Source organism: Labrus mixtus, chromosome 10 (assembly GCF_963584025.1).
Source record: "Labrus mixtus chromosome 10, fLabMix1.1, whole genome shotgun sequence".
Classification (NCBI taxonomy): Eukaryota; Metazoa; Chordata; class Actinopteri; order Labriformes; family Labridae; genus Labrus; species Labrus mixtus.
In genome coordinates this window covers 3,069,290-3,213,468 of record NC_083621.1, presented here as the reverse complement: position 1 = coordinate 3,213,468, position 144,179 = coordinate 3,069,290, and the positions used below count along the sequence as shown (strand labels likewise).

The 144,179-nt window shown below is 40.6% G+C and overlaps 3 protein-coding genes, 2 long non-coding RNA genes and 4 gene segments (V, D, J or C); 5 read left to right on the top strand and 4 right to left on the bottom strand.

Annotated features, from left to right (window-relative positions):
* Window positions 1–25,727: 25,727 nt before the first annotated feature.
* LOC132981658 (uncharacterized) lies at window positions 25,728–27,139 on the top strand. The gene is made up of 2 exons (XR_009674636.1): window positions 25,728–25,913; window positions 26,917–27,139. It is a non-coding gene; the product is annotated as an uncharacterized LOC132981658 (long non-coding RNA).
* A 360-nt stretch (window positions 27,140–27,499) lies between these two features.
* On the bottom strand, window positions 27,500–28,802 carry LOC132981630 (uncharacterized). The gene is made up of 2 exons (XR_009674619.1): window positions 28,538–28,802; window positions 27,500–27,951 (listed from the first exon to the last, which is right to left on the bottom strand). It is a non-coding gene; the product is annotated as an uncharacterized LOC132981630 (long non-coding RNA).
* A 16,951-nt stretch (window positions 28,803–45,753) lies between these two features.
* Window positions 45,754–56,158, bottom strand: tmem144b (transmembrane protein 144b). Its single transcript, XM_061047605.1, has 13 exons — window positions 55,789–56,158; window positions 55,537–55,695; window positions 55,303–55,425; window positions 53,611–53,710; window positions 53,324–53,404; window positions 53,125–53,203; window positions 52,993–53,025; window positions 52,816–52,895; window positions 52,077–52,195; window positions 50,926–51,045; window positions 49,542–49,639; window positions 46,843–46,896; window positions 45,754–46,641 (listed from the first exon to the last, which is right to left on the bottom strand). The coding sequence occupies exons 1-13, from the start codon at window positions 55,877–55,879 to the stop codon at window positions 46,558–46,560; spliced, it is 1,221 nt and encodes a 406-aa protein (XP_060903588.1). The 5' UTR covers window positions 55,880–56,158; the 3' UTR covers window positions 45,754–46,557.
* A 2,136-nt stretch (window positions 56,159–58,294) lies between these two features.
* gask1b (golgi associated kinase 1B) lies at window positions 58,295–69,182 on the top strand. The gene is made up of 4 exons (XM_061047587.1): window positions 58,295–59,234; window positions 61,135–61,352; window positions 63,987–64,213; window positions 65,762–69,182. The coding sequence occupies exons 1-4, from the start codon at window positions 58,364–58,366 to the stop codon at window positions 65,967–65,969; spliced, it is 1,524 nt and encodes a 507-aa protein (XP_060903570.1). The 5' UTR covers window positions 58,295–58,363; the 3' UTR covers window positions 65,970–69,182.
* A 19,365-nt stretch (window positions 69,183–88,547) lies between these two features.
* On the top strand, window positions 88,548–89,495 carry LOC132981628 (Ig kappa chain V region 3381-like). The segment is given in 2 exon segments: window positions 88,548–88,686; window positions 88,794–89,495. Coding segments are annotated over 2 exon segments (378 nt in total).
* A 3,789-nt stretch (window positions 89,496–93,284) lies between these two features.
* Window positions 93,285–95,503, bottom strand: LOC132982566 (Ig kappa-b4 chain C region-like). The segment is given in 3 exon segments: window positions 93,285–94,091; window positions 95,174–95,251; window positions 95,485–95,503. Coding segments are annotated over 3 exon segments (423 nt in total).
* A 31-nt stretch (window positions 95,504–95,534) lies between these two features.
* On the top strand, window positions 95,535–101,654 carry LOC132982565 (uncharacterized). Its single transcript, XM_061049117.1, has 4 exons — window positions 95,535–95,674; window positions 95,782–96,111; window positions 99,350–99,526; window positions 99,634–101,654. Exons 1-4 carry the CDS (start codon window positions 95,620–95,622, stop codon window positions 99,954–99,956), a joined length of 885 nt encoding a protein of 294 aa, XP_060905100.1. The 5' UTR covers window positions 95,535–95,619; the 3' UTR covers window positions 99,957–101,654.
* A 59-nt stretch (window positions 101,655–101,713) lies between these two features.
* Window positions 101,714–103,339, bottom strand: LOC132982564 (Ig kappa-b4 chain C region-like). The segment is given in 3 exon segments: window positions 101,714–102,230; window positions 102,945–103,020; window positions 103,331–103,339. Coding segments are annotated over 3 exon segments (411 nt in total).
* A 352-nt stretch (window positions 103,340–103,691) lies between these two features.
* Window positions 103,692–104,788, top strand: LOC132981653 (Ig kappa chain V region 3381-like). The segment is given in 2 exon segments: window positions 103,692–103,829; window positions 103,937–104,788. Coding segments are annotated over 2 exon segments (387 nt in total).
* The last annotated feature ends 39,391 nt before the right edge of the window (window positions 104,789–144,179 follow it).

Sequence of the window (144,179 nt, the reverse complement as noted above, 5' to 3'; positions counted from 1 at the left end):
CATGTGTGGAAGCAAAATTGCTCTATAAATGCAAATGATCTAAATGCATTAAGGGCCATGAAGGATGCGCTCGACTGCTCTGTGCTTGTGATGCTCCTATATATGAACACAATGATGCAACAACTGCCTGTAATGCAGTCAAATTAAAAGTCTGATGAAGCTGTTGAAACTATTCTACCACATAATGGAGGCACTTCATCAGATTTAAATAAACGTACTATTCCCAAAAGGGGGACAAAAACTGGTTTGGTTGAACAAAAAGTAAGGCCCTAAATGTGGATTAAAGCGTTATTTACACTGGATTATTTTTACTATTATTAGTGCTGTGTTCGTGCTGCTTTAAAGGCTTTATATGCAATTTTTTGATCCAGCAGATGTCGCCCTTGAGCACCAGCATTAAACCAAAACAACTTGCGGTGCATTGTTGTGTTAGCATGCTAATGCTAGCGATCTTTATTATGCTCGTATCTTCACACTGCATGTAAATTTACCTGAAATGAGCGTGATCTAGAAACACAGTTAAGCAGTGAGTACAGTATGTTATTCTTCTTTTCTCTAGTCCCTCAATGAAACAACTTTTATACGTGAGGGGAGGAGTCAGCCGGCTGTCCAGGCGATGTAAACAAACTGAAGATAGGACTCTGAAAACATCACAGACAGTGGGACTCGGGTGTTACACCCATTGTAGACAGTCATGACTCACAGAGTTATTTTCAGAGGATATACTTGATTTATATTATATAGTGTGAAAAATTGCATATAAAGCCTTGAACGTTGGGTCTTTGTAGATAATATAACAATGAGTAAGGTCTTTTACCTGCTCTATGTTAAATGTCTTGAGATATGTAAGGGACTTTTTTGCAAACTAATCTTTGTTAAAGGAATAATTAAGATGCAGGAACATCTTGGATTGACCTACCAACTGGTGTTTCACCACTTTTACGAGAGGTGTAATTGTTCCTTAATTATTGTGTTGCTATTGGTATATTGGTTTATTGTTTTATGATTGTTCTGGTTTTCTGTATTTAAGAAGCAAATGAGCTGACTCTCCAGAGAATCATTGCAAAATGTCTTCTCTCCCTGATCACATATAAAAGGTTTCCTGAATCATATTACATCGTGTTAAAAAAAACCTTTTTCAGAGAACTAGCAATTCTCATATTTTTGGAAGAAATTTCTCTCACAGATATCATTTGTGATGGCGCTACACAAATAAAGATAGATTGATTGACTATGGAGGGGGTGTTTCTTTCATTTCGGAAATTCCCCCTAACGTTAGTGTTTTGCACTGGATAAGCAAAGTCTGTAATTTACTCAAATGTACTGACATTTCTGATTGAAATCTTCGACATCTACCTTGTAGTTGACAAGCATTGGCAATGCCTTATTGTACACACACTGTAAGCACGATCTGAGCCTGTTTAAAGACAGAAAATTGTCCCTACTGAATGCTGCAAAGCATGTCATCCATCCAGTTACTCTTCGACATCTGGTTCTTCTGATCCTTAAACATTTTCGAGGCCCCTTTTGTCGTTTAACATTTGTATCTCCAGCTTTGCAGTGAGTAGACTTTGCAACTGTAATCTCGTTTGAATTGGTGCTCAATGAATCTCTGGCTATGTTGCGCCATGAACAATGCTCTGACTGCATGCATCGTTCATGGCCCAGGAAAGGTTGGATGCATTTGTCTGCTGCATTTGAAGGTGCCTTTGAAAACGGACTCCCACCTGTGGTGCAATCTATCTTTAAATATGCCTTCCTCCTCCGCCCAGATGGAAATCTGTCTGCAAACCATGTTTACAAGATGCATCTGCCTGAACAGAGGACACATGACCTTGAAGATTTGTCTGGATCATCAAGTCATGCTGCACTTTTACATTCTGTGATTATTTATGAACTCTTATTAGCTCACAAGGAAACGTTTAAGTATGACCTGCAAATGGTCCTCCGATATCAGACGGTCTGACGAATAGGATAAAGATAATATTGTGGTTTCTAACAGTTCACTATAGTTTCAGTTAGTCATCTCTACCTCTCAGATAAAGGTCCTGTCATGGCTCTCTCACTCTGGCTCCCTCCTGATTGAGGTTCATTCCTTTCACCTGCTCTCACCTGCACACCAGCTCTCCATCTCCTCATCAACTCAGCAGTATATATACCCCGGCTCTCCATCCACTCATCGCCAGATCGTTGTATCAACTACTGCGGGAGACTACGTCTCAGGCTAAATAAAGATTTTGAAAAAAACCTTTGAAATTAATCTTTTGTGCTTGTTTTGGTTTTGGAGTCTCACCCTGTTTTTCCTTTGCTTCAGGATCACCTTTCACCCACCTGCCTTCCCGCTCAGCCATCTGCCTCAACCTGCTCTCTGGTCTCAAAACTGCTCAGCCACGTTCACACCCCTACTCTGGTCTGGTCAGCCTTCGTCCCCTTCACTCTGCTAACCTCCAGATTCTTCAACCCATCTTCATCTCCATTTGCCACAATAAACCTCATTACCAATCAAACCCCCTCTGTTCATGTGTCCTGCATCTGGGTCCTAAATTCACTGGTCGTAACAGGTCCACACACCGCAGTATAAATTCGTTTTTAGTTGCATGGTGGGAACCCCCACAATCACATGCTGTGTGCACACACATTACCATGGTAACCAGGAGATTGCTGTTTGGAGAACTATAGACAGTTCGTGAGGCGCTTAAGGCTCAGGTTATTTACATTTAGGTATTGAATTCAAGTGTGAGCTGCTCGTTTTCTCTGTTTCAGCTGGTTTGTGATTGATTGTTTTTGTCAAATTATACCATCCTCTCCGCTATCAATGAGCTAAATAATATGAAAAGGCACCAGAGCAATATGTTGAATGTGAAAGCAGTTCAAATCAGACGACATTTAACTCCCTCGATCCCTTGACTTGACTGGAAGAAAACATCATAAATACAACGAGTACAAGTGCACAATAAAGGTAGAAAAGACCTTTTGGTTCTTTACTTCAATCACAAACTGAAGAACACGATATCCCTGAAGTGGTTATGATTAAAGTGCTGTGCTGTTTAAATTAAATATATATTTAGTTTTCTCACCTAAACCTCGACCTAAATCATATTTAAAACTTTAGTTTTCCAGAGAAGATTTAGGTTTTCTTACATGCAAGATGAATTCATATCAGCATTTCCAACGCTCCAAAAAAGGACACTTTGTCTCCGTGCTCAGCATCTTTACAGAATCGATGACCACTTCAGATGTGGAGTCGATGACCATCTTTGAACTTGGCTCATACTGAATCTTGAGGACTCGTACTTGGACTCGGAGTCGGTAGGTGCTTTGGTGACTCATCTACAACACTGGTACTGATTTCAACTGTCTGGGGTGATATCGTTACATCTGTAATGTTTGGTTTAGCTGGAGGGAGGGTTAGGGTAGGGTTGGGTAGAGTGCAACCACTAAAGTGGACATGTAATACAACCAACCGAGGCATGCATAAAAAAGTGTTTAAAGTAGCAAAGCTCCGCATGAACAACCCGCACAAACTCAATGTGCATAGACCCAACCATTGCCTGCTGCGTTCTCACATCAGCTCACTCGGACTTCATGTGGATTTTGTGCTAAAAAGATTGCTTCATGTCCAGATAAACAGATTTGAGATATGCGTTCTCAGCCGATCTCGAGTACTGTCAGGAAAATTGCAGCATTGAAGTGCATGTGTGAAAGGGGCTTTAGAATAGCCAAATGTTTGTGACACAGCGTCAATATTCCAGCCCACGTCTGTCTCTTTCACTTTATTGTGATCTTGGACACCTGACTTTCAATCCAACTTTCTACTGGGGAAAATCTAATTATCACAGTCAGTTCCTTTGGTTATGCAACACCCTTCAGGAAATCTGCAGAAAGGAATCAAGACGTAAAAGGCAGATGCTCATGACAGCAAAGACGGGCGTCAGAAGACAAATTGAAGTCCCTGAAGTAGTTTGTATTTCGACCTCGATATTATTCCCCCAGACTGCATGTCAGACACATTTAGTACAACGCAGACATTTACTCTTACGTAACCAACAGCCCATTTTAGTCACCATCAAAAATCCCAAATGTTTGTTGTTTGTCCTCGTTGGTGACATGCCTTCAAATAAGATCCTACAGTTTGGCCTTTTAGAGTACCCACTCTTCCTTCAAAGATAGATCTTACTCAGCAGAAAGTAAAACATTTCACTTCTTAAATCTGAGTTGCAAGCCAGCAGTTCTGAACATTTTATTAAACTGGGTCAGAAAATAGAATATTTGCTATTTAAGACAGCAAACAATGGCTGCATTCGGTTCTTGTTTACAAAGGCTATTGCAACTGTCTTCTATGTTTTTTTACAATTTTTTTCCCAGTACAATTGGATAATTAAATAATTGGATATTAAATAAAACGAGCCCAGTCACAGAGCAAACTGCTTGTTATAAGAAGTGTTTAAGAACTACAAGACAACGCAGGAATAAAGAGAAAAATGTGCAAACAACATGTTGCTTTGTCTTTCTGAAGATGATTTCTTGACGTTTTGACACAATGTTGATGTAGTAAAAAGTAATGGAACGTACAATCAGGAGTCTGTTTATTGTGTTTCATTTTGAAATTTACCAGTCGCTCTGTGCATTAACTCGTCTGACTTCCTGTACCAGGTTGTCATATTCTGTCCAGCTTGACGCGTGCCTGCAGTGTAACTCCGTCGAAAATAGACTTGCAGTGTATTTGAAACGGAGCACAGACGTAGTGGCGCTGGTGGTACGCTCCAGGTGGTGCTCGCTGTGGAAACACAATCATTGACTAAAAGTGGCAGGGAACGGCGGCGTAGTGTGCAAGGCCGAAAGCACGCACGGAGTATGTGGAAAATGGGGGTATGACTTGGGAAGACTGTGCCTTCTACAGTATTAACAACCATTGTGATGAGGAATGAAAAGGATGCTGAACAGGCATCCGTTTAATTTACTACCCTCTTAAGTCAATAAGGACCAAAGATGTCCATGTCAAAAAACTGTTTTAAAAATAGAACAGATTGATATTTTTTCTACTTTTTTCTGCATACATCTCTTAAACAACTTCAGCCCAGCTCAAAACTAACAAACATTCAATATTTTTTAGGAATTTAACCCTTTAAATGCCAGTTTGATTACTTGATGTCACTGTTGTTATTTAAGAAAAAAACACAAAAATTAGTTATTTTCCATAAAACAAATATTTGGTGGCTGGGGGATTTTTTTCAAATCAGTCTTGGATATGTCAAAGATTATCCAAAATATTGACTTTGATGCGTTGTTAGTTTTTGTGTAGCATCAGATTTAAAATGTAGTTCCCTGTTTGGACATTGGAGGGCGAAAATGTCCAATTTACAAAAACTGCTATAAACAGATTGATATTTTTTTCTACTTTTTTTGCACAAGTCTCTTAAACAACTCCAGCCCTGCTCTAAACTATCAAATATTGAATAGTTATCAGGAATTTAACCCTTTAAATGCCAGTCTGATTACATGATTCTCACAAAAAATGGTGCCATATGCACTAACACAGACAAAATGATGGCCAGATGAAGAGGTAAAATTTGACCAAATGGACAAAAATGTCCATAGTGATGCATGAGGGTTAAACATTATAAGCCCTGACACAACAAAAGCAGGACTCGGTAATCTTCTAATTCTTCATTGCTTGAAGAGGGTTTTTCCATCCACTTTAAAACGAGAAAATAATTACTTTTAATTATTTCTTGCTGACGCCTCTGTTTTTCTTTTGCATCAGTAATCCTTCACTTCAGATTTTAGTGCTTACGTAAGCATGTCTCACAGAAAAAAGGCAGCGCTGTCTGATGAAAATACTCTCATTGTGTCAAATCTCAACCAAGAACTTCAAGTTTAGGAATAACAAGAACCAGGTCACCTTTGAAATTCCTGATTGTTAAAAGTTGATCGTTGACAGCTGCTCAACTTCAACTGATATCATTTAAGGTGATCTATATTTAAAGACATATAATGTCACGATGTTGGATGTCCACACTAAACCTCGTCAACGTTTTTAAAAAAAAAACCAAGATGCACAGTTGTTGCCTTAAAGGCTTTATATGTGATTTTTTGATCCAGCAGATGTCGCCCTTGAGCACCAGCATGAAACCAAAACAACTCGTGCTGCATTGTTGTGTTAGCATGCTAATGCTAGCAACTTTTATTCACGAGGGGAGGAGTCAGCCGGCCGTCCGGGCGATGTAAACAAACTGAAGCTAGGATTCTGAAAACATCACAGACAGTGGGACTCGGGTGTTACACCCATTGTAGACAGTCATGACTCACAGAGTTATTTTCAGAGGATATACTTGATTTATATTATATTTAAGTGTGAAAAATCACATGGAAAGACTTTAATCCCTAGACATGGTTTCCTGCTGCTCTGAACGAGACCTGAAGTCAGATTCTGACGACGTATTCAAGCAAAGCATGGAGCAAAAGTTGTAGGACATCCCCACCCCCAACAGCTCTTTCAAGGACACGCCCTCCCAGGCGCTCCATCAAACTTCCCTGCGAGTGCAGACAGCGAGCTGGCCAATCGGAGGAGAGTGGAAATGCATGCAGAGGCTGAAATGAGAGATATTACTGATGACAGTATCAGATAAATAAGGAGGTTTTTGAGCTACACATCTTGTAACACTGCTCAATAGGTGAACCAGACTGAAATGATTAAAGGTGAAAGTGAGTATAATAGATCTCCTTTAAAATAACCAGTCCCCCTGTTTCATTAGACCATTTTCACTGTCATTGCAGCTTTAAATCTATCTTATTCATTGTTGTTGTTATTGTTGTTGTCTCTATCCATCTCTCTCTGTGTCTTCACATCCATCTATCCCACTTTCCAAGCCCAGAAACTCTGTTCGAGGTTTCTGCCTGTTAAAAGGAAGTTATTCTTGACCACTGTGCGTGCTGTGCTCATGGTGGGTTAATGTTGGGTCTCAAAAGCAAAGGTCTAGATCTGCTCTTTAGTAAAGGTTATTGAGGTTCCATTTGTTATGAATTGCCACTTTTCAGATAAAGATTGATTGACATTAAAAGCGGATTTGGAAGCAAAAAACAGAAACACCAGGTGCATTTTGAACATCTGCAACATGGAGTGCCTTCACATCCCTCAGGGTGGAAAAAAAAACATTTGGCTGAAAGGATTCGGTTATGTACAACACGTTTAAAAACGGAGCAGTCTTTGAAAAATAAGAAACATAAAAAGATTCCAATATTGAAGACAAGCAGCAGGGCAAATAAAAAAAGAAGTCTACCAGGTTAAAAATGAAAGCTAGAGCTTGTGTGCAAAAGTCAGTTGTCGCTGAAAAATCCTTTTTTCAAAGCAGGAAATTGAAACTTGGGTCAAACATTTGTAGTCAAGGTTCTTGACTCGACTAGAAATATTTTTTCAGGGGAAAAGGAAACTCAAGGAAAAGCAATCAGAAATGCAATCTTTGTGTTTTTACCCTTGAAAAAACATTCACAAGTAGTCATACTTCCTTCTGAAAAGAGACCACAAAAGGAAATGATTTGCTATTATTTTCTGCCTGTTGAAATTTGTTGTGCTATTTAATATACAAGGGAGAACAAAGAGGGAGATCAGGTCATCAAATAGAGTAGCCTACAAAAAGAAAGTAAGTGCACATTGTGATGTATAGATAAAGTCACATCCCTGGAGGCCTTGTTTGACTCACAGCTAATGTTTTGATGAATATGGAGATGGAGCTGCAGAGTAACGGGGGCGTTCTGTTCTTCATTTGGTTCCAGTATTTAATGTCCTGAAAAGTTCATGGCTGCAGAACATAATAGACCTTTTAACTGGGACAGCACTAAACTGTTTTCATTTGTGGGAGTCTAAAACTTCATTCAGTCAGCGGGGTTGTTTCGGGTCACACTTTTTTGTCTAGCAGATAGAGACAGCAAGGGAAAGTGGAAAAATAGTCATTTAAATGATAGAAAACACACATGAAAGGCTGCATATGTCGTTCTTTATACTGGCCACTTGAACAGTTCTCTCTCTGCCACCGTCTGTGTAACGACAGAGAAAAATATGGAAACTGTAACGATTTTGATAAGATAATCAAATATTTGTGTCTTCTGTTGTTTAAAATACCCGTCACTCCAGGTTGAACTGCAGTAGGTTATACTCAGAATCTTTTGTTAAAGGAAGAATGTGTGACTTTTTGATCCAGTAGATGTCGCCCCTTGAGCTCCAGCATGAAACCAAAACAAACTGCTGTTTGGCCACGCCTCCTCTTTCCTGAAGCCTCCGCTCTCCTCCAGAGACACATCTCCAACCCCCCTCCACTCGCGTTCACATGAAGGAGTTATAAGTTAGAACGCACCATAATTAAACACCATTAAGCGCAAGCAGTGGACAAACATCCACCGTCCTTTACTCAAGTTGCAATCACCTGTGTCCTGCATTGTTGTGTTAGCATGCTAATGTTAGCGCTCTGTAGTTAGCTTGTAGCTTCACATTGCACATAAATTGACAGAATGAGCGTGATCTAAAAACTCTTTCTAACATTCAAATAATCAGTGAGTATGTTCTTCTTCTTCTCTCTAGTCCTTGCCTAAAACAGCTTTTATACACAAGGGGAGGAGCCGGCCGTCCCATCCATGTAAACACGGCTCTGACAACAACACAGCCAGCGGGACTCGAGCTTCTCCCTCATTGTAGACAGTCATGACTCAGAGACACATTTACACAGGACGGACTGGATTCCTGCTGTAGTTATGTGTAAAATGTTGCTCATTCTTCCTTTAAAGTCTAACACTGATTATTGCAGCTTCACATTAGTTCTCGTTTTGAGTTGTTGCCTAAGATGGACCTTACACAACCTCTTTCCTCCTGCTTTTTTTAGGTAAAAAAAAAAGGTTGTCTGGTAATGGAAGCAGACTGCCTCCAACAAGGACACATCTCGATGCACTGGAACACCCAGTGCTCCATTTGGGATGTCAGCTTCATCCTGCAGTTTTAACCAGTGGGTGGTGCTTCGTTAATGGCCTGTCAGCTTTCAACCTTTATTCTAGGTTACATGTGCATTAAAATAGCTTTATAGGGACATTTGAGGCGTGATAAAAGACATCTCATTAAAATATTCTTGACAAATATTTAATAGGTACTGCCCATTTGGCACACAGACTTATACGCATAAATTAGAGGTTGTATGTGAATTCAGGTGTAGATAATTGTCCTTTAACTGATTGTGGCATATCCATAATGTGGCCTGGGTTCAATCCCCAGTTCTTCATAGAAAAGTACTTTAAGTATGTCTTCAAACACAGCCGGTCTGCTCCTTTTGAGGCTCCATACCTCAGATATCGGCCCCACAGGTTAAATGAAACAACAGGAACCACAAAATGTTATTTTCAAATCACTAAAACAAATCTCTATGTTCTTCGGTGGCATTTCTTTTTTTAAGCATGTTATTCTGATGTTTCTAATCTGCTAGACTGCAGACTCAGTGTGGCAGGGTTTAACAACCCACTCGCACTCCTCTTTCAGACATTTTGAACTGCACCTTTTTTGGCGTGCCCTCCAATGCGAGCGTGCAAACGGAGAGGAAGTGTGAAGAGGGAGAAGGTGTCGGGGCGGTTTGAGGAAGGCAGAGAGTAAAAAGGCAAATGTTGTGTGAAACGTTTGCTGCATCATGTCTAAGGTGTTATCATCACAGGTGTCAATTGAGCATATTTTCTTTTTTTTGGGATTTGGGCACCTACATGACTCGTCCTTCTGATTGGCTCAAGTCCCTCGAGCTTTTACTGAACTCGCGAAAACTGAATTTTTTTTCTTGATGCCCCAATTTCATGGAACGCCCTCCGGCAAATTCTAAGGATTGGAGTTCTTCCCCCTCCTGCAGAGTTTAGGGATATGATTTCTTGCCACTTTGTTTCAAATCTTTACTGTTTTAATGGAAGTCAGTTGTTGCTTGTAATCTGGACGGCATTGGAAATGAGGGAAACCTCAATGTCCTTTTGAGAATAAATAAAGATTTGATTGATTTAAACACAGAAGAACACCATCACACATCACAAGACAGTGTAGGTCAGAAAAAGCATCGGCCATGTTTATTTCTTCCCCTGTTGATGTCTTGCATCGGAAAATCGGATTTTGCTCTACTGTTAAGGATCCTTTATTCTCTTCTTTACTTGCTTCAGCTGCTGACACGTTTTCAACAGATATGTCGCATTGGTAAACAAACCATAGGCGAGTTGTTCCCGTTGCAGATTTGACAAAACATTACTGTGACTATGGAAACTCAGCATTCTAACACAACGAGTGAAAGCAGAACAGTAGGACCCAAGAATGCACATTTCACACAAGGGGGGGGGGGGGGGGGGGGGGGGGCAGAGATTGGTTCACAGTCTAGGTGGGTCCACAGGTAATCTGTAATGACAGGCAAACAATCCAAAAAGGAGCAGGCCAGAGGTAAAGATAAAAAAAAATCAGGCTTTGGTCGTATTTGAAACACCCACAAAAGTATAGGCTTTACCGAGTCGACAGGGAACACACAACGAAGAGGCAACATGAAGGGGATGACGAGATGCAGGTGAGTACAATCAGGGCGAGGAAGCACAACTCGGGAAAAGATGAGGGGTGGGATCTGGAAGACGGGGACACGGGTAAGTACAAAATTAAACAGGCGTTCACCTTGGTTTCTCCAAACATGCAGCTGCAGGCTACATTGAGGCTACATCTTCAAATGTGCACAAAAAGAGGAGCGAAATACTTCCAGAATCGCCAACCCTGATTTCGATGACTGAAAACGAAAACTGCAAAAGTAAAGTAAGAAACCTCTTTGCTGCACCATCTCACAGTATGTGCCTTCACACAGCACAATGGACGACCTTCACTCTGTTATTCTTTGGCAAAACAGGACATACTTCCTCCTCGACCCTTCAGCCATTAACAGGATATATTCTATTTGAGAGATTGTATAGATATCTCCCATTATGCTGCATACATCTATTCTTCTCTGTCCATCCAGCTACCGGGAATTCAGTCCCTAAAAGCACCGAACCCTTGAGTTCAGCGAGGAGCTGTTGATGTCACCAGCGCTCTTTTCCAAATGTGTGATATTCCCCGATCGTGTCTTGTACCCACATCCTCTTTGCTCCATGTCTGATCGGGGAAATAAACGACTTGCTTGCAAAAAAAATTGAACTAGGTGGGCTGGCAGGATAAACTCCGGGTGAAGTCTGAATAAAAAAATCCAGCTGTTTGCTTCACACATACAGTTCCTCCTCTGAGTTTTCAACACAATAAGAAATCTACTTTTGACCATGGAAACAGACTTTTCTCCCCTGAGACACCTACAATATAGCTCAGTTAATCTCCTGGTGTGTGGGTGATGTCATCCTTACAGAAGACACTACGGCGTATCCCTCCTGCAGGAGATAACCTTAAATGGTTAGCTTCTACATTCATGCACGACAAGAAAAGTTCAACCTCTTGATGATGCGTTAAACCATTTGAAAACCCGCCAGTTACCCTGCTGACACAAAGTTCACAGAAAAATCAAGAGGCAGACGCTGCCAACTCTCCAGGCTGTCGCTGATGAAACGATCATCAGCCAGGTTGAGAAGAGATAATGTCACACCCCACCTATGACCTCAGCCCACAGCTTCTTCCCTCATGCGGATGCATCAGAGGCCCCCAGAGCGGGTCTCAGCTCTGTCCGCCCCCCCCACAAACATCTCTAAATATACAGCATTATGTTGTTGTGGAGGGTTTTTAGTTTAAATTCAACGCCTGGCTCATCATCACATCAGTCCAGTTCTGAGGTCTTTACACTGGCTCCCAGTCTGTCAGAGAATAGACTTTAAAATCCTGCTGCTGGTTTTATAAAGCGCTTAATGGTTTAGGGCCAAGATACATTAGTGACCTCCTGATTAATTACAAACCATCCAGACCGCTCAGGTCGTCTGGGACAGGTCTGCTCTCTGTCCCCAGAGTCAGAACCAAACATGGAGAAGCAGCGTTCAGTTTCTATGCTCCGTATATCTGGAACAAACTCCCAGAAAACTGCAGGTCTGCTGAAACTCTCAGCTCTTTTAAATCCAGGTTGAAGACACATCTGTTTACAGCTGCCTTTCATTAAACAATTTTAATCAGATTTTAAATTTTTACTCAGCACTTTAACTTTTAACTCTTTTTATATTTTTTGGAACATATTTTCAGATTTAATAATTTCAGTGATTTTTTAATTTTCTATTTTAATGGTTATTTTCTTTCCTCTGTCATGATGCTTTTGATGTCTTTTGTGAAGCACTTTGAATTGCCTTGTTGTTGAAATGTGCGACATAAATAAACTTGCCTTGCCTTGCCTTGCCTGAACCAGAGTCCAGGGTCAGTTTTTTAAAAAAAAAAAACCTGGCGGAGAAAGAGAAAAGCGTTTCTAATGTGTGGTTAACATTTTGAAACACTCACAGTTTGGTTGTGTTCTGACCTGACTCCTCCTTGGCTGATTTATGCTCTGAGGAAAGATCTGCTCAGGTTATGAAAGTGATGTAAATTATGCTATGGAGTGTAGATAAGTTCAAGCTCCTGTGAGGAACAAAGCAGTACATGTGACCTCTTTGATGCTCTTGTTCCTTACTTGCATGTGGAGTGTTTTCTGATGAGAAATCTCCTCCTGCTTTCTTTCAACTGTCAATCTTTTCCTTAGAAATTGTAAATGAAGGCTATTTCTGCAGCATGCTGTAACTCAGTGTTCTGACACCTACTGTACCCAGACGCAGTGGTTACAGGCAATAATTATCACTTTGAAGAAATTGTCATTCTTGTTGCTGTTTGCTTTTGTAGCTAATATAGAGGCATTTGTTTTAATTTAAACATGACTCTTTGTGTCATACAGAACTAAAACTCCAGAGTCATAACCCCCCTAGACCACCATCATAAGCAGACGTTATCCTTAAAGGATCAATCAGTAAGATATCTACTGAATGAAATGATAAAGGTATCTTACTATATGATCAGACATTAAGGAAACATGCTATGTTGAAGTGCTGGCTTCTCTGACAACAATGCAGCAGCCAGTATGTCCTCCTTCTAACTTTAGATTCTGCTACTGAATGCTCTGGATTTGTTTGGACCAGAGAAGGTAGGCGCTTTTAAGGCGACCCCCCCCCCCCACGGCCGTTTTGGACGCCCCTCGGTTTTGTCAGATATGAGAGCAGTTATCAGGTCAACAGGTGTTGCAGCGATGGAAGCGGGCAAGAGAAGTGGTTCAGATAGAAGTGATTGTACCCGACCTAAAAAGCCTCTGCATGTTTCTAATAAGCTCCACGAGCAGAAACGTGCTCAAACTAGGATCAATATTGGAGAATATTGTTTTTTATGTTGATTTTAATGGATGCATTATTCTGCATGGCTTTTTAAATGCACAGAATATAAAATAATCTCAATCAAAACAATAACAAAAGATGAAATTGAAGCTAGTGGGGAATCATGGGAGAGCTCTCTGCTACTCCCCCTTAGCAGAGGGGACACTGTACCTTTAAATTAAACTTTATAAATCACTGAAGTAACCTTTATTACACCCTGAACTCAAATAGAAATTACAAAATGGGATGCATGAAAAGGAAGGCATGAGGACATCACAATCACAAGCACCGATAATGAACTGTAGAGGTGTTTCTTTCAAGCTGCAGTCTGAATCGTGCCTGTATAAAGAAATCTGAAAGAAACAAAGTATTTGTCACCTTAAAAATACCTCACTGCATCCGTCCTCTGACATGCACCTGCAGGGTAGATGCTTGACAGGGAGCATCAAGTGTGGACCGAGGTGTTCTCTTGTAGGCCTGCCTTTTAATTGGATTTCACCTGGAATCATGTTGCTGTTGCTTCAGACATTAGAGCTGTAAAACAAGCTGCACGGTCTGTCAAAACGGCTGTGTGAGTTTATTTCTAGGAGTAGAGATTGTTGTTTTTCCAGATATTTTACATGCTGACTTAGTCCAAATTGTACAGTCGTGTTAACGTTTTAAGGACCAACGTTCTGTATCTAATTTAGTGAGAACAAAATGTAAGTTTGGCTTTCTACCTATAGCAGGCACAATGATTTAGCACGACAGAAAATTAAGGGTTTAAAGCGAGACAGCAGACACATTTCAAGGATTGGCCTGTTTCTTTGAACAAAAGCCTAATTTGGAAACTTTATCTCCTCAAAAGGTAAGACTTGAATTTCTACTTATTTGCTTGATATGCTTTGCAGAAAACCTAATTTGTTGCTTGGATTAGGTTCACTGACTCCAGAATTTACGAGAAATCAAGTCTTCAAGTATTTTGACACTACACGCATGGGCGTCAAATTCATTCAAGGTTCAGGGCTGGATTAGTTTAAATGAGACCTTATGAGTGCTGGGCTTTTTTTGTTGTTGTTGCCAACATCAACAGACTGCTCTTTTAACCAAAATAAGAGTATATAAATTTGATCAACTAGCAGGAATGTTCAAATAATTCAACCATAGAATTTGTGATAATAGGAAAAAGTGAAAAATAACAAACGCCTGTTTATTTACCTTTTGAATGGTGCCACATTTGTAAGGAACATGCATCCGTGGGATGAGCAGCAGAGGTATGTGGGTTGCGCCGATGAGAAACTTGCCAAATCTTCTCTGCCAGTGCACTCTACTCTTAAGCCTATTTGCCCGAGAGATATGTATGAGCAGTCTTTTATAGGCTGCAAGAAATGATGCTCAGCTTTGGAAACTCTCAGGATGAAGTGTGTGCATCACTGAGAGACTCTAGTGTGAGTATAGCTCACCTTCATCACTGTGAAAAAGTTGCTCACACAGCTTTGTGTTTCCAAACCATAGACTGTCAATATTAATGGATGAAGCCTGAGTGACGTCGGCCATCTGTTCCTGCAGGAGGCTCCGGAGGCTCATCAGCAGCAGCCGCCATGTTGGAAATGCTGTCTCAACCTAACTTTCAGTCAACCTAACGACAGGCTGAGAGCTGGAGCTGAGGCGGGTTTTAAACCTCTTGATGAAACGTTACATCACGCCCACCTGTCAATCATGTCACCTACACGCCTTTTTTAAAAATCACCCCCCGTTCAGTGTGTGCCAGTGATGACAATAACTAATCAGACCTATTTTGTTTTTTTCTACCAGGCTGAAAACATGTTAATTTCTGCTGTAAAAACAGCTTTTTTGCCTGTTGTGACTTCCTGTGTTTTGTTTTTGATTTGTAACTTGACATCATCGTAAATGAGGGAAACCTCCAATGATTTTGAGGCTTAAATAAAGGTTAGAAATGAAATGAGTGGAGGTGTTCTGGAGGACGGAGAGACTGCATGCACTTACAACATACAAAACCCCCCAGGAATGACCTGATGGATACCCACCAGATGTCACCAGATGTGGTCCAAATTATGAAGGCAAATAATTTTTACACAGATGGTAAGAAAGCAGGATATTAGGGAACTTTGTTAAACTACAGAACCATGAATCCCATCATGCTGGTTTAAATGTAATTTGTGGAGCTCGTCAAATGTTGCAGTAAAGTTCAGATTTATCTAATTACATTTGCAACCTCTCTGATTTGAGGTTAAAAAGCTGCACAGGTTTTTAAATGTACGCAGCCAGAGCATTAAATGAGTGAAGATTTGAGTGTTGTGTGTGTGTTTTGATCTGAATACAAACCGTTCCATAAAAAGGTTTGTCGATAAATCTGGCAGCAGATTTTAACACGAGGGGAAACCAAGCAAATCTGTGAATGCGCGTCGACATCCTACAGAGGAATCTGTTCTGACATGATAATAGACGTCACAGAAGATAACCGACAGCACGAGCCAGCGCGGTTGGGAAACAGAGAGAAGTAAGGAGAGGGTAATGATGTGCTTGAGCAGAGCTGCGGGGTTGAGAACAAACGGTGCAGACGCAAGAACGCCAAGAGGGAGAGCTGATGACCTTCCTGTTTCAAATTAATTTACTGTGTCATGCAAAATGGTTTGTACCAGCTTTAAAGGGCTTTCAAAGCACCGATGCTTTCTAGACCAAAAGATCCAAAATAATGTGAAGAGAAGTGGAATAAATCAAGTAGAATGGATATTTGAAATACCAAAAAAATCCACAACAGGAAGAACACAGAAATGGAAATGCAGTTCTGTCGTTAATTAAAACTAATTATGCAAAGTGCATTGAATCGTTTTAATTTGCAGTGATCAGTGCAGCTTATTATCTCCATGTAGTGAAAGATCTCTAATGAAGGAAACAAATGTAACTCGTATTTATGAGTGAAAATTTACATCAAGGACGATCAATACAAATCTGTGTGCTTACGTCAGATTTTAGATTCAATTTTATGAATTCAGCCAGAGCCATGTGATAAAAAAAGAGCAATCTATTGTAATCTCCACACTCCGCTAGTCCACTATGTTATAAATCATCTGACACCAACAAAAACTCTGTAAATTGTTAGATAAAAATGTAATTTCCCAACTTCACATCAGTATGATTTTCAAAATAAAAGCATTAAGAATATTAGAAACCTTGTAATTTACAAAATACGAATATGAAAAACACTAAAAACCAGAACAGCAACAATTAAAACAAATTCAAAGGCAAGACACCAAGGGGGCGCTGGTGGCCTAGTGGTTATTTTGCGCGGATGTAGTACATGAGGTGTACGGCCCCACGTTAGAATCCGACCTGTGGTTGGATTAGTGTTGGCAATGGCAGCATGGCATGTTGTGTTCTGGCCTTTCACAGTGAGCAGCCTATTGTTTTGATTCCTTGATTTCCAGAACATTATTCTGTCATCCCTAGATATTCGCAGATATAATGAGATGTCGGGAAAAAATGTGTTGAGATCTTGGAAAAAAAAAAGAGAGCAGATAAAATGTACAACTGCTTGTCTGCTTAGGGCTTCCGTAAAGAAAAGACAAACACTTTTTCTGTGGATGGAGGCTCAACACAGAACATAAAACCTTCATGCTTTATACCCTTACTGCAGTAACATTTTAATATTAACCCTGTTAAATAACGTCTTCTCTGTCAACATGCTTTTCCACTTGAAGAGGCTCAAAGGAAATGAGAATAAGTTCATATTACTTTTCAAAAAAACCTACAAGATTTGGAACTTTTGAGAAAATTCTTGGTGCTGGAGCCGAAGAAAACAACAACCAATCCTTCACTAATGATGTTGATGATTCTTTGACACTGGAAATGTAAATCCGACTCATTCAGGAAGTCGATGGATGCTGGTGATTCTTTTATGGTCAAAGAGAATGAAATGTATCAGAAATAAAGAGGACTGATCCTCCTCTAGATTTTCACCATCCTTTCAAGGTTTTCCTGTCGTCTTTGTGATTAGTTATGTTAGACGGACATCCGACTCTCTCCTGCTGCTCATTCTGTGTGCTCCCCCACCATCTGGGTCAGAGTTCCCCCCCTGGGACCTGAGCTGACTCTGGACTCAAGCAGACCCTCGGCGTGTTTGAAGATTAAGTTCAAGGACTCGGATAGCTGTGTGAAGTTTGTGAGCTAAGCGGCGTCTTCAGCCAGCTGTGATGGGGATGGATAGCACAGGAGCGTGCAGAGACCTTTAGAGGGGGCCGGTGCTCAAAGTGATCACAAGGAAACACAAGAGTTAGAGAATTCATCGATAGGTCGATCAAAAAACAATAATTTGCAAACTATTTTGATGAATTATTAATTTAAAGGTACAATATGTAGAATTTTATTAGAGTGTTTACATTACAGAGGGCAGAACAAACACCTAGCTGTGGGAGTGTCACCCACCTGGGGGAGGGGCTACTGCCCTTTGTGATGTCATGAAGGGAAAATCTCCAAACAGCCTGTTTGAGCACACATTTTCTGAAAAGTGAAGCAGGCAGAAGACGAAGAGGATGGACTTTTCTCATCATTGGGGGTAGTGGTGGGCGATATAACAATCTTAGATCGTGAAGGGTTTTAACGTGTTGACGATCTGCCAAAGTAGTGAGATCGTAGAACTGGGCTAATGAAGCTCTTGCGTACGTTCAGTCAGGAAGACTATAGAACTGCTTTCACGATCGGGTCTTTCTCATTCATCTTTTTTACACGCTTAATCTCGTTTCCGCTGTCATTCTTGAGTTGTCATTTTCTGGGGCTGTCATTGGTTAATCAGCTGTCTCGTCAGTGGTACTCACCTAACCAATGTCATGGTGTTCCAGCCTTATGTTCAACGTATCATCGTTCCACTCCCTTTTTAAATATGATTCTTTCTCTCCCTTAGTTCCTTCATTCTGATGTTTCATGCGCCCCTCCTCGTCCCCAACACCGCCATCTCGCAGAATCATCATCCATCATTTCTCATCCCATCTGGTCTCATCAAGGCATCAGCGTCACCACCACCAGTGTCTGGACTCCATGGGGGGGATCTATTCTGCCGTTGGTCAGAATTGTCATTCTACACATCGCCCACCCCATAGAGTCCAAGCGCCAAAGATATTTCTGTCAAGAAACATTTCCATATTTCATTGTAATAAATAATTGTCTTTATTCAATTGTCTCTCCTGATTGAAATGTGTTTATTCTATCATGCTACAGGTTATGCTCCTTCACAGACGCGTCTCCCCCCTCCTTTTTTGCTCCGCAACGGTGAAAACGAAACCGGTTAGGCTATATGCAACTGTTCTGATATTTTTCCAAACCGACTCGGCGTGAGCAACAGTTAACTTATCTGCATAGTTTGCACAGTTAAGATTACATCTCGGATAGCGACTCAAGAAACCGTTTAACGAGCCGGAGAGACGTTAACAGTCTGCAGAGAGACAGACAGAGAGGAGCTCAGACAGACAGTGAGGGGAGATATAACCCCGATGTTTCAAATGTTGCTGTCGGTGTTTTCTGCTCTCTCTCACATTTAAAAAGTTACTATCAAGCCTCTCCACCCGAAGCTCACCTGTTGTGATAACCATATTTATAGGGATTAGGCTAAATGACGTTACACGTTGTGTGCAGTGTGCAGCAGCCAGGTGAGAGTGAGTAACCATGGTGACTGTCAGGGGTGTTTCTAGGTTTCTGAAACATCCGGGGCTTAGCCCAGAGGGAAATGGCATATGCGTGCGGCAAATTTTTTTGTATGCTTTATTGCGCATGCAAAATTTTTCATAATGCTTTACCTCTACCTTTGAACAGTTGAACAGTTGGTAGATTGCTGGATAAACACGTCTACTCACCTCACAGGACAGAACAGAACTGCCATTTCTCTGCTGTGACGGTAAATTTGACAGTGGTGCGTTCAGAGACACTCGGAAATTCCATGGTTGAATACGGAGATTTTATTGCTCTGTTGTCGTGTGGTAAACGAGGGGCGTTCAAGGACCGTCGGAAAGTTGATCCTTTTTTTATTTTATTTTTTTCAAAACAATTATATTCGGGGCTAATTAAATAATATCCGGGGCTTTAGCCACTGAGTGACTGTCTGTATGTCAATCAACCATGGCCCGCCCCCTCTATGAATTAAACTCTTCTTTCAGTAAAACTTACTTTAATCATGTTTTACAGAATGAACACATTCTTTATTATGTTTGATTATATATAAACCAAACAAAGTTAGTCCAATGATGTCATAAAAAAACAACCTATGAACAAAGGCTGCAGAGCCTGTATGAAGCTCCAGCTGTAGGAACTCTGCAGAGCTAGAACAGAAACACAAGAACTTGAAGTCTACATGTTTTTAAATTAATGCATCACTGTGTGAAAATGTTCCTGATGAACATAAAAAGAGGACACATAACTAAATCATCATTTCAAAGTGGTGCAGAAAACCTTCAACCTGTGCTTAAAAATCGATCAAATCGAGGGAAAGACGTTTCTGGTGCTAAAAATGTTCTGGGTGAGAGACCTCCAGACCTCCTAGAGACACATTTTAGTGTTAGACAAACAGGGTAAAGTGTATTTGGAATAACGTGTGAACCTTTTATTATATGAGTATACAGCTCAGAGGAGGATTCTGAACAGTTTGTATTTATGATCAGCACTTATTTAGGAGCCTGAATATACTGTACACTATGAGTATGTGTATAAATGATAAATTGGAAAGCGTTTACTTAAACAGAACATTATATATGTCCATGTAATGACAACATTTATAATGTATTAATATTCTCAACAGACACTGTGGGATATATGTGTTTGCGCTTCTAAATTGTGCTGTCAACCAGTAGTAATGAGTCCTGTCCTTCACCAGAGCTGAATGAAATATCTACACATATCATCAAAGTGTCGCATGCTGATTGAATGTTTCTCAGTCCCTTATACGTTGAAGAGAAAATAATACAACTGGTGACAGAAGTAAATCATGTGCCAGCCAGCGTGTGATCACCATGTGTCAAAATAAATTGCAGTCTGGAACATTACAGTAATGCACTGATGGACAGAAGCCGCATGGACCTGTTTATCACCTGTCAGAAACCAACACAGTTCAGCAGGCTTGTCACTACTATATCACTGTTGCTGTACACACCGTGAAACAGAGGCTGGAAATTGCTTGTGTTTTAATTACTCTGTGAAGTTTGTCGCTTTGGATAAAAAAAGAAAACGTCTGCTAGTATCATAGTCAGCATAAGACGAAGTCAGAAAAAGAAAAAAAGTCTAAAGAAATTCATGTTAAAAATAATGTACCCAGAGATTTTCATGAATTCATAGTTACTCTCTCTCTTTTTTTCAAATGAAAGCAGACGTACGTGAGGGAGCATACCCGGGGCTAGACAGATTGGTTATGGAGCTATAGCGCCCCCTAGCACCAGTGTAGCGCTGTGCTTCAATGTACCAGCCATACTGAAAATGTTTCTCTTTATGTTGGTCTAGTGTTTTTCACAGAGCGAGCTCACAAACGGCTTCACAAACTGTTACCACAGCAATTCCAACAGCGAAAAGAAAAAAACAAAGATTCACTAAAAACACAGAAAAATGGGGTGTGGATAGCTTAACTGTTATGTTGCACGCCCCATGTACACAGGATATCGTCCTTGTTGCAGCAGCCGTGAGTTTGATTCGACCTTTGGAAATGGAAGACAAGGTTACCTTTTAAGGAGCAATATGTAGTTCTGACATGTAGTGTATAAATGGGTACTGCAGTCCAAATTCTAAACATTGTAGAGAGATGCAATATAAATATCTAATTATATAGATTTCATTTATAATTTGTGAGGAAAGTAAACTTCCACACATCCCTTCAGAAGTGGTTAAAGAGTTGAATCCAACAAAAAGTGACCGTGTGTCTTCAAATGGCCATAACAGAAGCACAACGCAACAAACATTCAGCTCTCAGTGTGAATGAAAATGTAAATAAATCACTTTGATGTGACAAAAATGTGTCCTTGTCAACATTTCTGGATTGCCTATTCTCAAATGAGGAACAGAACAAAAAAAAACCGATTTGCTTATAAATGTTTGCACAGAACTGACTGCATGGGTGGTGCATCTCATCTTGATTGACTGACCTCATTCATGTTCAGCGTTTTCCACTTACTTCTTAAGCATCATTTGTGTTTTGATTGTGGCTATTTAAGGACAACCTGCTTGTCGCACAGGCAGTACTAAATTGCTATTCTGAAATGAAATCGAAAGCTCACAGCAGTGAGAGATTACAACAAAGTTCCCGAGGATGTGATTGTTTGCTCCGAGGATTTCTTGGTAATAAAGTCTTTAAAATTCAAAAATGTCATATTTTTCTGCCTTTTGAGAGCAGAAAAGTGTGAAATTACCCAGAGGTGCTTTCAAGCTAAACTGGATTCAATCCCGGAGACTCAAAGAGCCGTGTCACATGAACAGCGAGGCTTTTGGATGCAACAAATTGTGGAAATACATCAGGAACAAAAAGACGCAGCAGATGAGACTCCCTCAGAACACCTCATGCATAATGGCATTCATGTCAGATCTCCTACATTAACCACCTGCTCTCTGAGCTCTTGAGTTGCCGCTTGTCTCGACTCTGCATATAAGTTGCTTAAGGAAAGACAGCAGAGCTCATTAAGATGAGAAACAAGTGTCTGGCCTCATTAGAAGCCGTAGGAGGGAAGACTGACAGGTCCGCTCACACCAAGGTAGAAATCTGCATTTGAGTATAAATGGTAACATTCATTAAAAGTCATCATGACACGTCTGTCTGCTGGGGGAGATCGTGAGGCAGTTAAACCCTCTACTTGTACAATAAATCAATCTCACACTGAATTGAACGTTTGGGAAAAGTGAAGCAATTTCTGCACGTCTACGGGTAGTTTGCAGTTCAGGGAGCAGGACGATAACGAGCACCCTGAGGCAGAGGCTCAGTATAACAACCCTCCTGGAGGCCATTTGGTGATGTATAACTATGGCAACTATGTAAATGACTACATTGTGGAGCACACAACCCCACACTTGTCGCTTTTCCTATGCTAATGAAGTGATTCTTAAATTAAACACGGCAAGAACACAATGCCCTCAACGGCTGCTGTAAAATGAATGAATGAATGAATATCTGATTAGCGAGATACATAAAGCTTAAACCAGTCACTGAACTGACTGGCTTGCGTCTTGGGATTATACATGCCTCTGGGAATGATGGGAAACTTTCTGGGCCTTACAGTGTAACCACATTTGTAATAATGATACTATAAATGGTAAATGGAGCTTATATAGCGCTTTTACACCACCTGTCACACCTACCCATTCATACCCTTTCACACACTGATGGTAGTGATGGCTATGTAGTATCATCAGAAGTAACTAATCCCATTCATACACCACCACTGAAGCAGTGGGAGCAATTCAGCCCAAGGACACATCGGACATGTTGCTCACAATAAACAAGTGGTGATCGAACCCTCAACCTTCCGGTTGAGAGGCGACAACTCTACCAACTGAGCCACAGCCGCCCTGTAAGAGAAGTGGTTCAGATAGAAGTGATTGTACCCGACCTAAAAAGCCTCTGCATGTTTCTAATAAGCTCCACGAGCAGAAACGTGCTCAAACTAGGATCAATATTGGAGATGCTTTTGAAAAATGGAGAGAGGTTAGAACGCAGAAAGGTAAAGGACAAACCTTTTCTCTATGCTGGGGGTGGAGTCCATGGGTGGAGATACCAGCCGAGGGGAGGGGATTTTTTTTCAACCATAATCCCACTGTGACATCACAAGGAGAGCACATTTGAAACGGAGCGTTTTTATTTCACATTTTGTGGGTCTGTAGACACTCAGGTTACTCAAATTTATGTTCAAAAAACACTGTAGAAGTGGATTTTTCACAATATGTCCCCTTTAATTACATCTCTATCAACACTCTTCTCCATTCGCTTCCATAGAACAGCCAAACCTTTTTTGTCCATAAAGCCTGACTGTAACACAAGCAAGCAAAAACTGGGGTCAAGAAAACTTGTATCAGTCAACAGAAAGAGGATAAGCTGCCTCTATTTTAGCTGAGACTGATCCATTGAACTATGCCTGGACCGACCTGATACCAAAACTGAACATGGCCTGAAGACAACATTTCTTTTATGTCAATAAATATGAAAAATCCATCTGAAACTAGTCGTATAAACACAAAACACTGTGAAGTGCAACCTGTCGCAGTTCTGTAATAACATTGAAGTTTATGAAAAATAAATGTCAGCAGAGATATAAAAAGACCAATACAGGTCAGATGACCCTGCACAATTTTCTTTGAGGAACAAGAGTAGCGTTTTAAAATCAATGGCAGTGTTCTTTTTTTTGTTCGCCCGTCAGTCCTGAAATATTAACAGCCCTGTAAGCTTTCAGAGAAGGTCACTCAGGGTGATATAGATCGTGCCGAGGAACTGAAAGGATAGCAAAAAGAGAACAGGTTGGTGGGGAACATAACAGAGACCTCTTTAAATGAGTCCTGTCCAGTCAAAGAAAATAAAAAAACATATTCTGGAGGAGGCCGAGAGGACGTTTGGACAAATTGAATGGGAGAGACACGAGAGCAGGGGAGAGAAATATGGGAGGAAAACTGTGCACCCTCACTCTCTAGACAGGAAGTCATAATCATCTGCTTTTCTTATTAAGTCATCACGCTCTTTGCTGTCTTTGTGTTAATCTGAGTACGGCCGGCACTGATGATTTAATTAATTTTCTCAGGTAATTGATGAATTATTCGGCCGTTGAAGTGTCAGAAAATTATGGAAATTGCCGTCACAGTTAATGTCACACAGTTTCTTCTTTTGTTCAACCAACAGTTTGAATTTAATTTATACTCACAATACAAGAGTAATCTGACAACACAACACTAGAGATTGCTAAAAGCACAACAACAAAGACTGTTGTCTAAGAATTACAATAAACAAGTGGTGTCTCATTTTCTTAAATGACATCTTTTAACAAATCGTAGCAAACTGGCCAGCCAGTAAGTCACCCTTATTCTTTGCAGCCAAACGTCATTGAGAGGATCAAAAATGTATTTGGAACTCTAGTAAGTTGTTCATGAAATGGTGCGTAAGTCTTGAGCTGTGGGGTTAAACGGGCCAATAGGGAAGCAGCTGGGATCTGCTTTTTGAACTTAATCTAAGCAGCCAAAAAAGGAAATGGCATTTCAAAAACCAAACGTCTTTTAAATCTGAAAAAAAGCTCTCTCAATGGAGGAAAATTCTTACCTGAAGATCCAAGAATGCTTCTTCTTCTTCTTCTTCTTTGGTGTTTGACGGCTGCTTGCATCCACATTGTCGCATTACTGCCACCTCCAGGACCCCTTCTCATTGATTCTTCTTCATAGTGTTAACGTCTCAAATCTGCTCGTCAAGTCCAGTCAGAGTGAAATATTTAACTATTCCTTTCCTCTGTTTGTTCACACTCCAAGAAGCTCTTCACACTGGCTTCCACCCGTCCTATTTTCTGCAAACAGAACATCATTACTGGCCTTTCCTGTACTTCATTTTCTATTCCTTCTTCTTCTTTGGAGTTTTCTCGCGGTCGACAATCCAGCTTATTGGTTCATTACCGCCCCCTGCTGCACTGGAGTGTGGCTCGACAACAAAAATAATAATAATAGTAAAAGAAAACTTTTTAAAAAACTTAATTCAAACCTGTTTCATCCAGAAAATCATCAACTATTTATGTGTTTGGTCTTTTTTTCCTCCAAGAAGTTTTTCTGGTGTTAAATCCATCTTAATTTTCTTAAATGTTTCCCTCAGTTTCTCTCGTTCCCGCTCATATAGCTGACATTTTAGGATGCAATGTTGGACTCTTTCTGATTTATTGCATTACCAATGTAATCCAGTTGGACGTTGGCCTATTATCTGAAGTGTGTTATATAATCCTGTGTGTCCTGTTATGAGACCTGTGATTATGCATGTTATCTGAGACGTGTTATTTGCCCTCTGTTCGACTGACTGAATTTTCTCATGAATGTATTTGACATTCTGAGCCCTACAGGGATTTCCCTAAGCCATGTTCTACATCAAAGATATCATAGAGCATAATACTGAACAGTAACGGACTACACACACTGCCCTTCGGCTTCCTGTTTGTACTGTGTTTTGGAGCATTCTCCCATACCCTCACTTCTATTGTAAATAAGAAGTCTATTTAAAACATCAAATTTAAAACTCTGCTGCTCGCTTACAAAACAGCGACGAAAAGGCTCCTCCTTACTTTAACTCTCTCATCCAGGTCTACACTCCTTCCTGCCCACTACGCTCTGCCAATACATTTTTTTATAACTCGTCGGCTTTTATTCTATTAAGGAAAACGACTATGCCCATATAAGGGCTGTGGCAGATTTGATTGACAGCTCTGCACGCTGCATCTGTCTGTCAGTTCAGCAGGTCAGGAGGCTAACAGCTTGATCAGTCTGATTTCTCTTTTTTTTTACTTTGTTTGGAGAGTTTGTTTAACACATATCTGACAACATACATGGCTTGCTGTGCTGTTAACAGACCATCCAACAAGTTGATGCTTCAGTTTTTTTCGGTAAGTGATATAGTAGTGTTATATTTACTGCATACTCACGTGTCGGTATTTATATTTACGGACCTAGCTTGTTTAGCGTTAGCTTGTAAACCAGTCGGCTAACTGTACTCAGTGTAGTCCATTATTTACAGTCAGTTTAGAAATGTTTGTTATTAAGATGTTGAAAATAATAAGTTTGTGTGATGTTAGAAGCTAAAGGTTCACCTCGGTGGTTAACCACAGAATGTAAATATTGTTATCTGACGTTATGATGACGTAAATGTGGACATTAAAAAACAAACTTTGTGTAGTAATTATCCATCAGTAACATAAACTCAACTGAACCTAATATGCTGTGTAGGTTATAGAGGATGACATTAATGTTACATGGTTGATGTAGTGTCTTAAGATTTGTGCAAACTGTTACCAAATAAAAACAAATTAACTTTGTATGAGTTCAGGTAAATTTAATCTGGTTATTAATATAGTTCTTAATCATTACAGATGCTCTTATAAAGAATATAGCAGTAGAAATATAAAATATAAATCACATATGGAATTAAAATGAGATATAAAGCAATTAGTACAAGAAATAATTTGAAGAATACAGCTATGTACTGAGCTCATGTTAATAATAAATGAGTTACTGTATGTTCTGTACTAAAGCACAGAGACTGTTAATGATTTAAATAATTCAGGTTATATTTGTTTCATGTTAAGATGAAGTACTATCCACAATAAATTGCTTAATTTTTCCTCACACAAAATCTGAGACAATTTGATGTGGAATATCATTGTGCAAGTGAGTGAGAGAGCTGAAAATAGCATGATTACAATAAGGTTTATCTTCTTAACTTTGAATAGATGTTGATTACCTGAATACTGTACCTATGTTGTCTGGGTAGTACACTGTTGAATTTATAAATGTGCTCTTACACACAGATGAATATAGAAAAATATATGAGAACAAAAAAATGATTTAATGAGTAACTGCTATTTTCTATCTTTCTTTGCGATCCTGAAGACCCCTCACTAAAAGTCCACGTTCTCCTGGATCCATGTCACATGCTCGAGCTTCTTCAGAATTACTTTTCAACAGTCGAAGTTCTGGTGAGAGAAGATGGCCAGCAGATAAGACGGCAGTACATGAAGGAGCTCCACAAACTTCAGGAGGAGGAGGAGGAGGGTTTGCACCTTGGAAGACTGTATTCATGCTGTTCAAATAAAAATAGATCTCCTCCAAACAACTTGCAATCAAACTATTTTCTTCCCATTTTAAAACTGTTTGTCCAGTTTAGATGGGAGAAGTTGATATTATGTGATATTGATCTGGGAAGACTACATTTCTAAATCATTTTTAACTGTTTTTATTCACAAGTTATTGATCTTATTTACTCTCCATGTGTCTTGATTTAAGAATGGGGCTGTGCTTAAGGGAAAATTTTGAACTACATTAGTATTTGGTAAAAAAAAAATGTCAAAAGAATAAAAAGTTGTGTAAAAGTAGCCTTCCTTCCTTCCCTAAGCTATTGAGTTGAGCATTAATGCACATTTTAGTCTTGTCATTTCAAATCTGAAATGTATACTCATAAGTAGACATAAAGGAGTGTATTTATATAGAAATATTTATTTAATCTGAAAAACCACATTCAAAAAGCCTGTTTTTACAGCAGAGATTAACATGTTTACAGCTTGGTACAAAACAAACAAATAGGTCTGATTAGCTCTCGATCGACACACACTGTACGGGGGTCGTTTGATTTGATGAAGGATAAGAGTTATTCACAATAAGGCGTGTAGCTGACCAGCTTGACAGGCGGGTGCGGTGTAACGGTTTGTCAGGAGGTTTAAAACCCGCCTCAGCTCTCAGCCTGTGGGTGACATCACTCAGGCCATCCGGGGGAGACCTCCCTCGCAGCAAGCTGTTGAAGAGAAGCAACCGAAGTCCACCCCAGAAGAACCAACAAATGCAGATGTTGTTGAGGCTCAGGTTTCTTCCTCTGTCTCTGCAGCTCTCTGGGCACCTCGACGGACAAGTCACCAATAATCCACACTGTGTCTATAGGAGAAACACAAAGGTGTTCAATTAATGCCTCAGACAAGACAAAATGTACAGTTAACTACATGTGACAGCTCAGGGTGTTTTTTTATTATTAGCCACATCTGCAGGAATAAAATTGAACAAGGTAGCTGCAATAATAATATTACATGCCAGTCTTAAACACTATTTTTTCTAATACTTGGTGTGAAGCTGACACTGTCCACAGACTCCATGACTTCACAGGGTTCTATAGAAAACAAATATCTTATAATAAATACTAAATAATTATTTTTCAATTGTCATGTTCACCCACATCGCTGTTGACATCAGTAAATATAAGACACAGACATTCCTCTTTTTGTCAGAACAGTAACATGAACTGTATGCTTTGTAATATTGATTTCTTCTGGATGTCTCATATATTTATTTACAGTTTATGGATAAAACTTTGCTAACCCGGACAAAGTCTAGTAACTGCTCTGACAAATAACTAATAACCATAGTTGTATATTTAACAAAGTGTAGTTTTAAGACTTTAATTAAATATTTGGGTTGAAGATAATTAGTTTTAACTGTGTTGTAGAAAAGTTAAATGTTAACTTACTGTTTATAGAGTTTTCTCAGGACGAGCAGGAATAGGGGATGATAGCAGCCTAGCCGTTAGCTATGCTGTGAAGTGGACTGCTAACGTCGCGCTGAATGGGCGGAGTTAAGTCCCGCCGGGTCCCGCCTTACTGCTGTGGCTAGGTTGATCCGAAGTTAGGTTGAGACTGCGAATCCAATATGGATGCGGCCGTCGATTGGACTCATTTGCTGCCTATGTAAAAGACGGGTCAGGGTTCGTCCAGTAATATTTACAGTCTACTAACTTAATGATGATGGTCTCCATATTATTGATGATGATGATGGTAATGACGATGGTTTTTGTTTGATAACGACGACTTATAAGATGGTTTCTATACTGATTAGAGCTCTCAAGAACTGCCCTCAATGTTGTGCTTTGCCTCTGGTCACTTCCTGTCAGCACCTGTGTGTCCAATCAGACTCAAAGCTGATCGTTTGCTCTTACTGAGATTGTTCCCTTTTTTTCTAGATCCTTGCTTGTGTTGTACTTACTCTCTGATGTACGTCGCTTTGGATAAAAGCGTCTGATAAGTGAATTGTAGAATTGTAGAAGTCTAATTATTGATCTTCTCACTGAGGTGACACCACAATACATGCTCTTTACTGTCTCCTACTGTAAGGCTGAAGGGGACGTAAACAACCTCTGGTTTAAAGTGTTTTCCTGGGGATTCTATCCACTGTCCTGTCTCTTAATAAAGGCACAAAAAGTATGTTTTTCCTTAAAACAGCATAAGGGATAATGACGAGCTTGCTAACTCGAAAAGAAACTTCATCAAAAGACATTTTGCTTATTGGGATCTTCTTTCAGGTTCCTCTGCACTCACATCACAGAGGACCTCACATGGCCCATCGACACCACTCCCCTCATGAATAAAGTTCAACAGCTGTTGCACCAACGACTGCTGATGATCTTATGTAGATGCACCGTGGTGAGCGGATGGGAGTGCTCTCCAGTGGGTTTGTCCCCAGAACACTGGAGATAACTGGGACCTAGCTCACAGCACTTGAGGACATCTTCAACAATACACAGGAAATCTATCAGCATCTGCAATGACCCGTCTCAATCATCTGTTTGAACCTCTTCCATGTAGCAAAAGATGCCCAGGTAGTTGAAGTCCCCAGAGCCATAAGGGCTCTCAACCAGCACCCTTAATGATCCTCATTATGTTTATTCTGACTTTCAATGTTTTGCACATGACAGTTGCAAATCTGCCTCTACTGCTGCGCTTGTGTTTTTATTCTGTGCTGTTGTTTTTTATTCACCACTGTGTCCTATTGTTGCTATTCATCGTTGGAATACTATGGATGGGAGGTATAGTGCAGACAGCGTTATGCCTGCTTTTTTGCCGTCCACACAGACTGTTCACCTGCAAACACCAACGCCTGTTCAGACTACAAATGTACTAACAGAAAACCAGAACCCTTTCCATGCTGAAAAATCCAGACCCTCGTGTGCAGATTCTACAATTTTAGGTTGATTCACTTCTCGTAGCCTCAGGGTCACGACTCTAAGCCACAGGCCACTACATTACCAGAACCAAAAAACTCACTGCGGCGCCTGCCTCTGTCAATCACATGGACTGAGATAATCAAAAATGTGAGGTGCTGGGGATAGCAAGAGAGCTTACCTGAGATCGTTGCAGCTCAGGGCTCATGACTGAATCTTTTTTTAACATGGGTTTCAAATAGCAGCTTTTTTTAATGTATTGGGGCTATGCAGATGTTTCTGTAAAACTTCAATTAACACATGACTATCTCAAAGGTCTGTACCCCGATTTACTATTAGAAAATGTATTACAGAAGCAACTTTAGGACTTTGTCTTTACATCCTCCTCGCATCAATGACAAATAAATAAACAAACAAACAAAAATAACATGGTATTGGATCCACCTGCTGCATCAATGTTATGCATTCAAATTAAAATTGTGTCTTTATTTTTTTTATCCTTCAGCGGTTTGTTTGCTGCTGTAAAAAGACACAAAGAACACCGCAGAGCAGCTCGTGTTTATTTCTTTCTGAAAGCTTCTCCTCCAGATCTTCAGAGCTGACAGAGTCCAAACAGTTCGAGCAGACTGTGTATGCGTTTGTGTAACTCACTAATGTGAAACTCAGTAACCTTACAGAAAAACAACAAACATAACACACAATCCACTTTTTGTGCCGAGGCTGAAGCTTGATGGGAGAAAGTATTGGCCTTGGTTGGTTGTAAAATTGTTAAGCCAACACAAAGAATGTGGGAGAAAAAAAAAATCCTTCTGAATCTCAAGAAAGAGTCTTTACCCTGCAGTGAAACTGTGCACAGTCGGTTCTGTACAAAAACAGACAAACAGAAACGGTTTAATCAGAAGAACAGAAGGCTCATGAGCAGAACTCAGGAGATTTAATGAGGGAGGGATGAGCTGCCGTTCTTGAATTTATTTTCTCCTAGCCAGTAAATACACATCAACAGTTGTGCATCTCAGCTCAAGACCAGTGTTAATCTTCACACCATTTTCTAATTTAGTCATAGTCATAGTCTCCTGACGAAAATGTCCTTTTATATTTAGTCAGATATTAATCATTTGTTATTGATTTAATTTAGTCAGTTAGTCACTGACTAAAATTGCACATCCTTTTAGTTGACGAAATTAGAAGATATTTTAGTCAACGAAATCAGACGCGATTTTGATTATCAGAAGCTCCAGGGGGGCGGGGCTTCACTGACCACACACGCACACCTTTGATGAAGTCTGCTATGGTTAACAATGATTTTATAACAGCTGAGGGGGGTACGTGATAATCCTCACTTGTGATGTAGTTTTCGTTTCGTCACATTTTCGTCAATTAGACGATGAAGTAATATTATTTATCAAATCGTCAAATAGCGGAGTTTCGTCTCGTCATCGTCATGGTTGACTAATTTCAAAAAGACCTTTGTCAACGAATATTTTCGTCATTTATTTCATTGATGAGATTAACACTGCTCAAGACTACATCAACATTTTGTTAGTTTATAAGTCAGAGGAAGAAGATACGGCTCAAATGCCACAAACACGTATACTGTAACTACCTCATTTTTTCTAAGTACATGAGTACGTGATATTGCTTCATTTAACCACAATCAGCACATCTTTAGACGTCATGGAGACCGTCTTCACATCATCAAGGCAATGCGGAAAGTCTTCAGTTATGAATGGTGAAAAATGTGACATCAATCAACAGAGTAACAAGGTTTGTTAAAATGCTCAGGACTTTAATTTAAAAAGATAAATGTGTGAAACTTCTTAGTGAGCTCGTCCTGTGAATAGCATTCTGTTCGGAGCTTCAGACTTTTTAAATTAAAAATTCTTGCTGGGCACCTGAACTCTGTCTTTCTCCCTCCGTCTCTCTATTTAAACAGAGAGGCGGTATCAGCAGATGGATGTATTACTAAATCCAATACAGCAGCATGTAATTCCACCAGTCCCCTGTGAAATTCCCCTGAGACGACCTCACTCAAACAAAACACTCTGGTGGTCTTACTCTTAAAGCTTTAAATCAGTGACACACTTACTCATTTGTATTCTCCACGACCGTCAGGATCAGATGGCATCCTACCGCCTGATGCTGTGGTCTGTATTGAGCCCCTATTGTTTGTCCCAAAGTATGCATTAGGACTACATAATGAACCAATCCGATACATAAAACATGACAGTAAAATGGCGTCACTGTTAAGCAGGGGCAGCTTGTGTAGCAGATTTGAGTTTGACAGGCAAGCTTAATTAACTTTGCTCATTATCTCGACCAGAAGAAGTTTTTCCTAAGCTTCTTCGACACACTTTTCTTTTTTTTTTACTCTGATCTTAGGGTATATTTTAATATTTGGTTCGTATTTATATCAAATATGTTTATCCCTCTAAATTAATTTAGTTTTTGCAACAATCAAAAATCGGTGCAGAGGTCCTTCTCTCTCTCTCTCTCTCTGCTGATGTGATTCTGCTCTCTTGGCTTTGCTGTCTTATCTCTCGTCGAGAGGGAAGTTTTTTTTAATGATGCGCCGAAAAATATATATATTTTTAAACAGAGGAGGACAACTTTTGTTTTAAAAAAAAATACCCAGCCACTCGACCTGTCTGCCTCTCTAGCCCACAGATTCTTTCGGCCTTCTCACTCCCGTCACACACCTGTGTTGCTTGATAAGCTACCAGCTCACTAGACCGGTTCACTTTCACTAAGGCCTAGTCCACACGTAGGTGGGTATTTTTTGGAAAACATAGGTTTTTCTGTGCGTCTTGGCCTTTTGTACACTGTGTTGTTGGTCACTGAAAACACACCTTTTGGAAAACTTCTTCCAGGGTGAAGATTTTCAGAAAACGTTGGGCTTGTATTGTCACACTGTGCGCTGGTTTCTCCTCTGTTAGAAGTCATTGTGCATTGCTTGTCAATTTTGTTTACATGAGATTAGTGCGATGCCTACCATGCAGACTGGATTACTTCTTCAGGCATATTAGCTCTTAGCGTTAGCATGCTAGCATCTGTGTATGTAAGGTTTTGCTACTGAGGTTGGTACACGGTGGCGGCTGTGAGATAGAAAGTTAAATAACAAGACAGTTTCTCTTTCTCTCTCTTGTCTTGTTTGATTTAGAGACTTGTAGCATCGAGGCAACACAAGGGGGGGTGGCGGTGGGGCTGAGAGTGAAGAACTGGTGCACGTCAGAGAGAGCAGAGGGAGAGACGGGAAATCTTGCAACGAGAACAGACGGCAAATTGTGAGGGTGTGTTGTCAGGTGATTGTGGATAATGACACATGTCAAGTGTGAAATCAGTGCAGCTTGAGTTGTTTGTCTAGCTCACACGTGTCGCCTCGTTTTCGCTGCACTCTGTGACTGGACGATCACACATCTTTGATTTCTTTAAGTTTGTCGAAAGCCTCTCTGAAACATCTCAATGTGTGCGCTACGATGGAAAAGCTCCGACCATCTGAGAGTTGTGTCACGCTGCAGGAAGTTATCGATTTTCACAACCTAGTATCAAATACAAAGTATTCAGTAAATCAGAAAAACAAGCTATTTGAATAAAAGACACAACTATGCACACAATAAATTGGCTCCTTCACTTAAAAAAGTAGTTCAGCTTCGATATTCCTCACAGCCATGGTCACTCTTTCATCCATGCTACTTCTTCATATGTGTGTGAGAATGTATGCAATCATCTGCAAACATTATATGCGACTGTTAAGGATATTTACTTCTGTGGAATGGGCATCCTTTGAAGTGCAGCGGTTTTCCGGTCGATTTGCAGATTCCTTTCTCTCCTGTGCAGAGAGCCCGGAAGTTTTCAGCAGTCTTAGGAGTGATATCACTTAACTATACTTATTTAGACAATCAGGAAAAGTTAGATTTTTGAGAATTTAGATCTTGACAAATCGAATCACAACATTACAATCAATTAAAATAAATCTTAGCTCTTCATTATTAATAATAATAAGAATAATAATGCATTTTATTTTAAGCTTACACTCATTATGCATGCCCTTGACTTTAAAAAATGTACTCACATAAATACTGGATAATTGCCTCTTCCGGCCTCAGACTCAACAGTCGGGGGGGAAAAGTAAATACATGAAATGTTTTTTTTCTCCACAGAGTTAAACCACAGCTTTCCTGCAGGTGGGTATCAGATTGAGAGCAGCCTATCCAAGTGAAGGTTTTACCAACAAATTGCTGCTGACCTCCAGAAATGGAAGTTTGTGAGACTCATTATATGAAAAATTGGTGTTTTTGTCTGAGGTAGAAAAAAAAAATGTGTACAGTTATCTGCACCAGACATAAGTGGATGTGATTGCTGTAGCAGTGTGGATGGATTACCTGGTGCCTCTCATACAGGAATCAAACTTCTATGTGTGTGACCCTGTGAAAGGTGAGAGGGTCCTCGAAAAAAACAACACCAACTCGTCTGTTTGGGAGAGAATCTTCACCTTCTTCAGCTTCAGGTGAAGTTGACTCAGAAACTTGGCATGCTGTGGTAGATTTGTATAATTGTGTGGATTCTCATGGATTGAGGTTATGAGAAATTCATACATTTAGCCGACAAGTTGTGGAAAAAAGAAACACTTCCACTTAACACCAAGTTTCTCCAAGTGTTGGGAGAAGAAGAAGCCGTCTGCTGTCACCTCTCGTCTGTCTCTGTGACCCTCTGAGCTGTCACGTTTCCGGGGGGGAAACACACAGGAAACTATAAGAGAATAGAATTTAGTTGGTTTGTAATATGTTGGTCCCTTTTTCCCCTTAACTTATTTTTATACTGTTTTAATGTTTCACTGTAGTGGAGGTTCCTTAACTGCTTCCAGATGTTTTGACATTCACTGTCAAACCATTTGTCTTTATTGTTCATTTTTGGAGGACTTTCTATTTGAGGGTCCCTACCCACCAGTTGAGAACCACTGATTAAGATGTTCTACTGCTCTGTTCACACCTTCACTGCTAGGATGAAAGTTATTTTCCAGAAACTGCAATTGGACTTGTTGTTGCCTAATAGCGTTCTGGTAAGTTTCTGCACTGTCTTCCTTTCATTTAAAGCGTTTTTTTGATTCTATGTAGTTCGGTTGGCGTCTGTGCTTCCTGATTGGTTGTTGCTCTATTACAGTAAATTGTGGTCTTGCTGTGGTCTGACAGGGGAGTTAGTGATCTGACTGTGAACACTCTGAGAGACTCTAGACTGAGGTCAGTGATGAAGTAATCTATTGTACTGTTCCTATGCACGTCCCTAGAGATGAGCTGTAAGTGTAGCTACCGTATGAGTCCTCTCTGAGCCTACCGATGACTATTGTTATGCTGCCACACAACCCCACAGCTAAATGCTATCCTTGAGCCTAACTCTAAGGCCAGTGAGCCCGTAACTTAATGCCTCGCCTTACGTGTTGCATAAACGTTAATGTGTATCCTGCCTTATCTGAATGTGTGTGCAACTGTCCTGCCTGTTTTAGGGGTGCATGTAGGTGACTCACCCCAAAGATCCTCGTATCAGCCCGATCCACGGAGCCACTTGGGTACGATCTCCTCCGCCAGCCCTCTCTTTCATATCAGTTTAGTTCATGTGTAAAGAGAACCCGTGAAGTGTTGAAACAAAAACAAAACGTTACTTCAGATTCAGTCTCTCAGGTGTCTTGCGTCCTCCCGTCTTCCTCGTGGCGTCTCTTCGACTCAAAACCAATCTCCGCCGGCTTACAGAGCCAGCAAGGTTACAGAGACAGAGCCACCCCCCCCCCCTCAGGTGTGTCATCAGTACTGACCCTGCTTCTCCTCCTACCAACCACGCCTACCGTTAAAGACCCTGAAGTGAATCCTCTTAACGCATTATCAGAACACTATGTACAGACCCAGTGAACGACATAGCTGCAGGAGTTGTGACCCATGTTTGTTTGTCTGGGGGGGGGGGGGGGGCATATTTGAGAAGTGATGTTTCCACCTCCTGGTTGATGTTTGTCTCCCTGTGTGCTGAGGGTGTCAGCTTCTTTCCTGCCTTGTAGAGAGAGAGAGTAAAATATAAACTAATTTTATATGTGCCGGATTTTAGAGGACGCTTCAGCGCCCTCAGCACCCCTACTTCCTGCACCTATGAGCACGACTGAGTCCAAATAAGATTAAAAACATAAACACGGACAACGGAAATCCAACTGCTATTCCCTACACTACGCAAACACTCTTAGTTCAATTTAAATCTTAATCCCAGGTACTTAATGCTAAAACACCCTCCTTGTGGTTTCATTTGGATTAATCGTGCAACTGGGGAAGAACGCTGTTAGCATCAGCTTCATTTCCAATCAGCCTAATTACAACAACTGACCCAAATGACCATTAGCTGTGTGGATTCAAGACTACAGGAATACAACTCTAGTATCAGAAAATGACGTCTCTTCCACTTAAGTGGCCTAATTTACAGCTCGGGAAGGGACCGAGAGTTCGGTCTTATCTCAGAAATTAAAGTAAGAAAGCAAGAGATGAGTGGAGAGAAATATACCAGCAATCATTTAAATGAAACCCTACAGTCACAGTGTCCGCTGAGACGCTCTGAGAAGCAGATTTAGAAACAGCTCAACGTTCTGTGGTGACTTTCAAAGGATGGCTTTGGATTCCCATGAAATACACAAAGAACTAACAAAGCTGTGCCCTTTCCGGAGGTTTGGTTTACAGCTGGAAATAATGCTGAAAAGTGCTTTAAGGTCATAATGAAGCGAATATTAAAAGCTTGAAGGTAATATTGCACCAGGTAGTCATCTTCAGTTCAGACTCAGTAGAAGAGTAATTGTGTTATTTCTTTCAATTGCACCATATTGAAGTTTGCCCAAAGGTGAGCTACAAAGATATAATTTGCCGGCTCGCTGTGATGTGATATTTTACAAAGCATAGAACCGATCCTGCATGCCAAATGAGTTTCACAGGTTCGAACAGCAAAGCGAGATTTATTCTTTTCAGAGTCTGACACATGAGTCACCTGGATCACCAATCAAAGTTTTGGCATTTGGAAATAAAAGCAGCTGTTGTTCTTCTTTTTCTGAAGATAACAAAAAGCTGTTTCCCTGCTCTCTCTGGGTGTTTAAAAATGTCATGAATGAGGCACTTGTGACCAATGCAGTCATGTGAATGCAAAATATTGGTTTTTTTCAGCTGCCAAGAGCAGCAGCTAGAGTGTTGCCAGAAAAGCTAAACAGCTTCCAGCAGAGCGCTGTGCAGCCCAGACTTTGTGATCGAATGTATTCACTGATATCTGAAGCGTTAGAGACTATGGTGCTCTTACCCTATGTGATTCAAAACAGTTTTTAAAAAAAGTTTTAGTTGGGTTTGAGGCATTGTATTGGCGTGCACCGGTTTTGGATTTCACCTAAACAAACAAACAAACATCTAAAAGACAAAGCGAATTCATATTTTTAGGTACTGCTTGTTTTATGAAGGTGTTTGTGTTCAAGATTAGTTTAAAGGTAGACCCTCGGAAATCCTCGACAAACTGCAGGATTTTGCACATCCGCTTTTGGCTCCATTTTTTCAACCCCGGAGTTTACCACTTGTGATAGAATAACAAGTACTTGCATTGAGTATGATTACCTCCCTGTTACTTTTAAATTCACGCTTTACTAAAAAGAGGGCAAAAACTTAGTGGCGACTGTGGCGTCGCCTCACGTCTTGGCCAAAAAGTTGCACTTGAACACACCGCAAAGACTACAGCCGACGGCCAACCACCACGTGCGTTCTGCTCATGCATGAGAGGAAATAACTCTCCATGCCAGCAGGGGGCGGTAGTCTGTTGTTATGATAGGAGAAGACCATTTTCACACCGCTGTCGGTCACCACTCATATTATAGGTAGGAAAAAGAAAAGAAGGCGGAGGAGACAAATAAGCCGCACTAATGGGTGAAAGCATGGAGACTACAGCGGCATGCTCAAGGGGCTTTACTGAACCTGTGAGGAGAGCTGGAGAGAAATGAAACCTCCCAACAGCCAATCAGAGAGATTCCCCTCACCGACCGGGTTCAACATGTCGGCTAGCGACGGATCCGGACACACCGCAAAAACTAGTGTGACGACCTCTCACAGACGTCCAACTAGGACTGACGGCCGACGATCTCCTTGGTGTGTCAGGGAAGCACAAAGAAACACACTGTGAGCGTTCTCACAGAAAGGTGTCGGTCACTTTCACATAAAAGACAGCCACACATGTTCTCTAAAACACATCCTCAAACAGGCTTTTTATCAAAGAACAAAAACACAGTTTTTATTTGAGTTGTAGAGTATAAAATGTGAATGACAGCCCCCTGAAAATCACATTTCGCGTTTTTACCTCAATTATGAATGCATTATGACTGCATGAGCCATGTGCTTTTTTTTTTTGGTTTTATCTTGTGGACACAGGCGGGCGACGATGTTTGGGGAACACAACGCTGCACTCACTGCACTTTAGCCTTTCACAATAATGACACTGATGCTTTCAAAAACCCATTGATCCAAAGTACACCTTTGCTTCCTGTGTAGCTTTAATCTAAACATGAAGGCTTTTTTTGAAGATAGAAAAAAGACAAAACTGAGAACATCTCTCCTTAGCCAAGTTTCTCTTTCATGAAGCTGCCTGTGACCCCGACAGATTATCTTATCAGATAGGTATTGCAGACATGAAGATCTCAGGTTTGAGTTATAAACTAGCTGACATAAAGTGAGATTCTGTAAAAATGTTCCCATGCATGCTGTTTCTAGCATGCGTCACCGACCACTGATTATTAATTTTATAGTGACCTAATCATGCAATCATGCCTTATTTCCATTTATTCTTGTCATGGTGACAGCCACTGCTTCTCCCCTCATCTTCATCTGATTGTTCTCCGTCTTTCATTCAAACTTTTTTTACTGTTCTTTCAGACGTCTGCTTCCACACCTGTCCACCTGCTGTCACTATTAATGATCTCATATCAGCTCATTATCCCACTCTGCCTTCACAGCTTCTCCTCATCTGTATGCACGTCCTATGCTGTTAGAGCAGCTATCATTCTCTGCCTGCCAAGATGTCTAGAAACCCCATCACCTGTCACCTGCGCGCCCCCGACCCTGATCGCCATCTGTCTGCTTTTGATTGGTGTGCCCGCAGCGACAATCTATAGTCTGAAAATGTTCTTATTCACCACGGGAAGACTATCGTTTCCACACCTCTCTGGCATATCAAATCACTGTGATTCACATCACACGGAAAGATAAGGAATATAGAAGTCGGAACATTTTTATAATGTAGCATGATTTTTTTTTTTTTTTTTACAAAAGCGTCTAATTTCCTGGATTATTCTAAATGGAGAAGGCGTAAGAAGGACAGAACATCGGCAGACTTTCACCTCCCATTGTGTCTTCAAAAGTCTTCCTGGCTGACTCAGTGCTGCAACTTCTTCCAACACAGGCTCTTCTCTGTCTCCATCATCTTTGCAGGATACAGAAAACCGCAAAGCAGCAGAATCAGGTTGTGTCCTCTCATTTTGATTCTGTACTTTGTGGGTTAAGGGAGCATCATGGAGTGCAGAGATTTTGGTCCATTTGGTTGACTTGTGTAACGTTAGGATAATAGGACACTGAGGAATGAAATTCTAAAAGCCAGTGAGCCTTTTAATCAATACTGGAGTGGTTTAAAAAGATTAATGGACCACATAAAATAACTGAATAATTCAATTTTTTGACATTTTTTTGCTGAAAGGAGGGAAGGATATGAATACACTGATGTTGTAAAAGTTTTGGGGTTTTCCTTAGTTTTAATTTAATATAATTTTGTTTTGATGTTTCATTTCCTGTGTCTGTCACACTGAACCAGATACTGGACCCTACCGCCGAGACCCCAGGAGGACAACAGGCAAAGTTCAGCTCCTTTAATCAGACAGGGTCGGTGATCAGAAAACCCAAACAGGTAGGTATCCAAAACGAGAGGCAAAAGGCTAAGTGGAAGTACAATAAACAGGCCATCTTCAAAATCAAAACAGAGCCATTTAAAAAGTACAGTACAGTACAGTTTGTGTTAGTGATGACAATAACTAATCAGACCTATTTAGTTTTGTACCAGGATGTAAACATGTTTATTTATGCTGTAAAAACGGCTTGTTTGCCTGTGGTGTGTGTATGTGACTTCCAGTGTTCCTGGAGCCAGCCTCTAGTGGACACTCACAGGATTTTGCACTTCAGCATTGGCTTCATTTTTCAAGACCAGAGGTTGCCGCTTGGTTAGAATACGTGACTTTCCCTTCAACCAAATTACCTACAGGTACAAATAAAGGAACCTGAACCTGTGTTAACAAGCCTAAAAAATGAAGATCTTCCACTCCTATAAAGCAAAGCGAATGACGTCATAGTCAGAGATGTTGAGGGAATCGGTTGAAGCTTGACTTCACACAAGATGGACTCAAGAGACTTAAGTTGAGGTTGTTCATATATGATAATAAAATTACATTAACAGAACACTTGTTGGCTGTATTTAGAGTAATGTCTTCTTACCTAAAAGCTTCTCATTGACCCAACATGTGCTTGAGGTCTCAGAAAGAGGAGAAGCAGACACTCATTCTGCTCAACAGGCCCTTCTGATTCTTTTGCAAAGGACTTTATTAACGCAGCTGATTCTTTTGGTTTAAAGCAGCATGTCCATGGGCCTACACATAACCGTGGACATACCTTGGATCTGGTTTTTACCTGTGGTTTGAGTCTAAACACTCTATGCATGACTGACCTGTTCATATCAGATCACTCGTGTATTTTATTTGACAGCATTATCTCAACCGAATTGGAGAAAAAGACAGAAGCAAAACGGTCTCCCATTTTTAATGAAGAAATGGTCCCAAAATTTGTATCCAGTTTTCCTGACAGAATTATACCAAATTCCTCAGACACAGAGACCTCCTTACTGTTCACACCTCAAACTTGAAAACTAAAGGAGATCGAGCATTTGTAGCTCGGGCTCCTCGGGTGTGGAACGACCTGCCTGAGGATCTCAGACGAGCTACATCAGTATCTTCTTTTAAATAACTTTTAAAAACACATTTTTATCGTAAGGCCTTCTTATAATCCTCGTTTCATCCAGGTTGTTTTATTTGTTTTACTGTTAACTTTAGCCAATCTTTGTCTCGGTTGTTTCTCTTTTCTCTGTTAACTGAATGATTGCTGCACTGTTGTTTTATTTTTCATGCTTTTAATAGGATTTTATTGTTGTGTATTTGTTGGGATTTTTTCTTTTTTCTGTAAAGCATTTTGTGACGTTGGTTTTGATAAGTGCTTTATAAATAAACTTTATTATTATTATTATTATTATATCTAGGAGATTCAACAGAGTGACCTTGGTTGTCTTGGTAACAGCCAACCCTGCAGCTGTGGCTGCTTTCAAGCCCAGGGCGAGAGCAAAGGTCACTCCGAACTTGGAGAGCCTGTGACCCTTAGCTCGACCTAGCACAAGATTACATCAGCACTAAGGAGATAGCTATCATCTTATCCAACTCCCAGAAAGATTTCTTTACAAAACATACGGTTATTCATTTGACAATTTACAGCAGTAAACAGTAACAAAGTAATGGTGCGGCTGTGGGTCAGTGGTAGAGTCGGTCAAGGTCGGGGGTTCGATCCCCAGCTCCTGCAGCCACATGCCCAATGCGTCTTTGGGCAAGACACTTAACCCCCAGTTGCTCCTGCTGCTTCGTCGGTGACGTATGAATGTGTATGAATGGTATTAGTTACTTCTGATGGACTCTTTCCACAGCAGCCTCTACCGTCAGTGTGTGCATGTGTAGGTCTGACCTGCAGAGTAAAAGCACTTTGAGTATTCAGAAGACTAGAAAAGAAATATACAAGCTCAAAACCGTTTACCGTTTACATTCTTTGAGTATCCGTACTTCACTTGAGTATTATTTTGTCAGAAAACGTATCACTTTTAGGCTACTCCTCGACATCTGAAAGACAAATATCGTTATTTTTTACTCGTCGTTACTCGCTACTTTTGCTCTCAGCGCATGGTTCTCACCAACAACCATGCCATGTTCAAAATCACTTAAATCACCTTTCTTCTCCATTCTGGGGCTTGGTTTGAACTTCAGCAGATCGTCTTGACCACGTCTGCATGCCTAAATGCATTAGATATTTGCAATAACAAGCAGTTGAACAGCTGTATCTAATAAAGTCGGCGGTGAGTGTATATGGAACATGGCTAGTCCTCATTTCATCATACCTCCATGTACTGCACACTCTAATTGTGTGTGTGTGTGTGTGTGTGTGTGTGTGTGTGTGTGTGTGTGTGTGTGTGTCTGTGCAAGATTTTCATGACTAAAGAGATGGGATTCTCTCTGTTGGATAATCCTGTTTTGAAGCTGAACAACATTATGATTAATCCTGTTTCCAACCTAAAGCTCTTTACTCCAAACGTACGCTGCAGCCTCATTAGTGATTTAGTTCAGAGGACAGCCTGTTTTAATTTAATGCTCGCTCTCTTTAAGGGTTCATTTGTCGCCTTGATTACATTTGCTAAATAACAAATGACGATAGCAGCTCAGAACTCAGTGCTCATTTGTGACAACATTTCATGTATCAGTCGTTTCGGCTCATTTCTAGTAAAAACAAACATGTTAAGGTGGATAAGAAATTTAGTCAGGGTAGTCGACGGTTTAGAGCAAAGCTGTTAATCAGCAAGTTAAACATGGCTACACAGTAAATGCAAGCACAGGTTCCAGCTGCGCCACACAGTCGATTTTCTTAACAAACGCAGCTTTGCAAACACATTTGCATAAATCTACATGTGAGAAAAGATTACAAAAAGCTCTGAAGACCGTGTTTTATGCTAATCTGTGTTCCAATCAGATGTGACGTACAGCGACATCTCCAGCTGTGTACATCTAGTGTAAAAGACAGTCAAACATTTTGGAGATTAAGAATAAAGACGTATTCTTTTTCAAGCAGTAATTCACTTCGAACTCTCTCAGGCACCAAGTTAACATTTTGAGATTTGTGTTTTTTCTGCAGTGCAGCAACAGATGCGATAAAATCCAAACTTGAAGGAACTTTTTCGATGAGGAGACAAAGGCATGGGAAAGTTTCAGCCAAATGTCATCCTCCTTCTGTGAGAATGTGTCTGATTGTGGGTACATGCATCATCTCTCATTTCCCTTTATGCCACTCAATTGTCACTGTGTGCTGAAGCATAAATGCCAAGAGATTTTCTCATTTTAAAAAAAGGACAAATATTTCAAGAATGTGAGGGGAATCAGGGGGCACGATGCTGAAAAAACAGTGACCTTCAACACTTTTTTATAAAGTTAATGTCCTTACAAAAAGTTAAGCAATTACAGTCATGTTTGGATTTGTCTTATAGCTAACATCCCAGGGTGGCCACCAACCTGAAACAGTTTACAGCCCTTTATACCACAGTTAACAAAAGCTGAAGACCAAGGTCGGTGGATCCTGCGTCGCCCCGTCTTCTTCAGCCCTTTTCCACCAAGTGGTCCGGTTCAGTTGTGTTCGGTACGGTACACATTTATTGTAGTTTCCACTGTCAAAAGGCAGGAATGGTACCAAAGTAACTGATCTGTACCGTCCTACTTTTTTTGGCACTCTTCTGTTGGGCTGCCAAGCATATCGTTCCGACCCTAAAGATCGGAGCCAGACACACTGCAGTCCGTTGATTGGTCGAAAGAATATTCACTTCCTGTGTGACAGCGGTATTAAAGGACAAACACAAAACGAGTCAGGTTTAGATGGAGAGAGTCATTTTAAGGCTATTTTTGTATATTGCGACTACTATCAGCACGTAGCTCCGCCCATGGACGACCTCGGAGATGCAGACCTTCCCAGGAGTCATTGATCTTAGTTTACTGGGTCAAGTTCTTCTTCTTTGTTGAATTTGTTGGCTGTCTACACTTTGTCACACCGCTGTGATTTAGTAATGTATAAGGGTATGGTGTGGAAACGCAAGCAAGATCAGAGTTTACTGTACCAAACTGAGCTGAACAAACCGGACCGCTTGGTGGAAACGATGCTTTAAAGTCTTTATATGTGATTTTTCACACTTAAATGTAGAAATCAAGTATGTCCTCTGAAAATAACTCTGTGAGTCATGACTGTCTACAATGGGTGTAACACCCGAGTCCCACTGTCTGTGATGTTTTCAGAGTTTTCAGAGTCCTATCTTCAGTTTGTTTACATCGCCTGGACAGCCGGCTGACTCCTCCCCTCACGTATAAAAGTTGTTTAATTGAGGGACTAGAGAAAAGAAGAATAACATACTGTACTCACTGCTTAACTGTGTTTCTAGATCACGCTCATTTCAGGTCAATTTACATGCAGTGTGAAGATACGAGCTTAATAAAGATCGCTAGCATTAGTATGCTAACACAACAATGCAGCGTGAGTTGTTTTGGTTTCATGCTGGTGCTCAAGGACGACATCTGCTAGATCAAAACATCACATATAAAGCCTTTAAGAGACCACCACTACGGGGCACTTTTCACACAACGCTGATTAAACCTATCAGTAGAAGTGAAATCTGTCTGTATTTCAGAGATTATAAATCAAGGTCTTTGTGGTCTCACCTTCCCACTCAGGGAAATAAGTATTCAGACCATGGATGTCAATCAGCACTGATTGTGTAGCCAGAGGGGAAAAGGGAAAGGGGAAGTAGTGACAAATAATACTAGAGCATTCAGATTATAGTGGAAAGACCCGAGAAGGGCTACGAAAAGTTTCTGATGCTTTAGATAAAAATAAATTTTGTGAAAATAACAATGAATCAAACATGGAAAACCACAAGTTCAGCTTCTTCTTCTTCGACGAGAAGAGGTGTGAAGTCATAAATATGTTCTGATATCGTTTATGAAATAACTTCCGAGAGTTAAAAGTTCAGCCCTGCAGGATGCATATCATGTTTTATCTGATCCATCTAGCAGCTTATTGAATCATCTCTGTTTTTGAAGGAGATTTAATGACCAAACTACCTGAAATGACTTTTCTTAGGATCCATCCGTTTGTGGGCAAAACTTCCAAACAGAACAGACGTGTTCCTCATCTGCATGAAACGTCTCATTAACACGTCGAATATGGAGCATATTATATTAGCATATTATTATTAGCACCAATAAAGGACACACAAAAACACTACTGGCAGATTATGTGGAGTAATTAGTTCAACTCTTAGTGTGATATAATATTAGGCAACATAAATACAATCTATGTGATAAAGACGAAGCCTCACATATATAGGTATCATTTATTAATCCCACCAGCTGAAATTACTTTCACACTCTGTTATTGAGACATACACACACCAACAGGATCCTATGAACATGCACTAATGGAGAGATGTCAGAGTGAGGGGCTTCACATGAAAGGGTACCAGAGCTCTCTTTTTTTTCTTCTTCTTGTTGTTTAAGAGGCACCTCAGCAGTGTTCAGGAAGTGAACTGGCACCTCTCCATCTAGCAGATACATTTCCAGACTTGGTCCACACCAAGACATGAACCAAGCCGCAACCTCCAGTCTTTAAAATAAAAAAATGAAGCCAAATGCGGAAGTGCAAAATCCTGCAGTTCTGAGCCCTCTGCAGGAACAGATGGCTGATGTCACTCAGGCTTCATCCATTAATATTTACAGTCTATGACTTGAGTTCACAACCCAAGTCCCTGCAGACTGCTCTACTGCCTCACCTAAGGTGTGTGTGTGTGTGTGTGTGTGTGTGTATTCAGAGGAGACACTACAGTCAGCTTTAAACACATTGTTTATATTCTCTCACACACACCATGCAATCAGTAAGAGCTCACTGCTTTAATGTTACAGCTGAAAAGAGGCCAAGACATGCCGAACAAAACAAAGTACAGGGATGTTGACAGGAAGAGAAATACACAGAGCCAGCCGTGATACAGAAAACAATCAAGAGTGAAAGGTTGCGTGTAGGAGTACGAGTACACAGATCTGTCAGTATCAGATGTTTTTAATAGCAGCATGTGTGGGAAAAAAAAAAAAACACGAGAAACTCCTCTGACCACTCATTTGATTTCTACATGAAAACAAACTCCCCCGTTAGTGAAGTAGAAATAGAAATGTGTCTCGTGAAGCGCCCCCTCTGCAGTGACAATAAGCGTGCGTGGAAAGTGTTAAAAGTGATGTATGGACACCGTTAGTAACAGCTGAACATGGCACATGTGACAAAATATATTCTTTAAACAAATAAATTACTAGAACATTCAAACAACACAAACGTTGAAACATTCTTCAGTAACAAATTCAGAGTTTAACAGCAAACGGCTCCCTCAGATCAAACCAGAGAGGACGAGGGTCGTTCCTGTAAGACACTGCCACCAAATGTCTGCTCAAAGTATTAACCCTGTCCGCTTCCAGAAGGCAGCAAACAAAAAGTGCTTACATTCATCTCAACCGACGTGCATGGTGGTCTGTTTCAACGACACGGTCTGACACTTTTATAAAACCAAGGTCATTTCCTTTTTTCCAAACGTGAAACGAAGAACTCTGAAAAAAGGCGAGTACAGAAAACGTTCAAACATTAGAGTTTTGAGATGGCCGTCAGCAAGGAGCCGGTCAGGACGACAAAGGACGCCAACAAGAAGACGAAGCAGTTGGATAACCCCTGAGGGAAACAAACACCAGCGTTAATCATCTCTCTCCAAGAATTGAAATCAAACTTTTTCCTTTTACAAATTTGCAGCAGTGCCGTCTCCAGGTAAGACATCAAGAGGCGTATTTTGAAACTTCAACTGCACACTTTAAAAAAAAAAAAAAAGGAGTATGTAATGCATGAGAGCTGGATGAGACATGTAGTGATTCTTACCTTTATCTCTTTAAACACCAAACATCCCCACAGTGCTGCAACCAGACCGTATCCCTGCAGAGACGGAACAAAAACAGTTTGAGCACAATCACCCAATTATCATTTACTTTGTCTGTTCCCACTTTGTGTGCTTTCAATCTACCTGCACCAAATGAATCATTGTGTGAATGAAACGGAAGCAGGGCTGCCTTTATGCTCAGAAATCCTTCTCCTGTCTTGATTAGTTCTTCTCTTCTGTAGAGGCTAAGCTGACACTTTAAGCCATAGAGGCGCTGCACCTGGATTGTCTAAAATCGACACGCTAAGCGCTACCTCGTCGGATGCTAAAAAGAAAGTCCACATCAAATGGCCTCGTTGAAGATGACATTTGTTTATTTTACATTCATAGGCGCCACATGACTATATAGACCAAAAAAAACACCCGCTTGTTTCTCTTGGTTACTTTGATTATCTGCTCCTACAACTTCCTTAATTTTTGAAAAAACAAGATCAGAAGAACAGATGGATAGATTTTTCATTAAAAACTTGGGAGGAAAATGAATCCTGACTTTGAGATTAAAAAAAACATTTGCAAAGTCGTGCCACATATTAAAGCACATTTTAGTCTTCATAGAATCTTAAATATTTCTGCAACTTGAAGGCAAGAGAAGAAAAAAAAAGAAAAAACTAAAGAGGATAGAGACGGAAAGCGCATATTCATTTCATATGGTATATATAGTTTTATTATGCTTAAACTTACTTTGTGATATTTAAACGTCTAGGAGCTAGATGTTTGTGGGGATGAAAGCAGCATTGTGTGTTTACATGTCGCATTAACAGAATGAATGTACTTATTGTTTGCCAAAGAATAGCTACAGAGTAAGACTTTGTTTAGTGTAGTTCAGTCAAAAGCCAATGATCTCCATGTGCAGGTTTAATACCACACCAAAGAAGGGCGGCTTTGTTTAGAGAGCGAGGAGAAATGAAGAATGAGGTCCTTCAGAGGTAACAAAGGGGCTTCATGTATGTACATTACGACTGTATGTTGCTCCCTGTGTTGTTGTCTACTATTGATGACTCGATGGGGTGCAGCTGGCCTCAGTGCTGAGAGACTTTTAGAGGTGGGACTGCGGTGTCCTTTATTGTCTTTTGTTTTGTGTCTTATGAAAAGCCCTGAGTTTGACTTTGTTGAGGTGTATGATGTGCTTTATTGGGTCGACGCGTGGGTTGTTGTTGTCAGCCACATAGAGCCGCCTAATGGTGAGGTGTAACAATATGTTCTTTAGGAAAGTAACTTGCATTTCTTTTAACTAGGCAAGCATGAAAAACTTGAACTATGCTGCAGGCCGCCCATCGGGGGGGGATAAAGAGGGACGCTCTGGGACTCAGAGGTTAGCAAAAATATGGTTCATCCAAATTTAAGGCAACAATGACCAAATTTCATTTTACACCTAAATACTCATCACCTCTTAAAGCAACAACAAAAAAAAGGTTTTGTGTAGCCCGTTTCAAAATGTAAACCTGCTCTTCTTTGTAAACTTAAAGTGAACTTTAGTCCCTCCTTCGTCTGTCTTTTCTGGTGTCCTCACTTTGTGCAGGTCCTGAAATGACTCTACTGATTGTTACATAACTGATATCACAGTTAAGTTCACTGGGATGGTTTAGGTCTGTAACATTACGAAGAAGAGCGGGTTTACATTTTGAAAACAGGCTACATTTAACTGAAGCGACAGGAAATGAAATGTGTGTTTTTGCAGTGATAACGAAGACTGTTGGCTAGACTCTCTAAATTGACTCACCAAGCATGTATGGATGAAGTCTAAAGAACACAGCTTACTCATCCAGCTTCAACATTAAGACGTTGATGTGAATGATGAAACTGACAAAAAACACCGTCGGCAGTCTATAAAGCCTACGAACTTCATCGCACTCAGTGAGAGAAAAGTTCGACTGTGGCAAAAGTTTTCATGACAAAGCTTAATGCTCTCAAGTTTTACCCTCCAGAGTGCAAGAACAGCAAGTTCTCCCATCCAGCATTTAGTCTGGGTCAAGACATCTTCACTGTAATTGTCATCAAAAGGAGCTCAAGATAATACAGGTGATTTTTCTCTGGAGAGAAAGCCTCGTTTTCATAAAGGTCTACACATCCCCCTTGACCAACACTTCACTCCATGAAGACTCACTTCTCTGTTATCCTTGGTGCAGAGAGGTCAAATCCTAATACTTTTTTTGTCCCTTTGACATTGTTCATGGACTACCATCAGGCTAAACTAGTACAAAGAAAATGTCAAGATAAAATGTGAAGAGTGCATCAGCTATTTAATGATGCACTCTAAAGTCGTCCTGTAGCTCCACAAGCAGAGATCAGAAAGGACTGAAGGATAAATCATGCAACGTCTGGATGCTTCTTTCAGTTTAATGATTAGATGTGTTGTTGTTGTTTTGCTTTGAATGAACCGGCCTGTTTGCCATGCTGGTGTCTGCAGCTTGTTATCAGAGTGTCTCTAACGAGGTTCATCAGAAAACACAGAAATATCGACACATGGATCAAAAACTGAAACCTCTGAAAAAAAAAAAAAAACATGTTTCACTTGACTCCCAACTTTAACATACCGGAATTTCTCCCTCAACACCGAGCCAAGTGCTAATTGGAGTCTCTCTGGTAAAAAGACACATTTTATTGACAAGCACGCTGTGCTCTGAATACATGATCTACTTACTGCTGTGACGATAGGGAAGGTAATAACTGCACTCAGGTAGTTATTGGCCAGGAACCAGCAGTATGTTGCCAATGCCCACATCACTCCAGACAACATACCTGAGGAGCAGAATGAGACAGAGTGTCCTTAAAACATGTTCAAAACAACAGCGGGGTAAAATGTTGTAGGGGGGGGGGGGGGGGGGGGGGTCGGTGGCTGGCTACCCAAAGTTTTCTTCTCAGTAAGAATCTATAGAATGTGTGTTCAAAGGGAGCAAGTCTTGAAATAAAGATCTGCTCTAAAGCCAGCTGTGAAGCAGGGGGACTGATCTAAACTCACAGGCTCTCTGTTCCTTGCCAGGTTTTGGGTCGGATGTTTGCCTCCAGCAGCCTGGATCAGCACACCCACATATCCCCCCCCCCCCCCCCCCCCAGGTGGATGTGTTCACACATGCAGACAGAGTAAAGGAAGCTTCTGCATTTCCTCTCATTATTCCTGACTCACACTGGCGCTATCATTAGATTCTCTGGTTGTCCATCAAGTACAGGAGAGCGTGTGGTTTGCAGAACTAAAATCAGCCGGTTGCATGATAGTGTAACACTGAAGCATAGTGAGGGACATGTACGTTTTGCTGAGGCAGCAGTTTGTTGTTCATATATTTCTGTTTTCCAGCCTTTTCTGGCTTACCCTGTTGAATGAGTCTGGCGGCACCCTTATCACAAGTTCTCGTCTGAATTTGGGCATTAACAGATTTTCTGTTCAGGCTGTTTCATGTGAATGATTATTATCCGCCTGAAAGAAGTATTAGAGTTGGACAAGAAATTCAGAATTTGAGAGGAAATGAGCACTATTGTGTTTTCTTTTCTTATCAGGTCATTTCTGACTGTTAATAACCATCTTATGAGGAGTACAACCTTTGTCATGAAGAAACTACTTATTTAATTTCTTAAATTAAACTTCTAAATAATACCCTGCAAACTAAGTGAACAGCAGACTTAAACTTGAGTCATATAGTGCTCTCAAACATTCACAAAACTTCTGAAAACTTCCTGAAATTGTCGAGGTGAGCTGTATGAGTCAGGATGAGCAGATGTTAGAAAGCAGTTTGTAATATGTTCAAGAAACTTCACATCAAGCGAGCAGCAGGACCGGAGCAATCTCCAAGCACTGGATGAAATTGCTTCATTATGTTTTCTGTTTTTGCCAGATCTTTTGTGGATGCGTGATACTCAACAGGGCAATGATATGAAAACAAATGGTCATTATAGTGCCCGACTCTGTTGCTTCTTCTGCCACTTCTGCATCGTTCTTGTTACGTCATGTCTTTCCTCCTGAGACCGACCGTTAATGACTCAAAAGATCCTGGTGATGCCATAAAGTATCTCTCTGATAAGTGGTGTGTTACCTGGCAGGATGGCTTTGGAGTAGACTCTGGGCCTGTTTCTCATGGCAGCACAGTAGATGGCAAAGTACAATGTGCTCGTGACAAAAATACCACAGCACTGTGCGTACACGTAGTCCAGGTCTGTGAGGAAAAAAAACAAAAGATTTGAACATTTTTAAACCAGTAAGTGAATCTTCTTGAAGGTTCAATCAATCACATCAGGTTGGTTCAACGGGTTCACATGATATCATCAATAAGAGAGAAAGCTTAAGAGACACATTTGAGCAGCAGGACTTTTCTTTTTTTAAATCCTGGAGCCACTCTGCCATCAATGAACTTAAAATAGGATATTATTAAGATATTAAGATATCTGCCCGCTCGCCTCATAGACTGTAAATATTACGTTCACCTGCCTGGGAGCTGGAATCTGACGTCACTTTCCTGCGCCGTCCACTTTGCCAATTCGTTTTCGAGTTTGAATTATGATCACTTTTTAGCACGGCAAGTTTGAAAACGAAAAGCCAAAGACCTTTTAGTTTTCATTTGAATTATGTCATACAATATGCATCCACAGAGAGTAAAAGTATAATGCAAACTGGATGACTGAATATTCATTTTAAATATAGGTCAAATAATGCACCTATAATCTGAAAATTAAAACGTGTTTCTGTTACTGCATTTTCATTTTAAAATTAGCTTTTTCATTTGAATTATGATACAAATTTAGCGGGGTATTTTTTGAAAATGAAAAAGCAAATGCCATTTTCTTCCTCATTTTAATGTAGTCAAAGAATGTGCATTTTTAAAGTTGAAAACTAAAATTCAAATTAATCATAATTTTATTTTGGAGTCAAATAATACACCCATATTCTGAAAGTTAAAAAGAATTTCTGTTAATGCATTTTAATTTTCAAATTAGCTTTATCATTTGAATTCTGATCACTAATCGCTTCCATACTTCTCTGGAGGAGCCTGTGTTATTTACACACCGAGGTTAGAGAAGTCTAATTAGATTAAATTTACTTTATTGACTTCAGGGGGAAATGTGCTTTCGGGCAAAGCATAGCACAAGACATGACAACACATCAAGCAAAGCATTCAAAATAAATCAGGGCAACATTTTAATATCACAACATAGAAGCTTAAAAACTGCCCGACACTGCACAACATACCAAAAGCACTGGCTCCCTGGAAGATGCAGTCAGTGCAAGCAGAGCGAGCCTTGATGTAGAGGATGGGCGTGAAGGAGGAGCCGTACAGCAGGCCGGAGAACACGGCCAGCATGCAGCCGCTAGAACACAAGCCAAGGAAACACACTGCTGTGTGATGGATGGGTTTTAAATCGCCACTGACATCAAGTGGAATTTGTTTAATTTGCACATTGCATACACGACTAATGAAGCTGGATTCTCAGGAATGATTGTGCACTACATGTTGGGAACACTTTACATTTCATGAGCAGATAATTTAAAAGCCCACAGTGAAGACTGTGCATCATTTACACTTTTGAGTCATTCAACAGGTCTGCAGAATTCATTTCCTCGTGTTTATTTTTAATTGAATTGCCTGCTTACGTCACCCCTTGATTATTTTATCATACTGCTGGTACAACTAATTTCCCAAATGGTATCAAAGTGTTTTATTTATCATGAAATGATTTACTGAATTATGTTTTGGAGAAGAGTTTCCTGAAGAATTCGTCATCGAGATGGCCTGCAGCTGTATCCAAGACCTCCAGTGAAAACCTTAGGCTTCATTTCAAATATCTCATTCTGTATTTCTCTCTCCTTAAGGAGCATTTCTACTGATTATTTAATCAAAAGTCAATGTTTCATAAACCCTTCCTTGTCTACTTGCATGCTCAGTATTTGTACACACGCAGCTCACTGACTGCTAATCTGTTGAGCTCACATGAACCGCCTGGTCTTTGTTCCGATTATGTCGATCCAGAACGGTGTAGAGCTCGGCCCGTTGATGCCTGAAACGGGTTTCTGTAGAAAGAGACAACATGTCAATATAGAGGCTCTTAAAAAAAAAAAACATTGGTGTCAGTAGAGGGCAAGGAAACAAGAAGTCGGAACGACTCACTTTTGAGAGACCGAGTGGCAGGAACTGATCCTCCTAGAGAGAATAATAATATGGCTTTGAGCATGATGTCAGAAGTAACATCTATTTCAAAAGGTGAAAACAGATCAACAAACCCCTAATCAATGTACTTACTCTGTCGATAAGTAAGGGGATGGTTTCAGAACTGTTATGCAAATCCACGTCAGATTTCACCAAGAAAAAGATGAGGCCGCTGGAGAAAACACAAACGTCAGGGTGATGATTCAACACTTGAGTGGAAATAAAAGGAGAGCTGAAAACAGCAGCTCCTCGAATGGTAAGAAAGTGGGAGGCTTTATGTCCAAAATGATACCTGAGCAGACACAGCGCCGCTCCACAATAATTTAATACGGGCCTGGAGACATCCTGAGCATTAATCCCAAACCAGCCAAATCTGTGAAAAACAGAAAAAGACTCTTATTTTCTTTTTTGACAAATTGCTAAAACAAGAAAAAAGAAGCCTCCTACTTATGACATGGGGTTAGAGCTATTATTACAGGGCCCGACAATCTTCTTCCCTAAGTGCCTTAAAAAGTTTTGTTCCGGTGAACATCATCCATCAAAAGTCAGCAAAAGAAAGTTCATTTATTTTCCACTTACCTCGTACTGGCCCAGCCCATCAACAAACTCGAGGATCCCCAAATTAAAACCCCCAGACTGAGGCCGACCGCTTTGACAATTGGAACAACTAGAATATTCCCTGAAGGAAGAAAAGATATGATAGAAGTTAGCAAGTATGCACATGATACAAATAGCAGAGCATCACATGCTTTACCCCCCAGGGGAAAATGTTCTCTAAATACATTTTAAATCAGACATTAAGGAAACATGCTATGTTGAAGTGCTGACTTCTCTGACAACAATGCAGCAGCCAGTATGTCCTCCTTCTAACTTTAGATTCTGCTCCTGAATGCTCTGGATTTGTTTGGACCAGAGAAGGTAGGCGCTTTTAAGGCGACCCCCCCACACGGCCGTTTTGGACGCCCCTCAGTTTGTCAGATATGAGAGCAGTTATCAGGTCAACAGGTGTTGCAGCGATGGAAGCGGGCAAGAGAAGTGGTTCAGATAGAAGTGATTGTACCCGACCTAAAAAGCCTCTGCATGTTTCTAATAAGCTCCACGAGCAGAAACGTGCTCAAACTAGGATCAATATTGGAGATGCTTTTTGAAAAATGGAGAGAGGTTAGAACACAGAAAGGTTTACAGACCCATGCAGAGCTGGATAAACACTGAAGCTTCAGTGAAGCTTCAAATTGTGTAAAGAAAAAGGGAGAATTCATCATCTTTTTTAGGTAATATTTGAGGAATCAGTGTTGATATCAGTCCTTTTTTTAACCAGCTGAAAAGTCTAAAACAGGAGCTTTAACATGGCTTTACAACATGACTTTCTTTAATTCAGTGTTTCTCATTATGGACTAGCCTCAGAACTCAACATCGACTCCATAATGACAAATAGCGACCCAAGTTTCTGACATTTTTCAACCACTGGGATTTATTCAATAAAGAAATTATGCAGTTTGGACCTCAGATGATCCAAAAAAAATGGACGGAACAAAACAAACGTAGTTAAAAAGTGCTTCATAGGGCTAGTAGTTAGTTTGCACGCCGCATTGACCAGAGGCTGTTGTCCTCGCAGCGGGCAGCCCGGGTTCAAATCCGATCTGTGGCTTGTTTCCTGCTCTCTGTCTCCTATCTCTTAAAAAAAAGGCATAAAAAGCCCAAAAATGATCTTCAAAGTGCTTCATATAGTTTTTGATTTAAAACATTTCCAGGCACTAATTTGCAACACACTGAAAATGGCTCCACAAAACACTTTAAGGTCCTGACACACCAGTTGAGAACCACTGCTTTAACGTGATGTCATCTCAAAACAGCAAGAGAGACCCTGTGACCTCATAATAATAAGTGACCAGGTGAAGAGCATGATTTAAATGTTTCCTATTTTGGATAATTATAAACTCAAGTCACACATTTTGGCTAAACTATGGCACAAACACAGGTGAAAATTTACCAAAACATAGCATTGACAGGCAACAGTGAGAAAGTAGAGTGTACTTTACTTTGAAATATGAAACTAGGAAACATCAATGTCCCCAACGCTTCTCTCATATCTCTTAGCAAACAGAATCAGCATCATGTTCTGAAGTTTTTTTTTAAATGGGATCCTTTAAATCCCCAACTTCCGCATCCAAACACCCAGCTGCACTCTCTAAGAAAACTTAATCCTCTTGAAACCGACCTGGGCTAAACCACAAAGAACACTAAAAGAATGATTGAAGTTCCCAAAAATACCTGTGGCCCAGATGAAACCTCCGAGCATCGCAAAAGGATGGAACTTGGGTGTCTGAAGCATCAAATCTCCGACCATAGCTACGACCCAAATCGCTGCACAGGTGACCCACTGAAAAAACATACCTGTGGACAGAAGACAGGAACATCCACATTCAGGAGTCAAGAAACAGTAATACCACAACGATGAAAATATATCATAAAGTGTAAAATCTTAGAAAAGATTCACGGGCTTACCATCTCCTGTCTCTATTCTTTTGACAGGAACAAGGTTGCTTCCATAGAGCAACACAGCAACCACATTTGCAGTAATTCCATAAGCAAAATTAGTCATATTGGTGGAGTTAATGGTGTAATTAAATCTCCACATTTCTCCAGATACAACATTCTCGATTTCTGAAATGATGTAGAGCAACACATACATATAAGTTATTTGATATTAGCCAACAAACCCTCCCAATAACTCAATCACAGATACAGCCTACATACCTTGTCCAGTACCATTTTCAATGCCCTGACAGATCACAATCAATAACGCAAAGACACATAAAAGCAAAGGTACGTGTTTTGCTTCAAGCATTTTAAAAAATTGAATATTTGTTTTCTTTGATTGCGTAAAACCCCAGCAGGAGGCAGCGTGCCGTGCGTGTCTTCAGGGTCAAGGGGTTTCTCTCATCCAGGTGCCGCCAATTATCCAATCAATGAGCCTGACACATAGAGGCTGCAGCGAATACATGGCCGAAATGAAAATGAAAAGCCCAATCTCACTTTCCAAAGCCTAAAGCCGAGGCACCATCCCTGCGCTCACATGCTGCTCAGATGTTAAGGGTTCCCAATTTAGGAAAGTCTTTCATGCGACTTCGGTGCGTTCAGGGACTTCAAGTAGAAATGTGGAATAGTTGTGAAAAGAAGATTTTAGCCTATCTATTTTATAGACTAAGAACGAAATCCCATCCCTTTACGTGACCGGCAGCAAACAGTGGCATCCACATAGTCTATAAAAAAAAGCCTAAATGAATGAGCGTTTAACTAAATGGATTAATAGCCTACAAAATGTTTCTGGACATCAGCTTTACATTAACTGGTTCGCCATGTTTCTGTCTAATATAGCTTTAAGTCTGTCAATACGACACAAGACTGAATTCTACGCCACCTTCCCAAAGGTTTTATTTCGATATTGGGGAGCCCACAACAAAACTTTCCCAGTAGGAAACTTAATTTTCCGATAATTTACATAGCACTTGAATGCATGATAAAACCGTATGGATTTAACTGACGTCAGGCGTGCAGTGCGTGAGAGTGTGAGTGCACGAGGGCTTGAAATGATGAATAGCATTTGTTTATACAGTATCACCATTAAATTAATGGAAAGGAAACCAAATCTTTATTCTACAAGGGGGTTTGTGTCTATGATGTTACAAAGTTGTGAGTGGGGAAGTATATTTACATGTAAACACTTAGGTCATCATGAATGTTATGCATTCACTATCAATGTCTGCCATGTTGGGGGGGGGGGGGGGGGGGGGGGGGGTTGACATTCAGGGTTTAAGCCGCCCCCCCCTCTTTCAAAAAACGCTAAGCCCTCCCTAAACCCACCATAATTTTGTGATAAAGAATTTATGGAATCTTATTTCAATGTTATTATAGTGATATGGATTTGTGGTGGATTTCTTTATTTTAAAAATAAAAAATACTTCTAAACAAACATGAATAAAATGGCAATAACTTAATAAATACAAATAACTAGTGTAACAGAACAAAGAATATCAAACAGTGCAGGGAGCAGAAGTGGTCACAGACGGCCCGGGATGGTTTTAAATGTTTTACGATTGCATCTGGAGAGAGAAGGTGAGCATTTGTGAAACAATGGGCATTTTTAAAATTATTTAACCAGGTAATAATTCATTGAGATCAAGATCTCTTTCACAAGGGTGACCTGGCCAAGAGGGCAGCAGCACACATCACAATAAATATTACATGATAAAGAAACAGACCTGAGGGCGTACAACCTTGATGTCAAGTTTATTTGACTAGAAAATTGTATTTCTTTGGAATAATAATACATTTGTCTCAACTTATCTTTTTAAGTTCAGTTAACTTAAAACTTTAAGGCAGCTTGGACACTAACTTTTTTAAGTTATAGCAACTAGGTTGTTTTTTGTTGTTTTTTAGTTTTTTTTTACAGTGTGTGCTTCTGTAATCATCAGTCCTCTTAAAAGGACCAGAACACAATAGTTCTATATTTAACCTATTTATATTCAGGTCAGGAAATCCTGTATGGTCTGCTGGCATTTCCCTACAACAGGATGAGTCATTCGTTTCCTGCTATTAGATTAACTGTTTCCTGCCCTTTCCTTTCTGTTCTATTCTATTTTATTCTATCATTTTCTAGCCTCTAATTCGTGAAGATCTGTCATTTAGCCAATTATGAATTATGCAAATTGACCAGCAGGTGTCGCCTTAAACACCCGGATGTCTAAAGGATCAAGGTGACTTATCACCTTCACCTCTAACCTCAGTATTCACATTTATTCAGATATTAAAAACGCAAACTATAGGTCTACTTATTTTGAGAATTTGGCAATAAATGCTAAAACATCACAATACTTATAGAGGCTAAACATTTTGATTAGAGGTAATATGAGGTTATGCTAAATAAAAAATAAAAAGAAGAGCACCAGTGTTTATTGGCCTTGTACTTTTGATTAAGTAGCTTGGTTGTTTGGTAGAAACATTTATAAATAACTTATCTGGAAACCTTTTTTCCAGAGGTGTTAAATTAATTTTTGCAGCATTGGCTACATTATAAGTTAGCCGAATTGTTATTCAAATACATTTCACTATTTAGAACTTATCATGAAAAGGAAAGTTAAACAAAAACACACAAACACACAAAATCAAATCCCCCCCGTGCTGGGCTGGAGGGTGGTTTCCCAGCCTGTCCATCCCATGCTCACTTATTTGTGTGCACAAATGTGGCCATAAATCCTCCCTTCCAAAATGAGTTTCCGAAGTTGAGAGCGCTCCTCCTGGTTTGAGTTTGGCGCTATAAAGACACTCAACCATGATAATATCATTAGTTCTAATGGGGAAGTCTCGCTTTCACTGGCTCTGCTTCCCTTGTCTAAGATTGACCGGCAGCTTTCGGAGATGCCCTCTTTCCAAAAGGACTTTGATCATTGGGATTATTTGTGTTATCTATTTGTTTTTTGTAGTCTCGGAGTTTGGGCTCTCGCAGCAAAACCAGGAGAGAAGGACTGACAAAGACAAGTACCGACACACCCGTGGATTGTACAACTTAGAAACTGGTGATGCGCTGCCAGACTCTGTCCCAACACGGTCTAACGTAGTGTACATAACGCTGAAGACTAAGCGGCTGAAACCGGCAAATATCCGGGGTACAATCAGACCAAAACTGAGGAGAAAAGTAAGGAGGAATAACACGGCTGGTTCAGCTTTTACGCAGAACAAACTTTCCACTTTGGAGCAGGACGCGGGACAAATTAAGAGCAACTTTGAACGCAACACTTCCTGGGGAGAAACTCGGGATGTTGATTATAAATCTTTGGATTTAATAAACGATTTTAACTTTGCTGACTCTCATATTAGTTCTATCCGGATTTACAGCCAGAGGGCACCGCCATGGCTCAGCCCGCAGGACGTGAAAGCCATGCGCTTTCTCGCGGATGCCAAAGTTTTGCGCATCAAAGAAGTTTCCCACGGAGACTCTCCGTCACTTCTGATATTTCAGGGGGAAGCTAGTGGTTCAGTATCCGACCAACAACTCGCAGACAGAGTCGGTGTGTGTGGAGGGCAGTGTGGTGTGATCAACAGCCCCGTGGACAACACGGAGGTCTTCGCTTTCCACCTGGACAGGGTGCTGGGGCTCAACAGGACGCTGCCGGCTGTGAGCAGAAAGTTCAGCTTCCTACACGGTATGGCAACAGAACAGTGGCAGGAAGTTTTTACACCATTTCAATCAGCAAATAAGGAACCAAAATTCCTGTAGCTTTTTAATTCACTGCTCATATGGGTGATACATTGAGAAAAGTAAATTATGACTCTCATCACAGAGGAGGGGATGGATGTTTACCTCTAGGAGAAAAGTGATATTTTCTAACTTAATTAGTTGTTTTCCTCGCTCAAACTGGAGCTCCCCTTTTTATACAAAAACTTTTGCAAAATGCATTACAAACACCACAGGGCTTCACTCATTTCTGCTGAGAACTAGATTGAAAACAGCATTACCTCTCCCCCTGTTCAGTGAATCTTTGCAGCTTTTTGCGAGATTTAGTAGTTTGAGAGGTAAAGTCACTGATATAAATTCATTTAAGAAATGATCTTGCAGAAACCCACGAGTCACTGGATGTAATAAACATGTAAAGCCATGTGTCATCGAGCCACACACAGGAGCTTTTTATTCACATTTTCCTGTGGGCACGACTGTTCCCACGACCTCATGAGTCAGGGCTGAAATCCAGAGGGACTAATATTCAACAAGTGAAGAACTAATCAAAAATAAAGTGGCAGTCAAAGGACCAGTATATAAGTGACCTTACTGTATCATCAGATATCAAACTATGTCAATATCCACTTCCAAATCATGTCAAAAAGAGCCATGAGACTGAGGGGAGTCCTCTTTTGACCTACCTGACCTTTTCAGGGTCACGGTGGGACACGGCCCTCAAATCCTCTCATATTCAGTCGTCTGTGACATCAATGTCTTACATATCCTAAAATAACATTTAAAAAAGTATTAAGGGGAGGTCATGAAACAAATTCAAAGTTATAAATTCCAACTCTAACTTTGCTTAAACTTTGAGAAGGGCAGCAGAACTGTATAAAGAGTTCTTCCTGAGGCTGTAAGAAGGAGGTTTTTAACAGCAGGTGACAGATTTTATTCCAACCTGGACTCAAAAATAAGATTGTTTTTTAATACCATGTGTCAGAAAAGAAAACATCTGAAAGTTTCTGGACGTCAAATTTGTTTTTGGTTTCATCAATCACTAATCAAAAATGAATTCTGTAACAAAAAAAACTGTGAAAATGATTTTTATTTTTTAAAATGTCCTAGGAACCTTAAATAGCATATCACATCGGGCTTGGGCTGTGGATTGGGAAACTTGATCTGCTTTTTTGTTGCAAAGGAAACATTTGAACACACCTTGGTGTTGTTTGAAACATCACTTTACTGCTCACCATTAGCAACTATGATCTGCTTGAATAACCAAAGATGGAAAACATGTGTTTAAAGGCTTTATATGAGATTTTTTGATCCAGCAGATGTCGCCCTTGAGCACCAGCATGAAACCAAAACAACTCGCGCTGCATTGTTGTGTTAGCATGCTAATGCTAGCGATCTTTATTATGCTCGTATCTTCACACTGCATGTAAATTTACCTGAAATGAGCGTGATCTAGAAACACAGTTAAGCAGTGAGTACAGTATGTTATTCTTCTTTTCTCTAGTCCCTCAATTAAACAACTTTTATACACGAGGGGAGGAGTCAGCCGGCCGTCCCGACGATGTAAACAAAGTGAAGATAGGACTCTGAAAACTCTGAAAACATCACAGACAGTGGGACTCGGGTGTTACACCCATTGTAGACAGTCATGACTCACAGAGTTATTTTCAGAGGATATATTTGATTGATATTATATTTAAGTGTGGAAAATCACATATTAAGCCTTTAAACTCTGCAGATGTTTCAGGAGAGCGTCAACGCATCGCTCCGTAAGCTTTTCCTAGATAAAAATAGGTTTTTAAAAAAAGACTCACTGAGACTGACCAGTTGCTGAAACCTGATCATATAATCCGTTTATCCTCCCTCTTTAGACGGCCAGCCCTGTCCAGTGGTGTCATGGGATGCATCTCTCTACCCAGAAGGCCTTGCTGCAGGCTCATCCACCCTGAGGTTAACGTGGGGGGAGTACCAGAGCTCCCTGAAACAGAGGTGCTGGCATAAAAACATCAGCCCGAAGCCCGACTCTGGCTGCTCCACCGCTCATCACTACGAGTGGAGTAAACTGGCTCTGTTTGACTTCTTATTACAGGTAAGAAAATTAAAATGTGCTTTGGTTCGCCTTTGTGCAACAACAGCATCCTCAGGCTTTACTGAAACGTTTAGTAATGACTCCAGCAAACATGATGTTGTTACAACATTCCCCTACAGCTGTTATTGATTAAAAAAAAATCTAGGTTTTATATTGTCAGAGGTATTGCTCTTGGCTGAGTACATGTCTTATTTCCTGTGTGGGTAGCCTGGATCTCAGACTTTAGCATTTAGGACACGTCTCTGGAGGATTCTTTGATTTGTCCTCTTATTGTGAAGAAGCAAAGAGAGCAGAGTTTGGACGTGGAATGTGAAAAGAATGAGAAATTGTTTGGATAGCTTTAAAGTTTGTTGGGTTCATGGTGTCACATTATTATTATGATTTCAGGTCCTTTAAAAAGTTAGTCATAAGAAATGTACTGAAGCACTGTTCAGGGAAGAGAAAGAGATTCAACAGAGAATATAAAACAGATATTAGAAGATATGAGCGAACAGATGTAAAGTTCATTAACTTTTCATGTCTGAGAAAGTTTACTTTCTTGTCCTCAACTGACCCCTGAATCATGTGCACATCAAAATGACAACAATCACTGCTGGAGAGGGAAGCTGTCTCTGCTAAAAAAAAAAAAAAATCTCTGATTGCATCGAAATGAGAGAGAAAATGTTCTGTTCTTGTAGAGAGTGCCTGGTTGGTCATTTTCAATCGGCCTCTGGTCTTGAAAAATGAAGCCAATGCAGAAGTGAAAAATCCTGCAGTTTCTCGAGTGTCCACTAGAGGCTGGCTCCAGGAACACTGGAAGTCACATACACATGACTATGTTTACAGCCTGGTTCAAAAAATAATAAATAATTATTATATTATATATATATTATATATACATATTAAATATGTCTGATTAGTTATTGTCATCACTGGCACACACTGTAGGAGGGTGAACGACTCTGTTTTGATTTTCTGAACGATACGTGTTATCCATAGTTAGGTGTGTAGCTGACATGATTGACAGGTGGGCGCGATGTAGAGGTTTAAAACCCGCCTCAGCTGCAGCTCTCAGCCTGTCGTTAGGTTGACTGAAAGTTAGACTGAGACAGGATTTCCAACATGGCGGCTGCTGATGAGCCTCCAGAGCCCCCTGCAGGAACAGATGGCTGTTTTTCTCTTTTTAACGCCACAGCCCTTCTTCTTCTGCCATGTTGCATGTGTGAAATCTTCCCGAGTGGTTGTTTCAACTCAGGGGATTTAGGCTGCAAGACCAGACTTAAAAAAATGTTAAGTCTGGAGGTCACAATGTTTACACCACATCCTTACAACATATCCAAGATGGTGGACAAAGGAAAAATGACATAATTGGACGTATTCACAGTAATAAACAAAAGAGGTAGGACATTCTGTTGAGCAGGAAAGAGTATGAAGCAGCTTCATGATGTGCATGAAGATCGAACAGTTAGCAGGGTGTAAAAGTCATCACACCTTCACACTCACTCGGGGTGAATTTTCCTGAAAATATCCTGCTGCGTTCTCACAACGGCTCACTTAATGTCTAGAGTGAAATTTTCTACAGAGCTGGCAAGTCCAAAAAGTCAGGGTGAAAAATGTCAGCCATTCGCGTTCCCACATGAAGCTCACCCCAAAAACGTAGAGGCATTTTCAGGAGTTTTGTGCCTGTGTGAAAAGACTTATATTTGTCGTTGTTATTCAGATGAAGTTTGGAGAAATGTGAAGGTTTTGTCCTGAGATATCAGGACTTACAAAACAGCATTGTTGGCTAGATTGACAGCTATCTTGGAAGTACTTCAGCTGTCACCCTTCATGCCTTAGTGGATGCTCATCGACCCGTGTCACTCCAAGGTTTCTCATAAAGCCGCCTGTGAGTGGCATGTAATCTCCACTCCTCTCTCAATCTGCATCATTGACTTTAATGTTTACAACCTCAAACCTGTCAGTCATATGTTTGAGCACAAAGAGGCTAGAGGATGAAGCTGTAGTTGGGGTTATTGGTTGTCAGGCCTTGCAGAGGAAGCGGGGATTAAATGAGAGGAGACTCCCACACAGGCTCAGGAAGTCATATCAGTCAGCCGTCCAGAGGTCTAAAAGTTATCTTGATATAAAATCAGCATTCAGGCCAAACAGGAAGTGGAAACAACAGATTTTACATGTGAATGCAGACTCTGTAGGAAGTGTTCATCTTTGTATTTGTGGTGAGTTTGTTGTCCTAAAAAGACAGACCATCCCATCTGAGGGCAAAAAAGGGAAGACACATTGGCTGAAATGCAATCCAGGGGCCAATGAGCAATCGTCTTACAGCTTTTATTAATCTCTATAAACACACATTGTTCCAGTTGGAGATGTTGTCTCTCACCTCCCACACCATTCTCATGCTCGAGTTAAAAAAAAAAGAAAAAGTCAGACTGCAAACAACAACCGGGGCACGAAGGAGGAAATCTTCTGGATATGATTCATCGGTCTCCCGGATGTCTGCTGGCCCCAAAATGATTGTTTTAAAGATTGTTTTTTGTCATGTCAGGCCTTTTAGTTACTCCATAAATCTAATCTTAAAATTCATAAATGTCACATGTCAAAACTGTAGCTGTAAACTTAATAGATCGAAAAACATAATTTTTCTCTTTTGGTCAGATTCACCACCGCCTGGATCAGAGCTGCTGTGGGTTCAGGCCGCGGCACGAGGATTTGTGTGTCGAACTCGGACGCCATGCTGAATGTGTCGACCAGAACAACATACCACTGGCGAACATCGTCCACAGAGGTCATGATCCCAGACACCTGGTCTTCACCAACAATAAGGGATTCTTCGACCGGAACGAGGACAACCTGGACTTCAGGCTTCTGCAGGGAATCAAAGAGTAAGTTCAGAACAGTTTTCTGTTTCTTTGAGCGCAGAGTGTTACAGAAATCCTGGTAAATATTTACATCTGGTTAAACGACGTCGATGTGTGTTTAGGACATGAGCGTCGGGAGCATGTTGACATCTCCGTTCAGTTTATTCCCCACGGATCTGTGTTGATCTGTATTTTTTTAACCACACTGCACAGACATTGCTTTCACCTTTTGAGCAATAAATCATCGAGTCACATCACGGGGGGAGGCAGGAGGACTCTTGTAAGAGGTCCTGAAATACAGATCCCCATTGGTCCTTATTAAGAAATTCAGCTTCTCATCTGCATTGCAAATCGGATATAAAGTCGACATGAATCTAAATTAAGCTGTGATCAGATATATCCAGAGGCTGAAAGATCCCAGATGTCATTACCCTCAGATCTTTCTATGATCTTGTGTTGAATTCTCGTCAGATCTGACGGCTCCTTTAAAGTCTTTCTATGTGATTTTTCACACTTAAATATAATATAAATCAAGTATATCCTCTGAAAATAACTCTGTGAGTCATGACTGTCTACAATGGGTGTAACACCCGAGTCCCACTGTCTGTGATGTTTTCAGAGTTTTCAGAGTCCTATCTTCAGTTTGTCTACATCGCCGGGACGGCCGGCTGACTCCTCCCCTCGTGTATAAAAGTTGTTTAATTGAGGGACAATTGAGGGTGCATATGAAGCCTTTAACCTTCATGAAGGTGAAATGAACTGATGTTTGACATTTTATTCAAGGCACATTTTAAACTGATTATGTGAAGAGCGGCTTTAGAAAAACACAACAAAGTCTCATTACTACTGCACACATCTTCAGAGTCCTCATGATTGTGTGTGTGCTATTCTCTCTTTTTGCTGCGTCGACTTATTCTCTCTGAGGCCGAACCCGTCTGCAGGCATTCATTAAATCCACTCGGATCTCAGTGAGGCAAAGCCACACTATTCTAGTTTTCTTCTTTCATAACTATTTACAAGCTGCACTGAGTGCGCATGCTGGATTTCAGGCTAAACATAGATCTATCTTGTTGTCGTTGAAAACACCTTGATGAAAACTCCTAACCTGACTACTGTCTGCACGTATTTGTCACCTCTGCAGGAGATTTTATCCCACATGTAAGCTGTTAAAATGTCAGAAAAAAAATACCAGAAGTCCTAACTTTCAGCTTGTACTTGTTTGTTAGTTATTGGAAGTTTGTGTATCTTGTTGCATAGCATTGCACCCACACACGGCACATAACTTCATGGCATTGGTCCTTGTTCTTCTTTTTCTGCACAGCTGCTGTTGTTGTTTGCCGTTTTTCTCCATAGTGACAGATGAGAAATCTTTGTTTCTAAACAACCAAGATAAAGTTGCAGTGAATACACTCTTGACAGCCTGTTTTATCTAGCCGTTCTCTCACCACCATTCACTCTAAAAAACAGGATGCTATAAGGGCATTAAGAACAACATAGATGAATCTCTGCAGGTCTGAGCCATGTACATCAATTTTCATGTTGTTATGTGTGACTCATTGTCTGTCCTCGCAGGCTTCCTGAGCAGGCTGTGTCAGTGCTGAGGAGCAGGAAGCTGAGGGAGAAGCTCCTCCAGTCCCTGTTCCTGGACCAGACGTACTGGGAGAGCCAAGGCGGCCGGCAGGGCATTGACAAACTGATCGACGTCATCGAGAGGCGGGTCAGGGTGCTCCTCACCTACATCAACGCTCACGGCATCAAAGTCATCACCATGAATGCATGACACTGACATTAAATTACTGAGAGATGAAGTAAATCACCTTTTTGACCCCTGTGAATTCACTGTGGAAACACTCACACTTTCTACAGGAAGCTGAAGCTAATATAGTTCACTGTAATTCAGTATGTGTTTCTTAAATATAGACTTTCAGTACTGTGCAAAAGCCTAAGGCCACCGTTAGTTTTGTTATTTTTGCATTTTTTACTGCAAGTCATCATGCCATTCCTTTTGCAAAGTGCCTGACTGGACACGTTTTTATTTTTCAGCATGATAACGATCCTCAGCTCACTTTTTAAATTTTTTTTATTGTGATAAGGTGAACAAACACAAAACAAAAATGCACACATAGACGTGACAATTAAAGCGACGGCAAATAAACAAAAACAGGCAAAACAGAAATAAACAAAACAAAATCGAAATACGCAAAACATTAGCAAAGACAAATACAATTAAAGTAGATATAATAAAAGTCAAGTAGTAAGTTGAAGTAGTGTATAAGAAATGTGTGAATGTGTGTGTGGCAGTGTGATGCATTAAAGTGAGTGGCTGAGTGGGAAGTAGCAAGAAAAATAAACAGAAACAAAATTGAAGATAATTGAGAGGAAAAGATATATATGTGTCAACATTAATGGAAAGAAGAACATTTTAGATATATTTATATATATATAAAAGTAATAAAATAAAATGTTTGGTGTTAAAGTGGCCATCATAAAAAGATGGAGGAAAAGAAGAAGAGAACAGGGAGAAAAAAAATACTCCTCAGCTCACTTCTAATGCAATAAAATAATTATTGGGGAGGAAAAACCTGCTGACTAGACTCTGAAAGTCATTTACTGTGGGGGCTGCATGGTGGTGCGGTGGTTAGCGCTGTCGCTTCACAGCGGGGAGGTTTCAGGTTAGAATCCCTGTCAGACAGGAGCGTGGATTCTCTCTGGGTTCTCTGTCTTCCTTCCACAGTCCAGAGACATGCTCGTTAGGTTCATTAATTACTCTATATAGCCCGTAGGTGTGAATGAGTGTGGCTGGTTGTCTGTCTCTATATGTCAGCCCTGTGGTTGACTGGGATCTTCTCCAGCTCCCCGTGACCCCGAACGGGAAAAGTAAAGTAGATAATGGATGGATGGAAGTCATGAACTGGCTCCACAGAGACCAGACCTGAATATCACAGAGGCATTATGGGATCACTTGGAGAGGGAAAGGAAGCTTTAATCTAAATAAGAATCTGGGAAGTGCTGAAAGAAGCCTGATGTAATATACCAGAAGATTACTAAAGCCAACTTCATGAAAGTGCACCCAAAAGAGTTCAAGATGTGCTAGGTGCAAAGTGTAACACTGAATACGGCCTTTTATCATCAGGAGCTGTTTGCTTTTCTAAAAGTTGTGTTTTGTTTCCTGCATTTCCTGCTTGTATCTTCATAAAGAGAGACTGAGTAATACATCTGGATGGTCATTATAACTGTGCAAAAACAACAGTGGTGGCATAAGACTTTTGCACAGTAATGTACATCACAAGAGCACGAGAGCATGCTGTCAAGGACGGTGATATTTCACAGGGAACAAATGGAGAAATGAAGATAGGTCTGTCATAATTTATTGTTTTAACAAGATAATTACAATAAGCCTAATGAAGGAGATATTATCAGTTTCTCTCTATTATTTAAAAATAGTTAAATGTGTTCAAACACAGCATTCAGGTCATTTGAGGAGAAACATTCAAATCTGTTGTTTTCTATGATAAGAAGTGAGGCATGTGACATTTGACTTTCACGTCTTCATTTCTTTTTCCCCCCCGAGGCGATTGCACTGCCATCAGTATGTACATATTATGTTTCTGTTATAACTTTCTCTCCTCCTGAGGCCTTAGGTCAAGTGTCATTTACATCGTGTAAGAATGGAATGCACTAAATATAAGTTATTTTTTATTTCCGCTCCTCTAATAAAAGATAGAAATTCAGATGTGAAGGGAAAGCCTAAGAGAAGAGATATTAGTCTTCATCATGGGTAAAAAACAGTCAAAGCTAGCCGGAGAGCTCGGGAGCGCCAATAGCCTAGCTATAGGTTATGTAGCGCGCCCTATGTGCAAAGCTATAGTCCTAGTCACAGCGGCTGAGGATTCAATATTGACCACGATGCTTTAATGCAGGTCATCCCCCGCGCTCTCCTCCCAACGGTTCCTGTCTCTCTTCAGCTGTCCTTTCCAATTAAAGGCAAAAAGGACCAATAAATAACTTAGGGGATTAAATCTTATGAGAAGAGGTAAACTGTTCCACAGTATTGGCAACAGAAAAAGCTCCACCGCCCTGGTTTTGAGCCTCATCTTTGGCACCTCCAGGAGGTCTTAGCAACGCTATTAAAGGTCACATATTTTTCAAAATCCTCTTCCCCATGTTTCTCTAACACTAATATGTGTCCCTAGTCTGTCTACAAACCCCACAATCATGAGAAAAGTCCATCCTCTCCGTCTTTAGCCTGCTCCACTTTTCAGAAAATGTGTGCTCAAACAGGCCGTTTGGAGATGTTCCCTTCATGACATCACAAAGGGCAGTAGCCCCTCCCCCAGGTGGGTGACACTCCCACAGCTAGGTGTTTGTTCTGTCCTCTGAGTCTGCCTTCTCACCGTAAACAATAGGACATGGAGCGAGAAAGCCAGAGAACACCCAATCCCTTCCAGAGAGGGGGCGTGGTCAGACACAGCTCATTTACATATTTAAAGGTACAGACACAGAAACAGCCTGTTCTGAGCAGGGCTGAAATAGAGTGGTTTATAGACATGATCAAATACAGGATCCGAGTGGATTTAGAACAAGAAACTTTACAGACATTTTTTGAGGAGCTCTGAGACTTTTGGAAACTTGTTGAAGAGGAGGAGAATATGTGACCACAATTTACACTGAAAGAAAAATATTTGGAAGGTTATTTTGTCTTGTGTAAAGTCTTAAAATATATATATGTACATGTGTGTGTTTTTTTAATTTGTAAAACTCCAAAGAAGATTTAAAAAACTTAAATCATTAATTATTAACATTTAATATGAGGACACATGTAAAGAATGAACCAAGCAAAGTGACTGTACGATGTGAACTGAAGCTACATGACGTTATTCTCTTTATTAGCCGTTACTGTTTCTGCTTTGTTTATTTATTTTCGTACTTTCTTTTTTTAAACTGTTTTGTTTGTGTGTTGGAGGAGATGGCAATAAAATGATTCATTTGTGAACTATTTGAGATGTGTCATTTATACTCATCCTGTGGGAGCTTTTCATTTTCACTTAGCGATGTTGACATTTTCTTTGGCACATCTTCTTCTCTTTGATTGTATGAAAAGTGTGGCACTTTTTAATATTTTTTAATGCTTTTTTTCAGTTGTTTTTTCAGCACATTTCTAATAAAACAACTACAAACATGATGCTCAGACCATAAACTGTATAAAACATGGACGTAGTTTCAGTGATGTCACCCATTGGTTACTGAAGTGGCATTTTAAAGCACGTTAATCATGATAAAAAACATCGTCTCAACCTAACTTTCAATCAACCAGGAAACAGGTTAAGAGTTGGACCTGAGGTGGATCTTAAGGCCCTGACTCACCAAGCAGACGGCAAAGAACTAGTGGCGACGAAAGGCAGACTGTGGTGTCGCCTCACGTCGCCTCAGATCTTGGCCAAAAAGTTGCACTAGAACACACCGCAAAGACTACAGCCGACGGCCAACCACCACGTTCTGCTCATGCATGAGAGGAAATAACTCTCCGTGCCAGCAGGGGGTGGTAGTCCGTTGTTAAGGTAAAAGAAGACCATTTTCACACCGCTGTCGGTCACCACTCGTATTATAGGTAGCCTACTAATGGAGAATAATGTCTGATGAAAAGTTGAAAATGGCGCTGGCGTTGTCAGCCCTTGGTCTTTTAGTGGAAAAAGAAAAGAAGAGGCGGAGGAGACAAATCAGGAGAAACCGCACTAATGGGTGAAAGCGTGGAGACTACAGCAGCATGCTCAAGGGGCTTTACTGAACCTGTGAGGAGAGCTGGAGAGAAATGAAACCTCCCAACAGCCAATCAGAGAGATTCCTCTTACTGACCGCTGACGCTGATTCAACATGTCGATAAAGAGAGCTAAACATTTTTTTTTTTTTTAAACAGGCTGTACATTTTTTTTTAAAATTCTGTTGTCAAAGCTGGCATTTTAACAAGTCAAGTGGACCCTCCAGGTTCTTCCATTTTTAACGCCAGAGGTTGTCTCTTGGTTCAGACATCTATGTGAAATAAATAATCAGATGAAAACACAAACAGAGAAATTGGAAAGATAATAAAGTGGATGAATGATAGGTACAAAATAAATCAAACTGACATCACAGAATAAAGTCCTCTTAAAAAGGCGCTGTGCATTGAGTCTCTGACAAACAGTCTAAAAGAGTAGCAAAGGTTTTGATTTTTTTAATCGCACACCTGCCTCGTCCTGACAGGGAAGAACCGAGTCTTAGATATCTAAACACTTTTTTTTATCACCATTAAATATAACTCAAAGGTATGTAGACAAAGTGTAAATCTATAAAAAATGCACCAGCAGAGACATTCTTTCCTCGTGTCCTCTGAGTATCAGTCAAAGCGCGGTCAGAAATAGTCTCTGGCTCTGAAACCTGAGCCGAGCGCGGTGTCTGCTTTTTCATGCTGTTGTAAACAGTGAGCTCCGGGGCGCTGAGAGTCGAGGGTTGACGGGGCTTTGTGGGTTATTTTCTCGTGTGCGTGCCGGGCATTCACACGGCTGTTGTTTTAACCCCTCTGCACCCGCATTAGTGCGTCGGTGGGGTCCATCCCTCTCTGTGTGTTTGTGTTAGAAAAACCCCCCTCCAGTTCCCAGAGTGCTCTGCAGCGGAACTTTCATTCTTTGCATGAATGTGTGTATGCATATTTTCACACAATAACACACAGACACACACGGACAAAAGGTGACGTATATGTATACAAAAACATGTAAAGACACACAGAGGCATCAGGAGCTTGACCGTCACTGGAAGTTCCCCCATGTCCCCCAATTCTGTCCTACTCAGTGAAATTAGACCACTGGAAAAAACAGCTGCAGTCGAAACTGACAAACCTTACAAACACCTGCTCAGTCAGAAAACTGTGCAAAGACCTTTACAGACCGACTTCTTTGACATGTCTCACAAAAGTTTCATTCCTAGATCTCATGGTTGTGACATTCATAGATTTGACCTTAAAGTCTTTATTTGTGATTTTTCACACTTAAATGTAATAGAAATCAAGTATATCCTCTGAAAATACCTCTGTGAGTCATGACTGTAACACCCGAGTCCCACTGTCTGTGATGCTTTCAGAGTTTTCAGAGTCCTATCTTCACTTTGTTTACATCACCTGGACGGCCGGCTGACTCCTCCCCTCGTGTATAAAAGTTGTTTAATTGAGGGATCAGAGAAAAGAAGAATAACATACTGTATTCACTGCTTAACTGTGTTTCTAGATCAGGTAAATTTACATGCAGTGTGAAGATATGAGTATAATAAAGATCGCTAGCATTAGCATGCTAACACAACAATGCAGCGCGAGTTGTTTTGGTTTCATGTTGGTGCTCAAGGGCGACATCTGCTGGATCAAAAAATCTCATATAAAGCCTTTAAAGAATAATGAGAAATGTAAGTTTCATTTTGATATGGTACTAATGGGGATTGCTTTGGATTTACATCCAGCCTCAAGTGGACTCTCCAGGAACTGCGGCTTTTGCACTTCCTCATTGGTTTTCTTTCTCAACACCATAGGTTACTACGGGTCGTAAAACCTTGTAAGCTGTGTAACATGTTATGCATATTTTTTGTCATTTGGTTTCGCTGTTGTGTGTTTGACTCTTTTTTGTCCTGGGCCAAGAAATGTGTAAGTGTTTCTTCTTTCTAGTCAATTGGTCTTGCTCTCAAGACAAGGTCTCATCTCAGAATCGAAAGCATTTTTACTCGGTCTTGTCTCGGTCTCAGACTGCACGGACTCCGGATTTTAAATCATGACCAGCCAAGACCCACACTAACTGGATATTTGTCCACGTGGTTACTGTGATTAGAAGGGAAAAGCGCCTTTCTAAAAAGAATAGTAAACTTCAATTCATTTATAGTTTGATTGTTATCCCCCAGTTATGGCCACAAGTGAGTGACACGCCCTGTGCACACAAGATGAGGATTTCTCAGGGATATTTATGGTCTTGGTCTTGACTCAGTCTCGATAATTAAATGTCTTGGTCTCTGAACATTCTGATCTCGGTTAGCGTTGTCTTGACTACAACACTACTTCTTTCTCTATAACACGTCTGACATGTTCTCTCTTGTGCAGATAATGAGCCAGTTGCCTTATCCGTCTTAGAGGGTCTACTCTTATTCCTCTCGTCAGCTCTTCTTCTCAGCCTATAAGTTCAGTTGAACATATTTTTCTGGGCTTCCTTGGGGTTTCTCAAAGAGTGAAGCTTTGAGACGATTTGTTTCTTCTCCGACTCTGTGGATGAGAATAAATTGGGACGGTTGATCTCAGCTGTGTCCAGCAGCTGGCAGCTTCCTGCTCAGACACCAAACAGAGGAGCTCTTTATTCTCCTAACCGCGACTCGGAGCTGATAATCACTCCTGTTCACCGTGACATTCAGAATTTGCCGCTGGCCTTCATTGAACTCTGAAATATAAAGTACTGCCTGTTCCTGCTAGCGGCTTTGGTCACAGATACTTATTCATTAAAACATTTATTCATCCATGATTAAAATTCATTTCCTCCATAAAAGCGAGCTTGACTTATCCAGTCAATAACACCAGGACACACACATTACATATATATTACATATATATACATATAGATCTTTTATTGAGTCCATTTTAACATTTTGTTTTATGTCATGGTATGGTAACGTTTCAGTGCACAAACAGAATCGTCTGTCCAGTTGGTAAAATAATTGGCATACAGCAGCTTTCCTTGCCGGATATCTGGAAGAGACAAATTGTGAGGAAAGCAAAGTCGATCTTGGCCAGCTCCTCCCGTCCTCTCTTGGAGGAATTTGTTCTTCTGCCGTCTGGCCGGGGGTACAGACTCGAGGATGCACGGAGCCGTAACAGACCAGAGTGGACATGCAATGCACAAGTATCTGGTGGAAATTACACACAGGTACACATTTCTGTATGTTCCTCACACTTCTTCACACCTTGACTGCCCTCTCCAGCAGCACTATAGCACTTTATTTATATTGTTAACAAACAGTTGTATTTTCTTTTCTTGGTTGTATTACATCAGGTTGTGTTGTACTTTGTGTCCCAAGTCTTTTTATTTGTTGTGTTTTTACCCACTGCTGTAAATCAAATTTCCCTCCCGGGGACAATAAATGTCTTAAAGGGACACGTCACCCATTTGCATTAAGCTTTGTATCATTAGAAACCTGGTTTCTTTTTTGAATGGTCGTGCATCCCGCCCTCATTTCCCCCGGAAATCTTTATTTCTTGTCTGAAAAGGAGCCATGAGAGGGGGGGGGGGGGACCCACTGAAGCTACAAGCCTATCACAGATCAGTGGGTGAGACCTCACTCCCAGAATCTAAAAGCATGCATCTGCCAACTTGCTAGGTAGCTATGCTAACAGGCTCTGTGGAGAAAGCTGATAAGAACCGATATGGATGAAGGGGATTTTTAAGGTCTTGTGCTTCAATCGGATGTTCGTTGCTATCTCTACGATCCGCAATATAGCGACGAGCAGTTGAGGCTGTTGGAGGAACAGGCACAAGACCTGCTATGGATTCTGTAAATTTCCCCGTTGGGATAAATAAAGGATTCTGTTATCTTATCTTCTGGGAGTTGTTGTCTTTCATCCACATGAGCCAGGTCAAGAAGGCACCAACTTCAAAATTGATTTCACATTTCTACTACATATATGACCCAATTTCAATAACTAGCTTATTATACTCCTCAAGCTAAGCTAACCAGCACTACAGCTACAGATTCATGTTAAAAAGCACAGATGTGAGTGGTATCAATCTTCTCCGTACAAGTCTATAGGCAACAAAACAAGCATGCATTTCATCCACAAGGTTTTAAACTACTCCTCTAAAATCTGGCACCTCTGCAGTAGTTCATTCTGAAGGGTTGGTAGCTAGAGGGTCCTGGTGGAGACCAAGTCTGGAAATTGGGCTGATAGCTGGAGAGGTGCTGATTCACTGCCTGAGCGCAGCTGAGGTTCCCTTCAGGCACCACTCTCCAAACTGCTTGAGCGCTTATCTGTGTGCAGCCCCTCACTCCATTAGTGCATGTACCCTGTGATTTGTTTGCATGTGTGTGTTTAAGTCTGCTCGATGTGTGTGTAGCGTGTTCAACAGCAGAATAAAGATGTTAAAGTTCACCTCAGGGATTAATAAAGTGTATCTTCATCCTCCTCTTGTTTCACTAATTCTCCCTAAGAACATACTGTAAGTCTGATATGAACAAAAATATAAAAAATAGAGGCGCAGTCTTTTTTTTACAGCAGAGCTTTTCTCTGTTTCAGCCTCTGATATGTAACTTTTAATAATAATAATAATAATAATAATAATACATTTTATTTATAAGGGCTTTTCAAAAACTCAAAGACACTAGAGTACATTTGTTAAAAAACAGAAAGAACAGCACAGTAAGGACAGACATTGCAACATTACAGATTCTGTACAGATACAGAAAACAAAACATACATCACATCATACATTAAAAACTTGTTTAAAGGCTTTATATGGGATTTTTCACACTTAAATATAATAGAAATCAAGTATATCCTCTGAACAACCCTCCCCTCGCGTTTAAAAGTTGTTTAATTGAGGGACTAGAGAAAAGAAGAATAACATACTGTACTCACTGCTTAACTGTGTTTCTAGATCACGCTCATTTCAGGTAAATTTACATGCAGTGTGAAGATACGATAATAAAGATCGCTAGCATTAGCATGCTAACACAACAATGCACCGCAAGTTGTTTTGGTTTCATGCTGGTGCTCAAGGGCGACATATGCTGGATCAAAAAATCACATATAAAGCCTTTAAAGAGGTGAGTTTTGATAAGTGATTTGAAAGTAGGTGCAGTGTTGAATGTGTGTTGAATGTGTGTAGGGAGTGAGTTCCAGAGGGAGGGGGGCAGCTATGGAGAAGGCTCTGTCCCCCCCCCTGGTTTCCACATTTCACCCATGAGCAGTTTGAATGTTTCATTGACGCTAAAAGGCCTCGTTTTTTAAATTCTGAAACCATGTAAGCATCACATACATGACTTTCTTTTCACAGATAGGAGTGTTTGAAGAAAAGCAACACCTGTGTGGTCGCTGGCAACACACTCTGGAGGTGAATCACACGTGAGATACTGAGAAAAACATTAATTCTCCTTCAACACAAAGCCGGCAGACACAACAAACCGCTCTACGTGTTCCCACTTACACCGGTGGAGGGGGTTTTCTTTATCCTGATAAAGACTGTGGAGGAGATTGCTGAAAGAATGTCAACACGTGTTGGATGAAGTCGTGTCAAAGCTTGCTTTTTCACTTAATAGCCACACAGTTCATCACACATGCACATGCAGGGAAATTGGTGCACACAATGAATACAGTTTTTGTCATGGCTCACATGTAGGAACATTTTGTGTGGGCACGCTGCCAGAATCTTTCATCTCATCCGTGCTTTGTGGGGGGAAAAAAAAAGGCGTGTTTGAGGGGATTGAAGTCAGCTGTCCTGACTGAAAGTATCTCATCCTGCAAATCTTTCCTCCCACTTCTCCAGTGTTTCAATATCTCATCACTTGTCAGTTGAACTTTGCTTTCAATTTCCTCTCTGAGATACTCAGGGTTCTTTGGAAAGAACTGTAATAAGTAAAAACAAAAACTAACGCAATCTCACGAACTTCAGTTCGCAGCTCAGATTGAGGCCCATTCAAGCCTCCGGGGTCTCTGTCAGGTAAGAATGCAACAAAGTGACGCAGTTTAGCCCGAGGTGATGCATCGCTCAATAATGTCAATAAAATAAGATTTAATGAAAGCAGTGGGTCGTGAGCCAATCTGACCCCCGAGCATATAAAATAGAAACAGGCTCAGATTGAACATGGAGGATTTTTTATTTTTTTTTAAAGCAGCCTGAAAATCAAAGTCATGTGAAGAGAGGCTGATGTCAGGAGGTGATGGAGGATCGCTTGGGGCTAAACTGTGCCAGAGCGAGGGGAAGGCAAGTGTGCGGCTTCCCCGTCGTGCAATACGGTTCATCTTTCATCACATCAAATACACATAGGGTTATCAGGAATCGGCTCCTTCAAACTGCATCGATGAATTATTCCATCAAGGCCCGTAGCCGGAATCAAGCTTCATCTTTACGGTTCATCTCTCTGATTCTGGACCAGGCCTGCAAGTCGTGAGTGCAGTACAGAGGAGGAACATTTCCTCTGGTGGTGCTTTTTGCTGAGGACATTTTGTGCACCAATTCATCGCGCTCACTTGGTCCCTTAACTGCACAATGCACATTTCTTAATTCAGCTGTATTATATTTTTCACATCCAATGAAAAGCTTTCTTAAATTCTACATGCTAGTTTGCAGTCATGATTTTGCTCTGCGTGTGTTTGTGTGCTAAATGTGCATCTGGATTTTCTTTTTTGTCACGGGAAAGGAAGAGTAAAGTAAGATGAAATGTAACGATGTATGTCCGCTAAGGGCTTCCGTAGCACCTCTAAATATGGCACAGTTGCTGTTTTTTCCCCCTAAACCATATGGTGCACATCAATTATGTTTTTATTTTCCCAAGCAAACCATACTTGAAGCAGTGGTTAAAGAACAAGACAGCTGGACTGGAAAAGTTTTAGTCTTTATGTTTCACTGCTGATTAAGTGATCCACCACACACATTTCAGGGTGCAGAAGGTTGCTAGAGGAATAAACAGCCATGACTACATAAAGAGTAAAAATCTGTCTGAGAAAATAAAGGTCATTGCAGCTTTTACTGGCTGGTGGGTCAGAGTCCTATCTCTGAGCGGAGACATCTAAAGCCGTGGAGGTTTGATCAAAGGGATGAGCGCACGGATTAAAAGCGGAGTGAGGGATCTCCACGGACTGGCATCTGAAACATCTGCTCCCACAGATATATGGAGCAATCAAAGAGATGTGGGCCGAATATGTCACATTCTATATTTAGAGATCTTGTGATGAGGGGTGTGGCATGTGGAGCACACTGAGTCTGAAAGAGACCGACCATTCAGGAGGAGCGCTCAGGTCATTTAAGACATTACACAGTTATCAAAGCATAACTTTTATACCTGCGGCTGTAGTTTATTCCATTTTTAAATAAACTTTATTTATGCCCAATTAAATATGTAATCATCTATTCTTACAGGACATGGAAACTATAAAGGTTAGCCACCTGCATTCATTCAATATAGTTTTTCAGTCTACTAATAATTCTCTTAATAGTTCTCAAATCACATTATTAATTACAGTTGTGTATTTCCTTGTGTAACTTTGCAGCAACTTACTATCCCGGGTTTGTTTGAGTTACAGAAAAAGAGAAGTCTGGGAGACAGGGTGCGTCGGGAGAAATCTCACGCAAACAAATCGGTGAGAGGTGAGTTATCTGCTCTCACATGAAGCTGTGATAAAAAAGAGAGACTTTCTCCTCCATGTACATAAACGTATGTTCTTATGACGTTTTGTTTTTACAGTGTAGGGGTCCCTCGCCTCACTTTGAGAATCACTGTTTTAACTGATCTCGGTCTAATTGCCTTCACCACATGGCCAACATGTCAGCGTTTCTTGAGCAGATGTCAATGCCAAGATTAATGAGACCTGGTTATCAATCAATCTGCAACCATCACATCACAACCATCACAACACAACCATCACAACACAACCATCACAACAGAACCATCACATCACAACCATCACAACACAACCATCACAACACAACCATCACATCACAACCATCACAACACAACCATCACAACACAACCATCACAACACAACCATCACATCACAACCATCACAACACAACCATCACAACACAACCATCACAACACAACCATCACATCACAACCATCACAACAGAACCATCACATCACAACCATCACAACACAACCATCACATCACAACCATCACAACACAACCATCACATCACAACCATCACATCACAACCATCACATCACAACCATCACATCACAACCATGACAACACAACCATCACAACACAACCATCACAACAGAACCATCACAACACAACCATCACAACCATCACAACACAACCATCACATCACAACCATCACAACAGAACCATCACAACACAACCATCACAACCATCACAACACAACCATCACAACACAACCATCACATCACAACCATCACAACAGAACCATCACAACCATCACATCACAACCATCACATCACAACCATCACAACACAACCATCACATCACAACCATCACAACAGAACCATCACAACCATCACAACAGAACCATCACAACCATCACATCACAACCATCACATCACAACCATCACAACACAACCATCACATCACAACCATCACAACAGAACCATCACATCACAACCATCACAACACAACCATCACATCACAACCATCACAACACAACATCACAACACAACCATCACAACACAACCATCACAACACAACCATCACAACCATCACATCACAACCATCACAACACAACCATCACATCACAACCATCACAACACAACCATCACATCACAACCATCACAACACAACCATCACAACACAACCATCACAACACAACCATCACATCACAACCATCACAACAGAACCATCACATCACAACCATCACAACACAACCATCACATCACAACCATCACAACACAACCATCACATCACAACCATCACATCACAACCATCACATCACAACCATCACATCACAACCATGACAACACAACCATCACAACACAACCATCACAACAGAACCATCACAACACAACCATCACAACCATCACAACACAACCATCACAACACAACCATCACAACCATCACATCACAACCATCACATCACAACCATCACAACACAACCATCACATCACAACCATCACAACAGAACCATCACATCACAACCATCACAACACAACCATCACATCACAACCATCACAACACAACATCACAACACAACCATCACAACACAACCATCACAACACAACCATCACAACCATCACATCACAACCATCACAACACAACCATCACAATACAACATCACAACACAACCATCACAACACAACCATCACAATACAACATCACAACACAACCATCACAACACAACCATCACAACCATCACAACACAACCATAACATCACAACCATCACATCACAACCATCACAACCATCACAACCATCACAACACAACCATCACAACACAACCATCACATCACAACCATCACAACAGAACCATCACATCACAACCATCACAACACAACCATCACATCACAACCATCACATCACAACCATCACATCACAACCATCACAACACAACCATCACAACACAACCATCACAACACAACCATCACAACAGAACCATCACATCACAACCATCACAACACAACCATCACAACACAACCATCACAACCATCACAACACAACCATCACATCACAACCATCACATCACAACCATCACAACACAACCATCACATCACAACCATCACAACACAACCATCACATCACAACCATCACATCACAACCATCACAACACAACCATCACATCACAACCATCACAACACAACATCACAACACAACCATCACAACCATCACATCACAACCATCACATCACAACCATCACAATACAACATCACAACACAACCATCACAACACAACCATCACAATACAACATCACAACACAACCATCACAACACAACCATCACAACCATCACAACACAACATCACATCACAACCATCACAACACAACCATCACATCACAACCATCACAACACAACATCACATCACAACCATCACAACACAACCATCACAATACAACATCACAACACAACCATCACAACACAACCATCACAATACAACATCACAACACAACCATCACAACACAACCATCACAACACAACCATCACATCACAACCATCACATCACAACCATCACAACAGAACCATCACATCACAACCATCACAACACAACCATCACATCACAACCATCACAACACAACCATCACATCACAACCATCACATCACAACCATCACATCACAACCATCACATCACAACCATCACAACACAACCATCACATCACAACCATCACAACAGAACCATCACATCACAACCATCACAACACAACCATCACATCACAACCATCACAACACAACCATCACATCACAACCATCACATCACAACCATCACATCACAACCATCACATCACAACCATCACAACACAACCACCACATCACAACCATCACATCACAACCATCACATCACAACCATCACAGCACAACCATCACAATACAACATCACAACACAACCATCACAACACAACCATCACATCACAACCATCACATCACAACCATCACATCACAACCATCACATCACAACCATCACAACACAACCATCACAACCATCACATCACAACCATCACAACACAACCATCACAACACAACCATCACAACACAACCATCACAACACAACCATCACATCACAACCATCACATCACAACCATCACAACACAACCATCACAGCATTACCAACAAGTAAAAGTTCTCTTATGTGTCAAGATGGAATGGGGAGGGACAAGGAAAGCAACTAAACTCCATATGCTTTTTCTAAAATCGGAATTCAATTTCAATCGACCTGGACCCCCTGGAGAATTGTTTTGACGACCTCCACGACTTTTTCGACCACTGTTCCAAAAGACTCGGCATCATGAGCACGGCATCTTCACTCACCAAGAAAACCCGGGACATCCAGCCACTCCCCAGATTACAAAAGAGCAGGTTCAGACTCACTGCCCAGCACAGGTACATCTCCATCTCTGCATCCACATCCCCGAAACCCCCTCGCTGCACCGAGGTAAGAGAAATACTCCTCTCAATCGAAAATAGAGCTCGCCACTTTTAAGTTAATATGAATCACTTTGCAAAGTTGGAAAACTTTCAATTAGTTGAGGTGACATAAACGTATAATATTGAGGTAACACAACATTTTCATAGACTTGAAGTAAAACTAACTTGTGTGCATGACTGCCTCTCCAGCTCTACGTTGGGGAGAATAGAAAGCTGTTTTTTTATTCTGATAATACCTCCAGTTTGTATTGTTCAAAGAATGTAAGTAGGATCAGCACAACAGTTTTACTAGGTAGTTTAAATTTCATTTCCAAGTCTAAAATCCAGGAAGTACATGAGGATCCAGACACGAGGAAAAGGCAAAAACAAGAACACAAACAAGACAACCCACACAGTTTAAACTAGGCTAACATAAAAACTGCCAGGACACTCCCTCCACCAAACTGACACGAGCATGTGCAGTCCGTGAGCGCTGGTGTGAACAGCCTGCAGAGAGAGGCACCAAACATTCCTTACCTATCCCATTCCTGCCTTCCCTCTCTCTGAGGTCAAAACTGCCCCTGCAGCCAGACTTTGAACATGGCCGGGTCTCACTTATGAGCTATATACAAAGATCTTATGTCATACATGAAGCGTTTACTGTATATGCTATACCACGGAGCTGGGAATCAAAGCATGCCTCAGAGGCAGGAGAAAATCAGTTTTTTTCAGTCCATCCAGAGAGCAAAGCGGGGGATTTCAAAGATTCACATTCACATCTTTTGATGTGGGTTTGATACCTCTGTGACAGCTCAACCTTCTTATTAAACAATTATATACAGCAGGAGAGCATCGACTCTTTGGATAAGAGCTAACAACAAGCAATTTAACATTTTTCGGACAATTAGGTGAGCTTTTATCGAGGAAAAATACATAGAATAGAATAGAATTACTTTATTGATCCCAAACTGGGAAATTGTGGAAATGTGTTGTTCTATTGTTCTATGTTCTATTGTCAAAAAATGTCTTACTGGGTGTTTGTTAAAAAAACAAACGTAAAATGGCCAATTTGAACATTTAGAGATAAAGCATGAAACACTTTTATTCTCAAAACCTGTTTTCAGACTGAGCACGACGCACAAATTGGGGAAATGACAAAAATGCATAAAAACGCATTGAAAGAAAATCATAGACACGGACAAACAAATCTTCTCACGCTGCTGCAAATTGGGAAATGATAACGCAGAAGCATTTCACCTTGAGCAAAATAAGCAGTTTCCCCCCCCCCCCCGGCTTTGTGATTCCAAATAATAGAAAACAAGAGGATGAAAACGTTCAGCAGCTGTAGGGGAAACAAGACAAACAAAAAAGTTACGCTCACTTAAGTTGAATCAGCCCATGTCACCTCTAGAAAAATTTTATTTTTCTCATATTGTAATAAAAATCTTTAAAGGAGGGATATTCGACTAAGAACAGTGATTGAGTAAATCAGTGTGATTTTGTAGTTTTTCAGTGTTTTGCTTGTTAACTCTTGCTGATGTAGGGCTAAAATGTGAATTTTGTAATGTTAATCTGTTAATGGGACTCAAGGTGTTTTGGATACTGCCTCAAGGAACTGCAGGTTTTTTGCACTCACACATTGGCTGCATTTTTCAACACCTGAAGTTACTGCTTGGAATAATGCAAAGACTTTTAAAGCGTGCTGCAGCGTCGGAGTGTTTGTAAGATTAATTCAAGCTTGCTAGTCAACTCTTCAATCCCCCCGTACAATTAGTATTTCTTCTTTCTTCTTTATTTCGAATGATTACAAAAATAGAGGAAAATGAATAAACAAATGGAAAAAAATAAAAATCTGTATAAAATAAAAAATAAATAAAAAGCCAATTTCAATATAATACACATTTGACTCGTTCGAAAAGGGATAGGAAGAAGCCCAGGCTTGTCAAGTCCTACCCCCATTCTTCATCATTAACAAATGCAAAATCCAATAAAAATAAACTAAACGGACAATACAAAAAAAAAATACTCCAATCGAGCTATTAAGAAAAACAGAACAAAACAAAAACAAACCAAAAAAATAACAAAATGAACAAGCGCCATTAACAGCTGTGAGATTTACATTCTCCTTCCTCATTTCTGTACTTTTCAAAGATATATCTTTTGTAAATTTTTTTAAATTGCATTATAGTTGTTATTATCTTTGTTTAATCGTTTCGTCAAGACCATTCCACAAAACCACCCCACAAATGGAAATACACATACTTTTTTAATTGGTCTGAGCATAATGCTGTTTCAAGTTTAGTTTCCCTCTGAAGTTATAACCCCCCTCTCTGTCTTTGAACAGTTTATTTTTTGCTTCATACATTATTTGTGAAGTCTTAAATTCTACCAGATCCCCAAACTTTAAGGTGTGTAATTTTAAAAACAGTATATTGGTGTGTTCATAATATCCTACATTGTTTACTATACGAATGGCTCTTTTTTGTAGTGTGCTTAGTGATTGTAAGGTGGTTTTGTAGGTGTTGCCCCATACTTCCACACATTAATTTAAATATGGTAACACAAGTGAACTATACAGAATATACAGTGCTCTCTCATTCAAAACGTGCCTTGCTTTCCCCATCACTCCAATGCTCCGTGCTACTTTTGCTCTCACATGTTTTATTTGGGGTTTCCAGCAGATTTTGTGATCAAGAATCACACCCAGAAATTTATTTTCATACACTCTTTCTATTTCAACATTATTTATCATTACTTTTACTTGTGTATTTATTTTGCGTTTTCCAAACAGCATAAGTTTGGTTTTGTTTAAATTTAATGACCATCTATTTGTCTATCTGTCTATCATTTCTGGGATTATTGGGATCTCCGTATGCTGACATATCCAAAGTGAAAAACGACATTTGTGGACATTTGTTTGTTGCATCAATCAGAAAACCCGTCAGGAAGTAGTTCCAAATCGTCCCTCAGGGGCTTATTTAGCAGAACGTTGGGCTTGTTTTAAAAAGGTCATAACCTGCAACAAACCTTTAATATTTGTATGTTAGATTTCAAATGTGCAGATTTCTTAAAGTCCATTTTAATGTTATTGAATCAACCGAGATAAATCGTATTAAACAACAGGATAACTTTGCAGCTTACAACACATTCTAAGTCCTCTGACTGCAGTTGATTTATCACAGAACGCCGGTCTGTTTACACACGTTGACCTTGGAGACAACAGCTACAGCAGTAAAGTCAGTCCTGCCGTGTTGGCTTTTATGATGAAGATGCTATTCTTACAAAGAGCTGCACAGAGGCGAGGTCATGTGCACAATAAAGAGTTCTGGGAAACCTTGACTGTGGTCAAATCACAGCCCTCTTTAGAGCCATACAAAGGCCATAAATCTAACCGTCAGAGCTCTGTTGGTGTTAGCGAGGTGTCCTCGATCACTGAGAGAAGAATATGATGTCCTAATAACTGTGTGTGTCGGAGATGGAAAGCTATTTTTTGTTGTGAAAGAAGAGGATCAGAGTTAAAAAATGTGTTTCTCAATGGTTGTGTGAAAGAAATAAACGGACCCAGAGTCTACTTTGAGAGGAAAAAATAAAACATGAGTACTTCTATTCTTCAGATCAACGGGACTTTGAGACCTTCAGCTGAATTCAAGTTTCACTTTCCTGAGAACAGACCATGATACCACAGAGTTTCAAAATGACTCAGATGGGTTGCACATTTTATGTAAAACTGATGCAGCAGCAGATTGTTTTTCACAGCTCTGAGGCCCTCTGTTTCATTAAGATTTCACTCTAAATCAAAACACTTCGCAGGAAAATATCATGCTGAAAATAACAAATACATAAAGCTTGAAGGTTTGTTCATTAACCTGGAAAACAAAAATGTCAGACAGCGTTCTGTGCAAGGTCACTGTATTTGCATCTTGTAGCCTTCTTATATAAAGGGATATGAAGATGACATTTTTCTTTATGTAATGGAATTTGCTGCAGATCTGAAGAACCTTTCTGCAGTATAAGTGGCCGTCTGCAGCTTCGCCTCCTCAGAGGGAAGAGGAAAGAATGTATCACCACCGTGGCAGAGGCCACTCGCAATAACAAAATCTTCCATGGCGAGGCTGACCCGCTCCTGCAGGAATCCAAACAGGAACACCGTGGTCCGGCCTGAGCGGCGCGGGGCCAGAAAGGAAATGAGTGAGAGCAGCCTCGGGGTGCGGTGGGTTCATGGTCATGCCCAGGCATCGGGCCTCGCTGGCACCACAGGCCAAGAAAATGTTTAACAGGCAGGCTCTTCGTTTGTGTTTCCAAAAAGCTGTTATATGACTCATGAGCAGTGGCTGCTTGAGACTTAATGGAAGGGAAATTATCTTTTTTTTTTTTGTTCAAGTTAGTTTTAAGTGAGTTTCAGACATCTGTTTGTGCTGCATCCTGTTCGTGTTTTTATCTGGTTAGTTTTTTACTTCATGACAAAAACTGATGATGGATGAGAGGAAACGAGCGAGCGAGAGAGAGAGAGAGAGAGAGAGAGAGAGAGAGAGAGAGAGAGAGAGGGGCAGCAAAAGCCTCCAAACAGGGTCATTCAAGTTCATGGTCACATCTCTACCAGTAAGCTACAGGGAAAACCAACTTCATGAATGTATTTTGTAAAATATTTCTTTTTGATTTTGTTATTATCTATGCAATTTTAAGGCTTAAGGAGAAAGTTTTTGCTTCCTGTCCGAACTGCTCACCTCTTTTTTTTTTCCAGTTTTCTTTGTGGTGTTAATATCTAAATCAGAAGAGACTTAATTAAGAACGAACAATTATTTGTTTAACAATGTAGTAAATAAATGTACACGTGTGTCTTTGGGGATTAGACTCCATCAAGATGACTTCATGCACTCAGAGGGGAAATGAGGCCGACAGCAGGATGGAGTCTATACCCCTGGTGGTGGTGGTGGGTTTCTCAGGCTGGATCTGAACTCTGCTGAGCTGGAGTAGGGAGGTCACCAGGGCAGAGGAGGGTCGCAGTGATCGCACTGAAATGACAAACTGACTGCGGAAGAGAGAGAACAGGTTTTCAAATTTGACCACAGCAGGATGATTGGTTGAGAGAGGTTGTGACAGAATTATTGGATTAATACTTAAAGAGTAAACGCCCCAAATCCGCTGATCACGAGAGCAGGGAGACGGAGGAAGTGGTATAGAGAGGGAGTGGCTAAATTGAATGAAGAAGTTGAATATGTATGAGCGAATAAAACCAGTCTTCCTGCTTGAGCGCCATTTCCGTGGTGGTAAATTAATACAATCTGTATTTAAACACAGCCTCAGTCTGCCTGAACAAAAAAAAAAGGAGCATATTTTTTTATTAGTTTTTAATTTGCTTCCCATGTTTCTTCGGCTCAAATTAGATGTTTTATAAAACACTTGAAATAAGTTAAATCATTAGTGTCCAGAAGAGAAACTTTATGAATCACAAGTTGACAAATGTTGAAACAATAAGATAAAAGACAGACCTTCAAGCATCGACTGGTTTTGTTTACATGCGATAAAGTTGTTGCATTTAATAGAAATGTGGAAAAAAAAGAGGCAGAAAATGTGATTAACAAAGTGGAACAGTGCCACCTAGACAGAATTTCAGAAAGTCATTGTTTTACAGAATCTGTGCTGTGGACTTCTCCCTCCTCAAACCGGTGGATTCCCTGACTATCAGATGATCCCCTCCATCACTGCTCGTCACCGTGGAGCCTAAAATATCCCCCAGACACATTAGATACGTCGACACGTGCCTGTAGTGTAGCTTCATGCCACACAGCCTGTGACTACGTCAGCTGAATGTCCTCATCTCTAGTACGAGGAGGAAAGTGATCCTCTTCAGTTAGAGTCTCTGTGGAGAGACTGAGCTGCAGTCTGGACTTCAGTAACAGTCTGGATTTATTAACGGAGTCTGGTGGATGAACTGAGCAGGATAAAAGGCCATATTTAAAAGACGTACTCTGCTGCCCTCTGGTGGCTGAATGAGGGAAATGATACTGATAGAGGTACCAAATTGTCCTCTTGGAGTAACACACTGAAACAATAGATAATTGTAATATGAAACTATTCATCAAACATGAAGCAGAAGAAAATGCTTTAAAGCAAGATGAATGAAACATACAAGACGACAAGGATACATTTATCCAATTTAAGCATGGGAGATAATTATAAGAAGAACTAACTCAAGACTTTGTATTGCCTTAGGACCCTTATGAAATCAAAGTTAACCAGATAACCTACTTAGACAAAATAATGTCATTGTATGGGGCAGATGTGGCTTAGAGGTACAGTGGGTTGGTTGTCAGAAAAGTTGGTGGTTTGATCCCCAGTTGAAGCAACCCAAATGGTTCCTGAAGGCATCACCGTCAGTGTGTGATCGGATTGATGGGCAGTTTGGCTCGTTGTGACACATCTCCAGGATAGTGTGTGGTTTCAGTTATTCTCATGTTTTACGTCTTGTGTTTTTGACACTTACCCTGCATCTCGTTTCAGATCCTTTGCTTTCTTCTACTCTCACCTGTGTCTCCTGCGTCTGTGATTACCTGATGTGTCTCACCTGTGTCTAGTTGTCTTCCGACCTTTTTCTGTATTTTCTGACCTGCCTGTTGCCCAACGTTTTGATTACCTTGTGATTTGGATTCCCATGTACTGACCTCCCTTCTGATTAAACAGACTTTGTATCTTCTCTAAGTGTTTTTGGATTTGTGCATTTGGGTTCTTAGTACAATTGTCACATTGCAGGAAGTCATATGACTAGAAATACATCATGCTGACACTTTTGTGTTGCTAGATGGAAAACCAAATCTCCCAAATGACTTTTTTCTGTTTAGGCCAGGCTTACACTCTGCAAAGTCAGGCTGTATCCGACTCAAATGTTTGAGTTGCACCACTGAGGCCGATGCACACAGGAGTGGAGAAGCACTGCAAAGAGAGAGAGAGATCAATGACACTTTTGGGAGGTCAAATACCCTTTTTCTCGCAAGTGGCAGCCGAGGACGCGACTGCATTTGTCAGTCTTCTTTAGAGAAGATGAAACTGGTCTGAAACATTTCACTTCCCTCTCTTAGCTCAGTAACCGTTCAACAGACAGGCACCACTGCTTAACCGTGACAACAGACACGTTTCACTACTTAAAACAAAACGTTATGAGCAACTTTTTTTAGACTTCGGATGCAGTGAAGTTTGGTCTGCAAAATACAAATTCAGAATTTCGCTGTGATTCTGTGATAAGTCGTTGTATATGTTGTAACCACTTTCAAAATTTTTCTCATTAAAGAAACATTTTTAATCCTCGAGAAAGGGCAAATACAAGCAACACAAAAAAGTAATAAGCAAAATACTTATTCAGGTTTTAAAGAGTAGTTTAAATGTTGTTTGAATTGTGTATATGAAAAACTGAAACTTGTGGAAAAATAATTGTTAAAGCTACTGAAATACTTTTTAGAAAACTTTTAAAATTCTTGAAAGACTCATCGTCAGATCAGCTCATTGAGTGATTGAAATCCATCATTTCCATAAAGAGCCACTTTGCATGAGCAGCAGCATGCTCCAGTGCTCGAGGAGAGTTTAAAGTCCTGAGAGTTGAACACTGGAGGACTGACAGCTGTCCTTCATCACACCAGAAGCCACAGAAATCCTCCTCCTCCTCCTCGTCCAAAAACATGACTTTGATCTGCGTCCTCATCTGGACTCTCCTCCTCTGCTGCTGCTTCACAGGTAAAGTCCAGACAATCTAACTCCTCTCCTCTATGAACATCCGTCTCTCTGAAATGAAGCCCACACAACCCTGATGCTGCTTCATGTGTTTGTCTCTGTCTCCTCAGAGTCCAGAGGACAGGTCTCAGTGACTCAGCCTGCAGCAGTGAGATCTGCTCTGGGAGCCTCTGTCACCATCTCATGTACAACCAGTGAGGATGTAGATACTACGGTCTATGAACCCGACTTAGCCTGGTACCAACAGAAAGATGGAGGAACTCCTAAACTGCTGATTTACTCTGGTAGCACTCGAGAAACAGGGATTTCAGGTCGTTTTACAGGCAGTGGATCAAACTCTGACTTCACTCTGACCATCAGTGGAGTCCAGACTGAAGACGCAGCAGTTTACTACTGTCAGAGTTATCACAGTGGAGGTGTGTTCACACAGTGAAAAAGCGTCGTACAAAAACCTCCCTCAGTCAGCCTGAACAGAAACCAGACTGACTGCTGCAGCAGGAAGCTTCTGTAGAGACTGACACACTTCACTGAGGACACACACTCAAACACTACACTGACTGGTTTCCATCACCTCTTCCCTGTAATACAAAAGCTACACAATCAGTTATTCAATATCATATATTTCCACTATACAGTACTTAGCATTTCAAAATGAACCCTTGGCATATGTCAGATATTTATGAAAAGATTTTTAGTGTTGTCCTCGTTCTCTTCTCAAAGGTGACTTCAAGAGAGTGTGGGGTAAAGCCGATCACAGAGCCAGCCTCTTTAATCAGCTTATTGATCCTATTTGTATCATCCAAACAGAAGCTGCCCCCCCCCCCATTGTTATTAATATAGTTCTTAATCATTACAGATGCTCTTATAAAGAATATAGCAGTAGAAATATAAAATATATAAATAACATATGGAATGAAAATAAGATATAAAGCAATTAGTACAAGAAATGGTTTGAAGAATACAGCTATGTACCGAGATCATGTTAATAATAAATGAGTTACTGTATGTTCTGTACTAAAGCACAGAGACTGTTAATGATTTAAATAATTCAGGTTATATTTGTTTCATGTTAAGATGAAGTACTATCCACAATAAATTTCTTAATCTTTCCTCACACAAAATCTGAGACAATTTGATGTAGAATATCATTGTGCAAGTGAGTGAGAGAGCTGAAAATAGCATGATTACAATAAGGTTAACTTCTTAACTTTGAATAGATGTTGATTACCTGAATACTGTACCTATGTTGTCTGGGTAGTACACTGTTGAATTTATAAATGTGCTCTTACACACAGATGAATACAGAAAAATATATGAGAACAAAAAAATTATTTAATGAATAACTGATATTTTCTCTCTTTCTTTGCCATCCTGAAGACCCCTCACTAAAAGTCCACGTTCTCCTGGATCCATGTCACATGCTCGAGCTTCTTCAGAATTACTTTTCAACAGTCGAAGTTCTGGTGAGAGAAGATGGCCAGCAGATAAGACAGCAGTACATGAAGGAGCTCCACAAACTTCAGGAGGAGGAGGAGGAGGGTTTGCACCTTGGAAGACTGTATTCATGCTGTTCAAATAAAAATAGATCTCCTCCAAACAACTTGCAATCAAACTATTTTCTTCCCATTTTAAAACCGTTTGTCCAGTTTAGATGGGAGAAGTTGATATTATGTGATATTGATCTGGGAAGACTACATTTCTAAATCATTTTTAACTGTTTTTATTCACAAGTTATTGATCTTATTTACTCTCCATGTGTCTTGATTTAAGAATGGGGCTGTGCTTAAGGGAAAATTTTTGCAATGACTGTCAAAAGAATAAAAAGTTGTGTAAAAGTAGACTTCCTTCCCTTAGCTATTGAGTTGAGCATTAATGCACATTTAAGTCTTGTCATTTCAAATCTGAAATGTATACTCATAAGTAGACATAAAGGAGTGCATTTATATAGAAATATTTATTTAATCTGAAAAACCACATTTAAAAAGTCTGTTTTTACAGCAGAGATTAACATGTTTACAGCTTGGTACATTGGACATTTATTTTGATACGATTTTGTGTTTCACTAAACACAAAAATCCTTCAAATTCATTTTAGTCTAAATACAGAGAAAAACATGCATACAAATGTTTGGGGTCAGTCATTTTCAGTCTTGCATTTCAAAATAAAATAATCTCTTGACATACAAAGGGTTAATATTTGACTTACTTCCAACATCCAGTCTGGTTCCTCCACCAAATGTGTACCACAGTGATACAAACTCACTGAGTCGCCGTACAAAAACCTCTCACTAAAGAAAGAAAAAAAAATGCTCTTGTCTGCAAAACCTTCAAATGAATTGAAAAGTATAAAGAATACATTTCCATTAATATTCAAAATGCCAGATTCTCTTTGAAAATTTTCTCCAGAAGCATGAACACGGTTTTAAAAACATGTCTTATTGAAAGTTAAAAAAATTAACTTTATAATTAGTATAATCCAAATCCCCAGTTAGTCAGAGTATTTCCATAAAGAGCCACTTTGCATGAGCAGCAGCATGCTCCAGTGCTCGAGGAGAGTTTAAAGTCCTGAGAGTTGAACACTGGAGGACTGACAGCTGTCCTTCATCACAACAGGAGCCACAGAAATCCTCCTCCTCCTCCTCGTCCAAAAACATGACTTTGATCTGCGTCCTCATCTGGACTCTCCTCCTCTGCTGCTGCTTCACAGGTAAAGTCCAGACAATCTAACTCCTCTCTGAAATGAACATCCGTCTCTCTGAAATGAAGCCCACACAACCCTGATGCTGCTTCATGTGTTTGTCTCTGTCTCCTCAGAGTCCAGAGGGCAGGTCACAGTGACTCAGCCTGCAGCAGTGAGATCTGCTCTGGGAGCCTCCGTCACCGTCTCATGTAGGACCAGTCAGAATGTAGATACTACAGGCAGCAAACCAGACCTAGCTTGGTACCAACAGAAAGATGGAGGAACTCCTAAACTGCTGATTTACTCTGGTAGCACTCGAGTATCGGGGACTTCAAGTCGTTTTACAGGCAGTGGATCACGCTCTGACTTCACTCTGACCATCAGTGGAGTCCAGACTGAAGACGCAGCAGTTTACTACTGTCAGAGTTATCACACTGGAGGTGTGTTCACACAGTGAAAAAGCGTCGTACAAAAACCTCCCTCAGTCAGCCTGAACAGAAACCAGACTGACTGCTGCAGCAGGAAGCTTCTGTAGAGACTGACACACTTCACTGAGGACACACACTCAAACACTACACTGACTGGTTTCCATCACCTCTTCCCTGTAATACAAAAGCTACACAATCAATTATTCAATATCATATATTTCCACTATACAGTACATAGCATTTCAAAATGAACCCTTGGCATATGTCAGATATTTATGAAAAGATTTTTAGTGTTGTCCTCGTTCTCTTCTCAAATGTGACTTCAAGAGAGTGTGGGGTAAAGCCGATCACAGAGCCAGCCTCTTTGATCAGCTTATTGATCCTATTTGTATCATCCAAACAGAAGCTGCCTCCCCAACAGCACAGAACAGCATAAAAGAGGACGATAGCCAAGATACAAAACGTACAGAAGGTTCTTGCTAAAGTCAGAGGATCTAAACTTCCTTAAGAGTCTTGACTGAGCCTTATTGAATACGACATTAGTGTCCTTTTTCCAATTTAATTTACTGTCCATGAAGACATCGAGATATTTATGAAACTGGACAGTTTGGATCTGCTATGAGGGGAAACATCGTCTTTCTTTCTTCTAAAATCAATCATATGTTCCTTTGTCTATCCAACATTCAATATGCATCCCACCAGCTGACTAAAGATTCAATCTCTATTTTTGTTGGTCAGATTATTGCCTTGGGTAAGTAGGTGCACAAGTGCAGTAACATCTGAAAACTTGTGGACATGATGCCTGTGCACACTAACACAATCAGGACCTGGAGAGATGTCAGTGGGGCTGCTACACACTGCGACTCAGGGAGCACAACAGAGCTGTTGGGGGTTCAGTGTCTTGCTCTAGGACACCTCTATAGCACTCGGAGAGTGACCTGGAACCTGGCAGCTTCCATACTTTGATGTGTACAGGGACTTGAACCAGCGACCCTCAGGTTCTCAAACAAGGTCCCTACAGACTGAGCTACTGCCACCAAAGAGATATAAAATACAGCGCCTGCTCTATCAACTGAGCTAAACTGGTGCCCTGCAGAGGAAAGGTTAGTCTGCACTGACAGAACTATATGTCTTGTATAAGACTCTTTAAGTCTTCTTAAAGTCATCAACTACCTCAGAGGTTCCAAACTTGTTTCCATTAGAGTCCTCCTAATTATATCCAAGAAAAGCAGAGCACCCAAAGCACCCACAGGTAAAAGAAAGAGTTTACTACTGTCAAAAATTAACACACATTTGAATTGTTTTCATTGATTAATATGTCTTTTCGTGAGATAAGTCTTAAATCTTTTTATTTTGACATCCAAACAGAATATGCAGAACACCAAGAGACCTTTGCATAAACTTACCACAATATATGTTTTCATGATTTTAATTAATATATGTAAACCACAGAGCAGGCTTTGAACAACATGCCAGAAGCAATGTTTTATCACTTTATGCAGATGATGCCATCCGATTTATTTCTAACACATTTCTTACCCACCTTCATTATTTTCAGAGATTTAACAATTCAACACATCAGTCATCAGATTGAGACGTTTCACCATCTTCAACAGCAGATTTTGATGATATAAGATTATTTGGAAGTTTTACATTGCTATATATTTTTTTAGTTTTTTAGCTGAACTTACCAAAGTCCGTTCAAAAATTGTTAACCTGAGAAGACTATGAACACTCTTTCACAGTTATAACAGTGTTAAGAAATAAAAAATATACACAACAAATACTGTTTAATTCCATTTTTATTCTTTTGCTCATGTTAAGAAAAACTGTCACTACAAAAGGCGAGAAAAGTTAACTTTGAAACATAAAATCATAGAGAGGGAAAGAAGGCATTTAGCGTGCAAACTGAGGGCAGTTTCAGGAATAAAACAACGGCAGGGAGAAACCAGGAGCAGAGTCCAGGTGATACAGCTCAGTCCTGGGAACACTGGTCCCTCCTCAGTGTCTCTGAGACAAGCGTCTGGGAGCCCTGGGTGGCCTCACAGGTCACAGAGCCCACCTTCGTCCACTGGTCTGCAGAGAGCCTCAGGGTGCTGCTCCAGCTGTAACGAGCGTCCTGCTCCATCACCGCAGGGCCCCTGCTCTCCTCCCAGCTGCCGCCGCTGATGCCGTCCACCTTCCAGGCCAGACTCCAGTCCGAGGGGAAGCCCTTGTTGGCCAGGCACACGAGCGTGGCCTTCCCCTGCTGCAGCTCCTCATTGGAAGGGGGCAGAACCATCAAGGTGGGACGGGCTTCACCTAGGAGACACCAATCAGAACAGAGGACAGGAACCACACAGCTGTCAGTCAAACACATCACTCTTGGACACCTTTGCAGTTGAAAGCAGAGTTTCTCCTTTAAGCAGTTTCTGTCAGATGTTTTTTTTCTGCTTCAGCAGTCACTCACACATTGTTTCACTTCCCTCTCAGAAATCTGTCATGCAAATCAACACAGAGACCAGAATACACTGGACATAAAATATATATGCTGAAAAATCATCAAATCACTCAAACCTTTGAAAATAACTATTTTTCTAACTCTTGAGTGGAAACATGAACCAAATCTATCAATAAAACATTTTTTAAATCATAAAAGGCTAAAAAATCTTAAGTGACATAATCTGCAGAAAGAGATCAGAGATTTTGAACATTTTCATTAAAAATTCTTACAACTTCCCTTTGAGCAATATATTCAAAATGACAAAATGAAATAATGGCCTTTAAGAGTTATCGTTGATGTGGAATAGATATTTGAAATCAGATAATTATTTTGAATGAATCTGAAGCTGCTGAACTGAATGTGAATGATCTGTCCTGAGATGGTACAGGAGGACAAACACAAACAGGAAAAAAATATAATGTAAAAATGTATAAATGTTTCTTTGTATTGTACATGAAAAAAAACAAATAATTCATGATTACATTACATTGTTTAGAATTGAACAGAAACTTACCTCCAACATCCAGTCTGGTTCCTCCACCAAAAGTCCTCCACAGTGATACAAAGTCACTGAGCCGCCGTACAAAAACCTCTCACTGCACAGAGACACGGCTCTCTGACTTCAACACATCGTACTCAAACTACCAGCCCTCAAGATGCAACTTCACCTTTACAATGATAACACTCATTTACTCTGTAACAACTGATGACTCTGGCTTCAGATTTGACGTTTATTTTGATACGATTTTGTGTTTCACTAAAGCACAAAAATCCTTTAAATTCATTTTAGTCTAAATACAGAGAAAAACATGCATACAAATGTTTGGGGTCAGTCATTTTCAGTCTTGCATTTCAAAATAAAATAATCTCTTGACATACAAAGGGTTAATATTTGACTTACTTCCAACATCCAGTCTGGTTCCTCCACCAAATGTGTACCACAGTGATGCAAACTCACTGAGTCGCCGTACAAAAACCTCTCACTAAAGAAAGAAAAAAAATGCTCTTGTCTACAAAACCTTCAAATGAACTGAAAAGTATAAAGAATACATTTCCATTAATATTCAAAATTAAGACATTTTATTCCGGGGATTTCTCCAGAAGCATGAACACGGTTTTAAAAACATGTCTTATTGAAAGTTAAAACAATTAACTTTATAATTAGTATAATCCAAGTCCCCAGTTAGTCAGAGCATTTCCATAAAGAGCCACTTTGCATGAGCAGCAGCATGCTCCAGTGCTCGGGGAGAGTTTAAAGTCCTGAGAGTTGAACACTGGAGGACTGACAGCTGTCCTTCATCACAACAGGAGCCACAGAAATCCTCCTCCTCCTCCTCATCCAAAAACATGACTTTGATCTGCATCCTCATCTGGACTCTCCTCCTCTGCTGCTGCTTCACAGGTAAAGTCCAGACAATCTAACTCCTCTCCTCTATGAACATCCATCTCTCTGAAATGAAGCCCACACAACCCTGATGCTGCTTCATGTGTTTGTCTCTGTCTCCTCAGAGTCCAGAGGACAGGTCACAGTGACTCAGCCTGCAGCAGTGAGATCTGCTCTGGGAGCCTCTGTCACCGTCTCATGTAGGACCAGTCAGAATGTAGATACTACGAACAGCAAACCCGACTTAGCCTGGTACCAACAGAAAGATGGAGGAACTCCTAAACTGCTGATTTTCTCTGGTAGCACTCGAGTATCGGGGACTTCAAGTCGTTTTACAGGCAGTGGATCACGCTCTGACTTCACTCTCACCATCAGTGGAGTCCAGACTGAAGACGCAGCAGTTTACTACTGTCAGAGTGTACATGATATCAACAGTCAGTATGTGTTCACACAGTGAAAAAGCGTCGTACAAAAACCTCCCTCAGTCAGCCTGAACAGAAACCAGACTGACTAGTAGGAAGCTTCTGTAGAGACTGACACACTTCACTGAGGACACACCGAACCACAGATGTGCGCTCAGTTTAGTTTACTGTCCTGCAGACTCTTTCACCTAAAACAACTTTTCAACTTATACAATAACAGCCAATGTTTAGGGAAGGGTAAAAGGAACACATAGCAGTACTTGAATAAGAGAGGAAGCAAACACTATACAAGAGCCAGCCTGCACTTTACGTGTTTTTATTTGCCTCTATAAGGTGTTCACAAATGTCCAACTGAACCTGGGCCTTACAGCCCCGTTTCCACCAAGCGGTCTGGTTTGGTTCAGTACAGTCTGATACAGTAAACCCTGATCTTGCTTGCGTTTCAACAGCCAACCGTACATCATAAAACAACAGCGGCACGACAGACAGCCAAGACATTCAACAAAGAAGAAGAAGAATGTGACACAGTAAACAAAAATGAATGATTGCATCTCCCAGGTCGTCCATGGGGCGGAGCTACGCGCTGACATATAGTCGCATAAAAACAAAAAACAACCTTTTACTGACTCTCTCCAAAACGTGGTGCGTTTTGTGTTTGTCCTTTATTACCGCTGTCAAGTGAAGATTGTTCTTTCGACCAATCAACAGACTGCAGTGTGTCTAGCTCCAACCTTTAGGGTCGGTTCAGTACGCTTGGCACCCCAACAGAAGAGTACCAAAAAAGTATTCTGTTGACTGCTGACAGTAGAAACGCCAATACATGTGTACCATACCGAACTGAACCGGACGGGTTCTTAAGTTTCTATCTACACTCTTCTCCTCTGTCGCTTCATTGGATCCGCAGAGTCCCTTTGCACCTTTAAGAAAAACCCAGAAAGACCCAGCTCTTTATGAACACTAATGACCTTCATGATGATGATGAAGATGGTGTTGTTTGATAATGATGATCACGATATTTAGGATGGTTTTGATGCTGATTAGAACTCTGAAGAACAGCTGTCGAAGTTGTGCTTTCCTGTCAGCACCTGTGTGTCAGATCAGACTGAAATCTGTTCATTTGCACCTACTGACTTTGTTTCCCCCGCTCTAGATCCTCGCTTGTGTTGCACTTTGGATAATAGCGTCTGCTAAGTGAATTGTAGAGTTGAAGTGACTCTGAAAGATTAAAAGTCCCAAACCTCAAAGGCACAGTTTCTTTTCCTTTCAAGTGATCACAGGTATCTGGATCCTGCTTCTCAATCCAATGCAAAGTGTGTGAAAACAAAACATTGACTGGATCCTTTCTGAATCCCTAAAAGAAACAAACAGTCAAAATGGAGTCAAAATATTCAACCTGAAATAAGAAAAAACAAGTCATAATAGCAATATCTAGAAAACTGATATTAAATAGATAAGAAAATGCACGAGCATCTTATTAGAAACACATAACCATCAAATCTTCACACCCATTACATCACCATTAATTTCAAGAACTACTCAAGACCTCGTCTCTATGAGGTGTAAAGTGATCCTCTTCAGTGAGTCCTTACAGGAGAGTCTCTGTGGAGACTGACTGAGCTGCTTCACTAACAGTCTGGATTTATTAACAGAGTCTGGTGGATGAACTGAGCAGGATATAAGGCCAATTTTAAAAGACGTACGCTGCTGCCCTCTGGTGGCTGAATGAGGGAAATGATACTGATAGAGGTACCAAATTGTCCTCTTGAAGTAACACACTGATAATTATAATATGAAACTATTCATCAAACGGAAGAAGACAATGCTTTAAAGCAAGATGAATGAAACATACAAGACGACAAGGTCACATTTTTTAAGCATGGGAGATAATTATAAGAAGAACTAACTCAAGACATCGTATTTCATGTGGACCCTTATAAAATCAATATACTACCTAAAGCTAATACTTCCTTAAACAAAATAATAATGTCAATGTTATGGGGAAGATGTGGCTTAGAGGTACAGTGGGTTGGTTGTCAGAAAAGTTGGCGGTTTGATCCCCAGTTGAAGCAACCCAAATGGTTCCTGAAGGCATCACCGTCAGTGTGTGATCGGATTGATGGGCAGTTTGGCTCGTTGTGACACATCTCCAGGATAGTGTGTGGTTTCAGTTATTCTCATGTTTTACGTCTTGTGTTTTTGACACTTACCCTGCATCTCGTTTCAGATCCTTTGCTTTCTTCTACTCTCACCTGTGTCTCCTGCGTCTGTGATTACCTGATGTGTCTCACCTGTGTCTAGTTGTCTTCCGACCTTTTTCTGTATTTTCTGACCTGCCTGTTGCCCAACGTTTTGATTACCTTGTGATTTGGATTCCCATGTACTGACCTCCCTTCTGATTAAACAGACTTTGTATCTTCTCTAAGTGTTTTTGGATTTGTGCATTTGGGTTCTTAGTACAATTGTCACATTGCAGGAAGTCATATGACTAGAAATACATCATGCTGACACTTTTGTGTTGCTAGATGGAAAACCAAATCTCCCAAATGACTTTTTTCTGTTTAGGCCAGGCTTACACTCTGCAAAGTCAGGCTGTATCCGACTCAAATGTTTGAGTTGCACCACTGAGGCCGATGCACACAGGAGTGGAGAAGCACTGCAAAGAGAGAGAGAGATCAATGACACTTTTGGGAGGTCAAATACCCTTTTTCTTGCAAGTGGCAGCCGAGGACGCGACTGCATTTGTCAGTCTTCTTTAGAGAAGATGAAACTGGTCTGAAACATTTCACTTCCCTCTCTTAGCTCAGTAACCGTTCAACAGACAGGCACCACTGCTTAACCGTGACAACAGACACGTTTCACTACTTAAAACAAAACGTTATGAGCAACTTTTTTTAGACTTCGGATGCAGTGAAGTTTGGTCTGCAAAATACGAATTCAGAATTTCGCTGTGATTCTGTGATAAGTCGTTGTATATGTTGTAACCACTTTCAAAATTTTTCTCATTAAAAAAACATTTTTAATCCTCGAGAAAGGGCAAATACAAGCAACACAAAAAAGTAATAAGCAAAATACTTATTTAGGTTTTAAAGAGTAGTTTAAATGTTGTTTGAATTGTGTATATGAAAAACTGAAACTTGTGGAAAAATAATTGTTAAAGCTACTGAAATACTTTTTAGAAAACTTTTAAAATACTTGAAAGACTCATCGTCAGATCAGCTCATTGAGTGATTGAAATCCATCATTTCCATAAAGAGCCACTTTGCATGAGCAGCAGCATGCTCCAGTGATCGGGGAGAGTTTAAAGTCCTGAGAGTTGAACACTGGAGGACTGACAGCTGTCCTTCATCACACCAGAAGCCACAGAAATCCTCCTCCTCCTCCTCGTCCAAAAACATGACTTTGATCTGCGTCCTCATCTGGACTCTCCTCCTCTGCTGCTGCTTCACAGGTAAAGTCCAGACAATCTAACTCCTCTCTGAAATGAACATCCATCTCTCTGAAATGAAGCCCGCACAACCCTGATGCTGCTTCATGTGTTTGTCTCTGTCTCCTCAGAGTCCAGAGGACAGGTCACAGTGACTCAGCCTGCAGCAGTGAGATCTGCTCTGGGAGCCTCTGTCACCGTCTCATGTACAACCAGTGAGGATGTAGATACTACGGACTATGAACCCGACTTAGCCTGGTACCAACAGAAAGATGGAGGAACTCCTAAACTGCTGATTTACTCTGGTAGCACTCGAGTATCGGGGACTTCAAGTCGTTTTACAGGCAGTGGATCAAACTCTGACTTCACTCTGACCATCAGTGGAGTCCAGACTGAAGACGCAGCAGTTTACTACTGTCAGAGTTATCACACTGGAGGTGTGTTCACACAGTGAAAAAGCGTCGTACAAAAACCTCCCTCAGTCAGCCTGAACAGAAACCAGACTGACTGCTGCAGCAGGAAGCTTCTGTAGAGACTGACACACTTCACTGAGGACACACACTCAAACACTACACTGACTGGTTTCCATCACCTCTTCCCTGTAGTACAAAAGCTACACAATCAATTATTCAATATCATATATTACCACTATACAGTACTTAGCATTTCAAAATGAACCCTTGGCATATGTCAGATATTTATGAAAAGATTTTTAGTGTTGTCCTCGTTCTCTTCTCAAAGGTGACTTCAAGAGAGTGTGGGGGTAAAGCCGATCACAGAGCCAGCCTCTTTGATCAGCTTATTGATCCTATTTGTATCATCCAAACAGAAGCTGCACCCCCAACAGCACAGAACAGCATAAAAGAGGACACTAGCCAAGATACAAAACGTACAGAAGGTTCTTGCTAAAGTCAGAGGATCTAAGCTTCCTTAAGAGTCTTTACTGAGCCTTATTGAATACGACATTAGTGTCCTTTTTCTAATTTAATTTACTGTCCATGAAGACATCGAGATATTTATGAAACTGGACAGTTTGGATCTGCTATGAGGGGAAACATCGTCTTTCTTTCTTCTGAAATAAATAATATGTTCCTTTGTCTTTCCAACATTCAATATGCATCACACCAGCTGACTAAAGATTCAATCTCTATTTTTGTTGGTCAGATTGTTGCCTTGGGTAAGTAGGTGCACGAGTGCAGTAACATCTGAAAACTTGTGGACATGATGCCTGTGCACACTAACACAATCAGGACCTGGAGAGATGTCAGTGGGGCTGCTACACACTGCGACACAGGGAGAACAACAGAGCTGTTGGGGGCTCGGTGTCTTGCTCTAGGACACCTCTATAGCACTCGGAGAGTGACCTGGAACCTGGCAGCTTCCATACTTTGATGTGTACAGGGACTTGAACCAGCGACCCTCGGGTTCCCAAACAAGGTCCCTACAGACTGAGCTACTGCCACCACAAATATATAAAATACAGGGCCCGCTCTATCAACTGAGCTAAACTGGTGCCCTGCAGAGGAAAGGTTAGTCTGCACTGACAGAACTATATGTCTTGTATAAGACTCTTTAAGTCTTCTTAAAGTCATCAACTACCTCAGAGGTTCCAAACTTGTTTCCATTAGAGTCCTCCTAATTATATCCAAGAAAAGCAGAGCACCCAAAGCACCCACAGGTAAAAGAACGAGTTTACTACTGTCAAAAATTAAAAAACATTTGAATTGTTTTCATTGATTAATATGTCTTTTCGTGAGATAAGTCTTAAATCTTTTTATTTTGACATCCAAACAGAATATGCAGAACACCAAGAGACCTTTGCATAAACTTACCACGATATATGTTTTCATGATTTTAATTAATATATTTAAACCACAGAGCAGGCTTTGAACAACATGCCAGAAGCAATGTTTTATCACTTTATGCAGATGATGCCATCCGATTTATTTCTAACACATTTCTTACCCACCTTCATTATTTTCAGAGATTTAACAATTCAAAACATCAGTCATCAGATTGAGACGTTTCACCATCTTCAACAGCAGATTTTGATGATATAAGATTATTTGGAAGTTTTACATTGCTATATATTTTTTTTTTTTTTTTAGCTGAAATTACCAAAGTCCGTTCAAAAATTGTTAACCTGAGAAGACTATGAACACTCTTTCACAGTTATAACAGTGTTAAGAAATAAAAAATATGCACAACAAATACTGTTTGATTCCATTTTTATTCTTTTGCTCATGTTAAGAAAAACTGTCAATACAAAAGGCGAGAAAAGTTAACGTTGAAACATAAAATCATAGAGAGGGAAAGAAGGCATTTAGCGTGCAAACTGAGGGCAGTTTCAGGAATAAAACAACGGCAGGGAGAAACCAGGAGCAGAGTCCAGGTGATACAGCTCAGTCCTGGGAACACTGGTCCCTCCTCAGTGTCTCTGAGACCAGCGTCTGGGAGCCCTGGGTGGCCTCACAGGTCACAGAGCCCACCTTCGTCCACTGGTCTGCAGAGAGCCTCAGGGTGCTGCTCCAGCTGTAACGAGCGTCCTGCTCCATCACCGCAGGGCCCCTGCTCTCCTCCCAGCTGCCGCCGCTGATGCCGTCCACCTTCCAGGCCAGACTCCAGTCCGAGGGGAAGCCCTTGTTGGCCAGGCACACGAGCGTGGCCTTCCCCTGCTGCAGCTCCTCATTGGAAGGGGGCAGAACCATCAAGGTGGGACGGGCTTCACCTAGGAGACACCAATCAGAACAGAGGACAGGAACCACACAGCTGTCAGTCAAACACATCACTCCTGGACACCTTTGCAGTTGAAAGCAGAGTTTCTCCTTTAAGCAGTTTCTGTCAGATGTTTTTTTTCTGCTTCAGCAGTCACTCACACATTGTTTCACTTCCCTCTCAGAAATCTGTCATGCAAATCAACAGAGAGACGATCATCGTACGGAGAGACTAGAATACACTGGACATAAAATATGTACGCTGAAAAATCATCAAATCACTCAAACCTTTAAAAATAACTATTTTTCTTACTCTTGAGTGGAAACATGAACCAAATCTATCAATAAAACATTTTTTAAATCATAAAAGGCAAACAAATCTTAAGTGACATAATCTGCAGAAAGAGATCAGAGATTTTGAACATTTTCATTCAAAATTCTTACAACTTCCCTTTGAGCAATTTATTAAAAATGACAAAATGAAATAAGGGCCTTTAAGAGTTATCGTTGATGTGGAATAGATATTTGAAATCAGAGAATTAATTTGAATAAATCTGAAGCTGCTGAACTGAATGTGAATGATCTGTCCTGGGATGGTACAGGAGGACAAACACAAACAGGAAAAAAATATAATGTAAAAATGTATAAATGTTTCTTTGTATTGTACATGAAAAAACCCCAATAATTCATGATTACATTACATTGTTTAGAATTGAACAGAAACTTACCTCCGACATCCAGTCTGGTTCCTCCACCAAAAGTCCACCACAGTGATACAAAGTCACTGAGCCACCGTACAAAAACCTCTCACTGCACAGAGACACGGCTCTCTGACTTCAACACATCGTACTCAAACTACCAGCCCTCAAGATGCAACTTCACCTTTACAATGATAACACTAATTTACTCTGTAACAAATGATGACTCTGGCTTCAGATTTGACGTTTATTTTGATACGATTTTGTGTTTCACTAAACACAAAAATCCTTCAAATTCATTTTAGTCTAAATACAGAGAAAAACATACATACAAATGTTTGGGGTCAGTCATTTTCAGTCTTGCATTTCAAAATAAAATAATCTCTTGACATACAAAGGGTTAATATTTGACTTACTTCCAACATCCAGTCTGGTTCCTCCACCAAATGTGTACCACAGTGATACAAACTCACTGAGTCGCCGTACAAAAACCTCTCACTAAAGAAAGAAAAAAAAATGCTCTTGTCTGCAAAACCTTCAAATGAACTGAAAAGTATAAAGAATACATTTCTATTAATATTCAAAATTAAGACATTTTATTCCGGGGATTTCTCCAGAAGCATGAACACGGTTTTAAAAACATGTCTTATTTAAAGTTAAAAAAATTAACTTTATAATTAGTTTAATCCAAGTCCCCAGTTAGTCAGAGCATTTCCATAAAGAGCCACTTTGCATGAGCAGCAGCATGCTCCAGTGCTCGGGGAGAGTTTAAAGTCCTGAGAGTTGAACACTGGAGGACTGACAGCTGTCCTTCATCACAACAGGAGCCACAGAAATCCTCCTCCTCCTCGTCCAAAAACATGACTTTGATCTGCGTCCTCATCTGGACTCTCCTCCTCTGCTGCTGCTTCACAGGTAAAGTCCAAACAATCTAACTCCTCTCCTCTATGAACATCCGTCTCTCTGAAATGAAGCCCACACAACCCTGATGCTGCTTCATGTGTTTGTCTCTGTCTCCTCAGAGTCCAGAGGACAGGTCACAGTGACTCAGCCTGCAGCAGTGAGATCTGCTCTGGGAGCCTCTGTCACCGTCTCATGTAGGACCAGTCAGAATGTAGATACTACGAACAGCAAACCCGACTTAGCCTGGTACCAACAGAAAGATGGAGGAACTCCTAAACTGCTGATTTACTCTGGTAGCACTCGAGAAACGGGGACTTCAAGTCGTTTTACAGGCAGTGGATCACGGTCTGACTTCACTCTGACCATCAGTGGAGTCCAGACTGAAGACGCAGCAGTTTACTACTGTCAGAGTTTACATGATATCAACAGTCAGTGGGTGTTCACACAGTGAAAAAGCGTCGTACAAAAACCTCCCTCAGTCAGCCTGAACAGAAACCAGACTGACTGCTGCAGCAGGAAGCTTCTGCAGAGACTGACACACTTCACTGAGGACACACCGAACCACAGATGTGCGCTCAGTTTAGTTTACTGTCCTGCAGACTCTTTTACCTAAAACAACTTTTCAACTTACACAATAAGAGCCAATGTTTAGGGAAGGGTAAAAGCAACACATAGCAGTACTTGAATAAGAGAGGAAGCAAACACTATACAAGAGCCAGCCTGCACTTTATGTGTTTTTATTTGCCTCTATAAGGTGTTCACAAATGTCCAACTGAACCTGGGCCTTACAGCCCCGTTTCCACCAAGCGGTCTGGTTTGGTTCAGTACAGTCTGATACAGTAAACCCTGATCTTGCTTGCGTTTCAACAGCCAACCGTACATCATAAAACAACAGCGGCACGACAGACAGCCAAGACATTCAACAAAGAAGAAGAAGAATGTGACACAGTAAACAAAAATGAATGATTGCATCTCCCAGGTCGTCCATGGGGCGGAGCTACGCGCTGACATATAGTCGCATAAAAACAAAAAACAGCCTTTTACTGACTCTCTCCAAAACGTGGTGCGTTTTGTGTTTGTCCTTTATTACCGCTGTCAAGTGAAGATTCTTCTTTCGACCAATCAACAGACTGCAGTGTGTCTAGCTCCAACCTTTAGGGTCGGTTCAGTACGCTTGGCACCCCAACAGAAGAGTACCAAAAAAGTATTCTGTTGACTGCTGACAGTAGAAACGCCAATACATGTGTACCATACCGAACTGAACCAGACGGGTTCTTAAGTTTCTATCTACACTCTTCTCCTCTGTCGCTTCATTGGATCCGCAGAGTCCCTTTGCACCTTTAAGAAAAACCCAGAAAGACCCAGCTCTTTATGAACATTAATGACCTTCATGATGATGATGAAGATGGTGTTGTTTGATAATGATGATCACGATATTTAGGATGGTTTTGATGCTGATTAGAACTCTGAAGAACAGCTGTCGAAGTTGTGCTTTCCTGTCAGCACCTGTGTGTCAGATCAGACTGAAATCTGTTCATTTGCACCTACTGACTTTGTTTCCCCCTCTCTACATCCTCGCTTGTGTTGCACTTTGGATAATAGCGTCTGCTAAGTGAATTGTAGAGTTGAAGTGACTCTGAAAGATTAAAAGTCCCAAACCTCAAAGGCACAGTTTCTTTTCCTTTCAAGTGATCACAGGTATCTGGATCCTGCTTCTCAATCCAATGCAAAGTGTGTGAAAACAAAACATTGACTGGATCCTTTCTGAATCCCTAAAAGAAACAAATAGTCAAAATGGAGTCAAAATATTCAACCTGAAATAAGAAAAAACAAGTCATAATAACAATATCTAGAAAACTGATATTAAATAGATAAGAAAATGCACGAGCATCTTATTAGAAACACATAACCATCAAATCTTCACACCTATTACATCACCATTAATTTCAAGAACTACTCAAGACCTCGTCTCTATGAGGTGTAAAGTGATCCTCTTCAGTGAGTCCTTACAGGAGAGTCTCTGTGGAGACTGACTGAGCTGCTTCACTAACAGTCTGGATTTATTAACAGAGTCTGGTGGATGAACTGAGCAGGATATGAGGCCAATTTTAAAAGACGTACTCTGCTGCCCTCTGGTGGCTGAATGAGGGAAATGATACTGATAGAGGTACAACACACTGATTTAAAGATACTTATAATATACAACTATGAAGAATGAAGAACCCAAGGATGAAACGCTTTAAAGCAAGATTACTGAAACATGGAAGAAAACAAGGATTCTTAATAATTACAAGAATAACTAACTTAAGACAGTCGTATTTCCTAAGGACCCTAATAAAAATCAAAGTTAACCGCATTAGACAAAATGTAATGGGGCAGCTGTGGCTTAGAGGTACAGTGGGTTGATTGTCAGAAAAGTTGTCGGTTTGATCCCCAGTTGCAGTAACTCAAATGGTTCCTGAAGGCATCACCGTCAGTGTGTGATCGGATTGATGGACAGTTTGGCACTTTATGTCTCGTCTCCAGGATAGTGTAGTTCCTTTCTTCAGCCAAAGTCTTTCTGTCACATTTCCATGTTATCCATTGTAATGAATAATTTTCTTAATTCACTTGTCTCTCCTGATTTAAATAATATAGAATTATATTTGTTTCCACAATGTTCTGAAATACATAACTTCAAATTTTAGAAAAGTTTTTGCTAATGCAATGCAAAGTGCAAAAAAACAGCAGTTCCTCGATTGTCCACTTAGCTGTGGCATAATTTTTACAGACCAGAGGTTTGACGCTTGATTTTGGTCTTGACAAATCATTCTACATTAGCAAAACTGTATATGGTGATTTTTTTTCTATAAAATATGTATGGATTACGCAAAAAACAGAGAGTTTTGCATAACCGTCTTGGTTCAAAACTTACAGCAGCAGAGTTTTTAGTATCAAAGTTTTCTGAAGACAGTGAAGAGGCTGATGCAACCGTCAAAGCGCTACAGGATAGCAACACATTACATCTGACTTCAGGCCAATTTAAGCCAATTTAGCATTTTAGCATGGAGGACTTATGAGTGAAGATGAACGTGAAAGTACAAAGAATATCAAATTATTGAAATCAGTGCAGTGGTTGTGATATAATGTAATGAGCTCTCTTTCATTTATACAGCTCTTTAGGGACTCATCAGAGTGTGTTCATTTGAATTGCATGTTATGCAAATACAACCCGCAAAGTCTGTCTTTCTGTTTAAAACTGAGTTTTATAGCATATCAGTTGTCATTTGTTCAGGGCTTTATGGGACGTTTGTTTGCAGCAGGAAACCACGTCAGGAGATTACACCAACAACTGTGTATCTTATGTTAAAAAACAACAACTTTGCAGAGGTTTGTTATGGACATTAAACATCATAACATTATATTTATATACAGATCAGCATCATAGATCTCCTTTAAACTTAGGGTAAAAACTTCCATCCATCTATTATCTTTACCGCTTTTCCCATTTGGGGTCGAGGAGGGATAGAGTCGATCCCAACAGTCATTGGGCGAGGGGACTGGTTACACCCTGGACTGGTCACCTGTCAATCGCAGGGCTGACATATAGAGACAGACAACCAGCCACACTCACATTCACACCTACGGGCAATTTTAGAGTCAGCAGTTAACCTAACGAGCATGTGTTTGGACTGTGGGAGGAAGCTGGAGTACCCGGAGAGAACCCACACATGCACGGGGAGAACATGCAGACTCCACACAGAGAGGCTCCTGTCAGACGGGGATTTGAACCGGGAACCTCCTCGATAAGACCTAAGTAAAGATAAATGTAAATTGCTAATAACTTATAAATATAGTAACAACAACATATTGAGAAGATCTTCTCATAAATATGTGTAAAGCGTATTGTATGGTTTAATATCCAAAACACACTCAGATGAATGACATTAGTTAGTCAGGCATTTTAAATTGTCTGAGGGAAATATTGCATTCATGTCTTCTTAAGAGAAACCGGGACATTTGATGAGTGGTAATATCGTGAAACAAGCCATGCAGTCATTTAGATCTCCTGCTGGTTTTGCCTTTGAAAGGGAATTTCCCGCACTGCCAATGTTCAAAAATCCTCGTATGCTGCCAACTCTCCTTTGAGCGATGAATTATTCAGTCGTCCTGCCCTTTCCTCTTCACTTAAAAGTAATGAGGTAGGAATCTGATAAAAAGGGAACTTAGTATGCAGGAATGCCATTGAACTAAGGCACCGCATGCATCGAAATGGTATAAATAAGAAATCAGAGAGGAAATGTGAGAGCTTTCATTCATGCAGAGAGGGAGAGGGGGATGCAACAGGAGCAGGAAGTAAAGAACAGAGGAAAGAGCCCGGCGAGTCGGAAGTTTTTATATATGCTAGGAAGTTTTATATTTTGGTGAAGACAAAACTTTATCACCATCCTAGAGAAATAGTTCAAGCACTTTATATAAATGCTGAAGATTTATTTGCAATAACATCAGGTTCATATTATAGAGCGTGCTGAATTTCACTGTTTCATTGATTGTAAGTCTTTGCGACATTTTATGGTGCTTACATGTTGTGGTAATTGCAATATTAGCCTAGCATGCTAACTCCATTTCCCTCAGGCTTCTAAGGCCACGTGTCCGATTTGCGTTCTTTTCTGAGAGCCAGCGTCCCTTTTTTAAAAATCTTTTTGAGAAGAGAGCGCTTGCAGGAGCAGACGGCCGCCTCGGGAGAAAACGACGCTGGGTACTGCCCTTTTTTTCGCAGGACTCTGCATTTTTTGTGCGGCCACTCCGAGCGCTTCAGGTTGAAAATCTTTCAACTTTTCAGAAAGCCGCTGTTGATGGTACCAACGCTCTTTTCCAAATGCATGAAATTTCCCGTAGTTTTGCCGCCTACTGATCGTGTCTTGTACCAGCATCCTCTTTGCGCCGTGTCTGATCGAGTAATAAACGATCTAAAATATAAAAACATTCAGTAAAAAGTAACAGAGCAGTGTCAGTGATACAGCGGACGTTGTCAACAGACTGTTGTCATGGAGACAGGATGAACATGCGGTGATTTTCATCTCAGCGCGCAAATGCTTCATCCAAGCGCTCCCAAGCGCACAGACAGCGCTTTTCTGCCCGGGAAAAAAAACACCAGGTTGAGTTTGGTCTGAGCTGATGAACTGTCGCCTCCCCAGCGTCTACTAAAAACAGAATCCAACAAAAAAACCACTGCCGTGTGTTTTTTTTTTTTTCAGCAGTGCTCTCCGTCTGCCTCCAAATCACTTCAGTGACGGGGTGTTGCCTGCACTCGTGGGAGAGTTTCCATGGCAACCACCTAGATGTGGGAACTATAGAGTCTCACATGTGAGCAGAAACATGCAAGCCTACATGCACCAATCACAGCCTGCCTCACAGCTCGTTCAAAATCTAAGTTTTCATATTACCTCGACTGATAAACACATTTTAAAAACAGGCAATATCAATCAATCAATCAATCAATCAATCAATCATTATTTGTATGTAAAAACCGTTCTGTGCAACATTTCCCTTTCTTTGTTTACTTGTAAGTTAATCATTCCTCTAAGTTTTTAAACATACACTTGTTGACAAAAGAAGACATGTCCAGTAAAATGTGATACTTTTACACATTGTGTGATGAAAAATGAATCATTTACATCCACACAGTGTCGTCCCTCTTGTCTCTCTGTTCATGCCGTTCTCTGACATGATGCCTCGTCCTGTGGGAGCTGAGAAACTAGAAATACCTCGACCTCCTTGTGTCAAACCCTCCCGCCTCACAGGGAGGGGGAGGGAGGGGGCTCCCTGGTGGCCCCGCTGACAGTGACAAACTGACAATGGCTGAATGCTCCACTTCACATCTCTAACCTTTTCTGAAAAATGCATCTTTTTTTTTCAGGGGGGTCGATTCTCTGCTGAGCCCGCAGAGAAGGGGAGAGGGAGGCGACAAAGGTTGACTGAGAAAAATAACTTTCAGCCTTCCAAGGACTTTTGAAATGAAGACACATGGGTTAATATAACGGACGAGTCACTGTGGGTTTACAACAAGTTGGTCAAGGACACACAGTTTTATTTCTGAGTAATTCATCAGGCTCCCAGTCATCCAGTGAAACACTAGATATGAAACGAAATTGAAACAGAAGATGTTTCATAACTTTTATTTAACCAACAGGTGTTGCAGTGATGGAAGCGGGCAAGAGAAGTGGTTCAGATAGAAGTGATTGTACCCGACCTAAAAAGCCTCTGCATGTTTCTAATAAGCTCCACGAGCAGAAACGTGCTCAAACTAGGATCAATATTGGAGATGCTTTTGAAAAATGGAGAGAGGTTAGAACACAGAAAGGTTTACAGACCCATGCAGAGCTGGATAAACACTGAAGCTTCAGAGTCCACCACATGGTGACCTGTGTGAACATGGACTCTAGAGAGGAGGGGGGGGGACAGCTCTTTTCTAGTTTTTTTAATTGATCTGCAGTACCCATTTTAAACACTAGGTGTCAGAGATACATATTGCTCCTTTAACATTCCACTAATGCCATTATCAACTTAATAAGTTATCCAATACTTTGTCTGTAAAATAAACGAGACTGCCATCAAGCTCAGCGACATGTTGTGCTGTGGCAGACTCATCGAACTGCTAGCACGGCTGTAAACATTGATTGGTTTGAACTAAATAACTAAGTTTCAGGTGAAGTTGAGTTAATCCTCTTACCAAACTCGACCAAGGTGTTTTTTTAATAAATCTAAACAAACCACAGCTGGTTATGTTCAGGGAAAGATCATGCCTGTTTGGGCTAAATGATAACATCAGACTCTGGTTTGACACGGGGTTTGGACTCTGGTTACTAAGTGGAAAGTTTTTTTACATATGCACCATTGAAAACTTCTAGAGAATGCCACTACCCCTGACATCCTCCTGATCTTTTTCATGAACGTCTTGTGAAAGAGAGGCAGATTATTTAAGATATTTCTTCATTAATTATTTGATGTTTGAATAAAATTGTATTGTTTGGTCATTGAAGGAAATACACTTATATAAATACATAAATAAGCAAAATAAGAAAAATAACACGCAGCTTTGCGGGACTTTTTTCGCAGAAATTTAAAATGTGTTGTGTCAGTGCTTCGGTCCTACAATTAAACAGCTGCTTTAATTTCAGTACACTACTAGATGTCACTGTTTTTCCCGAGAATTAATCCCTAAAGCTTTTAATAATTTTCCGGAAAAAAATAGAAATAAATCCCCAACTCTTCATGAGGCTTCATCTGCCCATCTCTACATAAACACATTGTCGTTGATTCCACCCTCAAAGTACCCCCTTAACAGGGCCCCAACCTCTCTGATGTGTTTGGCCAGCGGGCGTTTTAAAAGCTCTCAGCAGCGTTTCTGTCTGCCTCTCTCATTTCAATTTGCGTAAAAAAAACTTCATCGGGTAACCTCCGAATAGAATCAAAAATATCAAAAATATAAAGGCTACAAAATAAAATAAATGAATAAACAAAGGTGCAGAGAATACATATGAAGGGAAATCAATATTTAAACAGAGGTGTCAGGGAAAGAGGTTTCATAGTAATTCTTATTTTTTTTTATTATTAATAATAAAAAATAAAATAAATACAGTTTGAGTAGGGAATTCAATTCGAGACGAAAACATTAAACATTTATGGAAGTGATCTGGAGAATTTCTGTTTGCAAAATGAAAAACCTTGCAAATAATGAAGTTAACAACATATTCAAAAGCACTGACCTCTCTATTATCATAATAACAAACAATGTCTTTAAGATTCAGAGAGCAAAGTAGCAGCCTGAAAAAAAATGAGACTCTATTCTTTCCAGAATATTTTGGTTAATTCACATTTAAAAAAAAAAAAGGTGGGAGATGTTTCCATATGTTTTTTTCGTTTAATTTTTAAATTGCAAAAGTTGCAGGATACAGTTACAGCTGTAAACATGGCAACAAGGAAATGAACCGGGTACATTTTATGTAGAGAGTTTTGAAATGTAGGCAAACCTCTGCTCGTGCGTGTCTGTGCGTCCTGACAAACGTGACGTCAGTTTACGACGTGCAGGTGAATGCACACGTTGAGTTATGGAGCCAGCTTGTTGTGAAAAGTTTACCCACTATTTTTCCCAGAAATGAAAAAAATCAAGCCTGACCCTTTTTAGCGTGAGGAAGAAGAGTTGAAAGTTGTTGGATATAATGAACATTTTGGACAGTGGACGTTTTCATACCAAAGATTTTACTGCTTGTTTCTCTTGACGTTTCCTGGATTGGGTCCAAACTGACAGGGAGAAGACACCACCAGTAAGTGGATTCTTATTTATTATCTGTCATGATTTGTGCTTGTTGGAGAAGCTGGCTTCCTCTTGTTTGTTGTTGTGATTTGTCACTGCATGTGTTGAAGACCGCCGTGTCTTTTGTTGTTTAGCTTGACTTTTAAGTGATGGGGGTCCTTGAAGGGGGTTCCAGATGGTCCACAGAGGTCTGTTTTCATTGCTCCACTGAAACATTTTCTGGAATAAAACATGTAAAAACAAAATGATAGTCTGATGGAGGATCCTGGTTTACTGTCTCAGTTGTGTCAGTTCAGGGAGCCTTTGAGAACCATGGATGCGGCCTGGCTTTGTGGCTGTTAGACAAAATGTGTAGGACTATAAGCTCTGCATGATATGGGGAAAAATCATATAGTGATTATTTTATTGATGTTACGAGTGTGATATGATATTTTTGCATCACACACATTATGCCATTGGAGAACTATTAAATATTAAAAGTGATGTTTGTCGGGGGTAAATGTGCCTTTTGCACATCTGGAGAGAAAGATTTGTTGGCCAGGTCACTTCTGTAGGAGTACCATAATGCTGCTGTCGTACATTTTAACCTTTATGAAAAGAAGCAGCTTCTGTGGTTTGGATGTTGCACTTGTCCACATTGTGAGTTTGATATTTGGAGTCTAGCTGTGTATGCATTTGCCTTTTGTGCTTGGTTGACTTGGTCTGATATTTTTTACGTTCTTGTCCGAGGTTTGAGCAAACAAATTATTAAACTCATGATGTGAAAATGGTTCTGAAGAGCCTGGTGGTTACTGCATGACAATCAATCCTTTGCACTGTTTTTCTTGCTTTGAAAAAATCCCTTTCTGTCTGGATACGTTTTCTCTCTGGAGGTCTTGCTATAATCTCTGGTCTTGAAATCATGCTGATGGTCAACATAAAGGATTTATTTAGTTTTCTGTGTATGTGTTATAGTCAGAAGTGTATGTGTGTCTATTTAAAAATGGTAGTTTCTGTCATTTATTCCAACCCAAAGTCGTCCATGTCTTTCTCCTTTGAGTTCTTTATCGACTTTGCGGAGCCTGTTTATTCATTTTCTTTTCATTTTTAATAAATGTACCTGCAGTATATCAAACAGTAAAGTCCCTTCAACTGACTTTGAGGATGTCAGGTATACGCTTCTTCTGCAGCACGAGTTCATGAAAGGTGTGAGATAATGAGACAGGACACCATTTGGCAGCAGGCTGTCACCGCTTCGCGCAGACAGTTTGACATGAACGCCTCATTCCAGAAACAGCTGGAAAATGCTAAATATGCACCCCATGATTTGCCAGTTCGATCTCTGTAAATTAATTGCTCCCCGTTGGGCAGGAGATGTGTCAAAATGACCCGTTTTCTGATTCAAAACAGCACGCGTGCTTGTTTATGTGTGTGGCCCAAAGGAGAACTTGAAATCCTCACGAGGCTCAGGATGAGGAAAGTAGACCCTTTCAAACTGCAGCTTCAATGTCCCAATAAGTCCGTTTTTAATCACAGCTCGGATTTGTGACAGTGACACTTACGTGTTTCACATGAGAATATATTATTATGTTGGTGGCACAGCATGTTCTGAGCCAATAATGAACATCTGTATTTATCCAAAACTCCATCACCAAGAATCAAATCTTTAAAGAAAAGCAGATATGGTCGATGACTCCTCGTTGGAGTCGTCAAAGATTATCCTCAGAACACTATGAACCATGACTCTGTCAGACCTTTCTGTAGTGTTACCAGCCAAACTTTCCCATGGCTTTCTGGGTAATGTATGCATATCATGTAGTCTTGGTATGCATTTTTTGTATGCAGTTAGTCCCTCCTGTATGTGAACAAGAAAACAAATATAAAGACCAGGTGATATGTTTTACTCACTAATAATGTTTTCACACATATCCTGCCCATATTTAGTCATAACATCCTATGTTACCACTTATGTCATTAATATGTTCAATAACAGGCGGCTCGCTTTGTGCATGCATCTTTAATATGTGTACTTCAAAAGGTCATTATTACAGTTCAGTATTTGTCTGTAATGTAGCACAGGGTTTCAAAGTTAAGCATATCATTATTACCAAACTCTGAAAGTCAGAGCACTTTCTGATGCTTGGCTAAAGTTAAAGATCTTCAGACTGTTCCACAGATGGGGGGGCCGTAGTGATACAAAGATGCCTCACCGTCTGTAAGATGGTTGGGTCATTATTCCTTTGAAGTATTTTAGACCAATCAATGTTTTTTTTTCTTCAGTTTGGACAGTCTGTTGGTTCTCCTTGAATGGGGCTGACTCGCCTCTGAACAAAACATAAACCAGCTGGATGAGGCGTCGATATGTCAGTGTGAACACAGAGCAGAGAACAACAAATCCAACCCTTTGACTTCACTCATTTTGTAGGAAGCCATTACTTAAAGGTCACATATCCTCCTCCTCTTCTTCAGTTTAAATAAGTCTCAGAGCTCCTCAAAACATGTGTGTGAAGTTTCTTGTTCTAAATCCACTCTGATCCTGTATTTGATCATGACTATAAACCCCTCTATTTCAGCCCTGCTCAGAACAGGCTGTTTCTGTGTCTGTACCTTTAAATATGTAAATGAGCTGTGTCTGACCACGCCCCCTCTCTGGAAGGACTTGGGTGTCTCGCTCTTTCTCGCTCCATGTCCTATTGTTTACGGTGAGAAGGCAGACTCAGAGGGCAGAACAAACACCTAGCTGTGAGAGTGTCACCCACCTGGGGGAGGGGCTACTGCCCTTTGTGATGTCATGAAGGGAAAATCTCCAAACGGCCTGTTTGAGAACACATTTTCTGAAAAGTGGAACAGGCAAAAGACAGAGAGGATGGACTTTTCTTGTATTTTTTTTTGACAGGCTAGGGACACCTGTGAGTGTTAAAAAAAACATGGTAAAGTGTATTCAGCATAATATGTGACCTTTAACGGTGTACTGTATTAAGTTAGAGCAGATTTATTATCTGTTATATTAATGTTTAAAACGTTGCATATTATACCTTTAAGTGACGTTAAAAAGTAATTAAACGCTGGGCTTATGGCAGTTTGATGGTAGCCAAGAGAAGAAGACCTCAGGGAAGAGCGTGGACTGCAGGTGATTTAGTTTGTCTATCAAAGAGCTTTCAGCATCTTCCTCTCACCAGCATCCTGCCTCTCCTCTGAGGCCAGAAGCTGCCTGGCACTGATGAATGACATGAAATAACATTTGGACAGTACAAAGTCAGCGGCAGGGCCTTCCCTCTCCTCTCTGCTCCTCTGGGGACTGAAGAGAATAATAACAGAAGAGGAGGCAGTGAGGAACAGGCAGGAGAGGGAACAGGAAGATTTGCAATAGTATGTTAATCGCCAAAGAGGAAAAAATCCAGAGAGATTGACCTCAGGGACGGACAGAATATACAAAAACGGAAAAAAGAAAAAAACAAACACAGATTTCTTTCAATTCATATTTAAAATCCATTTAGGTTTTGGGGAAAGCTAATTGTATGGAAAAATGGACACAAATCTCCAATTGTCTGTTCAATATAAGGCTCAAGACAATGTGTTGTGAGATTAGTTTAAAACAGATACATGTCCAACATAAACTCTTAGTTTCCATCTCTGATGTAAAATGAATCTCTGTTTGTTTTTACAGGAGAGAAATTGTTTGACGCTAACCGAAAAAAAAACATAACTGCATGCAGGAGCTCTTCATCACGACCACAAACACATACACGTCATCCGCCACCACAGTGATGGAGAAATCCAAGAGTGTAGAGGGGAATGACTTCATGTACTCACAAAGTTCATGACAAAGAGCAAGGCAGTGTGAAAAAGGACAAACACAAGCACAGTAAGAAGAAGAGAAGAAAGCCGAGAGAGAGAGAGAGAGAGAGAGAGAGAGAGATGTCATGGAGGAGATTAAACCTGACACGGGGCAGGGCTGAGTCCTTGGATCTGTGGGAGTGAACATCCATCATGTTACAGTCACAATGAGATTTCCTCCTCCCACCTGCACCGCAAACACCAGATCATGTTTCATTTACATGCCACATGTGTTCTGACATTCAGTGCATCCTGTTGAACCCGTAACAGCAGGGGAATATCACAAGTTCAACTAAGGAATATCGCACATATTCCTTGAAATAAGTAAGATCTGTACCAAAGACTAGCAGTTTAATAAACCAACTTTTACAGGCTGATTTTACAGCTGATCAGGGACATCAAATATTGATGATTATTATGAACTGTACATAATAATCATCAATATTACACCTGAACAAAAAGTTCTGCACCTCCAGAAATAGAGCGAAACTTTTGAGCAGGTCAGCCATTTTTATTCTCGTTACAGAGGAGTGATGTCTACTGGGAAAACTCAGGGCGGGGCTCATTGCATTTAAAGAGACACACACACCAAAACGGAGCGTTCTGAGAGAGCTGGTTTATACAGGGTCACAAACCTCCTCTGGTGCTTGATTCATTTTTTATTATTTTGACCAAAGCACAGATGTTTCATTTAGACCACAGGGGGACTGTTTGAAAAGGTGTTAAAAGGGGGATAATATGTCCTCTTTAAGAAGGCTAATGTTATAAATAATATGATTACATTTAGATTTATCTACAGGCAAATAAACTATAACGGACCTCAATCACATCTGCACCTGAAATAACAGAGAGCAGGCGTCATTATTAAACTACTGACAGAATAACGTGTATTTATTTAGCGATCAGGTAAAAGAAGAAATCAAAGCATAACACGCTTACACTTTATTGTTCCTCCAGCTGCAGTTTTTTTATTGATGCTCTCATCGCTACAGCGGGCATCACATCATCAGTGAGCTGTTGGAGAACAAATAAAGGATCCAGATATAATGAGTCATCCGCCAAATATGTACCGCCGAGAACAGTCTGTGCTGCACGAAAAACGCACTGTGCCAACCACCAGCTGCTAATGCATTAAGTATCACCCACTCACAGACCTATATGAGGTGTGTGACAGGAGCAGAGGAGGAAGAATTAGGACGAGAGTGAAGGAGGGTGGACAGATGATCTGAGGTATGAAGGGAACAGGTAGGTGGAAAGAGGGAGGTAAAAAAGCACTTACTCGGCGGAAAAGGAAACACACAAAGTACAGCAGGCAGAAAGTACATTTAAGAATGAAAGCAAGAGGAGATGCCAGAAAGTAATGCTACAGACCATCATACATTGACAGAAAGACATACAGGATTCTCTTGCTTCTTTAACTGATGAGATTCAGTCCACCAGGTTGTGCTGTTGCTCTTTAATCCCATTCACATAGGAATTGGTCCTGACCTTATGAGAGATATGAGATGTAAAGAGAAGGAGGAGGAGGAGGGATAATTCAACCAGACATTTCTAAGAGATGAACATAGGCAGTGAAAAAAAAAAACAATACAGGAGAAAGTAAGTAAGTACAAAATGTTATTTATATAACACTTTTAAGTGCTTCACAGATAAAAGCAATCAACAATTCATACAGTGAGAAAAATGTGCAAAAATAAATCACAACTTCGAACAAGGCAAGGTTAAGAACATGAAAACATACGCACAAACACACAAAAGAGTAGGCAGTAAGAAAGAAAGGGTTTTTTGAGTTACATGGAGGCTTGTCTGTGAGTTTTTAGATGCTTCTTGAAAGTGTCCAAAGATTCTGCCGATCTGAAGATGTGTGGGAGTTGATTCCAGAGAGTGGGGGCTAAAACAGCAAAGGCACGATACACCTTTTGTTTTATAATTAAAGCGTGGGATGGAAAGAAGACCAAGATTAGTCCACTGCACAGCTCCTACATTGCACTTTTTGCACATTTTGTGTTTCATTTTCCTTATTTTTCTCATTTTTTATATTTTACATTTTTAAATGATATCTTATATATTGTAATAGCTTCTTATACTGTATTATTTAAGTTGTTGCTAGTTCTGCTTTATTTCCTTATTAATTGTTTAGCACCAATACACCAAGTCAAATTCCTGTGTGTAAATGTACTTGGCAATAAACCCCGATTCCGATTCTGATTCTGATATGGTACAGCAATAGATCTGAATCAACAGGTCACAGAGACAGGCTGATTTAGGGTGGCACTATAATTAAATGCAGTGGTGAACTAAACTGAAATGCAACACGTTTAAAAATAACACATTACTCCCAGAAGTGTGTCTGTCCTGTAATAACGCGCTGCTAAAAGCTGTGGATATCATCAAAATTTAAATTAGTCTAACACAACAACGAGCCTGGTTCGACAAGCTTACCCAGATTACTAATTCATCACACAGCAAAAAAACAACCCGCCACTCCCTCAACATGAGCTCTGCTGGGTCATAACTAGAAATCTGTTTGTTCGTTGCAACCCTTTTGCCGAGAGTGTAACAGTTTATTTATTCTCAGTGGTTAAAAAGACCCAGAAATTACTTTTATAGACGATACATGAAAGATTCAAGAGAGCTGCTTTGTACTCCTGTTATTTACAGCTTGTGATGATGAGGTATTAAACCATCTCTGTCTTCTTCTCTGTCTGCAAACTCAGACATTTGTCGGCACACTGTGGTTTCTGCTGAACTTTATCTTTGCAGAATGTAAATAAAAGAACATAGGCACACAAATTCAACATGTACATCATCTTATGTTAAGTATAAGAATGTGATAAGGAGGGTTGTCACCGTACCAGAATTATGATAAGATACTAGTAAAAATCAAAACGATATTAGACCAGAGTAACACAAATTTGGATACATTTTGTTTTGAATAGGGAAGATCCAAGGCGACCAACTGCGACTAGTCCAAAGTTAAAAAACTCTCAGAAAGCAGTCAAAAAAAATCACAATTTATCTAAAATTTTAGCGGGTAGACAATTTGATTTTGCTTTCTGACGTGTGGCTTATGTTAGCAGTGCTAGTACCACAAGCCTTAGGTCCTCTTTGCAGGTTAACGTCCACATCTCTGTGCTAAATGTGGCTACATGTTATTCCAGTCAATAAACCAGTTTAACCTGACCCAGCCTACAAACATTTCTAGGTTATTTTTCTAGATCAAACACTGCCAGATGCTCTGCTCTTATGAGATGCTATCCGCTCACTGTGCTCGTTTACATCCGGGCAGTAGAGCCCACTAGCCGTGGCTGCAGCCAGTATATGTCGACATATCCAGCTAGGGGCGTGCAGGTGCTTTAGAGCTTGGATATAATATTTTCCCGGCATTGAGGGCCAACATGTAAAAATATTAGGAATGCATTTAACCGGCAATTTATTGCAGACTTACGTGGTGAAAACATTCAATCGTTTAGTCGACTAATTGTGCACATCCCGAGTTTTTAATACCAGAAAATTGCAAGCACACTTTCTAAATTTCACAAATAAATCTGCAAAATTTCAGTACCAAATCATGGCTGATGCATTTGTGCAATTGAGACAGTGCCCTGTCCTCTGATCTCTGTCTGTTTGTAAGACACAATCGTAATTGATGCGTCTTTCTGAGACGCCTAAAACACTTGAATAACTACAATATTTGCAGATCTGTGAATTTGAACCAACTGCTGCTGCTCTACCTGGCTTGCTTCTTGCACACATAGGCTCGACATGCACAAAGAGGACCTGTATCAATGCAGAGATGTCAGAGTGGGGCTGCTATTCACGTGATAGTGACTGTATTGTTTTAAAATATGTGGTACTGAAAAATATCAAAGTGTATAAAATGTTAAAACTTTCATCTGCAAAAAATAAATGGTGCTGGTTGTGATGCCGATCTCAGAATCAAATCTAAATTGAAGCCTCTATTCTGATAAATCATTTGCTTGAATATTTGACAGTCATGCAGGAAGTAATCTTATCAGAGAGTAATATTACTCCACCATCAGAGGCATCGACCTTGCTCTCAAGCTGCACCTCTCGCTCTCATCCCCGCTCTCTCCGCCTGCACATGAAATCTACAGCACCGGAATACAAGTCTAGCATGTTCTCTGGGGGCGGTTGAAGAGCATTGTGGGAGATGAGGGAAATCAGCAGACGAGACAGGCTGATGCACACTCAAGGCTGGATTTACTGGACTTGCACTGTACAATATGTAGTATTTCATTATGCCTGTCCTGAGACTCACTGAGAATTGATTTGAGGATTCATTTTTTTTTTTTTTTTTTTACAAAAGTTTTATAGATTGATTTGTGTGTTTACTTTAGCAAAAAGAGGATATATTTTTATTTAAAGGAACAGTCCAATGTTGTAAAAACTAAATGTTCTTTACATGAGAAAATTATAATGACTCTTTTGCTTGTACACTAAATATGAAGCTAGAGCCTGGAGATAGTTACCTTAGCTTAGCTTAGCTTAGCATAAGGACCGGATCAAGCTAGCATGCAGACAACATAAATCCATGGCTTTTTAGCTCATAATCTAACAGAATTTCCTTCAATCTGTACCAAAGGAAAAAAAAACCTTTTCATCCCCTTTTTAAGACGTCATGCAGAGGCAAACTTGATATAAACATATATGAGATAATTCTGGTTTAACTTGTGATGTGCTTGATGTGTCTGTTTAGAATACAGATGTTTAGAATAAGTTTTTAATCTGTCTAGGTCAGGCCAGTCAAAAAAAGTTGAGTTAGCATCGAGCTGGTTTTTAGCTGAGGAATATTTCTTAAATAACCAAGATGGCTGTGTCTGATGTGAGAAGTTCTAAACATGCTACAAAAAACAACATTTATAAGGGTTTGACATGTTATCCCCCACACAGACGTTTTGGACACCCCTCGGTTTGCCAGGCAACCAGAACTGGTTCAGATAGAAGTGATTGTACCCGACCTAAAAAGCCTCTGCATGTTTCTAATAAGCTCCACGAGCAGAAACGTGCTCAAACTAGGATCAATATTGGAGATGCTTTTGAAAAATGGAGAGAGGTTAGAACACAGAAAGGTTTACAGACCCATGCAGAGCTGGATAAACACTGAAGCTTCAGTGTTCTAGACATGGCAACTAGTGTGAGTATCAACTCTAGGGAGGAGGAGGGGCAGGGGAGACAGCTCTCAATGTTTCAATGTTTTGAAATTGGACTGCAGTACCCATTTTAAACACTATGTCAGCGTTACATATCGCTCCTTTGAGCATCTGTATTGGTATCGGCCCTGACTTCTGCAATCAGTCCACAGGTAATTTTTTATGCAACAGTTGAAAACAACTTCAGAAATCCTCCCTAAACTGAGAGGTGTGAGACTAATTTGCACTCCTGAATAGGTGTGGTAATACCAAGCTACCAGAACATTAATAAGTCACCTCTGTTGGTGGAAAACAAAATGTAGAAAAATTGAGTATTGCTTTAGATGACCAGAGATTGTTTTTGGATATGCAAACATGTTATTACTGTGCATCTCTAATTCATAGCAGTCCATGCTGTGCTGACACTTAACGCTAATTATTATGCTCCACGCTGTGCAGACTGCTTAATTCAGCCCATCCAGAAGGCAATTAAAGGGTGAAATAAACCCCCTCTGAGCCGCATGTCACAGATGAACCTGCACAGGGATCCGCTTCCATTCTGCAGACACACACACGGGGAGGTGGACAGGCTACTCTGCAACACTGCCACTATGCTGAGCCTCCCTCTGATGCACACACACACACACACACACACAGACACATAAAAGAAACAAATAGCACACATTTCTGACTGCTAGACTTTGAGGCCATCCCATAATATCCCCCCTGCTGGATTCATGGAGATCCACAATCAACCACCTCCAAGCGCCCAGGCTGCAGACGCGGGGAGGTGAACCGAGGTGTAGAGACGAAGTACAGAGTTGGAGTCTCAAGGGACGGTGAGCTGATACAATCAACCCCTCCTGTCAATCTCCCGCCTCTACACACACTCACACACACACACATAAAAACACACAACCTGGAGGTCAGTGAGTGGACTGGCTGAGAAATGGTTGCCTTACCCAAGCATGCTACTGATTAAATCAACTCCCACTGTTACACACTCCCTCCCACGAGACATGTCACTCCCTGGAGAGAGAGAGAGAGAGAGAGAGAGAGAGAGAGAGAGAGAGAGAGAGAGAGAGAGAGAGAGAGAGAGAGAGAGAGAGAGAGAGGCAGAACCAAAAGTGACAGAAGAAACAGACAGACAGAAGCCGTGTCATTTAAAAGAAACTGTTCTCTCTGCAACTGACACGTCCAATCAAAGAGAGTCAGCCAAGCCGGCCAATCAGCACAGAGGAATGCGACGTTCCTGGAGCCGGTTGTATGACTGCTGAAACGTAATCTGCTGCTTAAATGATTTAATTAGAGGTGCCTCTAAATAGGCTGTAGGAACATTTGGACGCTGGATGCTCACGGCAGGACTTTTCAATAACTTTTTTGGAAGGGCCTTAATTTAGCGAGTTGATTAGAGTTGATTTTTTTTGTTAAAGCCCAGACTGATGTGGCACCAAACTATATTTCTGCCCTTTTAACTTCCCATGTACTGTCACAGACATTGAGGTCCTCAAATGCTGCTCTCCTGGAGATTCCAAACTCTAAATTGAAAAGAAAGGGTGGCAGAGCGTTTTCCACCAGGGCCCCCTAGACTCTGCACGTCCACATGAAAACCGCAAATCGCACAGTTACAGCTGTCATGAGCATGCAGGAAAAAAACGATGTCCTTGACAGGCTAAAATGTTCTTCCTCTACAATGACCGTTTCATTTTACAAAGTTGTCCATTCAGGCGTCTCTGCTCGTCAACGTCGTTGGAGAGCGACTGTGTGATGTATGTGTGAGCGTGTAAAAGGTCCAGTTAGCACCAGCACTAGTTTGGTTACGTCTGCCATGTCACTAATGTCATGTAAACAAAAGTGAGCATGTCGTCATGGAGATGATTTCCCACAGCTAGGTGTTTGTTCTGCCTCTGAGTCTGCCTTCTCACCATAAACAATAGAGCATGGAGCAAGAAAGCCTGAGCCACCCAAGAGCCACCTTCCAGAGAGGGGGCGTGGTCAGACACAGCTCATTTACATATTTAAAGGTACAGACACAGAAACAGTCTGTTCCGAGCAGGGCTGAAATAGAGGGGTTCATAGGCATGATCAAATACAGGATCAGAGTGGATTTAGAGCTACACAGACATGTTTTGGGGAGCTCTGAGACTTATTTAAACTGGTTGAAGAGGAGGAGAATGTGTGACCTTTAAAAACATATAAACACATAACGAGTCAGGAAATTGACCTGTATCTACAAGGACAAGTTCTGCCAAAACACTGATTCAAAGAATTCAAAGCACAAAGTTTGCATCACACTTACATAAGCGCGGCTTTCTCCTCATTTTAAATAGATCATGACATGGGTCGGGTTGACTCCCGAGGTGGCGTTTCACTTTAAGGAAGCTGATGATTGATTCATTTGATTGATTCATTTTCTACTGAGAGCATTATTCAAATGTTCTGTGGAGTGGGTGCCAGCGAGAAATCAGTTAAAGTCCTAATTATATGCTGGGTTTTCTGTCTCCCAGCCCACTCTGTTCTTACAGCAGAGAGATATTATACTGCAGCCTGGAAATATGAGAGGGAAATGGTTTACAGCACATCCTTTTTATTTAAGTTACATTTAAGGACATTAACGGTCTGATCATTTTCTGTAATTATATTTCAAATAGAGCTGGGTGATATGGCCTACAAATAAAACATCTGATTTCCTTCACACCAAACCCGACTTACGATTTCAATCGATTTTATTTAAATGACAAAGAAATGACTAAAAACTAGTTTTGCTTTTATTTTAATTAATAAAATGTAACAAACGCAAACTGAATTCCCCTTCGAGAATCAATGAAGGAACCTGGATTTCTCATTTGGGGTTAAGATGCAACCTGTAAACTAGTCTTTAAAAGTGCACTATGCCGTTTGGCCGAGCAACTTCAGCAAAATAATTGTGGCCGGGTGTAAACATACCCGCGGCCACTCAGCCACTATAGGAAGTAAACGAGGGGGGAGGTTGTGAGCTACGGGAGCCTAAGGGGAGCGGAGGAGTTCTAGATTAAATTTTCTAATTCCTGATTTTCCACAAATACGATTTATTGATGAAATACGATTTATGGCTCATGTATGCACCTTGCAGCAGAAAATGATCTGTGTCAGACATGCTCTAGTACCTCGACTTACTCGATTTTTCAGTGTGATGGCTCTCTCACTCTGTGGCTCCCTCATGATTGAGGTTCATTCCATTCACCTGCTCAATCCTGCACACCAGCTCTCCATCTATTCATCAACTCAGCAGTATATATATATCCCGGCTCTCCATCCCGGGTCACTGCCAGTGTCAACTACTGTGGATCACCATTGACCCACCCACCTGCCTTTCTGCTCTCTGGACTAAAAACCACTGAGCCACGCTCACACCCCTACTCTGCTCTGGTCAGCCTTCGTCCCCTTCACTCTGCCAACCTCCAGATTCTTCAACCCATCTTCATCTCCATTTGCTACAATAAACTTCATTACCAATCAAACCCCCTCGGTTTATGTTTCCTGCGTCTGGGTCCTAAATTCACTGGTCGTAACAGTCAGGAGTGAAATCTGTGTATGCCGTTCTGACAACTGAAGATTAAAACACAGCAAAACTCTGCTCAACCTGAGAGATGTCATCAACCCGCTCACTTGTTAGCAGTGAATGATCCAGACTATTAACCACTGTGTTAACATGCTGATCACCCAAACTTTGCAGTTTTGACGAGGATACAAGACAGATTTATTTGTTCACACATGCACCTCTCCTGGGACATGTGTGAAAGGGGCTTCTGTAAGGTCAAGTCAGAAGGCACTTATTCTCTCTTATAAAGAACTTTGAATTAAAATCATTTTTCTGATGAATTGTCAGCTCCAACAATCAAAGGAAATTCAAAAGAAGTTAACATTAACAGATTTCAACTGTGTATACTTTGTTAGGGTCCTCCATTTATCGCTTCTGTTTTTCCTGCCAAGGCTTTCTGACTGAATCCTTCATAATTAAAAGTCCCCCCTTTTCTTTTTTATAGAAGGTCTTTAATGCGATGCCATTAGGCTTTGCCACCCACTCTGCACATAGTAAATACTGAATGTCCCTGCTCACTCACTCCTCTGTTGTAAACCCTGGTTTCATTATCCTTTAAAACATTTCTGCTCTCGTCTCTCCTATAAAGAAACGCCTTCGCCCTCCTCACCTTCACTGTCTCCTCTTAAATTCCTCCTCTGCTTCTCCTTGAACCCTTTGAAGCCTTGGAGCCAAATCTGATCTGATCCGATAAACCAGTTTTATGTTACCTGGTTGCAAACAGAGCATTTATGACATTATTTTTTTGAGTACTGTATTGGTCAGAATATAAGCCAACTCTGACTATTAAGATGACTCCCCTTTACAAAACTAACGATTGGAAAAATACTTGTTAAAGGGGACATAGTATGAAAAATCCACTTCTACTGTGTTTTTTTAACATATATTTGAGTGTTTACCGACCCACAAAATGTGAAATAAACCCATCCAGTGCTTTGTTTATGGTCTGCATAAGTTTTCCAACACAGAGAAAAATGCTCCGTTTCAAGCTTGCTTTCCTTGTGATGTCACAGTGGGATTCTGGTAAAAAAAAAAAATCCCCTCCCCTCCCCTGATATCTCCACCCATGGACTCCATCCCCAGCCTAGAAAAAACTTTTGCGCATGTCCGCCATTTTTATTCTCTCTAGCGAAGGAGTGATGTCTACGGGGAAAACTCAGGGCGGGGTCATTACATTTAAAGAGACACACACACCAAAACGGAGCGTTCTGAGAGAGCTGGTTTATACAGGGTCACAAACCTCCTCTGGTGCTTGATTCATGTTATATTTTGGCCAAAGCACAAAGTTTGAAAAGGTGGAAAAGGGGGATAATATATCCTCTTTAAGGACTTTATCTAGTTTTTCTTGAAAGTAATGATACAAACACATTGAAAATATATCGCCCACAGGTGTCAAACTCTGTGCAGAACTGCGTGGCATTTACTCATTTATCCAGCATCCTGCAAACTGATAAGATGTGCCTCATGTGATTGGCTCTAGTTTTCCAAAGTGCACGACAGCGGCTTTCTAAAACCTGACTTTTATCAGATTGCAGCATAGAAAGCAAGAGAAGGCTTTATCACCATACCTTATTTCAGATGTCAATCAAGCCGCCCACGCGTGGGGTCAAGGGCGCTCCAACCTGTTACCATCTTCTAACCTACATGACTCCTCACCGCAACAAAACAAAGACACAAAGATGCACTTGATGGGAAGTACAACAAGAACAGAAGATGCAACAAAGTCTGGGAAAGTATTTACTCTTGGGTGAAGCCGGTGGAGGGCGATTCCCAGAACGTTTTTTGCCTTACATGGAGGAGAATACGAGGTGAATCTACACACTGCATGAAAGACTCCGGGCTCATAAAGAGAAATGTTGATCTTTGGATTAATACCTCCTGAAACCAAAAGAGGATTGACCAATAAACGAGGTAACAGCAGCTAAAGAAAACCTATCGTTCACCACACTCTGCAGCGGTCGCAGTCACACAGGTCAGCAGACTGTGGCTCCTTCAGGGTTTACAGAAAAACAATAACAAATTCTCTATCAATAAATAAGTTAATGATTTAGTTAGAGTTGTAGTCAGAGTCATCTGTGTTCAAGTCCAAGTTGAGTCAGGACTCGAGTCTGAGTACTGGACTGGAGTCCTCCAACACCGGCACATTCAGGTGTATCTGCTCCTACAGGGTCCCACATTTTCCTGTAGTATCAGCTTACTGTTTCCCCTCAGGGAGTTTATTAACCAGACATCATGCATCACCAATGATTCATCTTCATTGGAGATAACGGATACATTTTAATTGAGCCAAAATATCATACTGATCCAAGCAACAGACTTAGAGTTTTAGATTAAGCTCAAAGCCAACAAATTAAAGTCCCAGCTCTAACTTTTTTGACAGCTGGTGTGCCAGCAGCGCCTTCGCATGCCACCTGCCATGGAGTGACGCCAAGTCAAAGATCAGATTTCCACTGTGCCCCAGAGTCTCCAGCAGAGAATGGGATTCAATTAAAGCATCATATCGGCCCCGCAGAGGAACTCCAAGCAGGTGTACGTGGCAGATGAGTGCTTGAGCCAGTTAATGTCAAAAATCACACACACACACACAATCACACACTGAACGGACACACAGGCCACAGACACCAAGTGTCACAACTGACATTTCATGTTCTGAATTTCAAATTAAAGGTTGTTAAGGAAGAGCTAACAGCTGCATTTAAAATGAAAATGAGAAAGTTTTTGGGCTCAAAGACAAAAACAAATCAATTTCTCCTATAGACGTTTTCACACCTCTCTGGGTAAACACTTGAACCACAGCCAAAGTTAAACTCTGCTGACAGGAAAATGTTTCCGGGCGTTGTTAAGTGTCACAAAGGTCTTCTTCGTCTTCTCTACTTTTTAGAAAAAAATGCAACAATAGCAGACAGTGACAGATTATGAGTGAATGCATGGCTGCACTTTCCGCCCGGATAGAACAACTTTAAATGTCAGTTTGCACCAGCACCTTTCTGCCCTTTTTACTGACAGACACAAAACACAGAGCGCTGAAACACGATGATTCTTTTATAGATACAGATATGCATCTAATGGATCATTTAAAGTGAATTATAGGTAATAAAGGGATACTCCTGATTTTGCTGCTTCCTTTGACTTAAGTACTGACTTTTGTGTGGGTTTGATTTTCTAGTTTGGTGGCAGTCTGATCATGCAGGGTTAAATCATAGACTGTAAATGGCAGCCGCCATGCTGGAAATGCTGTCTCAGTCTAACTTTCAGTCAACCTAACGACAGGCTGAGAGCTGGAGCTGAGGCGGGTTTTAAGCCTCTTGATGAACCGTTAAATCGCGTGTCAATCATGTCAGCTATGCGCCTAACTATGGATAACACGTATCGTTCATTAAATCAAAATCGAAAAATTCACCCTCCGGGGGTGTGCCAGTGATGACAAAAACTAATCAGATCTGTTTGGTTTTTTGTACCAGGCTGTAACCATGTTAATTTATGCTGTAAAAACGGCTTTTTTGCCTGTCATGTGTATGTGACTTCCTGTGTTCCTGGAGCCAGCCTCTAGTGGACACTCAAGGAACTGCAGGATTTCACACTTCCGCATTGGCTTCATTTTCAAGACCGGAGGTTGCCGCTTGGGTTAAATACTAAGTATTATATAAGTTATTTACTCTTTCAAAAACCTATAAAATACAAGGATGTGATTGATGTAATGCAGAATCTTTGATCAGTTCAAACTCACTGGCCTTTGCGACCTTTCAGTAACATCTGTGAAAGTCTTAATAAGGGGCAAGATATGACTGTAAAACCTGTTGACAATAGTGAAAGGAGCAGCACTATGCAGGAGTCTGTGATCACAACATGGCATTTGGGCTTGCAGCGTCCTCAACATCCATTCCAGAGAACATCTCACAGAGCAATTACTGTTGCTAGGTTACCAAAGCTGTCTTGTGGCACTTACGCTTCCCTCGGTAGTGACCGATAGGTCTGTTTGAAATCACTCCATATGATTAATATTTGCTTATACTGTACCTCTGAAGGCGGCTCAGGGAAGGACCGACTTCGCTCCATCATTCAAGCTGTGAGCGGTACACATTGCAGATGAGGCGTTACAGAGGTGGTTACCATAGTTACAAGCGAGAGCAAGCAGCGAAATAAAGATACATCCATAGATAAACACAGGCATGTTAAACTAATTTGCCTTTGTAAGACAGAAACCTAAATCATTCCCTTCTTTATACATGAAACTTCTATTTTCACAAATCCAAAGGCGAGGTTGACCGATATTAAGGATTCTAAAAAAACTCAAATTCAATTGTAGTTAAGACACTTCAGTGAACGAACTTTGAGAATGTAGTTTACTGAAAACCTACTGTTGCCCTTCCCTCCACATTTGACAGTGTCCCATTAGTCACTCCTCAGAGGAGCTAATGATGCGTAGCTGTTTAATATCACTGATTGAGCTGATGTTGCACACCTCCATCCCAAACAGAACAACACCCATAAATCACCGCGGTGACGATGACCCCCGGATCCCCCGGCTGAAAGTGAAAAGGGAGGAAAGCGCTCACACAGACTGATGATCACACTCGTCATTTTCTTCTCAAATGACCCGTATTAGCTTTTAATGTTGGCTGCCTTGTTGTCAGAGCCAAGTGATCACCACACAGTATTTCTATTTTATTATATTTGAATAACAGTGTGTTGAGCTGAACAAGGCAAACAGAAGGACCTGGTAAAAGTAAGAGAAAGATTGCGTCATGGTCAAAAGAAAACAACACCAAGAAGAAGACAGCGGCGGCCTCCCACATTAAAGCCACATGATGCGATTCTTCTCTCGGCTACACCTGAATATCTAGGACTGCAAAGATCAAGGGATGAATCAATCAACAGAAAAAGACCGGGGCTGCACAGGGATTGGCACTGAGCCACTGGGGGTTCAATGCCTTGCTCAAGAGTACTTTGACTGTGCTCGGTAAGCTAGCTGCAAATCTCTATAGCAACCAGTCCCAATCCCAAACTGTTCTGTTCCAGGACATGAAGTGCTCAGGTGCTCAGAGTGCTTTGTGTAACATTCAAATATTTCAGTGAAGCTGTCAAAGTTGTGAAATATTTATTTATTTATTTATATCCAGTGATGATTGAGGGGAACATTGAGACCCTGATAATCAACACAACCCGTTTCCTGACTCAAAAGCTGAACTTAACAGGGGGGTCCGGCGGTGCAGTGGTTGGTGTGCACCCCATGTGTGGAGGCTGTGGTCCTCCAATCGGGCGGCTCGGTTACAGATCCGACCTGTTGCTCCTTTCCTGCATGTCATTCCCCACTCTCTCTCCCTGATTTCAGACTGTCCCATCTCTCTGATAGAGGCACAAAAAGCTCAACTTAACAAACAATGGATCTAGGATTTAGGACATTTGTTTTACATAATTTGTCAAACACTGGCTCCCTTGTATGGCGACCGCATGTTCACAGCTAAACTCTCTAAAAAGGAAAACATGGAGCTCATTGGCTGAAGCTGCAGCTATTTATGACTTAGCCCTGGGTGAAATTGTTTCCCCCCCCCCCCCCCCCCCCCCCCCCAGAGAGCTTGCTGTCAGGATTTGTAAAAATCTGCCCACTTCTTTGATTGACAAACTAAAACCCCGGCCAAAGCCTTGCCTTTAACCTCAACTATATAAAGCATTTGATTGGTGGAGCTTTTCAAGGACAAACTGCAAGAAAATACGGCCTTGAAAACCTTGATCATGGAATCAACAACACATCAAAGAATTTTGCTTGTGATTGTAAGTGTTTCAAGTCCGGAATAGAAAAGATAGCAGAGAAGATAGCATCAAATTCTAAGCTACAGACGGACAGAAGTTTGTCTCCCTATGATCATGTGGTTTGTATTGCTGAATTTTAAGCTTGGTGACTTGCCAATGAATGTTCATTTAGCTTTGACCATAATCACCAATGCTGGCAAAGTCTTAAGCTTGTTTGTCCATGCACTGGTTTAAAATGTTTAACACTTGCATGAAACAATCTGATCAGTCACTGCGGGCACAAAAAGCCAAAAGAGGAAACATGTAGGCCTATTTTCCTTTAGGTTCCAGGCTTCCTTTTTCCAAAATCTCATCTCCTTTCAATGCCTCCGACTGGACTCCCACAATGCACCTGAGCTGAAACCTCCCAGGAAAGATCAAGCGAGGGCTAATTCTGCCTCTGTATTGGACAACTCCATTAACCATAATCCCTTTTGGCGCAGCTAGAGGCGAATCCAACACTCCGCTGCTATTGAGGAGGAATTAAGCTTCACGTTGAGGGTTTGCAGGCTGATGCCATGGGTGGTACTTTATAAAAAAAAATAAAAAAAAGAGGTGGAGTGCAAGCTGGTTATGATGAGTGATGAATGAACAATTTTGACTTTGCACCTCTGAAAAAATGAACACTTTCTAGGATGCATTCTTAATGCGTAACAACTTATTCAGCCTTGTGCATTTATGCACACTCATCCAGATTCTTGGAGAGTTTTAAAAAAAATTATGCAAGAAATCATAATGTCAGATTAATAATCCAAAAGGAACTTTGAAGAATATTTGAGGCCTGGAAGATTTCAGAAAAGGGATGAACATGACCAGAAAACTTGACCAGATCTCCGAGATGTCAAATGCTTTTTAAAAATATGTGTATCCCTTATAATGTGGTGATGAACTGTTTATGAAATCTGTAATTAGGCCAAAAACCTGTTTATCTGGAAGCATAACTCAATCACCCGTCACTTGTGTTTAAATGTGATTTTTTTTTAAAAATCCACCAAATGACAGAAAGAAAGAAAAAAAGATATCACAAAATAAAATGTTTAAATCTTGGTTTTTGCTGCTTCTTTTTCTCTGCACCACGTGTAGAAGCTGACTGTTGTTGTTTAGCGTGTAGCAGACATCTGCTCCTTCGTCTAGCTGAGCCGATCTAGACGTTGAAAAGACAATTCATCTGTCGGTGATTCATCATTTTGTCTCCATGACAACAGTAGTATTTCTGTAATGCTGTAACTGTCAGATGTTCTCTATAAACAGGCTTTTATGATTTGGCCTTGATGCCTGATTTTTTTAGTAACTGGGACAGCTTGCTTAAATATATTTAACTTTTTTTTTTCTACAGATGAGTTCATCTGCTGAATCCATGCCAGGTGGTTTTCTTTACAAAAGACTTCCACCCTGCTATACTCCAAAACAATCATATGGATGTGAACGTCGGCAGATCAAAGCAGATGCTCAAACTAGGATCAATATTGGAGATGCTTTTTGAGACCCATGCAGAGCTGGCTAAACACTGAAGCTTCAGAGTCCACCACATGGTGACCTGTGTGCGCATCGACTCTAGAGAGGAGGGGGGGGGAGACAGCTCTCTACAATGTTTTGAATTTAGACTGCAGTACCAATTTTAAACACTAGGTGTCAGAGTTGCATATTGCTCCTTTAAAATAACTTTGAATTGTCTTTGACAACGTTATCATGTGTCTGTATGAGATCCATTGAGTTGTAAAATAATGTTTTGTTTGAGCAGCTTCATACAATAACTGCCCAGAAATGGTTAAAAATAAAAACTTTGTCGGATAACCGATCCATTTTTACCCGTATACTGCAGTTCCAAATCACCAGAAAAGTTATCCCAACACTCTCTAAACTTTACTAGACAGGAATACTCTCTAGTCTTTGTGATATTGTTTTGAGAAATCCAAATTTGTCAACCAATGAGCAAGCAGTTTTACAACTCTGGCAAGACCTATTTTGTTATAACGGCCGTCTGCAGAGACCGGATGAGCTCAGAAAGTGGGATAGGGAGTGAGACTTTTCAAGGCTTGTTAGCGAACAGTTGCAGTTGAAACACAGACGTTGCTGTAGCCGCGGTGACATAACCAATTAGTTTGTTGACTGTCATTTCGAAGACTGGAGTTTGACATTTTGACTGTTGTCATCTTGGGTTTTAGCCAGAAGTGACCGTATTTTGGATGAGCGGGCGGATAACTTAGAGGATAAGGTAAATACTGAAATTGGCTGAGTTGACACCCAGCTGACAGCAAGCAGAACTCACCTGTCACTCAAAGCGGCCATACCTTAATAATGCATAACATTAAGTCTAAAAATAATTTAGTGAGGAGGATTTAATTTAAGAAAGTGCCCCTTGTAGGGCTGTAATGTAACCAGGCAATGCTTTTTTTCACTCATCAGATTGCATCTTTCCTAAGGAGGCCTGGGTGATATGACCCCTTTTTCATAGTTTTTCTCCATCATGCACGCCAACTGTACGGTTGAAATAATGAGCAAATGCAACAACCCTGTGTTACACTTAAATAGAAGCCTATTAAAGGCAGGGTTGGTAATTTTCTAAAACTAGCATGATTTTGAAAGTAGCATTCCCTCAGTGCACCGTCTACACCCCCTCCCCTCTGTGCTCCCTCGAAAGCCACGCCCCCTCACTTACATGCACAAGCGCCGTCGCTCCAGAAGTGGACCTCAGCTCATCTCTGTCATTGTGTAGAAACTACGTCGTCTCATGTTTCATTCAGAGGTAAGTAAACTCACAGTATAAACTCCTAAAGTCATCGGTGACGCGCTTTGAGTGTGGGTTAAGGGAGACAGGGAGGCGTCTGATTGGTTCATCAGATTGGTACCTCGTGGCAGACATTGGTTGAAGTTTTTACAGACTTACAAACTGCTCCAGATGACGGATTTTCTTTGTTCCTTTTTCAGAGAACATGAGTTATTAATGTCTGTCAGGACCTAAAGACAATTTCAACTAAAATCTTAAAAAGTGGATCTGGAGGAAATTACCAACCCTGCATTTCATATATAACTTAAAGCAAACACAGTGCAAAGTAGCTGCTCATGTTTGTCTGTTTATCACGCAGTTAGCCGTAAAAGCTCCACAATGAGTAAGAAGAGGGGAAACCCTCTGCTGCCTGATAACATGGACCTGCAGAAAAGCCTCATTGTCGACTCCAACAAAAAGGCCGTAATGATTTGTGGTAGCATCTATACAGAGCGCAGTCAGACCTCCTCCTCCCCCACGCCTGACAAACGACTTTATCTCCCAGTGAGTGCAAAAGCTGATTAAACATTTTCACCTATGGCTCAAACCTCCTCCCCTCAAAAGAGAGAAAAGCCTCATCTTAGCAGACAGGAGGGTAATTGAAGTTCCTCCTTAGTTTCTTACACAGTGGAGTTTCACAGAGTAATACACAGGAGGGTGGAGGTCAGCGTCCTTGGCAGCCGACAATTTCACACTATTTCTGGACTGACTTTAAGTGTCGATGATGATGATGAGACGTAGACAATGAACGGTTTCGTGGTTCAACTCCTCTGAGGGGGAGTCCTGCTAAAGTGCAGAAACATTCACTTTCAGGGTGGCAAGTGGGTCTTTTACACATTTAAATAGCGCAAGTACTCACGGAAAATAAGGAGTGAAAGATTTGCACCTGGGTCCTTGGGAGGGAACTTCTCCTCAGTGACTTGCACACACAGCTTCACAACCGAGGAAGCTATTACTGTCTGTGACAAAATTGTAGTGTATTTGTTATAATAATTCTAAACAGCTTTCCTAACCTTACTCTCTTTGTGTTTGAATGAAAATACTTCTTTTCTGATTAGGCTAAAATGATACAAAATCAACTTTGCAGTTTAAAATCTGTATGGAATTTGTGAAGACACAATAAGGAACGTGTAAAGGAAAGTAGAACATGTTGCGGTGTTTTCATTCATCAGTCTATTCAAACAGGATTGAATTTTATAGTTTCCATCTGTGTTCCTCTTTTCTGTCCTCTCTGACGCTTGTCCATTCTGAGGGCTGATGGGACTCTGAAATGCTGCTGCTGCTCTGTATGTTGATGCACACTTAAAAAACCATCACAATGGCTGAACTAATCCTGCACCTTGTCATTTATCCGTCAGTGTTGGCCAAGATGACCCAGTGTCTTTTGTAGCGGGGGAGCAGTGTGACCTCTGCTATTTAAGAGGCCACTCTGTAAAGTATGTGCACCTATGTGTACCTCAGAGACACTTATAAAAGGGGATTTTTCTTGATCAGAACCTTAATGGGCTCCATTATATTGCACTATTTTCCTCCACAGTTTTCATTATTTGGGCTTTTGACTATGCACTTGATGTAGGGTAGGAATAAACACGTAATAACATTTTCCTTGCAACAATCCCAGGCCAAGCAACATTTGCTGATATCTTCTCAAGTTGCAAGCAAGCACTGCCACTGCCATACGTTAAGTCCACAGCCAAGACCAAGCACATGATCTGAATGTCAAGCTTTTAATAAAAAGGGATTTTCCCCAATCAGTCATATAATCAAATGACAAAAGAGAAACAGTTTATTAATAATGTGTTTTGGGAGATTTGAAGGAAGAACGTGTAGTGCACCATTAAGCGCAAGCAGTGGACAAAATTGGCTCGAGCTGTAATTGCCTGTGGTCTGCATTGTTGTGTTAGCGAGCTAACGTTAGCGCTATTTAGCTCTTGGCTTCACATTGCATATGAAACGACACAGAATGACTAAAAATGCTTATGTGACATTCAAATAAGCAGTGAGTTGATCGTGCCCTTTTATCCATGAAAACTGTAGTCATATAAAACAAGTCACATTGCTCACCTTAAGCTCCACCATCAGCTGATGCTGTATCTTTTCATACAATTTTTAAAGCTCTTCCCCACTGGATGCAATTTAATAAACTGCAGATATTGACACAGAGAGTTACTAATGAAATACGGGTTGGCCCTTTAATTAAATTACTTATCGTTTTGTTGTCATACAAGTGTTAATATGGATACAAGTATCTCCAAAAATATACATGAAATATTGATATCACACTTCAGCATGCACAGCAACACCCAGAAGAAAAGGTTTTGTCAAAGGTCGTTGGGTTCAGCTCGTGTAGCGTGCATTTGCATCAATTCTGACGCCACTCTCAATGTGTGATTCACGACCTGAGGCCTAGGTTCAAATCATCTTTCTGCACAGGTTGTGAAATTTTTTTTTAGGAATATGAGAAAATATGTGAAATGATCCTTTTGTTAATGAGCTCAGTGGAAAGCTGATAAATTCCCCACGTGCTATCTCATCACTCCTCCCATCTCAGTCAACGTCGACCCCCTCCTCTCGCACATCTGCCGCAGCACCTCTCATCGCCACCTTTAATATCCACTGCTGATGAGCGCGGCTGGAGCAGATGGCGTGTGAACACACGCAAACACACAGACGTAGACATGGATGAACACACAAGTACCTGATGCGCCGGCCCCCTTGTTTGTTTTCTCTTTTCGAAAGGGTGGAAGTCAGCCGAAATGGGGAACTGGACAAACAGAGTTGCAGGGGTGAGATTAATCAGTACACAGAGCTGGGCTGCAGTTTGCACAGTGGGATGAGGACATTTTGAATGCCTGATTAGGTTTGATGTGTGAAGTGATGCTTTTACTCGGACGTCAGGCTCTATTAGAAGTGAGGCTTATAAGAGAGGAGTAACAGTTCAAGGACAACAGGAAATGCAAAGTTTGCAATATGGGAAATGAGTCTGTCTGTGTGGGCGCTGCTGTCAGGTGATGATCAAACAAAGGATCAACATGCTGTCTTGTTTCTCAGATGAGTTGTTTAAAATGTAACTGACAGAAACATTCAGTCTTTCTCCTTTAAACATCTTACACTTCATTGCATGTTAACCTGAGTGCTTGACTCAGACTGTTAGGGGATCTGGTGGTTCTTTTAGGCCCCGTGTCCATCTAGCTTTTTGTCCTGAGCGCCAGCGTCTTTTTCAAGAAGAGAGAGAAAAGGGAGAAAGGATGTGTCTGTTATCTTTATGTTTCCTATAGTTTAATCTTAGTATTTCCTGTTTTATTTTGTAATCTGTTATCCCAGTGTTTCTCTATGTTCTAGTGTGTCTATATGTTGCATTATTGAGTTCTCTGTCTTCAGTGTTTCCTGATTTATTTTGTAGTTCTTGTCCCCAGTGTTTATTTTCTTATTTTATTCCTGCCGCTGTGTGTTTCCCTCCTGATTTGATTACCCTCATTGTCTTCACCTGTGTCGTTTGTCTACATACCTTTGTGAGTTTCTCCTCGCAATCCCTGTGATTTCTTCTGTTGAACATTTTTAGAAGTACGCCTTGTTTTACCTTTTTTGTTTAATTAATATTTTCATTTATCATGTGCACTTGTGTCCAGTTCCTTTTTATTTTCCCAAATGTGACATTGATGGAGGATTAGGCAAATAATATTGTGTATATATAATTATATAAGTTTATGGAAAAGTCAAAAGATGCTGAAAATCATAGAAACAACTTTGTTTATTCTAAAACATCATCTGCAACATGAGGCGTTTCATCAAAAGCCAAAAATAACTTTTTGACATTTCTTTGAAAAGTAAATTACATGCTTATCTACAAAACAATACAAAGGGACATAAAAGAGTGCAGAACCGCTGCTCGCTCATACAAAAATAAAAGGCTTCCTGCACATACTCGTGTAAGCGTCTCGGGCTGTGTGCGCACTCCGAGTCAGAACATATGCAACACAGAGAGGCTTGGTTAAAGAGCTAAGTGACTGAATGGGGCTTCTGCTGCTGTATGCAGATGGGGAGTGGGTGGAGGGTAATTTATTGTGAAGGGACAGAGTGGGTGGGGGGGCTGTCGGAGAAAAACAGACGCACAACTTCACTGTTAGAGCAGGTGTGCAGCTTCACTGAAGCCATGCATTAATATTGGATGGAGAAACAGACAATGAAATATACATCACAGCATGATTGCTTTTCATTCAGAGGGGGTGTGTTTGTGTGTGTGTGTGTGTGTGTGTGTGTGTGTGTGTGTGTGTGTGTGTGTGTGTGTGTGTGTGTGTGTGTGTGTGTGTGTGTGTGTGTGTGTGTGTGTGTGTGTGTGTGTGTGTGTGTGTGTGTGTGTGTGTGTGTGTGTGTGTGTGTGTGTGTGTGTGTGTGTGTGTGTGTGTGTGTGTTTTGTAGTCAAGACCACACTAACTGAGACCAAGACAACCCCGGGACCAGAGCTCTCCGACACTGAGACTTGTATAAAGAGCCATTTTCCTTCTAATCAGAGTGATGATGTGGGGAAAAAAAGACGATCAGGGGGTGGTCATGACCGGTCTTCAATCCAGAGTCCGCCCAGTCTGAAACGGAGACAAGACCAAGTAATAATGCTTTCGATTCCAAGACGAGACTGAGACCTTCAAAAAGTGGTCTTGAGACCAAGACCGATTTTGAGTATTACAACACTAGTGTGTGTGTGAACCTTATGTGTTCTCAATGCAGCGTTTCCTCGCGTGCACTGGGTGATTATTTAATCAGATTAATTAAACTCGGCAGTAGTTAACGTTTGGAAGAAGGTAGAACTTAAACAATAAATAAATAACCTGTGCAGGAATAAGAATATAAAACCTCTGTACAATTTAAAAAACACCTGTAAAATCCGACCTGTACGAAGGAGAGTAGACCTACAGCTGCTCAGAAGCTAATCAGACATTTTTCAGACTTTTACAAAAATCTCTACCTTATTTTCTCAGTGCCTGTAGCTTGTCCACACAATGAGCTACCTCAACAATGCATCTTGTGTGCCATAGATGAAAAAAAAAAAAAAAAAGCCTTTCCTCTTGTCCAATTAGGCGAGAAGCTTTATGCTTATGAGCTTATGAGTACAGTAGGCGGAGGAATCTGAAGCAGCTGGAGGCATTCCTAAACTTTCTTCCATGTGATGACGTGAATCTGAGCTAACAGCTAATAGCAGAGGCATCTGGCTTCCACTTTTCTTTCTCTCTGAGTCTTTGTGTGTCGCTCTCAACGTCTTAGTCCATGTCTTCATCACCTTACATTTAAGTCATTAATCATGTTTGAATATTTTCATGTAGAACAAATCAAAGTAGATTCTCATTTGTACAGGAATCACTTAAAACGGATAATAGAAAATCTGTGTTTATCTATAAAATAGCACAAATAGGTGTGATTCGAAAATGCTTCTAATCAGAAGAAGATAAGTGTATCATACAAAGACTTACTGTAAAAGTCTCCAACGTGTCATGTCACCAATGACAAGGCAGCATCACCCCCACCTGATGATGTAATACATGATCTCCAGGTCCTCAAAGCCCTTTGCCACCATCACATACTTTTTTTTCTTCCAAACCTTATTCTGTCTCTTTCATCACCTCCTTTCTCTCGGCTTATTACTGTTTTTTTTTCTTCTTTATCCTGTTTTCTCTGTGCTTCCCCTCATCTTTTTATGGACGCCTGGATGAACCGAAAAACCCCAGGCAAGACGAAGCCGCTCGACCGTGGAGCTGCTTGGCGGAGGAAAAGAAACTGCAAAGCCGCACTAATAACGCCCCCCCCCCCCCCCTGAATATTTTAGACACAATTTATTTTTAATCCGCCGGCTGGAAATCAGAGTGATTCAGTTCCATATTGTGGCCCCTGTGGGTGTTTCGTCGCTCATACTTTTTTAATGACCGCACTTCTGTCCATCCAGAGGGAGGGAGGGAGGGAGGGAGGGAGCAAGCTGGGACTGGGCATACTGGCCTATAACTGTGGAGGTAAGGACATGAAAAGTCATTCATTAGATTGAGTCATTTAAAAAAAAACAACTAGTACCACCTGTTACTCTCAAATGCTTCATTTTTTAATTAAATGCAACATTTCTTGCTTTTTACCAGTTATGATTGTGTCCTAGGAGAGTTGTTGTAACTGCACGTGCAATGCAAAAGCTGCAGCAGATTACATCAAATTACATCATAGGAAGAGTTCAGGAGTATCGTCATGGCCCAGAGGTCTAAAACAGACTCAATGCAATTACATGATTCTTAGTTTGAGTCCATCTGAAGACATATTGTCTCTTTCCGTCCACAGTTGCTCCTTCAGTACATCTGCATTTGAGCCAGATAAAGTCATGCAAGGAAAAAAAAAAACAGGACCACTATTCATATACTGTACATACATAAAGGTTTATAAGTGTTGTGCTGAAAGCGCAGGTTGCTGCTTCCTCCTGCTTTAAGTGCATCAATCATTGCTGAGCTCGACAAAGCCCTCTCATTGTTTTCGTTAAAATTTAATTGACTAAACACAAGTGCTTCTTGACTTCCATGCATGGCTGTTTTTGGCATCATACGTGACTCACGCCCCATTTAAGACTCATTTTGATGGGCACCTGGAGTCACAGTAGCCTAACACTTTTTATTACGTTTCCTGTAATAATGATCGAGCTTGGAGTTTCATAAGGGCCATTATCAAAGATTGTATTACTAAATTAGGGCCGCTGGGACTCGCTCCCCCCACAGAAGCAGCTCTGATGCTGTCTCGGGGGAAATGAAGAAATAAGCAATAGACAGATCGACAAAAGAGACCGCTGAAGCACGGCTCAGGGATTGAATTAAATATTCCGCACTGCCACGGCTCGTCATGTCTTAATATGTCTTTATTATTGCAATGTGCATACAGGAGCTTCCAGTATGTGCCGCTCTCAGTTTGTTCCACGCTTCATGATCAAAACAATACGTATAAAATGTTAGTGTTAAATTCTATTTATATCTATGACTGGCTCTCTAACGATACCATTTTTTTTACCTGAATCTGAGACATACAGTAAAACAGGGGGCTTTCATTGAACGGACATATCAAGGATAATTTGGGGAGTTGCCCCTGAGTAATAACGTGTCACACAATGCATTCTGAAAGCAATTATCTTAATCGACCCTGTAGAGAGAGAGAGGATACTCCTTCCTGACGTAATGTCACAGTACAATGAAAGGAGTAGGTATTATAAAAAAAAACCTCTTAGTGTACTGTGACAGTTCAAATGATTTTTTTAGATTGTTTTGTGTTTTAGCGGATTCTAAGAAGGCGTATAGTCGTATTAGCTACCAATACAATCGACTTGTTACTTCTGGTTTCAGTTTTGTAACTGAAGATTTTAAATGAGTCTGAAAAACATCATTCTGCATTTTTCTGTGCATAAGTTAATGACAAACGTATTTCTTAATAGTATGAAAATATAAGTACTAGTACTATGAACTTAAAGGTCACCTATTACGCAAAAAACACATCATGTTTTTCTAAATGTGTCCCTAGTCTGTCTACAAACCCCCCAATCATGAGGAAAGTCCATCCTCTCTGTCTTTTGCCCCACTTATCAGAAAATGTGTGCTCAGACAGGCCGTTTGGAGATTTTCCCTTCATGACATCACAAAGGGCAGTAGCCCCTCCCCCAGGTGGGTGACACTCCCACAGCTAGGTGTTTGTTCTGCCCTCTGAGTCTGCCTTCTCACCGTAAACAATAGGCCATGGAGCGAGAAAGCACAGAGTACACCCAAGCCCTTCCAGAGAGGGGGCGTGGTCAGACACAGCTCATTTACATATTTAAAGGTACAGACACAGAAACAGCCTGTTCTGAGCAGGGCTGTATGGTTGCATCCTGGCGCTCTCTCGTCTGTGTGCTCTCATCTGTGTGCTCCCGCCTGGATACCTGAAGCCGAGCCCCCTGAACTGAAATAAGCAATTTCGCCATTCTATATGTAGGCTATATGTGCCTTTTTAGTTCCTATATAAACACACAGCTCAATCAGCAGCGTCGGTTCAGCTGTTGAAAAAAACGGCGTTCTAACTCTCCCCTCTGCGTGACTAATTTGAAAGTCTTTTCATTCATACATTCATTTGGGCTTCTTGTAAACCTCGGGCGCATGACTCCATCTTCTTCACCGTCTTCTACACTCTTGTCTTCTTTTGGTGCGGTGGTAATGTTTGAATTAATCATAGACTGTAAATATTAATTAATGTGCGAGTTCGTAAACTGCTTCTTGACCCAACGCACTTGCCGTTGTAAATTTATGGAGGAGCAGGGCGCCAGAGCACATGAGACGAGAGCACACAGACAAGAGAGCGCCAGGATGCAGACATACCCGACTCGATCTGAGCAGGGCTGAAATAGAGGGGTTTATAGGCATGATCAAATACAGGATCAGAGTGGATTTAGAACAAGAACATATGTTTTGAGGAGCTCTGAGACTTATTTAAACTGGTTGAAGAGGAGGAGAATATGTGACCTTTAAAGAATTTCCTCATTGACCTGCTTTGAATAAAAGAGAGACAAGCCGCTGTGATATGAATAAAACAAGTAAATGTTGCAGGAAACAATTGTCTTGTTTTTTAAGGGTTTAAACTTAAAATTGTCCTTGATTTTACATCCAATTCAAGAAACCTTGGTGTCTGAGTATTTTAATATATGCACCATTTAACCCCTATGTGGGAATATGATTTTGCAAACATAATTCCATATACTGTCTGACCCCCACATTGGGAAAGCAATCAGGTGCGGTGGGGTAAATCAACAAACATTGGGGTTTTTTGGGCTTTCATTAGGGTTGTATTAGGTTGTACAGGGATTTGAGTTACTGTTATACAGAGTCTATTTACACAATGTGACTGGACTTAAGGTCAATTCAATGTCCAGATTGCATATGTGTGTTGTTCATGCCTTGATTATTATATTACTTGCTGCAAACAAAACTGTATTTTTCACGGGACACCTTGCATATAAAAAGAGACATTGGTGTATTATATTATATTTTATCCATATATCCATCTGTTGCACAATGTGACCCATACAATAAGCCAAGTAACTGTAACTCTTCAGTGATCAGGATGTCTGGATTTCATCTCCGCCTTACCGCTGTGCAGGCAGACTGTTCACAGCCCCTCCCCGTTTACTGGAGCAGAAATGTCATTTTTTCTTTGCCATTTTCTTAATGTATAGGCCTACGCAGACCTTTCCGCTGAGTGCTGAGGTATTTTGCTCCTGGAAAGCATAATTTAGAGTGCTCATGTAGTAATTGCACCATAAGGAAATGCTCTTATCCAGATATACTCACATTAAGTGCACCAAAGCATTTATTTTTTCCTAAACATTACAGCTAATCAGACAGAGCAAAGCTAAGAACCAGGGCTTCAGCAGTACATGTGAGAGATTGTCCTTAGTGATGGAGGTACAAAGTTCGAATTACTAACAAATAAAAGGCGCAGAGAAGTTTATACTTTCATCACAAGACTGTTTACTTAGATGGCTTGGATTTAAGGTCATCCACTGATTTAGATGTAACATTTTATGTAAGTGTTTTTTCTTTTTGTGTGGGGCTGCTGGGTAAGGTGGGTTATTGTCTTGATAGAAATCCTTTTTACGTTTGTTCACTCTCATCAATTCTAAGATTGGGAGATTGGAGAAGGAAGGAATTTCAATCAGTGACTTTCTTTTTATTAAATTCTTGACGTATAAAAGAAGGGAACACACTGGATAATACTTTGCTATTACAGCTCTGGGTTCCTTTAAAAAAAAAAGGGAGACATTTATTTCTTTCAAACCAGGTAGCTCCATTATTTAGTAGTTTAAATGATGAAAATGAGAGTTGCTTTTTGGGCAATATTCCAAAAGGCCACACAGGTCAACAGCAATACTCATACATTCATTTTAAATGAGAGTTACTGTCAAAGATCACCGCCAATTCTGAAAATGAATTGATTAAAGTAGGCAAACCAATGTGTCCCGAATTAACTGGCAGGCTCTTTGCTCCTGTTTTAGGGAATTTGTAGAACGGTCCTCTTGAAGAGCAGTAAAAAGATGCCCTACCTTTGATTTTAATTAGAATCCTCACAGCTAGTTTGAAGAGCAGGATCCAATATTTGATATAATGAATGCTTTGAGATACTTCAACTTGTTTTCATCAAATGTTCCTCATGGTATTTAAACCGCTCCCTTAACTTAACTTACCCCACACGCTCCTTGACCTTTTGAAGAGGTTTCAGGACGGCCAGGCTGCCAGCAAAATCGAGCCTAATATTATCACCACAGGAAACATCAGATCATGTTAAGACACCTAATATCACATTTTATTAGAAGGATTTTGTTGTCCTCAATTCAAACAATAAAAAGTGGTTGCAAATATATTTCATATAGAATGATGTGATGATGTGTAAGGATGTCTCTTAAAGGTATTTGACAGTGGTGGTAGTTCCTTATGATTTAATTGTGATTTTTAAGTAAATTGAATTTGCACAAAGATCATAACTTTCAAGAGTTATTACTTTGTAAATAGAAAGTTGCCCAATCTCAAAGTTTTGGGTTTCCGTTTGCAATTGCAATCGCAATCGTGAAAAATATTCCTCGACCAGACTAATGGCTGGGATATTTATTGGGATAAAAGCTTCTTCTTCTTTTTTTTACAAGTGGGAGAGTTATTCTGTTCTGTTTGGCTAAATTATTAACTCTCATCTACAATGAGTGTTTTCAGTTTGGCCCATAGTTTACAATATTTATGCCATTTACCAAACATGCCCATCATCCGGAAAAACTACCCAATACGAGGACACTCAACAAAGACATAATGGCTTCATAAGTGTTTTGAGTGTGGCAAAGGGTGTTCAGACTGTAAAGTCTTACAATGCAACGTAAGTCGCACTAGCATACCACATTTTATACTTTATAACATGACAGTTTTTTTTAAGTGTCCTC

Excerpts from the sequence above, each read along its gene's own strand:
- tmem144b (XM_061047605.1), bottom strand. The coding sequence starts at position 55,879 with ATGCTTGAAGCAAAACACGTACCTTTGCTTTTATGTGTCTTTGCGTTA. Across the intron at positions 53,711-55,302 it reads AGGTTTCATCTGGGCCACAG|GGAATATTCTAGTTGTTCCA; the intron begins GTATTTTTGGGA and ends TTCTTCCTTCAG. Across the intron at positions 46,642-46,842 it reads TGGTGTTTAAAGAGATAAAG|GGGTTATCCAACTGCTTCGT; the intron begins GTAAGAATCACT and ends TGTTTCCCTCAG.
- gask1b (XM_061047587.1), top strand. The coding sequence starts at position 58,364 with ATGATAATATCATTAGTTCTAATGGGGAAGTCTCGCTTTCACTGGCTC. Across the intron at positions 59,235-61,134 it reads AAAGTTCAGCTTCCTACACG|ACGGCCAGCCCTGTCCAGTG; the intron begins GTATGGCAACAG and ends CTCCCTCTTTAG. Across the intron at positions 61,353-63,986 it reads TGTTTGACTTCTTATTACAG|ATTCACCACCGCCTGGATCA; the intron begins GTAAGAAAATTA and ends TCTTTTGGTCAG.
- LOC132982565 (XM_061049117.1), top strand. The coding sequence starts at position 95,620 with ATGACTTTGATCTGCATCCTCATCTGGACTCTCCTCCTCTGCTGCTGC. Across the intron at positions 95,675-95,781 it reads CCTCTGCTGCTGCTTCACAG|AGTCCAGAGGACAGGTCACA; the intron begins GTAAAGTCCAGA and ends CTGTCTCCTCAG. Across the intron at positions 99,527-99,633 it reads CCTCTGCTGCTGCTTCACAG|AGTCCAGAGGACAGGTCACA; the intron begins GTAAAGTCCAGA and ends CTGTCTCCTCAG.